This window comes from Acanthopagrus latus, chromosome 22 (assembly GCF_904848185.1).
Source record: "Acanthopagrus latus isolate v.2019 chromosome 22, fAcaLat1.1, whole genome shotgun sequence".
Taxonomy (NCBI): domain Eukaryota; kingdom Metazoa; phylum Chordata; class Actinopteri; order Spariformes; family Sparidae; genus Acanthopagrus; species Acanthopagrus latus.
In genome coordinates, this window is record NC_051060.1 from 24060863 (window position 1) to 24179922 (window position 119060).

At 42.8% G+C, this 119060-nt stretch overlaps 3 protein-coding genes across 10 annotated transcripts; 2 read left to right on the forward strand and 1 right to left on the reverse strand.

Annotated features, from left to right (window-relative positions):
• The first annotated feature begins 1717 nt into the window (after positions 1-1717).
• sf3b6 (splicing factor 3b, subunit 6) lies at positions 1718-4700 on the forward strand. The gene is made up of 4 exons (XM_037087537.1): positions 1718-1878; positions 2518-2636; positions 3751-3889; positions 4086-4700. Exons 1-4 carry the CDS (start codon positions 1849-1851, stop codon positions 4173-4175), a joined length of 378 nt encoding a protein of 125 aa, XP_036943432.1. The 5' UTR covers positions 1718-1848; the 3' UTR covers positions 4176-4700.
• A 1106-nt stretch (positions 4701-5806) lies between these two features.
• Positions 5807-41883, reverse strand: vsnl1a (visinin-like 1a). Of its 2 annotated transcripts, XM_037085665.1 has the most exons (5): positions 41747-41883; positions 41333-41404; positions 31538-31704; positions 9471-9686; positions 5807-8068 (listed from the first exon to the last, which is right to left on the reverse strand). In XM_037085665.1, the coding sequence occupies exons 3-5, from the start codon at positions 31697-31699 to the stop codon at positions 7871-7873; spliced, it is 576 nt and encodes a 191-aa protein (XP_036941560.1). In that variant the 5' UTR covers positions 31700-31704; positions 41333-41404; positions 41747-41883; the 3' UTR covers positions 5807-7870. The 2 variants fall into 2 exon arrangements, with proteins under 2 accessions (XP_036941560.1, XP_036941559.1); XM_037085664.1 differs by lacking the exon at positions 41747-41883 and having other exon boundaries at positions 41333-41568.
• On the forward strand, positions 41610-85456 carry LOC119012136. 7 transcript variants are annotated; one of them, XR_005072375.1, is made up of 8 exons: positions 41610-41748; positions 43208-43257; positions 43558-46623; positions 47570-47719; positions 48176-48256; positions 48829-48966; positions 79484-79737; positions 85056-85456. XR_005072375.1 is itself a non-coding variant. In XM_037085648.1 (7 exons), the coding sequence occupies exons 3-6, from the start codon at positions 43578-43580 to the stop codon at positions 48945-48947; spliced, it is 3396 nt and encodes a 1131-aa protein (XP_036941543.1). In that variant the 5' UTR covers positions 41610-41748; positions 43208-43257; positions 43558-43577; the 3' UTR covers positions 48948-48966; positions 85056-85456. The 7 variants fall into 7 exon arrangements, 6 of the variants coding, with proteins under 6 accessions (XP_036941543.1, XP_036941548.1, XP_036941547.1 ...); XM_037085648.1 differs by lacking the exon at positions 79484-79737; XM_037085653.1 differs by lacking the exons at positions 79484-79737; positions 85056-85456 and adding an exon at positions 73295-74011.
• Positions 85457-119060: the final 33604 nt, after the last annotated feature.

A 119060-nucleotide genomic window follows, 5' to 3' on the forward strand; every position in this document is an offset into this window, starting at 1 on the left:
AAGCTACTATTCAGAATAATAACAGCACTGTGCAGGCAGTTCAATCACATGAATTCATTCCTTCATATTTATTTTCATTTATGAAGTAGGAGAATGTTGACAAAACTGACAAATGACTGCAATAACTTGCAATACCATGAGTTACACCTTCATCTGTTCAGTGTAACTAATGTCTTGTCTGTTAAATTGTTCAGGAAACATGTTGTGATTTAAAGAAACACTTTTTAAGGGGTGATGTGGAAAGTATTGCCTCAGGAGTTACTTCACAGGCACCTTCCTCTACAGGACGAAAGCAAAGGAAGCTGGTCACAGCATGTATAGATAAGTAAAGTCGAAACATCACAGGAAGTATGTTTAATCATCTGTTAAGTAAACAGAAGAGCAGTAGATCTTTTATTTATTTATTTTTTTGTCAGTCAAGTTTGATCACAGATTGATTCACACAACGAACCTTCTGTCTTGCACAACCGCTATACCATAAGAAGTAAAGCTAGGGTTTATCATTTGATCAAGCTGCAGACCTGCCCACACACTCTTCTGCAACCACAAGAATCAGCGAGCCTGCTTTCAGAAAGTCTTGTATTCATAACTCATGTTACCTAAACTGCAGTCTCCATAGATGTGGTTATTTATTTTGGTCATGTTTATTCTTACATGCGGTTGAAGTTATGAAAATTATATGCACATTATTATATGTGCATGTGTTATTGTACGCAAAAATGGAGGAAAAGTGATACTGTCATTGGTGCATCTCTGTGCCTGACATGGCTGAATCACACCAGAGGGGGGCGCTAAAGAGCCATAATGAATTAAGTACTGTTCATCCTGTGAGTCAGATTTCTAATAGTGTCAGACTGTAACATCAGGTGATCTTGTTCACTTGATGACTGTTCAGACAACCTGGCCACCTAAGTACGAAAAAATATAGTAAACAGACCATCTGATCATTGTATGGATGATGCAGTGAAGCCAGTGACACCTGACAGTTGTCCTACCAAACCACTGTGCAGTAATGTTTGTCAGCTTAATGTGGAGAAACCTACTTCTCACACCGGTGGCTGGATGTGGAATCAGCACTAAACATGTCCCACAAAATGCTGATTGTGCCACTTTTATGTTATCTTTTTTTGCCATGTTTTATCTCAAGTCATACGTAGAAACAGAATTGTGAAATGTAGCCAAGATTATGTACTGTAAAAATAACTACCTGAACACTTGTGAAAATTCAAACTACCCTGAGAAGTGATGGAGACTGGCGTTCAGAGGACGAGACCTCAAAGACAAAACTTACATCTTCTCTAAACTGAATTCACTGGCTCTCATCTTTAGTAACGCCATTTATTATTATCAATACATCATTATATACATTTTAAGCTACAGAGAACATTCAGCTATCAAAATGTTCTGATTTTTAGGGACATGGTGGTGTCTTTCTTCTCTATCTAGCATACTTTTGGAAATATTCAGCTTTTTCTGCAAATATTTTCCCATTCTTCTTTATGGGGATTAAAATAATAATAATAATTCCCCTACTACTTCAGCAAACGTTCAAGCTAGAGTATTAAGTTATAAGATATGTATTATAAAATATTAGTTTTACAATTAAAAACATAAAACACATGTCCTGCCCTGGGAACAGACTCTCCAGAGGCTCTTTATCAGAGGATCCGGGTGAGTGTTTCCCTCCGGAGCCGTAGAGGGCAGCACCGCACCGTAAAACGCTACAAACGGAAACCGGAAGTCTGTCACCTGATGACGATTGCAGCCATTTTGACTGGAGGAGTGAAGCTCTCTGGAACTGCGTGTTTGTTCTTCAGCGGTCATATTAACACTTAAAAGTTCGTCACCATGGCTATGCAAGCGGCGAAACGCGCTAATGTAAGTCCGAGCGGGTCGGCGGGAATATTCTGTGACGAATGTTACTGATACTAGTAGCTTGGTTAGGCTAGCAGCTCCGCGTCAGGCAGCGTTAGCATACAGCTAGTCGGTTAGCATGCTAACGTTTTGAAAACAATCACACGGCTGATGCCGAAACCTAGCGCAATTTTTCATATTGTTTAAAGAATGTAGCATTTCTACTAATTTAGATGACTTTCTTAGGATTTTATGTCGTCTGTACTTTTGTTTGATTAACACATCTGCTTACGTAAACACTGCTATATCGGTTAACATTCTGTTAGCTAAGTCGGTTATCGGTGATTCAACAGAGTAACATCACCTTACGTAGTCTAGAGGTGGTTTATATGGCCTCTGGTTCACTGTTGGCCAAGAATATAACTTCACTTATTGTCACTTCAAATATAAGTCAGTCAACTAGCAAAAGAAAATTGTAGCTGTTAGTATGAGGAAGGTTATCAGAAGCGTGTCTACATGAACTGTTAGCTGCAGCTGACTCGCCAATACTTATATATATGCTATACCTTGTGATATTGTTGCTTATTAAATGCTCAGCTGACATCCTCATTGACTTCACTGTGGTTTAGTCTAATACTTTGTTTTTCCTGCTGTGCTCTGCAGATCCGATTACCTCCAGAGGTGAACAGGATCCTGTATGTCAGGAATCTTCCTTACAAGATCACTGCCGAGGAAATGTATGACATCTTTGGGAAATATGGCCCAATACGGCAAATCAGAACGTGAGTATTCATACACAGCCGGAGGGTTTTCAGTTGTCACATGGGTTTCAAAATAAATACTTGGTTTGATCATTTTCATTATTGATATTTGGCAATGACACAGACATATGTGCACATCTGTAGACACATCTGTAGGGTGTTAAAGTATTAGAAGTTGATAAATCAATTTAGTGAAAATGAAGGCCCTTAAAAATTGTAACTGCATTTTTCATGTTATCAAATTTTATAGTTTGTTTTCAATATGTATATTCATCCAAGTAGATGAAGTTTGCTTGAATTTAATCATTGCGTGAGTTGTTAGCAGACATTTCCCGTCTTAACTTCTCAGATTGTTGAATCTAAATAGATATCTCAGGTTTTAGAGGGAAAGCTCTGAAATATTCAGCAATAAAGCCAACATTAGACTGAAGTTCAGGAAAAATAATTAAAAAGTTGTGTAAAAGGACTCTGGATTTTGTTGCCAGTTGTTAAAAAAACGACTGATGTGAGCCTTGTAATTCAAATAAAGTCATTATTTTGTGTTATTTCATTTAAAATTCAAGTTACTTTATAATTTATTTTGTGTTCATTCAACTCCAAATGAAGCTGACTCTGATTTTACATCAACCACAGATCATGTCAGTGGTTAAAACAGGTTGCTAAAGGAAGATTGCCCAAGATATTTCATATATTATTAATGATGAATTGATTGATAGCCCGACTATCGCTTAAAGAATTTGCTTACAATTTGTATCCCTACTTGAGTCCCCTATTAACTGATCTACTCTGGTTGGTGAGTCAGGTAGGTTCACCAACACTGAAACAGGTTTCCTTCTAAATGTTAGATAAATGGAAATCACACTTTTAGTAAGATAGCAGAAAAACATTTCCTGAAAGAAGATGGTTGGAATATTTAAGAGCATCTGCTACTATTTATCCAGCTCAGCAAGAGCAGTAGTGTCCATGTATACATTTAACTGACATGTTCTGTCAACATAAAAAATGGTCTCTAAACTGCTTCAGTGATATTCAGATGTCCTTTTAGGTTAAATTTACACTGAAGCTCCATGTTGGACTCTGCAGGTGTGGGTCTTGTAGTCACTTCCTGTGTGTTTCTCTCTTCCTTGCCTCTCAGGGGAAACACACCTGAAACAAGAGGAACAGCCTACGTGGTTTATGAAGACATCTTTGATGCCAAGAATGCCTGTGACCATCTGTCAGGCTTCAACGTCTGCAACCGTTACCTGGTGGTCCTCTACTACAACGCAAACAGAGTACGTATGAGTGTCGCAGCGTCTGTAGGCGCCGTGCGGTCAAAGGGCCGTCATGGAATATGCTTCAGTAGATGTCAAAACAAAAACACGGGTTTCAGAATAAAGGCTTTGAATCTTTAGGAAATGTAAATGTATCCCTTGACACAGTGATTCCAGACGTAATTTAGTTTTCTGTGTTTTCTCGACTCGTCTGCAGGCTTTCCAGAAGATGGATACAAAGAAGAAGGAGGAACAGTTGAAGCTTCTAAAAGAGAAATATGGCATCAACACAGACCCTCCAAAGTAACAATCTGGAAACATCATCCACCACGTCACCCCTTACACCACCACGTCTACAGTCTTTCCTTCTCTGTCTGTACAAAAACCACGTCTACTCTGGTATTTTCTTACTGATAACGATGGTGAAAATGTTTTTTTTTTAAATGATTTTGTGAAATGCGTTTGAAATATTTTGTGTTATTTCCATCAAATGAGTTATAACATCAGGGCCGGGAGCTGTTGTGTGCCATTCATATTAAATATTGTTTCTCAAAATTCACCTTTCAGTTAGATTTTCAGAAAAGAACCTGGGTTTGTGTTTCTGTTGAGACGATCGACAGGCAAGACGGAGAAACAATATTTACCCTGCAAAAGATGTTAAAATCTAGAAGGGCAGGTTGTTTTTCAGGCTTTTTGTTTTAAGTTTGTTTCATCCACCTTTTTAATTTAAAGCCAACCTTGGTTGAACAGTGTGTGATTCCACATTGAGTTGATCGGCGCTGACCATAAATGTAAATGGTTTCTGTAAAATAAATGTTCCTTTTCTAAAAGCTCCTGTCTCCTCCCCTCTCCGTACATACATGTAACGTAGCAGAAGTGCTGTCCTCTGTGTGAACCCTGATAGATCAATAAGATTTGCATGTGATGATGCAGTTTGATGTAAATGTGTGAGGACACGAGCCTCCAAATGAACCCGCTGTAATCGGTATCAATGGACTACAGAGTTCATAGCAAACATAGGTGCTGTGTCTCAGTTCAGGTCTGCATCCCTCAGAGGAGCATTTGAAGGTTGATTATGTCAGCGCTGCATGAAGTCTGTCCCAGTCTGAAGGCTCCTCCAGATGCTCCTTCTTCTCCCTGTTTTTGGAGGATGCACCACTACGATCCTTCGTGGCCTCACATATCCCGAGATTCTTTGTGCGCCCGAAAAAGGAGAAAAAAAGAGAGAAAATGACAACATCGCGTGACGTAGATCGTCACTCTTGCGGCCTGGGCAGCAAAAATCGTGACGTAAGAGTAAAACATCTGGTGACGCAACCAGGAAATGCTCCAAAGGCTAGACTCGCATTTAAGGGCTGACGAGGTTAACAAGGTCTCTGAAGGACTCGCCTTCAAAGACCACAAAGGCCGGGTCCTTCAGAGGAGGCAGACCCTGAACTGAGACTCAGCATCAGTAATGGTTTCCTCTGTAATGATGTTTGTCTCAAAAGTGACATCTAGTGGTTGCACAGGGACATTATAGCATCATGTCTTCAGGAACTGGATGGTATCTCTGAATAGGTAGAATATATTACTAGATAAGCAGTTTAAATAGTTAGCTTTCAGTTAAATTAGCTTTAAGTTAAATTAATGTAGCAAATTCAAATATCTAGAATTGTATTTGTATGTAAATTAGCTTAAAGAAGTGGATAAAATATCTTAACAGGTATTTTAAATTACTGGCTGGACAGAGAAACAGCTGACAATAGGTTAATGCAGAAACACTTCATGACAGATAAACAGTTAAATTACGTAAATGAACTGGATGAAATCTTTAAAGGGTAGCTGGAATTAGCTTTTACTTGATGAGCAGTGACGATAGAGCAGTAGCTGGTCGAGGTGAACGTCTACTGGATATTGTGCAGGAGGCGGTTTGTTCAGTCAGCAGACGAGACGAGAGCCCATAGAGTTCCTTTTATTAGATTAAATCACAACACAGGGAGTAGTGCAGCCATGTCGTCAGGGACACAATACATGCTACAAAAGAATCCTTGTACACGTTTGCCTTTGCTTACATTTGGTATCTTGATAGCAATTAACAGAGTTGGAGTTAGAAACATTGTCTGGCCCAAAGATGTTCATGTAAAGAAGTTCAGATTAGAAACTGATGGGTGGGGGTGGGGTTGGCAAGCCACACTGCGGCGAGATGACGATGGACTAACAATGCTAGATCTTTATTGCAGTGCTGTACGTTGTGACACATCACCTGTCTCCTCTGACCTCCTCCAGCTCTTACAAAGCACTGGTGCTATCGGTGCTCTCAGACGGGGGGCCAGGTAACCTTACTGAAGAAGAAGAAGGTACAAGGTGGTTTACAGGTTATTTCCAAATTGTTTTCTTTCTTTTTTTTTTTTTTTTGCTTTTCAGGAGGTAACCACGCTGAACTTCTCTACATTTACTATGCATCAGCACGTGTACAATGTGTGAGAGAGGGGAGTAAAAAAGTACAAAAAGATTGACTGGATCGGTAAGAGAGAAATACTTCGAGGGTCAGGGAGGGCGAATAGTCCAACCTGCGAAAAAACATGGCTTCACAGTACGGGCCGTCCTCTACTAGTTACAGTGTATGATGAGACGCCATTCACTTGCTCCTCTCACTAACTAGCATTCATTTACTTCCACTGAAAAAACACAAACAAGAGAGTTAAAATGCTGCGCGGGGCCTAACAGTATTGTCTTCTCCTCAGCAAATCTCCTCTGAATTTATCGTGGTTGATATGCAACCTGCAGGCTAAACGTAGTGAAACAGAGGATGTGATGGTGACACATAACTAACTGATGACAGTTTAGATGAATACTTCTTGAAATCCAGCTAAAGGAAGCGTCATTCATTCTCCAGAAAGGGGGGAGAGGGGGGGGATCCTAATCTTAAAATGCTTAATCTCACACGTCCATTTGCTTCAATAATGCATCAATTTATCTCCGCGTCCAAAACGATGGATTCCTCCACATTCGACATCTACTCAGTTGTAACGAGATAAGTGTGTTTGAGATGCACGAGGGAGGGGGGGAACATACACTACGGTTAATCTACGAAGGAAACATGCTCCCACAGTTAAAGCAGTCAAAAGAAAACGTCTCGACAGATCACAAAAAATTACATCCCATACGACGATACTTGTAGAAGGACCTACTGCAAGATGATTATTTCTTTTCTTCTCCCTATTCAGTAAAAATCTTTTCTCATGGCTTCTCCCGAGTGTCACTTGATAAGGCTTTCTGTCTGCAATTACAGGATGCAAAATGAGGAGATTTTTAAGGCAGAACCTAAAGGCATGCAAATTAACTACGTTTACATTTCTCTTTACTGACAGTACAAGCATGTTTCAGAAGGAAAAAAGTTGGACAAACGCTGATCCATCTCTTCTAGAGCTAATGTTTTTTCGAGACGATGGATAAGAGTGTCTTACTGGAGGCAGATACATCATCATCATAGGAATTTGGTTCGGTCGACATTACTCGGTATTATGAAACACATACAGCTAGCGTCAGTAAACTCGGTAACGATAAATAGAGTAGCGGCAAATTCAACGTAGCACATCACTGATGCGCAAGCTCCAGTAGAATGAAACTTTATGGAAAATACTTTGCACACTTCACATTTTGGCAGTTGATCTTGGAATAATTTAAATATATATTCATATTTATAGATTTATATATATATATATTATTTGTGCGTGGTGTTCTTATGTAGTGAGGTGTGTGTGTGTGTGTGTGTGTATTGTGAGTGTGCACCTGCACTCTTGAACCCGCACACTGTTTGTATGTTGTGTGTAGATCTTTTTATAGCAAATAACATTCTCATGCACACGAGTGTTTCAAACACAAGAAGCAGATCCATTGAAAGGTAGTCCAAGCATATAATTTTTTTTTCAGTGGAAATAGCTGCAAACTGAATGGAACATGAAATTTCTTTCTGTGCAGTCCGTGGCGGCTGGTGGAGGGCTGCGCTCGCCCTCCGGCCTATTTCTGGAGGTCACACTGCAGCAGTAATACGATGGACGGGTCGCTCTTGGCCGCCTCTTTGAACTCCTCCAGCGAGATCTGGTCGTCGTTGTTCTTATCCATCTTGGAGAAGATCTTGTCCACCCTCTGCTCGGGCGTCAGGCCGTCCTCGTTCATTTTCATCATGATCACAGTGCCCACCATCTTGTAGATCGCCTGCAGGGGGAGAAAGAGAGGAGCAGAGCTTCATCTCAAGCCTCTTGATGCACCCATGTTTCCTTCGTTTGTGTCTTTTCTTGAGTGATGCAAGGAAAAGACGTGTGAGGAGAGGAAGCAAGGCACCGAGGAAACATGTTGGTGTGTTTAGGTGACCAGCATCTGACAGCAGCACAGATGGAGCCCAGCTGGCAGGATACAATTTTGGCAGCTAACCACAGATACACTCACATTTGTCACAGGCTGCGTACCGTATTGACATTTCTGCAAAATGTGTCACATCAAGCAAGTCCACATTACATCAGAGGTGGATGTGGTCACAGGTCACCAAGATGGCGTTTTTCTAAACATTTGTTAAGCTTGACGTCACTGGAATTTTCCAAAGAAACCTCGGGAAAATGTTCCAGCTGTGTTCGTGGCGACAAAAGCAGGTAGTTTACGCCGACACGTGATCTTCTCTGGACCCTAAACAAGCGTTTCTTTGTAATCGGAGCATGAACAAAGCGTTGCAACAAGATGAAATTGAAAAGTGTTGCAACATAAAGAGATGTAAAGTTGTTAACGTGCAGAAACCTACGCTGCCAACAGTTATTCTGGCTCACCTGTCAGTCAGCGCTGAGTTTGTGTTCGCACAGATAACACGATGTTCAGAAATGACAGCCTGTGCTATTAGTTTTGGTTTTTTTTACTGACGTCCTCCCACATGAGAGAACAGAATGTGAAAGATTACATCCACACATGCATGAATAAATTTATTCTATATTTGTACTATGTACAGATCAGAACCACAGTTTGTTGGTGGACTTCACAGCTCAGATCAGACGGTTCAGCTGATAACCTGTTTTTATTTCAATCTAAATATTAAAGAGAAATAGATATCCCCCTATGTAATGTATCTCACATACAGATAGAATTATTGAGGTGTAGTGAGAGGAAATCACACTGATAATGTTTTTTACTGCAGAACACCAGGAGTTCTCCCCTCTGAGTATTATATCATCCACCAGACAAAGTGCCCCAAATTCTACATGACTCGACTCTAAAAATGCGCTTTTAGTTCTGGTTGCTTGTTTTATGTTATTTGTGTTTATGAATAATTCATGTCTTGTCAGACCCTGCAGGCTCAGCCCTCTGCTGCATAACCTTTAACCAGATATTTAAAAAAACAAAAGCGCTGCATCCCTGTGAGTCAGCAGGTTAAAAAACATAGAGGCCATGAAGCAAAGCAGGAGAACGTTTAAGACATAGTTAGACAGTCTGTAAGTAAATAAATAAGCTTTTTTCCTTTCTTGTTAAGAGTTAGAGGGGAAGCCTGACACCACTCCTGTCTGTACCGAAACGAGAGCGCTATAAATGTTCCAATCTAAATCTGAATAAGAACTAGTCGAGCAAAGTGCGATACCTCGATGATCTCCAGCATCTCCACCCGTGTGATCTTGCCGTCTCCGTCCAGGTCGTACATGTTGAAGGCCCAGTTGAGTTTCTGCTCGAAGCTGCCTCGTGATGTGATGGACAGGGCGCAGATGAACTCTCTGAAGTCGATGGTGCCGTCGCCGTTCTTGTCGAAGGTCCTGAAGGCGTGCTGGGCGAACTTGGACGCGTCTCCGTACGGGAAGAACTGGAATGGAAAAACAGGAAACGGAGGATGACGGTCAAGATTGGATGAAAGAAAAAAATCACAATCCAGTGCTACAAGGTGGAGTCTCACATATATGCCGTGTAGTTTGTAGCCCGTCTTTTCAAACCATCTACAACCTGAGACACGTCCTACTTCTCAAGTAAGTGATAACACTGAAGTTTGTATTGATTCCTGGGGGATGTTGTCTTTTCTCCTTCAGGCTTGAGGGACCAGGAGCCGGTGGATACAATCGTTCGTTCACCCACTTGAAACCTTCACACACCAGTTGAAACATTAACCTTGAATGTAAGTCCACCAGTTCAAGGACCTCCTGCCTCACAACTTCACTCTGTGGGTTTTAGCAGCCCATAATATTCTCATTGCAACTCATCAAACTAAATTTTGACTGTAATCACTTTGGTGAAACCTCTACCTTCATGTAACACCATCATCAGGACAAAATGTACATTATTTCAAGATGTGTGCTGATTATTTTTGAGCAAATAGGCAAACCAACACTTCAACTGTGCTTTGTGTGTGTGTGTGTGTGTGTGTGTGTGTGTGTGTGTGTGTGTGTGTGTGTGTTAATGCTAGCATGCTAAACCAGGATGGTGAGCATTTCAAACATCATAACCTGCTATAAATCTTAGTCCTGTCACATTTTGAGCATGTTAGCATGCTAACTTTAGCTTTGAGCTAACAGCAGCACAACAGACTCTTAATCTTGTATATCATTATGATGTGATAGTACAGGGTTCAATAGGACAAGAGCACTGGATCGCACAGTGACAGTGAAATAGATAAAACAATTACATTTTATGTCCTTTGCACAACAGACAAATTGATTTTAATCGACCGTAATCTATTTCTGTGTGATGACGCCACAGTCGTCTGTCCTGTAGCTCAGACATAGATTACAAATACGAGGGATCAGCTCTGTTCTCGGTGTTAGTTCAAACTTAAAGCCCCTCTCCAAGTCGACGGTCGGAGCCATCCATGTCATCACTGCAGAACTGCAGCACTCGTACACAAGGTCAGAGGTTAATGCAGAAACTCTGTCGATGACCGCTGAGCACACTGCTCTGCTCCTCATCTCCTGTACACCACGAACCCCCGTGGACAGCCGGGAGAAGCTGAGCAATTCACTAGATACAACCGACCACTTGACCTCTCTGGTAAACACTCTGAGAGCCGACGGGTGATCTAAGCTAAGCGTGGATCCTCTGTGAAGACTTGTAACAGCCGTCATCACTGAAATGCATCAAACCGGAAGTGAAACAGCATTGTGTTTTATTAGTAGAGAGAAAATCTTGTAGTTTATTTTCTATGTACATAAACTATAAATAACAGAGTTAAACAAAGGAACAGCTGAAGATAAAAATGACTTCTGTTTGATGTTACAAGTGATGAGACAGCTGATGTGAACCGACACATCGTGCACACAAAACCTGCTGTTTAGTGCAGGACAGGAAACAGTTACAGTGAGTTTTTACAGGTAGAATTGACGAGAACATCAACTCAATGAGAGTCAGGTAATTAATTATACAACAGTTATGATGATAGCAGGTTTTTTAAAATGATTCACTGGTATTTGGTAGTGTAGGTGAAAAGTAGGGGTGTAAATTGCAGGTTTCGTCACGATACGATACGATATCTGCTGATATCACAAAGTCTGCCACGATCTGATCTCGATTGGATTCGATACAGGAGCCTGAGATCAATATGAGATGATGTCATGTGTCCATTTAACACAATCATTTTTATCAGCTCACAAAAAGCAACTAAAATACGATTTGACAGTTGGAAATATTAGTGGCTCCAGATTTAAATGTTAAAACAATCTGCTGTTTTTAATAAAAACAAAGCTTTGTTAGAAAGGAGCTGAGCGCAGACTGAAACGTGACACAGATGTTTCATGGGAATTTCAAAATAAAGGCATATCTTTAGTTTTCATTTTACATCGATACTATTAGATCATGGAATCGGTCTATTGATCTGGATCGACGTATCCTTACACCCCCTGGTGGAGAGTAACAGGAAACAGGGCGAGAGAGAGAGAAGGGGTGTGAAATGCAGCGAAGCTCCACAGGTTGTAATTTAAATCCTTGACACAGCCTCACTGCACTCTCTACCAGCTGAGCTACTTGGTCAGCCTAATTATTGCAGCTTTAAAGTCCCAAACAAGAAGCCAAAGCATCGAAAGCAGTTGGGGGAAAAAAAAATCTGTAGTGATTTCACGCAGCAAGCGGATCCGAGGCACATGGACTTTTGTTTCAGGCGGTGAGAGACTGTTCTACATTGTGTCCTTGCCCGTGTGCAAAGCAGACTGTCCTGTCATACAGGAGCGAATTAAAAAAAAAAAAGGCGAGGACGCTGCCTTATCCGCTCCGAAGAGTAACCGCCCCAGCACGAACAAACTGTCTGCAGTCACAACGGGGGGGAAGTTGAGGCCATGAATCCTAATGGGAGTGCAGGAGATGGGAGATAGGAGGAGAGAGGAGGGAGAGAGGAAGAGGAACAGATGAGGAGGTGGATAAATAAGACGAGGTGAGACAGTGAGAGTCAGTTCGGGTTGCAATGCTGCCCATCTGCAATGAGGTCCCACCCATGTAAATTGTGCTGCAGCAGCAGAACCGATGAGACTGCAGTGAGAAGTTAACAGACAGAGGAGAGGGAGAGGGGGGCAGAGAAAAGATGAAGGAGGAGGCTACAATGGGTGTGACAGAGATCCAGGTCTCTATCTGCTCTCCTGCTCAGGAGAAGCTAAACTCATTTAAAAGGAGCAAGTCTCCGGGGGACGGCTGCTGCCAGGAGGAAACAGGACGCCGCCTGACACTTTCTGCACGAATGCGACGTGGTTTTTTCCTCCCACGAGCGCTGCCTCCTGCCCCCGTATGGCCTCACCTCGGCTCATCTGTCCGAGCCTTGGAGGAGGAGGAGGAGGAGGAGGAGGAGGAGGAGGAGGAGGAGGAGGAGGAGGAGGAGGAGGAGGAGACACGTGGATGGACGGGACAATGTAGGAGTTTTTGAGTGGGAGGGAGGGAGAGGGGAAAAACTGAGAGGGAGGAAGAAAAGGTGTCAGGGAAGTGATGCGGGAGGGAGGAGGGGGGGGAGAAAAGCCACTGCGGCTCCTCGACAATCTGGCAAGTTATGAAACACTTTGTTATGTAAAAACAGAGAGAGGAACGACAGAAAGTGGGGCAGACTGTGAGATTTCTCCATCCGAGTGTCTCTGGTTGGTCTTTTCTGTCTTTGTCACATGGAGAAGTCTTGTCAGACGGCAGCTGTCGAGGATCAAAAACAAAATCTTATCATTGCTAGATGGCACACAATAAGCACGTAACAACAGAAGTGACACAGTCAGGACCCGACGCCACCGTCCTCTCGCCTCTACAGCTGCGGATGTTAGGCTGTTAACATTTCCATGAAGTCTTATTCTGCTCCTGATTTGGCTCCCGTTTGCTGTCATGGCTGTTTGATATGGCTGTTTGGAGTCGGCCATCAAAGGACAGGCTGAACGCCAGACGCTTCCGTCCACTCAGGGAAGAGCCAGGCGGACGGGCACAGCTGGCTTAATAAAGGCTAATGTCACCATGAATGTGTGTGTGTGTGTGTGTGTCAACAAGTGTGTGTGACGAGGCCTATTCTGTCAAACAACAATCCTACCCCAACACTCAACCTCTGCACACACACACACACACACACACACACAACCCCAAACATGCTGCTGTTAAATGGAACATTAAAGCCTTCGTAATCAGCCTGCAAGCTGGCGCTGGTGCTGATCCAAAAACCGAGAGAGGGAGAGCCAGAGAAGTGGGTAAAAATGATGCAGGACGGGGAAAAAAGAAGAGAGAATAGGTGGAAAAAGAGAGAGAGAGAGAGAGAGAGAGAGAGCAGCCATATTTACATGAGGGCTGTTTCACACTGACGGAACAGTGACAAGATCATATAACAGATGAATAATACAGATCGAAACACAGCGATTTGACAGCTAACCCTCAAACGACAGGCTCATCAGTAACAAATGACTGGTGTTTGGTTTTAAAATAACTTCAAGAGGTTAGGTAACAGCGGCGTTCGATCCAGAATTTGTGTTCAGGCGGCCCGACTGCGCTGCCAGCTCTTCAGATAACAGCTAAGCCAGACAGACATCTTGTAGCTTAAAAGCTCTGCAATGATGAGCTCGCGAGGGTCAGGATTTAAACGAGATGAAAGATTTATTTACTATATGTACATTCTGTCGAGGTTTGGGGAAGCTTGCAGATTGCATGTAACTGGATTATTGTTATCTGAGTACTCACAAAATAGTAAGATAAATAAAGATTTAACAGTATATTGGTCACTGATCTGAGGCAGACTGCAGGGAGAAGTTAGGATCTTTCTGACTCTGCAGAATCATGATTAGTAGTATGAATGAATGAATCTGTCGTTTGAGCTGCTGCTTGTTTGTCTGTGAGGTGTCCTGACGGCATTTTTAAGGTTTAAACCAGCTCTTCTCTTTCTGGTAACGTTAGTTACTCCATGCTAACTGAGCAAACTGTCCACTGAGGAGGATCACAAGACACAGTTGAAAGCTCTAGAAAAAAACTAGAAATGGACCTTTAGTTTTTTTGTTCTAGGTCTAAGAGAATCTTTTTATGAGACGGAGGAGAGGAAGCTACTATTTGGTAGCTTAGCTTAACTTTCATTTATATTGTCGGCAGCTTATCGTTTCTCTTTTATGTTCAAAACGGCCATACATAACTTTTCATGTGAATGTTGTTTGTTCTGCGTCATTACATCCAATTTTTTTCCAATGGACATGGATTTTCTAGTTGGTGTGTACTAAGTTAAATAAAACGATGGCATTTACAAAAATAAACACTGGACGTGAATCCCTTGTTATTACCACACGGGAAAGGCGGACTCCGCCAGCAGCAATAAAAACTGCTTTCAAGAGAGGAATTGAAAGGTACTGTAAATGTAAATATTTGTGTCATATGTATATATTTCTACATTTCTTTCAGCATAATTAATATCAAATATAGTATCTGAGATCATTAAATACTGTAATATCACTTAAGTTTTGATCCATTGATTCTTTCTTGATTAAATAATAATCAAATTAAGACTCAGTACCGTCTCCGCCTGCTGTAATGAGGCCAACAGACAGGAAATCTGTCACCAGCCAAAACAGATCCCTCCCTGTCCACCTTATCTCCCAGAAGACGACCCGGTGGGTGATCATTCACGCACTCACTGTCCCTTGATGCATGCTTTGGACCGGCGCCATGGCGATACCACGCTTTGTAGCACGAACCTCTATTTTCCACTGATAAGTGACCGATTCCAAATCCGTCCCTCTGTATATCTTTCAGATCTCCTTGCTGCTTCCATAGACTGGAAACACACACACACACACACACACACACACACACACACACACACACACACACACACACACACACACACACACACTATTGGGAGCCTCAGAGCTCATTTATGCAATATGGATGGTTCAGTGTGGTTTCTCCCTGTGGATAAATGTTATCATTACCTGCAGGACTGCTGCCAAATGAAAAATGAATCCTCACCGTACATGTTGCTGCTCAGTGACCACCAGAACGAGACCCATCAGAGAATAAAATAGAATACAATAGATCAGAAAGCCTGGTAATACTTCCAGTCAGCTTTCATGAAGCCCACAAGGTCATCTCTCCCCGCGTGAGGGTCCTTACAGGCACTGCCTCTAATGTTATGAACAATATGTAGCACGTCTGCCATTGGCTGTTCGTCTCCCCAGCGTACAGAATCTGGTTTTAGAGGTCAGACTGAGGCAGTAATTTGCCCTTCAAAGCTTTGGAGGTCTGTATTCTCCCGTTAGCAACATGTTTAAAAATGGGGCTTTAGTTTTGACTTGTTTCCTACGGTTCCTGTCATTCCACTGCAGCACCAGAGGGCTGTGTAAATAATGCCTTATGTTTCATGCATCCCTTTTGCTAACATTGTCAGAAGCAGTCAAACCCGTTTGGAGGAACACACGAGCAGGACCTTGACTTGACAGCACTAGCTGTCGCTGCATATGGCCGTGTGCATCGCTTCTCAAAGAGCCGCTTAGCTGCCTCTTCACAGAGCAGAAGGAAGAGCGAGCGGGAATACATGCATAATCCATTGCCTGGGTATTTACAGAGTGTGTGTGTCTGCGTGAGAGAGATGGAGCCCGCGTGTGCTCTTACATAAACCCTCAGTGACGTGCCAGGCAGCAACAGAAACTTAGCCATGCTACCGCTTCCAAGTCTCCAGGGTCTGCACAGATAGAAAACACACACATGCAATCCCCTCCGCTCCGTAAAATGCATTTCCAATCATCCTCCTGTTAGTCTCAGACGGGTGTCTGCTGTGATATCAGCGTCACTGGGTGTAAACAAGTGAGCAGTAATTTACCCCTGAGAATAATTTCAACACTAACCGCTAAAACAAGCGCACTACATTGTTTCGGAAGTCCGATTCCAGTTGCTCATGACGTGTTGGAAAAAAAAGACGGATGAGTGACTTTCTTTAAACAACGTGAATATGTCTGGCTGCGCTGTGAACGGATACGCAGTCGCTCTTCTGTTGTGTTTCTGACGATGCAGCTGATGAGTTTTTTTTTTTGCCTGTTGGATTAAAACTGCACTCGCCGTTACCGTGGTAACCGCGGGTGTTGCCAAATTAACCAGGACTAAAAAGATCATCTTAACACTAAATCCACTCTCTTGGGTTGGTAACTTCCACGTGGAGTCATGGTTTTGTCCTCTTTCAGAGAAAGTCTAGTAATTCTGTCTGAGCCTGTGTGTGTGTGTGTGTGTGTGTGTGTGTGTGTACAAATGTTTTCTTTAATTTGTGAAATCTGCATGTTCAAGCTGGAATGAGGTGTTTAGTTGCAGTTTAAATTTTCTCAGCGAGACTGTCGAGATCAGCTCAAGTATGCAAAGTCAGCACAACGGGAAAAACAGAGGAAACACTCCCCCTGCTCCTGACTGAAGGTGCTGCTGACTTCATGCTGTGTTACCTGTTTGTAGCAGCTGGAGTGAAAGTGAAACCAGATAGATTTATTGTCAAATTACCACCACTGTTAATTAAAATCTGGCTGTGTGACCCAGGTAGACATGTTCATGGACTAGGTAATGTACTTTAGTTTTATTCATGTCATGTTTTGTCACGTATGTAGACTTCATCCTCACTCAGCACGCTAACCAGCTAGTTGATCGAGCGTTACCCTCTGGTCCCTTTCATCATTATTCCATTGCCGTTGTTGCCATCATGCCGACAGTTTGTTGGCACGTCAGTGGTTGTTTTAACCAAATGGAAGAAATCATCAGTGTCAGTCCTCTTACCCCAAAAACAGATTGTGTATATATATTTATATTGTATAGTTATATTTTCTACTTTTTAAAATAGTTTATGTTGTTCATTTGTTATATTTTCTATTCTTTAAATAGTTTATATTGTTAATTTGTTATATTTTCACTTAATAGTTATTTGATGCATGCACCAATATCACCACAACAAATTCCTCGTATGTGTAACATCGTACTTGGCAATAAAGCTTTTTCTGATTCTGATTCTTCTGATTCAGTCTGACATCAGTTTTCTTTTTCAGCCACTAATAATCTGAAAAATAAGACCTGAAGCATCAAAAAAAAAACCTTCAACAATCAAAGGTGCTACAATGAGCCGGCAGGCATCAATCTCTGCCGCCGCTCGAGCCAGACTGCATTAACGCACATGTGACCTTTGTTTATGGTCAAGGTCTGTAAGATTGCTTTGGTACTGAGGGATGAGCCTTTCAGTCAGCGAGACAACAGGCTTCCAATAAGAGGGGCCACTTGATTAAAACATAAACCACGAAATGATAAGTGAAACCACGGCTGGTTATGTGGAGGGAGCAGATACTGAAGGTCGGCGGTTCTCTCGTCTGACATTACACGCACGCCCTACCCTACAACAGATTGACTGAAAGGATATTTAGCCCACTTTAAACGGCTGACTAGATCCATTATGGTGTCCATTATGACTGATTGTGTGCATTCCAGGAATGAGCCTGATTCCTGGACTGCACACAATAATTCAGCTTGTGATTTAAGAGGAATTTGGAGCAGACCTGTCTCCGACCCTGGTTTATCTGTGGTTACAAAACACCCATCTGGCAGCACTAACTCTGCACTTCCTGCGTAGATGACAGCAGATGGCACTATTGAGTGTGAAGCATATTTCATGCCTCTGGGGACGGCGAGGGGAACGTGTATTGGCACTAAGGAAGAGAAAGGCTGCAGCAAGAGGCAAATACATCAGAATACATACAAAGCATTAATCCACATCAGTAACTTTCCATTCTAGTGCTGAAAAAAAAAAGATATTTATCAGCAGTACATAAAAATGTTGTCTGCATTCCACCGGTGCCTTTCTGATACCGACTCAAGCAGCCAAGCCAGGCAGGAAGCAGAGTGTGACTCACTGCCAGGTAGACCTGGAGGGCTACCCTCTGCTCCTTGTGACGCAATTCAAAGCGAGGCAGAGTATCAGAGGGAAAAAAAAGGGGGGGAGGACTTGCTTGCTTTATCTTCACTCGCCAGTGGTGTTTCCAGACTGGCTAGTCTCTAAAGTGCCTGGCATGATAAATTCACAGCAGCTTGTGCGGTTTGAAGCCACCTTTAAAAAAGCTCATAATCGGCCTGTGAGCTTCTCCAGCTCAGCAGGGCCAAGAGACGGCACCGGGAGGAGAAGAAGAAGAAGAAGAAGAAGAAGAAGAAAGAGGCAAGGGAAGAAAGAGAAGAGCGAGATGAAGCGAGAGAGAGAATACCACCCAGCAAAACACATCACACAACCTCTTTCCCATTTCCTCTCGGAGTCTACAGTACGATTCATTATTTATATATCGTGCCTCCGTTATACGACATGACTCATCAAACCTCGTTGGATACTCCTCCTCAAGCATGAATTCATCATTCATGACTCCTCAATCAGGACTGAGTCTGTGCGTTTGTGCAGAAGCACCTCAGGATTCTGAATCTGCATGCAAACATTTATGTGTTTGTGCTCTCTGCTGCCTCAACATTATTTCCAATTGACTTAGAGAGAGCTGAAACACCCACAACATGTCTTCAGGGTTTATATCACCTGCTTCATATTTGAGTCCATTTATCAGTCAAGTCAAAGATCTGAATTTAATGTGCTCTTATTTAAGGGCGCATGCAGATATAGATCGAGTTCTATTCTCACGGTGCAGGTAACTGGCTCACCTGTGAACACCTGCGTTATAGACACTTTGTAGTTTTCTGTGTTGTAGTGCAACCCCTCGCTTTCCCTTTCTCTGCATCTGCATTTCCCTACTCTCTGGTGTCTGGGTGAGTTTACCTGAGGGGTAACTGGGTCAGTCTGGTACAAAACGCTCACCTCATTCCTTTTTTATCAACACCTCACTTCAGATTTATTGTCTTATTGGTGCTTGAAGTGCAGTTAAACTATTTCTCTCCTGCACTAAATCATTTATACATTCACTGTCTGAATAGTGACGGTTTATATATTTTGAGGCATGCTGGCTGTGTGGCACTAGAGATGGTAACGTCGGCCGGTCAATCAATGAATCACTTTGGTCTGATCTTAAAATTTTGTACAGACGTTCATCGTCCACGGAGGATGAACCCTCATAACGACGGTGATCTCCTGACTTTTCCTTTAGTACCACAAGCAGGTAACATTTCAGCCCTGTCACTGTAAACGTGTTAGCATGCTGATGTTAGCTTGAAGCTAAAGTACAGAGTCACAGAACTACAATGACTCACAGTCATATTATCTAACATCCCACTAACCAGTCCAAGATTACTAAAACATTAGAGACGGTACAAAATTTATAAACCATAATTTTCTCAAACCAAACTGTTCCTAACCCAGTAGATGATTACTTACTTTCTCTGCCTACACAAAGCAAGTGCAGTTCATCTCCAAGATATTGGCAGTAAAAGAAAGACGTTTGACAATTCAGAATATAAATCGTCGTGTTTGTCGTTTCACACAGTGCGCGTCTGATTGGCAGAATAACAACTGCTCCGTTTGTGCATTAACAAGGAATTTACAACATGGGAAAACTTGTCCCATCCATCTCTTCTTCCATCTTAAATGTTCAGTTAATTATCAGGTCAACAGAGAGAAACTGAAAAATCTTTTGTCTTTTCCTCATTTCATCCCAAACAAAGTAAAAACAAATGCAGGACATAAAATGTAACCACTGTTTCCATGTGGTCAGATTTATATCTGCAGTTAAACCCTGTTGATCAGCTGTATTCAGGGAAACAAGCTCTATAAACTATAAAACTTAATTTGGTCATAAGCAGTGAAACTCAGATGCTGCTGATCAGAAGTCCACAGAACCATGAATGGATTTATCACAAATTTACTGATGTGTTTATCAAACTCTTTCAACCATGTAGATGCAATTTCAAATACCATCTGAACTATTACAAGTGTCTCTCATTGGGAAAAAAATCATCTCTGGACTTTATTAGCGATACTTAGAGAAGTGGTTGATTAGTGTGACAGCAAACAAGAGTGGACCGAATGTTGAACCCTGAGGAACACCTACATACAAGAGTTAACGCAGTACAAATACAAATAACACTTATTTATTCATTTTCCTTTCCTGTACCTGAACACAAATATCTGAAATTTATCCTCCTCACATTTTCAAAACAGACTTGTTGCTTTAGTTTTAATGCATTCAAGGAGAAATATGAACAATTCTTATTTGGCCTCATCGCACACCGCCTTCCCAACATCACAAGACTGACCTATCAGAGCACATCACGCCTGGCAGACGTAGCGAGAAACAAAGACGTAAGAAGCCGTAAACAGACAGAGAGGGAGGCTGGAATGTGCAGAAAAGGCGTGTTAGTGTCTCGTATCTGCAGAGAGTTTCTGATTTTCTCTCTTTGTTGCTGCTCGGGACGCTTTACCAACCCAACAACTGTCTTTGTGGCACGTTCAGGAACAGCTGGGACAAATCCTACTGATTCTACCTTTAAGTTTAATAGTCTTTGAATTCTATTAATATGACGTGAGCTTCAGTTAGCTTTGAGCACAAATGTCCTTCAGAGGGAGACTTTTTACTCTGATACTTTGGGGCTGACGCCACAGTTAAAGTATTACTCTAAATTAATTCTTGCTGAGAGGTAAATGAAAAGATGGACACCCCTCTTGTCAGTGTGCTGAACATGAAATGAGTTTTACTAATTTATCAGTCACTTGTTCAAACTTAATTACAGTTCAACATCCTCATTTTGTGTATATATTATATCATCATTAAGCTAACTTCCTGAACATTTTGCTGTTAACAATCCACTCCTTCCTTTCTATATGCCATAGCAGGAGGATCCTGCTCTCTGCACATTCAGGAGCACACAGGACAGCCTCTATACGATTTTATTTATTCATTTTATTTTTATATAGCCAGACAAACTGTTTTCCTCTGTCAACCATCTCCTTGGTGGCTTCTTGATTCATATCATCGTCATAAATACACGAGATTGGTATTGACATTCTCTCAGTCTTGGCAAGATGGTGAAAGAAGTGAATTCCCTAAAATGTCAACCTACTACTTTAACTGTCATTGTGTTGGGCTATTGATCAGTAACAGGAAGACTAAACAGACTGAACGAAACTATAAAAAAGAATTATTACATACTGCAGGACAGCCAGAGAAACCAAGAGAGTGAAAATCTGAAACAAGATAAGCAGAGCAGGAAAGAAAGAAGGGCCAGGATACTAACCTAATAATGTCCTACTCTAAAGCACTACAAGCTAGGAAGAGGAGGGCTACTCCACTGATTAGCAAGACCCATTTTATTTACAGAGTACTTTGACAAGTGCAAGATGACCTGACTTGACCTTGAGGGCATATTTAATCCATGCCATTGTCTTGGCAGATTTTCTTTATGTACCATTTGATGTCATTGCAGTGTTTTCTAACACGATTAAGACAAGAATGTAATACGTTTTTGTCATAATCTTTCTTTTCATGCACTATAGAAATGGAAAATTATGTATGAGCAGTAATCAGATTACTGCACGGTCTATTCTCTCCCTCCACTCGGAGGTCAGAGGTCGGCCTGTGGGGTTCCAGCGTCGTTTCTCAAGGGTGGATATTTGCTGACTCAGTGGCTTGAACACTCGTTAACCAGCTGAAGGTAATTTTCCACGACCACCCCACTGCACCGCAGGATTTAAACCTGAGGCTAATAGCTCCGTGGCCTGTCGTCTTCTCAGATCGACCACAATAAATGGGTTGTTCTTACGGAGGGTGTGCTAATGGTTATACACAGGTCAATCTGAAATGATTCCCCCACCCAGAAAAGGCCCCATTATCTTATTCTAAGCATCTAAAGGCGCTCACTATCTTCCATTTTCTGCTTCTCACACTGCAGCAGCAGAAGCAGTGACACAGGCCGAAGCTCGCTGGATAATTCAGTTACAACTTCAAGGTTCAAAGTGAGACACAACAGCTAGGCCAGAGAGCAGCTGATAGGTTCAAAAGCAATTCATCACCAGATATCTGCCCATCTGTCCATTTTCTTCCCTCTCTGTCTCTACCTGTCCATCATCCTGTCGTCCTTTTTCTGCCTCTGAGTGTATTTATGAGTTGTTTGTCTCCGTTTCAGCTAATTTTGGACACCAATAATCAAATTAATGTTCTGAAAGACCGCACAAAATTCACGGTTGGAAAATAAAAACACTGTTTGTCTTCATGAAAATTACGGTCTGCTAATTTTCAGTGTCAGATTCTCCTCCCTCCGTGCTTTCTAAACATTGTAAACGACTGACTGTCATAATGAGTGAGTCATTTAGTCCAGAGTTTATCATTACCGTTTGTGTGACTCAAATTTTCTGAGCTCTAAACAAAGACTATTTCTATATTCCAGCACAGTGAGTCGTGCAAAATGAGGTCTTCTCAAGTGAGCACACATTGTTTCATACTGCTGAACAGAATTTCCCTGAGTTTGTGTGTGTGCGCCTGTGTTGTGACAGCGATGGAGACGGGCATGAGAGCTTCTGAGATGACAAAAGCTATTTTTAGTGTATGGCAGCCACAAGCCCACTCGGACAGAGAGGAAGGGAGGTGAGAGGGGAGGTGGGTAAAGACAGAGACGGAGGGAAAAAAAAAAAACCCCACCGAGGGATGAGAGAGAAGGTTGGAAAGAGCGCTGTGTAGTGAAACGGAGGAGATGGAGAGGAATAATTCATGTTATGCAATGTTATGAAAAGCTACATAAATACACCCACAACACCAGCTGCACTGTATTCATGCAAGAGGGGACACCCCATTATTTTTTTGGCAACATTTTTTGGCTTAAGCTTTTAATCACGTCAGTATTAAAGAAGAACACATACAGTCGTCCTCAAAATTATTCATACCCTTGCTGATTCTTGTGATTTTTTCATTTAGTGATGAAATAAATGCTTGTTTTCAAATTTGTGTTTTAGCTTCATGTGACCAACAATTGAAAGAATGACAACAATATAAAATAATTTTAAAAAATCATTTCTGGGGTATTTTATTAACGGAGTCCAAAAAAAATGCCATGTTCAAAATTATTCATACCCTAGTCCATCGTCTTTATTTAATAGTCAATGGCATAGCCTTTATTCTTTATGACTGCTTCCAGACGATTCTTGTACGTGTCCACAAGCTTCTTGCACGTCTCCTGTGGGATGTTGGCCCACTCTTCCTTGGCGAATGCCTCAAGCTGGGTCAGGTTGGTTGGTTTCCTCGCCATCACTCTGGTCTTCAAGTGATGCCACAAATTCTCAATTGGATTGAGGTCAGGACTTTGACTTGGCCATTCCAGGACACTGATGTCATTGTCCTTGAACCATTTCTTGACTACCTTGGCGGTGTGTTTAGGATCATTGTCTTGCTGGTACATCCAGTTTTTGCCAAGCTTGAGTTTTTCAGCAGATTCCTTGACATTTTCATCAAGTATCCTGATATAATCCTCCTTTTTCATGATACCTTGGACCTTGACGAGATTGCCTGTGCCACTGGAAGAGAAACATCCCCACAGCATTATGCTTCCACCACCATACTTGACAGTGGGCACAGTGTTCTTTGGTCTATAGGCTTCTCCTTTCTTCCTCCAGACATACTGGGTATCCATATGGCCAAATAACTCCAGTTTTGTCTCATCAGACCACAGGATGGTTGACCAAAAGCTGGGATCTTGCTTCAGATGACCTCTACAAAAGGCCAGGCGAGCTACCAGATGTTTTTTCCTGAGCAGCGGCATCTTCCAAGGTTTACGTCCATGGAGACCTCCTCTGTGCAAAACTCGCTCAATGGTGGACCGTGACACCTTTGTCCCTGTCTGCTCAAGGGTTTGAATTAGGGCCTTGGTTGTGGTCCGTGGGTTGGTGTTGACCTCTCGGCAGATTCTCCTGGCAAGTTTGGGGGACACCTTACACTTTTGGCCATGCCCACTGAGGTTTTTGACAGTGTTGAACCTCTTGTGCTTGTTGATGATGCTCTGGATGGTTGAGACAGGGACACCATACTGCTTGGAAATGGCCTTGTAACCCTTTCCTTCACTGTGGGCCTGCACAAGATGCTGACGCAGGTCCTCACTGAGCTCCTTCTTCTTTACCATGATGACCAGAGATTAACAATGACCTGAACACTTTCCCACTATTTATACTCTTCTGGAAAGATGCTATTTTTTTAACCTTGTTTAACATTTGGTCAACAAAAAAGGTATTCATTCCAATGAGACATCATGAAATAACTTTGGGACAAAGATGAACACATTTGGGACATTTTTGTTGAGATATTGCCAGGGGTATGAATAATTTTGAACATGGCATTTTTTGGTAATCCGACAATAAAATACCCATGAATTTAAGAGTTTCTTGAATTGTGTATTGTTGTCGTTCTTTCACTTGTTGGTCACATATAATTCATAAACAAACGTGACAAAAATGCATTAGTTTCATCGCAAAAATAAAAAAATCACAAAATTAACAAGGGTATGAATAATTTTGAGGACGACTGTATATAATCGGTGTCCAAACTGACTTAAAAAGATGTTTTTTTTACATCCTTTAGAAAGCCAAAATCATCACTATAGTTGCAAAGCTAAAAGCATTAGTGTGCATAACCGTCTGCAGTGGATACAGGAGATACTATACCAAACATCAAGGTTATAAATAATGTATTCTTAAATCAATCTGGGATCTCTGGGGTTCCGAAGACCTGAATTATGCTGGACGGGCTGTATGGATCCATTTTATGTTTGTTTCCTCGGCTGTTTTTCTGCATTTTAAATCAAGTCTCCAGCTCCTTCAGTTGTTTAGCAGAATGCTGCAACACTGTTTTGCTGTGAGGCTCCAGAAATGTTTTGTGGACCACGAAACTTCATGTGACTTTCCATCAGCATGAGGGTGATTAGATAAAGACTGAATTCCTATTTTTGGGTGAAATTATCCTTTCAGTAAAAATCTCATCATGATTGTTAGTTGAGCACATTTTTGTATTTAGTTCAGATGTTGTAAACGTTAATATAATAGTTGTATATTTATTTCAAAGAGGAAATCATAGTTTTGTTTATTAGTCTTTCTTAAATTGCACCAATACTTCTTATGATACGATGTCGGAAAGTTAAGGAACAACGTGTTGATTGAGGGATGAACAGGCCTGCAGATGTCCTGCTCACTGTGACCACAGCTTTATGCAATTAAGGTTGTTTTTCTATTCAAGAAGGAAAACTACTATTATCATTATTATTATTATCATTATTAGAAATCAGTATCAGCCTCAAAACTCACACACGGGCTTAGCAGTAACATTGAGAGGTCTGTCTGACGTGATGAATAAAACACAGAGCACAGCTGTTTTGTTTTACATATATCATGTCGTCGCCGCTGCAGAGACCTAACCCCAATGTGTGTGTCATATATCCAAATTATTCCAAAAGGATTTTCCAGGTAACACTTCCCGGTGGGCTTTTACAGCTGATTTCCCACGTTGATCCACAGCTGCACCTCCATCTTTTCTATCTGTCGTTTGTCTTCTGTGATCAGGTGACATATGTTCCCTCACAGAAAGCAGGCTGTCGGCCAGATGATGTCATTGTCCGTCTGTCGCTCCATTTACTCGCTGTGTGTCTGTGTGTCTGTCTGGGGAGGCGATAAACACTATCACAGTGTTGCTGAACGGTCAGTGGTGCACACACACACACACACACACACACACACACACACACACACACACACACACACACACAAAAAAAACCCCACACACAGCGCACACCCGTCAGCAGCAGAAGCCTTGAGGCTATGCAAGCGAGACGCAACAGAGCGGAATCCATCCATACAGTGCATCTATATTCAGGTCAGCATGCATCTGTGTGTGTGTGTGTGTGTGTGTGTGTGTGTGTGTGTGTGTGTGTGTCTGAGTCTGGGCCAGTATTACAACAATGCTTCCAATCTACATCAGGGCCCTCTCTCCCCTTCACATCGCTTCTCATGTGAAGCACCATAGCAGGAGTTCACTGTTGACATTCTTCATTTCAAAACGTTTCAAGACTTTTTGACGCTAAACCACGACAACTGAATCTTTTTTCCCCGGGCTTTCCGGACCCACGCAGAAACCCTGAAAAGCTGAAAATGCAAAAGTTGAACTATCAAACTCTGTGTGTTTGTGTTTTCCTGTACTTGGGTGCGTGTTCTCTCCATAGAAACAATCACAGAGTAATATGAGCGGCAGAGACAGAGATAGAGAGTTGCTGTGTGTAGCAGAAACCATAATGAAGTCCATTATGCTGACATCCATCTCATCACAATAACATCAACAGAACACCGACTGGCAGGCGACCAACAATACTAACGCTCATTTCATGTTAGTGTCGACCAACACGCTAAAATGCTAAATAGACGGATAAAACAACAACAGGGCGACAATAGTTTACTCTTTTAAACGAAAGACTGATGTGGACGTGTATGGATCTGTTAAATGGATGTGTGTGGCTGCCGTTTCCGCACGCATCAATCGCGGGAAGGAAAAAATTCGAGTGACAAAATCTATCACCTTAACATCTCAGTGAGTGTCGTTATCTTGTTACGAATGGCTCCCGCGGCGGCTGGCGTGTCAGAGATGAGAAATTTCACACACCGTGGCATACAAGCACTTGAGTGTGAATTGTCGCAGAGGCCTCACTTCCATTTTTATGTCGCTGTCTGGCATTGGCGATGCCACTAAAAGTGAAAATCCACTGGGAAACAAAAACATGCGGGAGGGTCAATTGATGATCCGGCGCAGTTGACCAGGATTTATGAACAGCGACGCTGTGCTGAGAAAGTGAAAAAACGAGATTGACAACGCGTGGATACTGGGAGTGTTGATTGAACATCTTGTTATAACCTTGTCCTTTAATTAAATTACACCTGACAGACAAAGTGAGACTAAAACCTGAGCTACCGGTTCATTTCTCAGAGGCATTCTCTATATTACACTGGGGCCCAGACACACAAATAGCAATGACGGAAGAAAAAGATGTGGATGAAAGAAGAAAAGCTGACTGTACTTCAACCCACCACGAAGACTTCAGCCAATGTACGTTCCATCATAAACGAACCCGAAGACTCAAGACTGCAAATACACAAACTGCTGTTATAATAAAGTGAGTGTTTCCATTATATCATCTCTAATCGACAGTTGTTAAGTAGTACTAGAGAAAGTGTGGAGGCAAAATAATAAGGAAGTGGAATACAGATATACAGGTGTGGAATATCGAGGTAGCAAAGGAGACGTGCACGATATTTGGGAGGTTACTACAGACTAGAGCTTCAACATACGAACACAGAGGACTTAGTTTCTAAGCGCAGCAGCTTGCCAATTTGGGAATATTCGGATTTTAAAGTGGGACAAATGATTTTCACAACTGATCGATTATCAATTTAGAAAAATAAAAAAATCACAAATTCCAAGAGCACGAGGTACCTTCCTCAGTTTTTTATTTTGTCCAACCACCAGTCCAAATCTTCACAGACTCATTTACTATCACAAATAAAGAAAACAGAAAATCTATTTTCAGAAAAGAAACCATTCATCAAATACCAAAACAGTTTTCTTTTTCTTCTAATTTTCTTTTCATCAACTCATCAGTGCCAAGCTCTTTGATGCTTTGCTAGATTTTTTTATTATTCACAGGACTGAAATCCATCTCTTCAGCCTCATCCCCACAGTGAGAGATAACTGATATTTCAAATGCTAAATATGAATTTCAATAACTTGTTTCATTTGAAGTGACATTACCGATGGACATTTAAATTACGTTATTATCTCCTGCAAAACCGCTTCATCTACTTCTAATTTCACAATCCAAATTTCTACATCCATTCAGCCGGACCTTTGAATACAGCAATTGATAAAGATGAATTCTTAAACTTTATAGAAAATATCCGACTGAAAGAAACTGACATTCATTACTTTTAATGAGTTCTTTTTTGATGAGTTATTCATGAGCTCTCATCCTGATCAAATGAAACCATCCAGAGCGATAACACTGGTTCTGGTGTTCAGAGAAATACGTGCTGTCGACTGAATGTTACACCGCGGCGTCAACTCTGAATATCACGGACTGCCCTGCGATACACAAACCTCTTATTTCCAGCCGACATGCTACACCTGCTTTCTCTCTTGCTGTCCTTTCATGGCTCTACTTCTCAACTCTCCCTCTATATCACTTCCTCTTCCTCACTCCTCCTTTTCACAGCCTAAACGATGATCACCACCACAAAGGTGCCAGGAATGAAATGGCATAGAGACAGAACAAAGAAAGAAAGAAACACATACATACACAAAAGGAGAAGCAAGAGAACAGCGTTTTTGACTTCCAACCATAACAGTACATTGAGTCCGGGCAGGCAGCCGAGTGGAGGTAACACTGCAGTTAGCACCCTGGCGGGGGGGAGCTGCTGGACGACTGTCACAGGTGCAGATCTGTGCAAATGTGGGGGGGGATCTGAACAGTGTGGGAGTGCAGAGATATAAAGATCTCGGTGCACAGGTGTAAGTCGAACCCTGCCAATCTCACGCATGCATGCACAGGAAGGACTCACACACACACACACACACACACACACACACACACACACACAGACAGACACACATATTCCTGTACATTCCTGACTCTAATTAGCTAATAACTAATAAATAACGAACACACACTGTCTTTCCCCTCCCTTCTTTTGTTATCTTCTCGCTTTCAACCGACGCAAAGAACACACTTTTCTTTCTCCCCCTTCCTCCTACTAAACATATGACCTCCACCTCTTATCACACACACACACACACACACACACACGCATGCAGAGTCACTCTTCACAGGAACAATTTGTCCCGTTAATGTGAGGTCGCAGCAGAACGTTTTTCCACTTATCAGCCCTCTGGATTTAAATACAGCGCTATCACTGATACACTGTTGCCTAGAAACACAATAGGATGCATCAATAACAGGATTTACCCAGAAGCCTACAAGACCCCTCTGCCTGTGAGCAACGCTGCCACCCTTTGAGCCATCGTATTGTGCTGTGAAGGGATTTTAAGGGATATTCCATCTGATTTCTCTTGTGTCTGTATCCGTCTATCAGAGCTGCCAAACTTTCTATTATTTCCCGGGGGTCCGGGTTATTTTTTACAGTTCAATTCTAAAAGGATTGCGATGCTTTTTAGTAGGTTTTAACGGGACAAATTGGTCCAAATGGACAAAAAAAAAAAAATGTCACTCCAGACAGTGACAGATGTGCTTTGTTCTGATCACGGCAGCCGTGGCTTCGCTCACATCTGATGTTTTTCACCATTTTTTTCCTTCAGGTCTCAGCTGATGCATGAGCTCCGATGGCATTTAGAGGAAGTGCACCCGTGACCCCGGTGTCCAGGCATGTCTTATATAATGGCAGCCCCCCCCCTCTGGTTATGAGGCATTTCCTGGCACCATTGATAAAAGGCCTATTCTTACACTGCGCTTCTTTAAAGAACTCTGAGGACATTAAAGGAATAAAGGACAAGAGGACACGAGATGCTGCGATAAGCCTGACGTAACAGCTAAAACAGGGACTGAGATTATTTTGAATAAACTAAAGAGGAGTAGGACAAGAATACATTTTCAGACGAGTTTGGGTTTGATATTTATTCAATAACGTAACAGCTTCAGATTTTCAAAGCCAGTGCTTCCTCGAGGTGCGGAGGATCTTTGGCTGGGCCATGTGGGCTTCAAACATTATCTCAATACATTTGGAATTATATCGCAATACACGATCTGTTCAGAAAATGACATCACTTTACTGTAACACAGACTTTAAAACCAGGAAAAGACAAAACTTATGCCAAATTATGATATAATGATCCAGGATCTAAGATGATATATCGTTTGATTTTATTAATAAAAGATAAAAAACTAAATAAATAAGTACTGATATATTGCCCATTTCTAGTACATTTATCTTTCTGTAAAAGGATCGGTAGGTCGCAGCTCACATTAGTCTCATTTTGAGCAAGGAAATAACCCATTACCTCCACTTTTTTATAGAAGCAGCAGATAATAGTATAGTAGACACTCCTAGAAGTACTGAGTCTACATTTATAGCCACTTATTGTGCTATTTAACCGTAAATTCTCTTCCATTATGAGATCACTGTTTCTATGAATGTGTTACCGCCGGATTTTATACGACTAAATGAATAAATCACAGAATGAGTTCACACTCTTCTGTCTGAGGTAATGAGATACGGTAGGGCTACATATTAGCATGAGAAGATAATCATCGGATCCTGCCTCTCTGTTGGTTTTCTGCCCAGATACAAGAGTGGCCAATGGGAACATGGCAGGATGCCTGCTAAAATCTTGCAGGGTTTATACTGGGAGTCCCTCAGTGGTTTTTGGTGGTGACTCAGAATATATTCATGTGACCTCAAACAACACTGTTAAAATCAATTGTGGGAGAAGCCACTGAGAATGCACTTAGACTGGATGCTACTGTTTAATCTTCAGCAAATACTTCTACAAATGGTACGACTACCATTGTATTAATTACCCTGGTAACAGATTCGATCTGGCAAGTTTCAGCGACACTATCACCGATATCCTGCCGTAAACATTACAAACTACACACTCACGTGGATTTAAAGCTACACAGATCAATGTTTTTTATATTAACAAAGACTGATATGACATGTTGCTTCAGTCTTATCCATTTTGCTCATCAACATTGTTTTGTTTTGAGAGTGAAAAAGGTGCGACGCACTAACTGTGTACTACCTGCCCAGCACCAGACAGAGGGTGGATGCAGCTAGCACGTAGCTAGTGAACATAGCTTAGCGACTAGTCACAATAGAGTGAACGTATCACTGAAGGTTTCTGCTGGATGTGTTTACTAACACGCTAACCAAAATAAGTAGCACTAAAATATAACTAACGCAGCTTCAAACACATTTACTGTCATGATATCAGATTTTGACAGCAGAATTATCGTGACCAAAAGAATTTCGGGAGTATGATATTGACTCACGTTAATGATTTACAGGTGTAATTTGTAGAATAGGGCCTGAATTCAAAGGTAGCTCCAAAAACATCAACAACCAACAGCTACTGTATTCTAGTCGTACTGTACTACTTTCTTCTGCTGCCACATATCCAGTGCTATTTTTAGCTGCTAAACATCTACTGCTTTATAGAACTGTGGTCAGAGTTGAGTTTGTTTGTGTGGCGTGCATATATATAAATGAGTGTTGAAACATACACCACATGTACGATCCGATCGACGGAAAGTGAGTCAGTGGAGTCTCACCTTGACATAGAGCTGCTGGAACTCGTCCAGGTTGAGCCGGCCGGTGGGACAGTCCTTCAGGAAACCCTTGTACCACTGCTTCAGCTCGTGTTCGTTAAACTCTGTGTTCTTCACCAGGTCCTCCATCACTTCAGGGGTCAGCTTGCTGTTCTGTTTCCCCATTTTGCCTGCGAAAAGCAGCGCACACAATATACAGACACACACGTATAGTAAATTAATGATCTTAAGCATTTCTCATTTAATGACAGAACACAAAGAAATGCTTCTTTATGATGTCGATGTGATGAACCTCAAAGTCTGGAGGCTGTTTGGGAGAAAAACAGAGATTTCTGACAAAGTGCAAACCACAGATTCATCTAAAAATAATCTTTAAAAACAAATGGAGTGTAAAATAAACTGGAACAGTGTCACATGTTGGGAAATAAGTCTGTTATTTCATATTGTATAATAGGGTCAATTTGTAAAACATGCAGCTTTTATGTTCTGTCTTCCTTTGAGCAGCCGCTTGTCCTAGTTTTGTTTGTTTGTTGTTTGAGTTCTGAACCCTTAAAATCCTTCCAGAGGATTTGCTTTATGATAAACTGTATTATATAAAAATATACACTGAGGGAACCACTCTAGTTTTGTTTCACCCTGTTAAAGCTGAAAAAAACATATGAATTAATGTTTAAGTCCTGTTCAACATTTAAAAATCATCACAAAGTGTGAAGAAATCACAGGGTTTAAGCTATTTACTTTGAATATCTCAGTTTGGATTGAAACCCCGTGGATTTTTTGAAAAGGGTAATTATGAAATCTTAAAAGTTGTTGGTCCGCTGTGACTTTTAAGAGGAATTCAAGTGTGTTTTTGGTATTTAATGTCCTTTCATTTCCCCACTGGAGCTGTTAGCACCCAGCTGCCTCTGTGGGTAATCACTTTATAGCCTTGATTAGTTCATTAACCAACCTGTAATTATTATAATTTGCAAAAAAGATGGTAAGAGTTTTGGAACACTCCGTCTCATACTCCGCTGACATGTTTTATTAGACCTCTTTACCTTCAAAAGACCGATGGAGACACGAAGCAGCACCAGTGTGTGTGGTGCCAATCTGTCTCTGCGTGCCCAAGGGTGTGAACAGGAGACTCAGGCAAGCATCCAAGAAGTGCTGCTGCAGTCATATATATATATATATATATATATATATATATATATATATATATATATATATATATATATATATATATATATATATATGACCATTTTTCAAAAGCATGCCAAAAGTTTGGAGATTGATCTTGCATGTCTCAGGTACAAATCAACGATGCAGTGATCTGAAGCTCAGTTAGGACAGATCACCATAATGTCGATAATGAAGCTGGCTGCCAAACAGCAAACGTTTTACTGCAGAAAATGATTAAATCTTTCAAAGCATTCACATTAGCTGATTGTCCACACTCAGGACTTGATTATGTCACAACACAGCTCGGTACCATATTTCAGCAGCCAACTGTCATACGTAATGCTAGATTGTGTTGAACACACAGCCAAGGCAAGTTTCCAAATGGTTCCTGCTCACGAGTACATTACCACAGCTCAATAACGTAGCTACACCATGACAATGAAGTAGAAAGATCATCTATGACAGCTGGATTATGTTAACAGAGTCGCTGCAAGTTCATGGACAGCAGTGAGATAAATAAAGGTTGAAATTAAATATAACGAAATTAAGTAAAATTGAAACAGAAACCACTGGTGCCAAGGACAGAAGAAATGTATCATTTCAAAATCAAATTAATAAGAAAATACATAGTACTCTTCGTACATTGTTAGTTGAAGTAGAGAGGATCTCTCATTTGTTACAATATTAACTAAAACTAATAAAGGAATATTAACAATACGTTACTGTAATAATTCGGTTTGGGGAAATACCATTAGTTAGTCGGCCACAGTAGTCTAGCTCTGCGTAAAAGTAAAAACTGAAGAGCAAAAACCACAACTGGCAGCTTTACAGGAGGCTAAGCTAACTAGCTGGCTGCAATAGCTTGATAGGTGTCCAGACATGAAGGTGCCATCAATCTTATTTATTTCCTAAGATGCACAACAATTTCTCCCAGCCTTTATAAAACTGGAATTAAACTGGGAATATGTTTTACTCCTTTCCATTACATCGAGAGATGTGTGTTGTCTTCTTTCATACAGGCACTGATATACACAGGGGTCGAATTATTTCAAGAAGTTGCGAAATGAAGGACTGACAAACGTCTGGTGTGTCTGTGTGTATCTGTGTGTGTGTGCGCTGACAGTTGGTTGATCTATTTTGGTCGTCTACGTTGTTGATGAAGAGGGAGAAAAGGTGAAGGGACAGACACATCTATCAAAAAAGTTATTCTCAAAGTTTAATAAACAATTCCTCATCTCTTCGAACCTCCCAATGTTCCTGCACCTCAATTTGGAAACTATTAGTCTCAGGAAGATAGATATGCTTTGCCCTGAAATCCAATTTTGAAGAATGCTTTCAGCCGGGCTCAGCATGAACCTGCGCTCAGTGAGGAGCTTGGGATTCATGATGTGCAACTCTTAAAATTAAGTTGTGACTAATCATGCTTCCACGCTGCCTGTAAACCAAATGAACAATGCAACAAATACATTAATTCATTACTAATGAAATCACTGCAGGTATCACAAAGGCTAAGCTGTCCCCACGGTGACGGAACATGGTTAATTGGATAATAACAATAATAATAAAAATAAACAGAAAATGCTATTTAGTCAGTGACACAATGAAATTATTTCATATAGAAAGAACAAACAATATGTAAAAAAAAAACTTTTGGGAGGTTCACATGAGCTGTGAAATTCTGATGAATTATTTTCACAATTTTTCAACATCTTATGGGCTAAACAAACGAATAATCCTGAAAATAATGAAAATAATCTACAGTTTGACAGCGAGACGGGACAAGAGATGGACGACTTCTCTATCAGCTGAGCTCAACGAAGCACCTCGACTTGGCTGAATCTCTCCGACACGTGTGGGATAAGCATCATTTCGGAGTTCGATAACGGCTGAGTATCATCTCAGCTACTCATCACCAGTTTTCTAAAGGCTACCGGATGGCTTCTATTTGAGAAAATCAAGGCTGTCTTCGTTTGGAGATATTTTTATTCATTTGAAAACAGGAAGAAAAAATACTACCATTTAGGAAGCCTTGATCAAAAAGGGAAGCATAAGTCAAATACTGTGGATATCATGGGTATCAGGTAAGAGTCATGGGTCATTTATTAAGGTGAGACAAAGCAACATAACATCCCATTCAGCCAGACTCTTCCCTTACATTTATACTCCTGGACTAGTAATGACATCCAATACCTGTGGGTGAGGAGGTCGTACTTCTGCGGGTTGACACAGATTATGCAATACGTGTAAAAATCTTTCATCTTTTAAATAATATTGTATTAAAGTGTCCTGTTGGACATTGTAAAGTGCATTCAGGTGTTTTAGAACTGGATAGAAGCTGGTTAATGGAGGCTCGACAATTTTCTGATTCACAACTGACCCTGTGGTTTTTCAACTGCAGCTTCACTGGGAACATTTTACTAAATTGGTGTTCTGAGATTTTCAAAAGCAACTATTTAGCAGGCCAACAGCAAAACTGCCAAGAAGACTAAATGTGCAATAAAGTCTCCTTGTTAAACAACTGATTTTGTTCTCTATAATAAAAGCGTGCAGCTGTCTCACTCATCTGGCATTCAGATTGTCTCTCTACTATGTTAAACTAACCATGCGACATTCACTGAAGGGATATTAATACGTCCAAACACAGACTTTTCTTGATTCTTACGATAGGTGATAAATACACAATTTCAGTTTTTCAGAGAGGTTACATTTTGGATTTGGTGGTAAAAGACCTGCTAAAAAAGTGCTCATCAGCTGAAGTGGTGATTCAGTGATTTAACTGTGCATGTCAAAAAGAAGGGGAGTATTGGACACTGCTTTTTTGCATCATCAAATAAAATAAAGAAAAGGCATCTTTGGGGAAGTATCAGAGGGAAATGCCCCTTTTTTTTATCTCAGCTGTCTGGAGGGGCGTGTCCCCGTCTGTGTTTGATTGACAGCATCTGACAGGCTGCCAGAGAGCTGGTGATACATGAGAGGGAACGAGAGACGGAGCAGTTGTAGGCAGACAGCGTGTTGTTGGAGGTATTTAGGAGTGAAGTGCTACACGAGTATCTATAATGTGCTGCTGCTCAGTGTTCATTTGGTGCAGGGTTGGACTGCTGGACAAAGCCAACGCTGATGGCTGACAGTCATCATCTACAGAGTCCTGTATCGTTGTAACATTGTGATTTAGAAAACACAAAAAAACTAGTGTGCCTCCTCAGAGTGGCCATAAGGGAATGGTTACTGGTGTTTTTTACATGTGGAGGGAAAATGGAGTTAAGTTTGTTGTTGTTTAATGTGCTAACGTTGCGTCTTTGTGCCTCATTTATCATTTGTGAACTCAAGATGCTCAGTTACACTGGTGGCATCAGTGTTTCTTGTGGTCGCTGTTACCTACGCTGTTATTCCACCAGATACGTGTCCGTTGCGTTATTCCAGGTCCGGTGCGCTGAGTATCTGCTCCGTCCCAGCTCCGGCAGTCCGAAGCCCTCCGGGACAAATAAGCTTGACTTCTATTTCTGGCGGATGCCGGAGCACGACGCAGCAATTAAGCTGAATTTAGCTCAGAGCAGACAGGAAGTCACGCCCCGAGACAACAACATGACATCCGGTTCCTTTTTCAAATTACAACACTCCGTGTTGACGCCAGCACACAAATCTCAAAAAAGAGACAAACACAAGCTCTTCTACTAATCCTTCGGTCGTGAACACTTCACGTTGTTGTGTTTATAACACAGACCTATAACTGCGGTCATGAGCGATTATGTGATTATTGTGGGAATTCCTCTGTCTCGCATATCAGTTATCGACCGTACTGTGCCGTGGCGACTCACAATACAACCGGTGGAGGTTGCCAGATGGCAGAGCAAAACCAGATCGGAGCCGTAACGCAGCGGACACATATCTGTTGGAACCTCGGGGTTAGTGTGTTTCTCTCAATCGTGCCATTTGCGTTTTCCTCAGTATAGCTCTGAGGCTGCACACACCTAAGTTATGGACATGAGGTGGAATTGATGACTCTATAAGCCGGTATCCATGAATGTACGCTGGACACTCACTAGGCAGAGATGCGAGAGGTGATGCAACTTCCTTCACTGCTGACGGGAGACAGTTTCTCATGTGTATAAACATGTGGTGACAGGTTAAACAACATCGTCTAAAGGCAACTACAGACCAGCCCGGTCTTCTGTGTCGAACGATCAGAAACATCCCCGGGAACGAGCCAAAAGTCTGTCAGTACTGTGGTGAGACTGAGGAGGCAGTGCACTCCAACAGCAGGCTGCAAAACACTTTCCTGTTACAATATGAGCTGTCAGACAAGATGGGCTGGGCCTGAAGACGGCAGCTGCAGCGGGAGACAGATGTGTCCCGGGAGAGATGTGAGCACAAGACACATGACAGCCTCGGCATTATGGGACTGTGTGTGTGTGTCTGTGTGTGTGTGTGTTTGAGTGTGTGTGTGCAGGCAGTGTGTGTTTGTGTGGGCACTTGTATAATAGAAAGGAAATGCATTTATATCGACACAGCATGTATGCACAGTGTGTGAATGAGTACATGTGTTCATGCTTACAGTATAAATAGTATATCTTCCACCAGTCACACATGCTAATGTCTGCACCATGTATCTAAGACTCCACGTCTGTCACATTTGCTTATAGAAAATGAATCTCCAAGCACTTTGCATGTTAGACCTACAGAAGTCATTAAAAATTACGCTTAAGTTCTGCACTTCAAGACATCACGAGCACGCTGTCTACATATATGATGCTGCAACACACGACAGAGAACATCTCAGCGGGATTAGTAGGTTTATGATGTGGTGCTTTCTGTTGATTAAGTTCTAACATGTTCAAAAGGTGGTAGCATAGCTCTGTATCATAATGTTACTCATGATTCCTTAATCATGCGACAAGCAGCAGAGCTGAATCTGCATCTGTATCGTGTCAGTGTGTCGCTGCCGGCACACCTTTATGTTGTAATATCATCCATAGCATCCAGTAATATACCTGGGCCTAATTAATTAGTGTTTAAAAATAGTTTATGTTATAAGATGTAATAACATTTAGTCCTTGAGAAAGAATTCATCTTGAGGGTTTAATTCACGGTGTACAAAAAGGCAACACTTAAATAAATCACACATCCCCCGCAGCTCACTTTATGTAAAACCTGCAAATGCACAACCTTTAAAGTGACGCAAGTGGCAACATGGTGTGTTAAGAGCGTTTTCAAAACATCGTAGTCCTTTTAAAGATCTTCATCTGCTGCCTGTTTTATGTGTTTGAGCTTTTTGATGGTCAGATTGGCCCCAAGAAAACACACATTTAATTTAATTGGGAGAATTTTACAGAAGACAAAAATGCTTCATTTTCTGCACCATTTTACAAACATGGCATGAAGAGAAAGTAATACTTTTAAAAACCATCCCTCACAGCGTCAGCTAGTAGTGTTTTCTACAGGTTTGTGTGTGTCATCACGGCAGATTGTGTTCCTGGTGACAACTTTTCTCGCAGGGGAACTAAGACAGAAGCAATTTGAGTATTTTGCCAGGTGTTGAAAGATCGCCTGACTGCAAAATACAGTCGTGAAACTTTACAGGTGGGTAGTTGAGCACAAAATGAGCTCTGAATTTGAAAATGTGCTGAATCTGAGCAAGGAGGCCAGAATAGGGAGGTAGGAAGTAGGTAGGTAGGTAGGGAGGTATGAAGTAGGAAAGAGGGCCACTGGCTTAACACTTTACATCTCTGTCCTGCGCTCATTTGAAGTAATCGATCACTGTATCTATCAATTCTACATACAGGTCACTGTTTTCTCCTTGTCTTTCTGTCAGCCATCTTTTTTCCCAAAGTTCAAGTAAGACGCTACTGTTGCACAGATTCTTCCAAATTATCTAGACATAGTTATCAAAAGTTAAATGACATAAAACATTTCTGTTACATCCCCGGTTTCACGTACATTCTGTTTTTTTTTCTACACCGTTGCCCAGAGACCAACGTTAACGGTGTGATCAGCAGTAATAAATGAGACCCGGCTGACCGACACACGCTGTAGCAAACAACTGAAGAAGACAACTCGGTGCTGAGTCTGTTTCTGAGCCTGTTCAGTGTCGGACGGTGATGTCGGCGCAGCAGAGACGCTGCAGCTCTCCGCCGCTAAAAGACACGACGTTAATCACAACAGAGCAGCTCCACCTCCCCCTCATTTTGTTTTTCTCAGCACAGGAGATTGTAAAATGCTTTCAAATTAATTAAAGTCATTAATTAATTCAGTTTTTTTTAATGAAAAGGCCGAAAAACCATTTATCTTAATTGCCAGTTGTGTTTCATGTTGTATTTGAGTGGAATAAGGACACTGATGAATGGTTTTGGCACACAGTGTACTGGAGCAGACTGAACCTTCGGTTTCTGATCAGGTGAGAATAGATTCACAACTGAATCAGACATCAAGGAATCAGAGTTGAATCGAATCATGAGGCTCTGTGCACGATGTAATGCTTAATTTAAGGTCGGTGTAGATTGTGAGAACACCGTTGTGTGTGTGATGTAATTTTTGGCGTTCGAAGACCAAATCAAATGCCTGGTGTGTCTCGGGTTTCTTCTTCTTGTCTTAGAAGAAAAATCCCTTTGAGTAACGACTTCTGCCTGGATGAGCCGCCTCTGCAGTCCTTGGTATGATACACTTCTATCCATTGCAACTTTGCGATGTAATTTCTTCCAGGACATGGCGGTTGTGTAGCTGCAAGATCAGATGTGATGCTGGGACGTTGCTCTGTCGATCACTGGCTTCTCGTTGTCTTTGAGCAGTTTTGCTATCAAATCCTGCACATGGGCTTTGCGTTCTGCTCCGGCTATCCTCAAATGTTGATGCTTTGGATGCTAAGGCAGCCTGAATGGTTTCCAGCATTCAGCTGATTTCAGTTTTTTGTCCCGCTCCTGCATGGCCTCTCTCTCCGTCTCTTTTAAATTTTTGTGAAGGTGGAATTATGGATGATTTTGTCCATTCGTGCTGTCAATCTTTCCACACATGAAGACACTGTGACTTTGTGTGTTTTTCCCATGGCACCTCAGGAGGTCCAGAAAGAAACATCCGTCTTCCATATCTTTGATTCTTCTCGTCTTACATCTCAGCTGTCATTTTTTTAGAATGACGTAAGAGCCTTTCCATCCTCTCTGCCCGCTTTATGTCTAGCCTCAGCCTTGTGCTGCATGGATTGAATAATGGAATAAAAACTATCTTTAAATGTTCAATAACTGAACAAAAATCTCTCAGCCTTCGCTCGACAGTCATCAGCCTACAAATGTGACAATGATGAAATTCCTTCCACGTTCTGCAGCTCACTCTTACATCTTCACCGTCTCTCACAGAAAAGTGCACCAGCAGTAAAAAAAGCTGAACAAAGACATACATGCAAATGAAAGTTATGTGCGCGTAACAAGGGGTGTGATCCCAGACAGATGCGGTGGCATGACACTCTCGTTAGCACGAGCACTGAACACGCACCCTCCCCTCCCTGTTAGCTCTTATGCATGGTAATGCTTCTTCACCAGCTTCTCACATCTACATGAGGAACAAAACAGACAGCATGCTGCATAATCAGCAGATGTCAGCGCCGGAGAAACGATTTGCGGGGCTGGGAGACCGGGTCTGGGACAAGACACTCTGGGTCAGTTTGCAAGTGCGTTGCAGAGCAAACCTGAGTCATACCCCTTTGTCTTTAGTCCACCGGGGCCTCATCAGAGCCAGGGATAATCTAAAGACAAGTTGTGGTCTGACACAAAGATATATTGTCAGATGAGTACATTTTACAGTCCTGTAGCGACCAGCAGACCTGCCCCTCAGCCGGGCAGCGAGCTATTACGTAACACTCTCCCTTTACCATCATTTGCCAACAGGGGGGATGACCTTGAGAGCCTGGCAGGGACCCACAGCCAAGAGAGGCAACGCCAGAAATATAGATTCAGGGGAAATATGTAGATTCTGCTGCCTTCATTGTGTAGATGTATGTGTGTGTGTGTGTGTGTGTGTGTGTGTGTGTGTGTGTGTGTGTGTGTGCAGGAGATACAGGCGCAGTTGGATGAGATGTGTTTTCATGCCTGCGTTGATTTGCAAAAGTAAGCCTCATGGGGAGTGTGCAGCATGTTGTGGGTTAAGAACACACACCCACCTTCCTCCTGCACACACACACACACACACACACTAACAACATCGGCACCAGTGCCAAACTAACACCGGGATACATCACACACACACAAATCGTGCCATGTCGTGCCAAAAGCTAAAAAGACATCTCCCACGCAAACTTGAAAAACACACACACAGTCTGCCTCTCTGATGAGGATAAATCAGCTGTGACCGAGGCTGATGTGTCTTTTATTTTATTACACTTTTGTTGTTGTTGGAACAAAAATCCCCGGTGTGTAAAAACCCATGCATGACCCAAACATGTTGGTTTGCTTCCCAAAAAAAAAACAAAAAAACGTGCATTTGGAGCAGGAGTTGATTAAAACACAGCTGATATGTGTGTTTATTCCGTCATTAACATGGACGCAGACACGTTTAGAATTATATCTCGTTAAAAGCACAATTTAAAAAGGACACATCATGCAGGTTTATGTCTAATATACACATATATATGTATTATAACATCCAGCCTACCTTGCGAGAGTGCGGAGCCGACCAACGGGAGAGAAGTCCGGTCTGATGTCTGGAGCTGCGGGGGGAAAAAACCTGCGAGGACGGTGGAGGAAAAAAAGAGCTAATTCAAAAAGGTGTCGAGCCACTAGTAGTTAAAGATATCTGCCGGGAGTGTTGTTCTATTCTAGCGTTGTTTTTATTGTGTGTTTTATAAAAAGTCAGCCTCGAGCTGCGGGTCCGTAGGATGCTGCTGCTGAACGCACACTGACGCCGCTGCTGCCGTCCTGAGAGCCGGAGACAGACAGACGGGCAGGCGGGGAGAGAGAGAGAGAGGGAGCGGGAGCCTCGCTGCCTCTCTCCACCCCCGCTGTGTGGCCGACAGCAGGCTGAAGACACATAAAGACAACAAGAAAACACAATCTTTATCCGACCTACCGGTAAAAACGACGAGTATTTGTTTGAAGACAATAGGTAAATTCAGGAAAGGCCGTGTTAGCTAGCTGCAGCAACAGGATAGATAAAACACCTGCTTTGTTCAGCGGCGGCAGTTTCGCGCCACAAGTTACGTTCCATGCTAGCTAAGTTAGCTAGCTGAGTAAACTGGCTAGCTGAGTCATGCTATGCTTAGGTTTAACTAACTAACTTATGAGGTGAGTGACTTTTTGGAGTAACTAACGCTAGCTGGATATATAAGTACTACTCGTAAAATATGTGAGTAGCTTAAAATCTAAACTAATGTCCAGTAAGATTGTTAAGAACATTAGCTAATGGCTTTGGATATAAGTTAGTCAGATATGAGATAGCCAACTCACCAAGTCACCATAACTAAAAACTAATTTATGAGGTGAGTACTTTTAGAATAACTAATGCCAGCTGGATTTTAAAAAAGGAAAATACGTTAGTATCTTAATATAACGTTAAATTCAAAAGCAAAAAGTAACATGTTACATTAGCTAATAGCTATAAATAAAGTCAAATGTTAAGGCTTGTGTTAGTTAGGTTAGCTAGCCAACTAGCCAAGTAGTGCAGTTGGGTTAACGTAGAAACTAAATTATGAGGTGAGTAACTTTGGAATAACTAATGCCAGCTGGATAAATAAGTAAAATATATGAGTAGCTTGAAATGTCAACTAATGTCAAGTTAGATTGAACTTTAGCTAATAATAATAATAATGGCTATAAATAAAGTCAAATGTTGAGGTGTGTGTTGGTAACATTAACTAGCCAGCTATCCAAGTAATGCAGTTGGGTATGACATGCATCAGCTAATTTATGAGGTGAGTAACATTGGGATAATTAGTGCCAGCTGGATAAATAGGTAAAATATATGAGTAGCTGAAAATGTCAGCTAATGTGAAGTATCATTAGTTATTTGGTATAAATGAAGTCAAATATTAAGGTTTGTGTAGGTATCATAAGCTAGCCAACTCACCAAGAAATGCAGTAGGACTGCATTTTAGATATGTCATGTTGGTACAAGCACAAGGGTAAATTATAAAGTAAAAAATGACAGGAGTCAGTATAACCGCTTTTGTTTTAGGATTTGTGAATGCTGGCTCATTATGTCAAAGCTTACTGGGACATTTCAATAAAACAGAGCCATAGTTAATGTTGTTAGTAACACCTGTTTTTTCCCCTGCTATGACAAGGCAGTACGTCTGATGTGCAAAAGGCCTTTTGTATTCATTATAACAAAGCTCGCATTGACTGATGAAACTGATGCACAGCAGTTCCAGATTGGAGTGTTAGAATAGGGAGGCAACAGCACAACGACAGTGCTGTAGTGCCATCTCTGTATTCTGTGCAATGAATCAGCATCACGCTGTGTTACAATCTGTTCTGGTATAGGACATCCACTCGCTGAACGTCACGTTGTCTTTTATTTATTTCTTCATAGGTTTGGTGTGGGATTACCTCTATGTTATATGCCTGCAGGTTTGGTGTAAGGTGAGTTACCTTTTTACAACAGAGCACTAGACTCTTTTGAGAACAAAGACATATAGACTTTACTGCACGCTGAGGTTTACAAGACCATTTTTGACACACAAGACTCCCTAGTCTATTTGAGGGTCCAAAAAGTCTTTCTTTAATGTGAAAGAGCTTTTCTATAATCGTTATATACCAAAGTAAACTATGCATTAAAAGCATTCTGAATGTGATTGCATTCTTTTGATAGAGTAACAATTATTGATCCCAGCAGTGTGGCTTTCTGACGCAGCGTTCACACTCAAGCTGTTTCTATTTTAGGTTCAGTTGATAGGAGAAAAATGGATCGTATCACGCAGGAAGATATCAGGCCACAAACTGAGAGAGAGCTTACTTCACCACTCTCCCCCAAACGACCGAGGACAGATTCAGATTGTACACTGACTACTAACCACAGCGGTAAAAGCAGGTTGGACTTTCCAGAGCTTGTGAGATTTCGGAAACCCATCGGCTTCCCATCACTAACAAGCAATTTGAAGCACCTTGTGTGTGTAGCAGAATCTGGAGTTATCCAAGATGTGCAACATGACGCTAAATTAATTCTCAACCCTATTACGAAGTTGACTACTCCACACGGTGACGGTGCACACACAGGATCATCTAAAACCTGTTTTATCTCCGCTGAGAGACGCTTCCTACCTCTGGTTGAAGATGAGCAGCCCCCAGTCACTGAAAGTGACAAGCTGAGCTCAAACCCAGTAGATGATGCAGTAGACGATGATACTGAAACTTCAGAAGACACCAGCGCTGACCCGTCCAGTCATCCTGATTGCAAATGGCTCAGGGAATCACTTGAAGCCAACCCCCCTGGTGGTTGCAATTCTTCCATTGGAAATGGCGAAGACGAGAGACAAGAGCTAGATAGTGTCAGTCAAATCCAAGTATTCACACATAATTCAGGTGATGAGGAGGTCCGATGTCAGTCTGATTGCACTTGTGAAGGTACACTTCATGACACAGGTTTCTGTGATACATGGAGCCAATCTGGTGAAGTTGAAAAGAGTAATCAGATGGAGAACGGGCATGATTTTCGTGAGAACAGACCTTTCGGCAGAGAAAAGGAAGAGCGTGACAATCCCATGTCTTCCAGTGATTATGCAGACACGAAATCATTCTTCTCAAACCCTGAAGAGGATCCCACTGGGAACCTGGCAGAAGGTGTAAAAAATGAGGGGAAAATATTAGAATTGCAGATATGTGAAAATGAAAATGTTGCCTTCTGTGATGGGGAAACAAAGGGCCAAGTTAATGAGAACAGCCTCAGCAAAAACTCCATCCCTTCTGCTGCTGAATGTGCCGAGGGATCAGTTGTTTCATATGATGTGGTATTAGACAGAAATATTGCAACTGAGACTGTGAGTCTTGACGCTGATGACTTCTGTGGGGTAAAAGAAGATCATGCTGCTGGCAAGATGATAGCCACAGCTCAGAGTGAAACAGCTGATCACACAACAGAGACTCCAATGCCGGCAAGAATCAGTCAAGAGCCTGCTGAAGGAGATAATGATGTAGGGCCTTTCAGTGTAATTGACCCCACAATCTGGAGTGAAATTGACAGGGAGGCCGGAGAGAAACGCTGTAACTCAGAGAGCTCTGCAGGTGCAAAATTATCTCCATCAGTAAAAGTCTGTGAGATGGAAATCCCTCTTCCACTCTGTTCAGGCGTCGGGCCGTCACAGGAGGCTTCAGCTCCAGACCAGACCTGGCAGTTTAATCACCAAAACAGAACACAGCAGTGCACAGATGAAGAAGAGGACTATGCAGAACAACAGACTTGTGCCGTCACCACGAACGAAAAACACAACGAGACTGGTAATGAAGGCGGCTGTCTGTGGAAATCCAGCCCCAGCAGCAGTCCAGACCCTCCTCCTGCTGGGGATGGAAGACAAGAAAGTCACAATACTGTGGGACATCAGTTAAAGGAGCAGGATCAGTCTGGCTGTTTTCCTGTCAGTCTTGACACCCTGAAGACACAGGAGGTTGAATATGTAATGACTGAAATTTCTAGAATGGACGCTGCAACTGAGATTAAAGAGAGAGAAGAAATAAGAACTGATGAACACGGGAAGTCAGAAAACTTGGTGGACTTAGAGGAATCAGCTGATGTGTGCATGGACTGGACAGAGGGTGAAACAAGTGAATATGGTGACAAATCAGCACATGAGGAATTTGGAAGTAACCTTGAATGCTTGTCTGATCACGCATACAGTGCTCTGATTCAAACGATGGAAGGGACAAAAGGGAGAAAGGAAGGAAAAGAAGAGGCAAGTGTTGGAGAAAGAACTGATGGGCAATGTGGCTCTGAGATATCTGTGGTTTCAGACAACGGTCGTCAACAACGAGGTGAACAGAGAGGAGACATGACTGAGGCGTCACCTGATGACTGTGTCAGAGAATGGACAGAGGGCAACATGAGTAACTGTGGAAACAAATTAACCTCAGTTAGTCAACATGAACCAGCAGACAAGCTCAGTTGTTTCTCTGATCACCGACACAAAGCCGAGACATTCATGGTCGTCTCTTCCCCTGCAACTAGTGATGCAGTTGTGCCAGGTCCGCATGAATTAATCCCTTCGCAAAGCGCTGACAGCAGCCCCACAGCCCTAAATGGTCATGACAGATTTTCCTCAGTACCATCTGCCTTCACTTTCTGTGACCGTGTGCCAGAGGGGTTTGACACTTTCGAAAAGATCCAGCTCTCACTGGATGATGATGACGATGATGACGCTTACCCGAGTACCAGCCCTCTCATCAGCAGCCTGCCCAGGCAGCTGTTGAAATCACCCCAGCCACAACTTCAGCACTCCATGCCAGAGGCAGAGAGCAATGAGCACGAGGAGGCACCAGAAGAGGTGGGCGAGGGTGAGGAGGAAGTGGAAGGTTTCCAGTGTCACACTGAGAACATGGCAAATGGATTTTTAAGCAGTGATTACAGTTGCAATGAACTCCCAAACTTTATCTCAGCAGCAGATGTTACTGCTTTCGAATGGCCGGAGCAACAGCCCAACAGTGAATCAACCTGTAATTTCACTGAGTGCTTCCAGGATGAGTCAAAGCTGCACTCGATGTCCTCCACCATTTCCTCTGAGAGCGAAAGTCCAGCCTCGGATGTGAACCACCAAACTCGTTTTGAGATGAAAAAACATTTCGACATGGTCTTAAAAGAGCTGAACTTGTATTTTGATATCAGTATGAGTGATTTTGCGAGCGACAGTAAAGCGGCAGCACCTCAGCAGCGTAGTGATGTAACTGAATTCTCGGAGGACGACACTTCAAACTGCAAAGAACAGCTCAGCAGCCCAGGAGTGGGATGCCACATATCATCAGGTAACAAGTGACACACAACAAACAACAGACTGCAGTTTTACTGTACAGCACACAATAAATACACTTAGTCTGTAATTTAAGGGTTGTACTGATCAGCCCTGGTAGATTATCTGGCCAATATTCAACCTTTTTTTTTTTTTCGAATTATCAGCATCTTTTAATTTGCAGATAAATTAAACAAATTTAGAATGTGGTACTTTGGCTCGGAGACAGCATCCTCTCACTCCCGCCCACAACAATATCTGATTGGTCGCACATCACTATTAATAGCCTATAATAATGATAATCTCAATAGCAATCAGATAGGAAAGTGTTATTGATCTTCTCACCTAACTCTGAGGTGGATAATAAGGTGTAAGGTTAATTTCCCCATATTGCAAACGGTTCTATACACCAGTGTTTTTCAGCCATCTTCCTTTGCTTGTTTTAGATGTTTTTCTGCTCCAACACACCCTGATTCAAATGATCAACTCGTCATCACACTCTGCTGAAGCCTGATAATGACCCATCCATTTGAATCAGGTCTGTTGGAGCAGGGAAGCATCTACGACATGGAGGGCAGAGGGTTGAAAAACACTGTACAACTCAGTCTGAGTTATGTAAACTACTGCATCTTTTCAACATGTTTCTGAGAAAAGAAATGCACTTCAAGTTCAGTATGTAGGATTTTTTCTTCATTTTCTTCAGCTCTCATGTTCAGATTGAATATACAACCCTGTGTCAATGATTTAGAGAGTAGTAAGGACAAACACTCAAGTCAGCCTTGTATAATATTTAATATCTCACATTCAAAATTACCATGAAGAGCAGGCTTTCGGTTATTTAATCATCTTTATTGACACCGTAATCATGTTCAAACTGATTCCAGAAAAACTCATCAGACCAAGCGTTGCTACGTGTCCTAATATATTCTGCCTGTGCTGTGTGTTGCATGTCGATTGTTAAGATGATGCTGATGAAGAAAGCTGCCTGGACATGTGCGGAGGTGGTCCAGTGGTTTCTTGCACCGCTGACTGCCGTGATGGCGAGCAGGAGGTGCCGGTTGGCAGCCATCTGTACCAGGAAGCATCCATGTATACTGCAGAGAAACACAAAGGTTTGTAGTTTCAGTTAAATAAGTAAAAGACAACAACAAAAAAGGGTTTTATATCTTCAGCTGCAAAAGAGCCAAAGTACATTGCAACAATTAAAATGTCTGACAAGTCTAAAAACATTATTATGGAAATAGTTTAATTAGTGCCAGCTGTTCTTCTGTTCATTAACCATGCGTGGTTACAATGTTTTTCCAGAGTGTTGGGTGATAGACTTTCAGCAGGTCAGCTGGGTTAATTCAGCGAGGAAACACAATTACTTCTATTGATTCACCTTTTCAAATTGACAGAGCTTCCTCTCATGAATTTTGAAAAAAATATATTAATTTCTCTTCTCTAATAAGCTGCAGTGAAATGATAACACCTCCATAAATGCAAAGAAACACAGTTTAAGGGTAAGCAGTACAGCAAATAGGACAGAATTAGCCTGCCTGTACTGACTGACGATATGTTTCTTTCAGAGCTCCAGGAGACGGAGCAGAAAAGGAAAATGTGGTCTCCGTCCTTCATATGTCGACCATCCTTGGAACAACTGAGCCACAGTGAGTTTCATATTGTGACTGCAGTCAAAAGAAACACCCTTGACTTTTTATTGATTAAAAATGCCAGCGGTTCTTTTTGGATACAAGTCATGTTTGTTTGAGGATAAAAAAAAGTCCCATTGAAAAAGTTTTTAATGCCTGTTGCAAAGCAGTGTTGATCAGCCTTGTGATGTCATTTTTGCAGATTCGCACTGCATTAAGAACTCGAGCGTGTCTGCTGGGATTTAAGTGGGCTGGTCTCTGAATATTTAAGAGGAGAGTCAGTCTAACAGCCTGTCTACATAGAGATGCAATGTGTTCACCTTGTCAGTTTGATGAAAAAAAGATCAGTCTAACAACACGACTACTCTCCCTGCACATTGGGAATGACTGTGCAACTTGTCAGCTTTGGTAAATACTCTGAAAGCCGTATGTCCATTATTTGTAGTTTCACTGCGTCCATTAACAGAAAACGAACCTCAGATCTGTGAGCTTAAACACGTGCAGCTCATGCTCAGTGTAGAGTATGTTGACGAACAAGCAGCTGGACTGGAGCATTTTTGGTTGTAATACGTTTGTATTTCTGTGTACAGGGCCACCAGAGCTGCACAGGAGACTGGAGCCTCTGAGAACGTGCACACGGCCGATCCGGGTTGGGCTTTCAAAGAGAGCCAGGACCAAACAACTACACCATCCTCACCCCTACAAATGAACACCATAACCTCGGCCAGGTGATGTCCACAAGTCTTAAAGAAGCTCTTAAAGAGGACATGAGTCGTGAAACTTGATCGATTCGTTCATGTTCACTTTAAAAGCCGTCTTTGTTGCCATGTTATTCTCCGAGTTGCAGTTCATGATTGTTTTGTGCGTTCACTCGTTTGGTTTTTGTGAGCAGTTCCCGTCTCCCGTATATTTTAAATGTCTTTTACTCAGCGAAGGTTGAATCCACAAAATGTCTCATAAACACATCGACCTGCATCATCTCATGGGAGGTTTCCATATGATCACAGTAGATGAAAGTGCCTTGCCCACGGACACCCTGACAGTAATTGCTGATAAAAGAAAACTTACTTCCTGTCCACATTTGATCTGAAAGATATATAACCCTATATTTGTTTATTTATTTATGTATTTGCTTGTTTGCTTCCCTGATTGTGGTTTAGAAAATGGTCTTATTTATATACTCAGAAGTTTATAGTAATATATTAATATAACTACACAGTAATACAACTATATTATTGTTTTGTTTTAAATACATTGATGTTTTATTGAGCGTTGTTCCATATTTGGCCCTGGTGTGTTTCACTGTAGGTGTATTGATGCATGCTTAGTGTTCCTGTTCTGTGTGGGTGTTTTTTCAGTAAATGAGTATCTTCACTTACTGTTGTGTTCACATGTGCAGTATGCAACATATCCTTGAGCAGTTCTGTGGGAGGTTAGCTGGAGTTGAATTATAAAACAGCCACTGATTTAATCTAATAAATGCATATCAAATGTGTTTTTCATGTATGTACGTCTACATGACGGAACCTTTAGGCAAAACATAGTTCAGTGCCTGTTATTTTGACAAACAAGAACATTTTCGTACTTTCTGTTCCATCACTTAGGAAACCCTGTGATACTTCTGTATTCTGTGTGTGTGTGTGTGTGACTGGTTTTTATGTGAACTGTGGGCCGTCTTCCCCAGTACAACTTGAATATTAAAGACATGGTTTATAACTCACGATCACATTCGCTATTTAACTCCTGGAGCACAACACAACAATAAATATTAATGAGCTGATCATAAATTCATTCCTCCATGTCTTTAAACTCTGATAAGACTATTGGGATGAATTAAAGTGGTTGCTGAAAAGCTGCAAATGTCATAGAAATGCAGTTTACCTCATTTAATGCTCAGTGCTTCAAGATACAACTGGCAGAGCGATGCTGAATTGATTTAAACACAGACTCAGCACTTGCTCTAGTGGCTGTAGGCTGTGGAAGCGACACCTCAGCTCAAGTTATAACGATGGTATCAGGAGGGCTGTTTGGGTTTGTTTACTTGGCAGCCGCAGCTCCTGAAATGTGAAATGAAAAGGTCTGTTTTTATTCTTTAGTCAGGCTGTGTTTTTAGGACACAGGTGGTGCCTGTTGGAGACATATGGAGAGAGGTCCAGAGATCAGAGGCGAGGAAACAATGATAACTTGACTATTTATAATGAATACAGTTGCCATTTTGCAATTGCGTATTTTTCTTCATTGCACACTATTTAATGTGACATATTCCAAAATGTTAAAACCTCCCTAATTAACTTGCACTCTTAACTAATTGGTGATCTGAAACTCACTTTTGCCACTTACTGTAATGGAGCGGAATGAAAAAGTAGAATGATTTGACACACTTTGTTTTGAAAAGAGTGATTAGGATATTTTTTTCTCTTGAATGTAGCTCCAATCGTTCCTTTCTGTGTCAGCAGGACTCCCCCCAGTGTATTTTATCAAAGCAATTTGACCAGTGTTGTATCTACTGATGTTTTTCAGTACTCAGGAATAACATTGTTTTCATGTCCTGATCACATCTCTGCATCAAATGTTTTTTTTTCTTCAGTAAATATAATAAGAGTTTTTTTTTGGGGGGGAGAGCATTTTGTGTCAGTGAGCGAGGTGTCTCAGCTGGCAGACAGGCAAGTGCAAATCAAAAGGGAACAACGCCACGGTATGGCTTTCCAAAAAATAATTGGATTCAGACGCTACACATTCAATCTGCCTTTTTAATCAGGCACAGTCAGCGAAGGCTGGTGAATTAGATTTTTTTATTTTTTTATTTTCAATTGATAAAAACTTTGTCAGTGCTCGTTTGTGTTCGAGCTGTATTTGTTTGTGTGCTGTTTGTTGCAGGGCTTGTGTGTGTATAATTGTATTCAGTTGTTCATATTGACAGTGTGTCATACATACATATTTCATAAATTATTAATATATCAATTTCTATTATTCAAACAACTTAATGCTCCATTCACACTCGTTAATGAGATCAAAATTTTCATCTGCAGTCGCTGGAATGGTATTTCATCTCTCACTGTTTCTTATTGATGACACACGGGCCGGTAATCCTCTGGTTTTAGTTACACTTCACTTGAAGTGCAGTGGAGTGTGTTACCAATGCACTATTCTTACATAATTGTCATTTCCAAATAAAGCACGATGAGGCATTACCGCATGTATTGTAATGAAGGTGCCGAATTAATTCCAGACAGTTTTACAGTTAATGAACCAGACTATTATTATTATTGTTAGTAAGTCTGTTGTGTTCTAAAAATGTGTGTGGCCTACATACTGTAGGCACATTTGAAAGTAGAATAATTTTTAAACACACCTGCTGCAGCTCGTGGATTAAAAGTTTGTCTTTTATAGATTTTAAAAGAGACTGGATAGAGGACGCGTCCCTTTCTTCAGCACTGCATTTTTCAATGTTACTTTTTCTCAGGAAATTACACATGTATCTTGATGAAAAAAATCAGGCGTATGAATGTGGCTGGCATCTGTGAGTGGGTGCAGAAGTGGACGGCGTTGCTTTGTGTTTTATAGTATATTACTACCAGTTGTTATCATGTGTCCTTACTACGTGTGTTGCATGTGAACATGCTCACAATGGAAGTGCTGATATGATGATGTTTAGTAGGTGTAATGTTTATCATCTTCACAACTTAATGTACAATTTCAGTATGCTAAATTTAGCTAATTAAAGTGGTGGACTTTCACGAAGCCATCCATTTTTTTTCCAGTTGTTGCATTGCACAGTTGGCTGTCTTGTTGGGATAATACTGGGCTCAATAATGAAGATGTATTATGATGTAAAGTGATGACCCTGGTCCATGTTGCAGCTATCTTACTAGAAATCATGTAAACAGATGTTATTGTCTAAATGGGGAAAAAACTCAACAAATCCCCCCCAAACATAGTTCATGCAACAGTAGATTCCCTTTTAATGTGAGATGTGATATTAGGTTTCCTTAAACTTGCATCTGCTGCCTGTCTGTGTAACATGAAAGCGACATTAGAGCTTTAGAAACAGGCTCAAGGGGCTTCAAAGGCTCCAGTCAAGCCCAGAGTTATCTCTTTTTTAAACTCTTTAGCGCTTACAAAATCACTCCTCCCCTTCCAACAAAAGCTTCCCTTCTTAATGAACCTGCCGCACATTATGATCTCCCAGCATAACCCGGGGATCCAACACGCACAACAATACTAGAAATTAAACCTGGCATGGATTTGCATTCCTGTGTTTTTCATTTCCTCCCCACCACCAAAATGAAAGGGATTAGGCATGCATAGATTTGTTTATTTTCATTAGGCAGAACAGAGGACAGACATTATCCCAGTGTGAGAGTCCAAGTAATGACATTATGCTCGTGTAGAGACCTTGAAGACGCAGAAAACACACACATTCTTCTCCCTTTATGCCCCTCGAATCATTTACATTGTTCCTCCATGTGGGAAGAACCACCGAGGTCTATACTTAGAAAGCTTATTACTGGAAAGCTAGAGGATAATAATTGGGCATCAGCCGATATGCCTTCAATATTTAAACGGCTAGCAGGAGCGGTTGTTATATGGCTTTGAATTGCTACTTCTACTTTGGCCCAGGCTTCCTGCAGGTTGAGATTAAAGAGCAACTGTGAGCGAAGCAACGATTAACAAGCAAGAAATGGCTATCAAATATGAAAATAATGGCTTGTTTCTCCTGTGCAGAGAAAACACAAACGCTTTATCTCTTTATTTCAGCTGTTGTATCGAATACACACTGGAGACTAAAGGTATCTGTCTGCATCAGAAGGTTGTTCCAGCACAGTAGCAGATGCATCTTTGCATTATTATCAAAGCAGTGGCGTCAAACTGTCTGCAACAGACTGCAGCAACTTTCCAAAGCAAACAAGCAGGGCTTTAGCTAAGAGTTTGCATTTCACACACATTACAGCACTGGATGTATACTCACTCACAGACACGCTCACTCACATAATCTAAGCCTAAACGTATTTGCTGCCTTTTTCAGATCAATAGCAATCACCGTGCCACAGCAGCAGAATCAGATGATCGACTCGAGACTAAAAATACACTGGAATATCTATCGGCTCTCTACACTGCTGAGCTCACAGTAGTGGACTGTAATCCTGTGACAGTGACCAGAACTAAGCACTTTTGAATCTACAAACATCATTTCATGGATTCTTTTATCATGATGCACTTCATTTTTAATCACGCTGGGATCGCATTGAAAAGCATCTCTGATAGAGAGCCTGTTGTGGGCCGGGACAAAAATAGTGTTCATTGGAGCTTTCATCAATTTAAAGTTGTTGAATCACACTTGATTTATCGCATGCATCATAGTCTCAAAAGTGGACAATTTGTGAACACTCGAAAAATATCCCACTGCTGTTTCGCTCAGGTCAGCCTGCGCAGTAATCTCTGCTTTGGTACAGGACAGAATGAAGGGGAGCGTAGAAAGGACAGTAAGAGGATTTCACAGTCGAGTGTTATGACACAATTTTGCATTATTATTTTTGCCTGCTTCTGAAAAGCTCTAATTAAATTGGCATTGATGAGACAGAAGACCTCTCTGAGGGCAGCAAACGGCTTCATTGTTTGAAGAAACAGGATCCTCGCTGCCTTGTGGCAGAGCCGAGAACCACAGGGTGGTCGGAGGTCAGGCGGTCGACGAAGGCCTTCGATAACGTAAAACATCAAACAGATTTGTTTGTTTACACTTCACACAATATGGTGGCTCAAGACTTAAGATTAAAGAGATTTCTGTAAGTCTTCGGCCTTGTCCACATGTACCTCGGCATCATTTCATTTCAAGAATATTTGCGTCCAAACGGATCTACTGAAAATGACTCAACACGCTGTCGTTCATATTCCAGGCGCTTGAAATTCACCAAAAACGGGGAAGAAGAGGCGGAGCATGCGCATTAAGCTTGCGCGCTGTATACAAACAGACAGTAGACGGAGAAACCAAACACAACAAGAAGAAGATGAAAATGCTAGAGCAAGGAAACCAGAATCATTTGTGTGGACTCACACTCAACTACAAGTCGAGAAAGCTGCAGGAAACACGAACCCAAGTAGTAGTCTGCCAGTGTTGTTGCTGTTGTTGTTATGAGACATGGAGGGATTCAGAGGTCCATATAGGTCGAGGGGTGGGGCGTTGGTGTCATCGTCATCATTTCTAAAAAGTACGCTTTCAGGCACTATGTTTACAGGATCCGTGTGGATGATTGGCCAAAACGATGCAAAACATGTGCGTTTCCACTAAAGTGTTATTGTATGGACAGGGCCTTAGTTGAGTCTGGCAGATCAGTACTCTGTAGAAAAGACTCACTCTTTAGTAATGTGGGCGGATGTTAAGACACACGACAGAAATGTGACTCACTGCATTGTGAGACTGTAGTAGTGTACATACAAACAATCACAAACAAAACGTTTTCATTACATTTAGATTTTTGATAGTGGATACATTTAACACATTGTTCATCATCAAAAGAAAATTGGGCACAGAAAAGCCATTCCAAAAGATTCCTATCAGGAAAACCTCTTTAACTGTGTACTGTCTCACACTGTATCTATACGCATTAAATTGGGTTGATAATTTGCTTTAGGTAGAAACTGGAAATGATGATCCAGATATAAGGAGAATACCTTATATTCCACCATGTGTAATTCTCTCCTGTTTTGTCATGAAGTCTACCCAGTTGTTGTTTTCTTCTACTTCATTTAGTTCATCTAAATGTTTAAATGTCTAAATATTGAAATTTAAATATCTGCATTTCACTTGTGCAAAATAGAAGCGTATAATTTCATTTCTTTGGTGAGAAGGTTTCCAATCATTCCGACAGTTGCAGATGATTACACACACACACACAAATAATTAACCTAGTTATATCAAAAGGCTGCAGCTTCATCATCATCAATCATCTATTAGAATAGTGCTTCTAATGGCAGCTTACCGCTTGAGTGGTTTAAATGTTAAAGGTCATGACTGGGTTAAGATTCTCTTTTGTACTTGTTCTATTAAGTCTTGGATGGATGGATGGATGGATGGATGGATGGATGGATGGATGGATGGATGGATGGATGGAAATCATGACTTATTTCTCTCAGATAGCTGTTTTGGATTTGTAGGTTAGAACAAGACAGCTCCCACCATACAATAAATCATCATTAGGTCCTCAACATCAAATGTTGTTGTGGGCATCAGTGAAATCTGCTGCTGAGCGATGAGGCGGATGGTTATTTTAGGGAGGCGAAGTCCAGATGAGTGTGTGGAGCCTGAAACAGGGCCAGGGCCTATCAGCTAAAAGAACGTAGGTGGGGCCATTTAGTAATGGCCTGAATTAACAAGTGCCAAAATCTCTCATAATTCCATTATGGTACTTCATTACGTACATGCTGCAGTACCATTTTAATCCACCCACACTCTGAACACTGGCCTTTTGTATCCCAGCTGTCTCCAGAGTTCAGGCTTGAAGCTAAATACTGTACATTGTTGTGCAGATATGCAAAATGTAAAAATAGTCATGCTGGTATACATTTGAACTTGTAAGGTTTGAAAGGGAATTTGACTGGCGCACAAGGGTCAGCAAGTTCAACACAGATTGTATGACATGTTCACACTGGGCCGATTAAACAAGAAGATATTCAAAGTGTGCGTTAGTGCTAAAGCACAGCCACTGAGCTGACGTGAAAATGAGGAGCTGTCATGAATTCACCGCACCCGGTGACTAATCGCTGTCTGCCTCTCAGCTAACCCCACGAGCATGATGGGAGAGGGCATTAATCTGCAGAGGCTGGGGAATTTGTTCCCTCGCTGATGGCTGCACTTTGTGCTGTTAACCTGTTTCTAAAACAGCAACTGCTTTAATGAGCCGCTCATATTAAATGATATTAAAAAGGAAGTCACCCTCGAGTAAATAAAACAGAGAAGGCTGCAGCAGCTCCGTTGTGTAAGACTTGCAATCTTTTTTTGGTTTTGGGCAGAATTTCAAAATCCCTCTGAGCTGATTGCAGTGGATTCAGATCACCTGTGTGCAGGTTGTGGCGACTCGCTCCTGATTAATGAGTGGAAGCAGCTTGATGTTGGACTCACTCTCATTCTGAATCTGTCCCTGACTCACTGCAGACCTCATGCTGAGATCTTACCAGCCAGAAACTCTGGTCTGTTTAGACCCCCATTAAGATTTCTTTGTTAACACATTTCATGATAGTTTATTGGAAATTGTGTTTGTTCTTCATCTCAGTTGAGTGACCACAAAAGTCACCTGTCAGTGAGGCTACCTGCATCAGATGTTGCGTGTTTCCTTAAAAATACCTGGACGCCAGCAGGCTTTCTTTTGATTATCTTTAGTTTATCTTAACTGAACCCCTTGAAACCAAAGCGTCTGTACACCTTCAAGTTTTTTTATTTATTTCTTTGGGGGACTTGAGAGTTTGTAAAAGCACATTTCCATTTCATGATCCCAGAAGAGACATTTCTTTATTGTCCAGGTAGTTAATATTTGGCCTTTCCTGTAGATACACATATTGTGTTTATATTTTTATGACGGTTGGGGCTGGTTTGTAAGTATTTTACTGCCAGTGCCGTCCTGCAGTCTGTTAAGAACCGCTCCTGTGGACTGACTGCCATAGAAATGTGTTCATGTTTTAAATGGGATGAGCTTTCTGTAGAATTGCTTGGTAAAGCTGGAATGTTCAGTACAACTGTGACTGAATTGAACAGAACATTTTTTTTCTTTTTCTAAGAAGATATGCCAGCTTTCTGATCGTCGTGCGCCGTAGCAATAAACATTTCCAACACAGTATTATCGAAATATCCCATGGCTGCCATTTCGCTGTACCAGTCAAATGGCTATTAATCTGTTTTTTGTAGTTCTGAGACTCAGTTCACCAGTGAGAAAAGGCTGGAGAGCAGAAGCTTTGCATCGCAAGCAAAGACCAAAGACGTGTTATTTTCTTTCAGCAGTTAATCAGATTTTTTCTTCTCCTCAGACACTGAAGCATTATTTTTTCCATGTGGATAATCTTTGAAATGGCTTGGCACTCTCCTCATAAATATGTCAGGCACGCTCCTCATTTCTGGTGAATGATGTTCAAGCTTTTTGTTTGAGACCCCGACAGCACTCTGAGGCCGTACACAGCTCTGTGCTGTAAGCTCTTTGGTGGAGGAAATTATAGTATTTGGTCTGGTATTACGGCAACAAATGGTAATATTCAGCAAGAAACACATAAAAGAACTCGTAGATTTAAAAATAAATGCACAGCATTTTTAGCCAAGTGAGGGAATGGGTGGGTAGCTGGTCCAAGAGGTAAATATCTTGACAGTTTTTGGATTTTCTTTTTGTCCAAATATTCATGATTTCTTACCAATGAATTGTTATGATTGTTGTGAACTCTGGACTTCTTCTAGCATGAAAATATGGTTGACATTTTTGGTGTTGTTCCCTTCTGGATAGATTGTAATAACATTTGTTTATTTTATTTCCTCTGGTGAGACCGTCAATCATTTTGTTTTGCGACCAGAATACTTTCCCAATGATGACATTCCCTCCAGCCTTTGTTTATTGCCTATTAGCATTTGTTAGCGAGCTATTGCTCTCAACTTCAGATGGTAAACTTGAAACTCCATGATGACAAATGTCAGTTTAAACATACAGTTTTTTATTAAAAGTTAAATATATGAGGCTGGTGAGTGGATTGAACGGTAGATTAAATATCTTGATCAAAGGTTTGTTTTGGTGGGTTAGTACAAAGCTGCACACAGCAGGAAAAGCACAGGTGTGAACAATACAGTTAATGATGGCTGAATTCCCGTTAGTTGCTTCAGTTTCAGGGTCCTGGTATTGTTAAAGATCATTCGCGCTGTCATGTCACTTGAATACAAAGGAGACATTTTCAGTGTAACTAGCAGCACCTGGGCTTTTCCTCTGTAGACAAAAAGGCCACACAAGTAGAAAAATGACCTCTCATCTTAAAACCCAGAGGGAAAGACATTTAACAGGTATTCGAGGGGTGATTGACTGTCGAAGTGTTTCACAATGTGTCTAGATGAGGCCTCTGCTGGTCGGCTGACAGGACATGCTGCTCATGTTCAACAGTAGAGAAACTAAATGGATTAACTTGGTGCCATTAGTGTCCCGGCATGAATCACATTGGCGAAAAGTTGCCTTCTCTAATTGTTTCTTACATCAGTGCTGAGGTGGCACAAGTGAGAATCATGCACAAAGCAGTATTGATCATGATCAGTGATGTTTGATTTGTTCAGCGCTCCACTGTATCTGTTGCTCTGTTTGTGTCTGGTTGGGGATCCTGGAGTCAGCATTCGCTCGGGTGCCTAATTAGGTGTATTTATTTCAGCGGTGGGAGAGAGAGGGGGCGAGGAGAGTTGTCAGTGAAATTGTTTATAGTGCATTGATCCTCCAGACTAATTCTCATTCCACACGGGCCCCCCTGATTCCACCATTGATCCCCTGGGTGCTGTTCCACAACAGTCATGACGAAACAGCTCTGGACGCTGCTGCAGTTGTTTCTGCTGCGCTAACTGATTTTTCTTTTATACATGTGCTACCAAACAGAAATGATAGATTGAAGCGCTTCCAATAAGCTGTCTGGTGATTGGTAGTAGCAGGCGGAGACAGAGGAGAAAGAACGGAGGGGTGGAAATGACTGATGGCATGCAGGAATAGGAACATTGTTGCTGTGTTATTGCATCAGTCATGGAAAACTATAGCAGCTTCTTTTTTGTGGCACACCAGGAATAAATCTTTGCACTAAGTGGACAATTTAACATTTGCACTTCAGAATTTATAACTGAAGTGTCACCTCTGGCTGCTGCAGACACTGATGTGGTCACCCCTGCTGGGAAACAATTTTCTGCAACATAATCCAGTAATTTTCAGTGAAATCCCAAAGGTCTGTTAAATGCAACGAAGGGTCTGACCCAGTCTGTCTCTTGATTAATGATTAGCCACTGCACAGCACAGTGACAGCCCAGAATCAACATCAAGACATCTGACAGTTATCTGCACAGTTGCATCAAATTAATAATTTTTCTTTTATGTATTTTGAACTATTTACAGTATTAAATGGTACAAATTAATGATCATACTCAAGGGTTCAGCAGGGGTAACGATAAATCAGTCCGCATCAATTTAGTGATTCAATTATCAACCATCCTGAGAACATTAATTCATATTCATAAGATACACCTTTATTTTTAAATCTAAATGTCTGGAACTGTTGTAAAATAAAGTTTTCACTGAATAGTTCACTAAAAATTTTAGTTGCTTTTTGTAACTCATCTAAATCGTATTCTGGCAGACTTTGTGATATCTGCAAATATCGCATTGTTGTCCATAGAATCATTATGATATGAAAACGTCTTGAAACTTTGCTTTTAACAGTAGTAGAGTTAACAGTAGTCATAATTTTTGGACTATATTTTTGAAACTACCCTCAGGTAACTATTAGCTAAACTATTAGCTTACATTAGCACAATTACTGAGGGAATGAGAAAATAATTAACCGATTTCTGCCCAAAGTACAAAAAAAATGCACCAACCATTATCTCTAAATCTCACTAATTAACAATTTCATTACAACAAATCAACCACAGAAGCCACAATTAGGTGTAAGCTAAATGTGAAGCTGTTGTTTAGCCAGGAGACAATTTAGTCAGACTCAGAAGTGATGCTGAGGTGAATGTTAGCTAGCATGCTACTGTTGACGCGATAAAACCAACAGTAAAAATCTCAGCTTTTTTCTTATTGAGGAATGGCCCAACTTAGCATCATAAAATATCTGGGTTTGTTGCCACAAACATGGATGGAATTTTTTGAGGTCTCTTCTCACCTACACATACCAAAATCTGGACCCAAACTTTTGATTTTGTCGCCTGTAACTCCACCACTGTCCCCTCCACTTCCCATTGTGAAGTCAAGAAATAAACATGTAACGTGAACGTGACCAGTTGTGTAGAAATATCTATATAGTACAAATTGGTATAGGAAGAGTAAACTATAGTCTCCTCTGTTATGACCTGGCTCAGGAGGTTATAACAAATTGGGAACTCATGTGGAAACAAGTTGGCTGTTTTGGTAAGATGGAGTCTGGTTTTTGTGGTAATTTGGGCTGGTTTCCTTTGTGTTTTGTATTGTCACCATGGTTCCCTGCAGGTTTTCCCGTCATAATGACTGTACAAGTGTGAAAATCTTTGACCTCTGCAGGAGGTTTTGTCGATACTCTGACCCAGGATCACACCTCCTCAATCAGCCGTCTCACACATCCCCAAAGGGATTAGCTCATTTGCCACAGAAAAAAATAGCGGACTATTTGTCTAAATCATGAAGGAGCAGGCAACACCTTCCACAGAATAATATTGATTCTGGAATTGATGTCTGTGTTGGCACAGAGGCTAATAAATTGCATTGATCCGGTCAGAGAAATGAAACTCCAGTGAAGACGAGGGTTTTAATGCTGCTGATGAAATAATGTGAATTAGGGGAATATATAAGTGAAAGTGTTATGGATTAGAAGTAAGGAAGATTTAAAAAATGACAGAGAGCAAGAAACAGGAGAAAAACAAAATCTCCGCCATCATCTCCACACGTGTGTTTCTTCAGAAACAGATCAATCCGGCTTCGAGAGCGATGTGTTGGAGTGGTGTGTTTTTAATGCGAGGAGTTGAACTGAGGTTTCGACTGCCATGTTTTCCTTTCTTTTCTCTCTTTTTTTTTTCTTTTACCCTCCCTCCTTTCCAGAGAGATGGCCATGAGGGAACCACTACTGCAATGCAGCAAAACAAATCATGAGAATCTATTAAGTGTTTGTGATTGTGAGCCTCTCCCTTGTTTCTCATTTTCACTTTATCTCTCTGGTTGGCTGTCTCTGTGGTCAGACCCTAAAGTAAACGAACACTCATGCTGAATAACAAGACTGGAGGGAAACAATATATAACCATATATTTTGAGAACCTGTAAATTGTGATTTATTTAGAAAACACTAAGAAAATCAGCTTTTTTGCAATCACTTATCTTTATATGTTGTTTTTTCTTTTATATAAGTGACTGATTAGAGAAACACACAATGACTAAAACATGTGATTCATTCAAAAGACAGTTGTTGTCATATAGACCTGACCTGGACGCCCTTTGAAATCACGTAAAGTACAGCCTAAGCTGCATCAAGGTTGTCTTTTATTCCCCTTCAAGGATCAAGCTTTACATCTCCCACCTACAGTGTTCACTGTCAGAGGTATTGTACAGCCACAATCCTCTAAAGACTTCCAGTACATCAGAAAACTAGAAGCTAGAAGCTAAAGAACATATACAGTGAACACCATAGTTTCCTTTATCTGCAGGCCAACATAAAAAGCTTGTGACATACATCACCCCCTCAGTCATTTAACCATAAGAAGCATTAACCAGGTTCAAATACTTCAATGATGTACTTTAAATCATTTTTCTGAATAAACACCAGACCTTTACTTGCAGAACTTTCCTCCCTCACTTATGTATTTACCACCTTAGAAATTCTACTTGAGCCGATGTCGTTTTTTAAATCAAAAAACAGAATTATAATCTGCAATGAGGTCCTCTCCTCATACCTCATTTCGTCCACATTTTTGCTTCCTACAGTGACAGTTCCAAACAACGTCGTCTTCCCAAGCTAGGTTGAAATTTACATCGGTGAGGAGGGCAGGAGCGTGAGGCTTCGTGCAAAAATCAGTTGCTCTTTCCTCCCCCAGTCAGTTCTGCCATTCAGACATTGGACATTTAATATTTCCCTCTTGTCTTCTCTCTGATCAATGTTCGACGTGGCAGCAATCCACACAGTGATGGAAAGCGGAAATGAGAAACACCCAGAGGTGCAGTGGTGCAAATACACAGGTATACAGAGTGAACACATCTCTGGCCAGTGGGATTTACTGTATACTTACTGAAAAACAGCAATAATGTACCTTTATGTGTCAGTGTCCACCTTCCAGAGCCAGGTGAAAGTGGTGAGACCAGCAGGTCAGGGTCATAACTACAGGCGACCACTTTCACATCGTCACATTATTTCCATATTATTTGAGGCAGTGTTAGGATAAACATATAAACTCGGGGAACACACAAGTTGACCCTAAATGACCCTACGACTAACATAATGAGTTTGTTGTCTCGATCATTTGTTTCAAGTCTTCTTCAATGAAGCAAGATCATTTTATAAATTATGGTCCTATTTTTAGAGTAAAATAAGACGTTATGCAAACTTTGTTTCCCTTCATGTCAAGTTGCCTGATGTTCTTTGTGGTTTGTCTGATGGTTCGTCAGTCAGATGCAGTCAGCATCGTCCCTGCAACCATATCATCATATGGCGAAAGGCTGTAGTGCAAACATGGGTCCAGGTAAAGTCACTGTGAGTTAATGCTTTGATAGAAAGCAATAATAGATGAGATTATTGTTCTTTTGATTGAACAACAAAGTGACTGGATCTGACAAGACTGTAGGCAGAGGAACTTTGTGTTGATGATTCTGCCTCTCTGTCCCTCTGTCTCCCTCTCCTCTGTTCCTCGCCACCTGCGGGGATCTTTCATATCCTAAACATCGCCATCAATTAAAACATTTCCACCGCCATAAATCACAGCCACTGACCTGTCAGACACATCAGGGCGCATTAAGCAATGGAAACCACGTCAGCACGTTTTTAACAGTGCTGAAAGCCAGTTTCATTCGACCGCACAGAGGATGCCAGTGTGTGTGTGTGTGTGTGTCTGTGTGTGTGTGTGTGTGAGCACAGGCTCCAGCAGTGTGAATATAAATGAGCACATACAGTAAACCTCAGATCTCAAAGCGTTGCGTTTCTTTTTTTTTTTGGCTACACAACGTCCAGGGTGACAAAGTTGGGCAACCGAGGCGAGCTGCAGAGAGCGACGGAGAGAGGACTTTTCATGTCAAACTGTACAAAAAAACTGGAATTAATTTATGTTCTGCAGGTCGACATGGGACTCATCGCCATGGTAACAGGCCATGTGCCACACCACCTTCCATCTCCACCTCCCGCTGTCCCCTCCTCTCCCACAGCCATCACTCGTTTCAGGGAGATGACACTGATTTCTTCTCTCTGTCACCGCTGCTGTCTGTGAATTAGCCCCCACTGGATGTTGAATATTCACCAGACATCCAGGGGAGACGTGACACCCTCTAATTAACAGTCCCTCTGTCTCTCTGTTAGTCTCACTTTCTACCCATCTCTCACTTGTTATCCATCACGGTATCTCCCTCTTTCTCACCATCACCCAGCAAAAAAAAAAAACAAACAAACTACGTGTTGACACAGGGAGGAAACAGGGCCGAGCTGAAGTGCAGCCCAGCGCCGGATGCTTATTTCCCCGCTGAGTACCTGAATGATCACAGTGTGGTCTGCTGATTATTTGGCCTGTTTATCTCTTATAAAACCTTCAGCGGGGAGAAACTCTAATTTCAACACGATGGATTTAATGGGATGCAATTTACTGACCATCTCATGTGGGTTCAGAGTAATCACCAGTCATAACATTAATGATTTTCATATTGTGTCTCGGGTGACCGGTGTTAACTAGACATGACATGCAACAACCTTGAAGCGATCAAACTCTCGGACATGTGGACGGTGTTTCAACAGAGCTGTGAGACGTTTGAAGGCACTGACACTTTGATCTGCCTCCCATGGCTCCTGTAAGCAACCCAGTTTCAATGCTGATATTGATGTTTTATTCAAATAGAGAACAGATGATGAAAAATTCCATCAACGTATGTACTGCGTTCATTTATACAGAGGCAAATTCCTGCAAGGTGGTTACACAGTCGGTAACACAGGCATACCTGATGTGGTTTAAGACATTTGAAAGCCTGTATGAATGTTGACAGCAGTAGAATGTGTATGTTCATATTTCAAGGCTAGTGACGTTGGAATCTGTCAGGCTTGGGTATAAAGTCTTTGTGGATGTAGACAAATATGTACTGTACGCTGAGAAAGAGCTGGTTTGAATGTGAATTAATCGGAAAAACTTAAAGGGACATTCCAGCAATTTGTACCCCTTTAACACTGGACAAAAACACACTCACACCAGCCAACTTCTGGCTTTTGTCTTTAATTTAAATGTGTTTAATTGGCATTCACTCCCAGCTCAAATGATTCTGCAGTAGTCGCAGGTGTTTCATGGGCTCCAGCTCTGATTAGCTGTGATGAAAACACAACAACCGGGCGAACACGCTAATTTTCTCCCCTTTAAGGGCTTGTTGCTGTAACGTGTGTGAAATTAAAGAAGCTGGCTGTCTGATTTTTCTATCCGTCTCTGTTTAAGCAGCGTCTCACATTGTTCAGCTGGTGCCAACTTTGAAAGAGAGACTGAAGTGAAAGTTATTTAAAAAGTACCTGTTTGTTAGTGGCTTCAGTTTCACTTGAAGCTTTGTCAGCTGCCTGATCAGTACTGCACATGTGCATCTCTGAACAGAGACGGGAAAGAAACGAAGTGTCTCACTCCTAAATTGACGAATGAGGTGGATGATGTGCTGCTTTCTGTGGTTCACAGGACACACACGGAAAATGAAAACAGACAAGTAAACTCCTGACAGCTGGAAAGGAGTCTCTCTCCTGTTTTTAAAAAAAGCAGAGGCCATGAAATCCTGACTTCATCATCAGGTTTATTCAGAAATAATTACACAACTTGTGCTTCTGATGGCGTACAAACTGATCCTGATGTTTAAAATCAGTCAGGGCTCCTTTAAGGGAAAAGTTTGTGTTCTACTTTGAGGGGAAAGGAAGTTTTCCAACAGTCACAATTGTGTTTCAAAACCATTTCACTGTTATTACAGTTATTTCAGAAACACCATAAAATGATACTTGTGTCACATCACTTTCACAGCTCCGGTCACAGTGGGCTGTTGAGCAGAGACGTATGAATTTAATAGTTTCTTTACCATCTGCAGGGTTTCACTGTAATTTTCCCTGCAGGGCTGCAGTTGCCTGAGAGAAGCACAATTTCAGACACAAAAATGGCTAAATGTACACAAACATTACTGTAGTGGAATTTGCACCAAAGGTATTTATGTATAATTGGCCTGTAAAAAGAAAAAAATCGACCTAACAGTCCAATATATAATCAATTAAATACTTGACAGCACACAGAGAAATAATGACCCCACACTGAGCAGCGTGTGATCTATCAGCACTTAAAAATAGAGCTGCAAATATCTTGATCCTCGACTTATTGCAGTTTCAAAAGCTGAGCTACACTGAGCAAGTAAAACAATACCATTTTCAGCCGAGAGAAATATTGACACCTGCTTCAAAATGACTGCAAACAATAAACATGATCTCATTGAAATATTTGCTGAAATATGGATGAAGATATTGTCCTGCTCCATCGCCTGAAAATCTCCCCAGTAGCTGCTGTTGACTCAGTGAATACTCGGCAGCTGAAACAAAAACCCCATTCGCAGCGAATGCACACAGAGATCGAGCAGCTATATAAATCTCTTGCTTCAAATTCAGCCACAAGCAAGTCAAATTGATTCCAGATTGCATTTACCGAAGGATCCTTTCAAGTCCATGGACAGATTGGCTTGGTGCATACACACCCACTGCTGGGAAGCTGCAGAAGAAGCTGCAGTGGTGCTAATGTTGTGCTCACAGAGAGAGTCACACTCGATAAAAGCATCAGATGACTGGCTAAATCTAAAATGTGGCTCTTCCCTCGTACATTTTCTCAGCTGGAGTTCTCAAGGCAAATGCAGAAAGGTTTGCAGAATTGAGATAACTGCCTGCTTCCTGTGATCCATACATTTCTGTCCCGAGTCTTTAATGACAACTCAAATACCAGAAGAGAGAGTTATATACGAGTTAAGAGAGTCCTCCAGCCCATCTGCTCAACAGCAGGCCTATAGGCAGTTCTCAGGGGGCCTGACTGTTATTTAACAAGCGCTCGGCTTGACCAGAGGAGTACATGAAGAGAAATGGACTAAGAGAGAGTGAGGAAGAGAGGAGGAGGAGGAATGTTTGCACTTTGAGTCAGAGGTGGCATGCAGGGAGGCAGCTTAGAGCTCCAGTCAAGCTTGCTCCAAGACACAATGAAACTTTAATGAAGTTGTGCTGCTGCCGCATGGTAATGCAGAGTCTCTGGGGCCTCTGAGGTAGGGACTGGCTGCAGCAGGCCTGGAGGAGAGTGTTTCAACTGTCACTCAGCTAACGGAGAGAAACAGTAGAGACGTGAGCCCAGGTCAAGCCGTGTAAAGGTTTTGCCTTCAGCGGCACGTTAAGTCCAAGTTTGGACTGATGTTTTGTTTCCGGGTCGAGCCATAGATGAAGAAAGGTGTCGTGTCATGATTTGTCCCCGTTCTGATTTAAGTGATGAGCTTGTCAGTTGATTGTTAAATAATTTAGCGAGGGAGGAGAGAGGACGGGCAGTGCACTGTTAACCTCTGTCCTCTGCAGAGCTCCTGGAGCTTTGAGCCAACAGAGCGAGAGACAGAAGCAATGCAAGAGAACGTAATGAGATGGGTAAAGATATATACAGTTAAATTTAGTCTGTCCAAGAGGGGAAATGCTGTTCAGCAGACGGCTTTCATGAGAAAAGTCACGGATCACTGGTCAATTTTTCAAACAGTTGGAACAACATATGCTCAAGGTTTCCCTGGAAAGCAATCTCCTGCGTGAATCAGATTTGTTCGGCTCTGGTGCAAACGGATCTCTTCTCCAACCTTTGTATCTCTCCTCACTCTTTTGCAGAATCCCAATCAGACGTATAAACATTCTCAGCTCATCAAGAAAATATTAGGACCTTCAGAATTTGTACCCGGTGAGGTACAGTCGAGTACATCTGTTATCTGACTGTGTCAGACACGTTTAATTAACATTCCTACACACTGCGCAACTTCTCTAATCTTCAGGTTGCAGGTGCAGTTTTGTGAACTCTAATTAAACTCTTTCTACCTTCGCAGCCGAGGTAATTAGTGTTGTAGTAACTTTAACCTTTAGTTACTAATAACTGTTGAAAGGTACATGGTATATGATGTCATTGAACCCCATCCCGAAATTAAATTTTGACCCGGAGATGCATGCTGAATCCGAAATGGAGGAAACTATCACAGGGTTGAGCATGCTGAATAAAACGAGTCAACGTATTAAGTTGGTTTGACTCAGAGCTAAATGACAGTTTGCAAGCCAGCTAGCTATTGTGAGCAGTTTCTCAGTAGCCTCGCATACAGGTCTCCAAAATCACGTCCTTGTGAAGAGGACCCTCAGTAGTTTGCTATATAATTAGCAGTTTATTGATATTTCAGGCATGTGTCAGTCATCAGCATTTTGACTTTTTAGTCCTCCACATTATTGCTGTAATGAAATAAAGTCATTGAAGGATCCTGACCAAAGTATTGGACCAGTGCCTCAACCAGGTACACCTGGAAAGGTGTTGAGACTGATTGTAGTGTCTAAAGGTCTTTGTCAGCCCTTTTCTCCTCTCCATTACTTCCCCCCTTTGTACTCACCTTTCTTCCACTCTCTTAGCTCTGTCTTTTGTCTTTCTGTAGAGGTATTCTTGGCTTCTACTCAGAGGTCACCTCTTGATCTGTTTGTTAGGGTCGACTAACCATCGATCTGTCCCCCTCCTTCTCTCTCTGTCTTCCATCAATCCCTCCGGAGGCTGCAAAAGATTGTCAGTCAGCCCACAGCCAATCTCAAAGAAACACAATCACCTTGCATCTTGACGCTCTGATCTTTGGCCAGAAGAAGTCGGGGGGAAATGAGCTTTTTCACTTACTGGAGAGTCTTAGAGGTTCACTAGAGAAGGAACGAACTGGATGTTTACAGAAAGCAAACTGTCTTTTCTGTGTCTTTTGAATGTTTTATCCCAGAACATCCTGATTGACTCATCTGTCGATCGCATGAGTGATTATGAAGTCTGTGTGTGACTAGCTAAAAAAAAAAAAACCTCTGGAAATCAATCAGCATTTGACGTGACTTATTTCATGGCCAATTTGCTTGACTTGAATTTCTTTTTCAAGCAGAAGTTTCAAACGTATTTTACAACCCAGAGCCTGAAAACACAGAGCAACGCATACAATCACATTTACTTTATTCACTTCAACAGCACTCGAAAACAAGAATATAACATCAAAACACTCTGATGAAGCTCTGATTGGATGGTCAGGTTATAATGATGCACTGAGCATATTTTACAGCAGAGCTTGCCAAGCTGGAACCTCCAGATAATAGGCTTTTCTGCCGACCACAGTAGCTGCCATGAAAAGATTTAGAGCCACAGTTCGCAGGTTTACGCTCCCAGCTGCTGCGATCACTCTGTCATATTGTGCTTGGTTGACTTTAGGACGCTGAGATGGAAAAATTTAGTTTATTGAATTTTGAAGCCATAACAAGTGACAACAAACATGACAGAACAGTCCAAGACAGATGCAAGTATTGCATGTTTGAAGAAGGGAAAGGAAACTTTTTCATGTTACTTGCTAAGAGAAGATCGATACCACTCTCATGTCTGTGCATCAAGTACAGAGATCCTGGAGCAGCTTTGCTTTGCTTAAAGATCGGAAGCAGAGAGACGTTGCTTTGGATCTGTTCAAAGTTCACAAGTAATGCTGATTGATTACTTGGTTTACGTATCAAAGAAATTGTGGTTTTATGGACAGTTTGGATATAATGCTACTTGAGCGACATTTTTAACTTAAGCCTGCACATTACAGCTTTGGTATGGTGATAATAGTGAGAGTGAAAGTCGTCTGTGACAGATTTAGAGTGGTTTGTTTTGCAGCTGCATTCAGTTTAAGTCCATATTAATCCAGGGTCGAGAACAATGACATGCCCACAGCTGGATAGGGGTTTTTTTTTTTTGGTTTTTGGTTTTTTTTTTTAGCCTAATTACAGTGAATAGCAGGACGTCTGAGCCAAGATGAGTCAATCATACCCAAAAAACACAACAGCATTTTTAAAAAGTGGTGGTGCTGTTGCCATGGACTCCACCAGGCAAGCCATTCATCTTGGATGGCTGACAGTTGTTAGGGAGGCACAAACAGTTTGCACGGTGGCTGTATTTATGATCCATGTGTGCTATTTACAGGTTGTTATCACTGATTTTTTAAGGCCGTATACACCGAGGAGGGAGAGTGAAGATGGATGGGAGTCTTGGATTAAACTGAAGTCAGAGTAAACGGTAAACAGATATATGAATTTTCCATGTGGCCTTGAAACATTCTCGAGTTTGATTCATAGCACGTATTCACCGGTACGTACTGCCTCCAGGAAACAGACGTATTGCTTTAAGTGGGGAAAAAAAACAGCGCTAGTTCTCCTTTTACTCACTGTTTTTCACATGTGCTTCTCCACGCTGGTCAATTCAACTCCCTACTCTTCTTGCAGTCGTATATAGTGCTGATGATGTATAACATGCATCCTTTATTGTGTTCCTTGATCAGTTATTGGTTGACATGGGAACTAAAAGGAAGCCGGCAGCGCTTCAGTTTGCTTTGTGGTGCCTCCCGCGTCTCTCTGCCGTAACGTGGGCAGAAAGGAGTGCTGGCAGCTGGTGAGTAGTGTCACGGTACACCACCGAGTAAAACAAGGTTAAACACATATGAGCTTAATACTGCAGAGAGATAATCAATCGTTCTTTTCATGTAACTGTGCCTTTACTTGTGTTCTTGTCTCTGAAAAACGTGCAACACCAAATACTTAGAAACTTGAAATCACGCTCTGAATGATCCTGAACCTGAAGTGCCGTAACCTCAGATCTGACTCAGTCCTGTGGGTGTCAAAATGTTGTGCTTCGTACGCCCACCTTCCACCCTGACAACCTCCGTACGACCTCTGTGTGATCTAGGTGCTTAGGTGTGTGTTTAGGGACGACGACTATCACCGCTGCCTTGCTTCAGTTTAGTTTAGTGAAATCTTGCACACGTTGAACTACTCAAACCAGTAAAAGGAGGCTGTAGGTGTCAAGAAGCTGTCGACAACCCAACTGCTGGCTCTTGTGAACTGGCTTCTGCTGGAAGTCGAATATAATTACAGAGCAAATTTTAGATTTAGAATCACGACAGCCTGAGACCACCTGTGACTTTCTGATTTGAATATGACGCACGACGGTGAAACTGATGCATCTTATAGTTGAGAGATTCTTTCCAACATCACATTTAAAGCTTTGTTTTGTTGATGACGCACGTCGGACGATGTGGCTTTTTGCATTTTTCGTCTGTCACGTGTTTTTCCTGCATGCGTCAGTTTGATATTCCGATGACTCACCGTGAACTGGACAACACCTATGTAGGAGGAGAGAGGGAGTGATTTAGCCCTGTGTAAATAATGATGCTTCTTATCTCCAGGCATGTTTATTCTTTCTGAGCCATCTTTTCTCACCTAAAGGAACAACTGAAGCCATTTTCTAACGAGGTCTCTTTTCATACGTATAGAGATTGTCCTTGTCAGATGTGTGCTCACTTAATGGGAATACTCACTTTAGTTTCTCCTGACGAGGAGGATTAATGTTTACTGATGACTGTTTTTTGCATCAATATAAGTACTACATGTATTTGGACGTATCCGCAATTTCAACGAAAGAGTGGAAATCGATATACAAGCAAGCCGATGAGAGTGCAGCATGTTCTCAACACACCCACTTGCTCGCTGTGAATTCTCTTCACAGTGTCCTGATTTACTCTGTCAGGGGCTGAACTGGACATCACACAGAGTTTATACCAGGCAGCTGGCTGGTTAATGTCTGGTTCAACTGATTCTGGCAATTGTTTTCCTACATAAAGCTCCCCGAGGCAAAGTCCAGAGAAGTTAAGTAGCGATGCGTATGTGATTAAGAGCGAGACAACACAATCAACTGCTACACCTCCTGCCATAGATCGTGTCAGCCAAACTGGACGAGGGGTGAGTTTATGACCCAAGTGCAGGAGTTTATGTATCTTGCACAGGAAAATGGAGCGTGAGATGGATTGGTGGCTTGTTGTGGCGTCAGCAGTAATGACCTGATCTGAGCTGGAAGCATTTGATTTACCAGTCGAGATGGCTTCTAACCTGCAGCTACGGTCGTGAGCTTTGGCTGCAGAGTTTCCCTCGTGTAGTGACTGGGCTCAGCCTGAGGGAGAGGGTGAGGACCTCGGGCATTCGGGTGGAGCTCAGGGTAAAGACGCTGCCCCTTTACGTCAAAAGGAGGCAGCTGGGGCACCACATCTGGACGTTTTCCAGGCATGACTAACCCGAAGGAGACCCAGAGACGCACCAAGATCTCGCTGGAGTTCTCATCTGGCCTGGGAACGCCTCGGGGTGAAGTTTGGAGACTAGATTCAGGCATTATCTTTTTTCTTCACAGTAATACAGACAATATTTCCTGGTTTGTAAGTAAGTGAGGACCTGAACCGTTAGAAGACAAGAAACAAGATCAGCGTCTGGCAAATCTGCCTCATAACCACGGAGATACTGTCTCCGACTGGAACCATTTCTTTGGCCAGGGACACGACGTCACTGTCCCACCAATGTTTGCCAGGCAAAGTTGCAGTAAACTGGAATTTTCTTTTAGCTTTTTGATTTGTTTACAATATGAGACGAACATGCCTCCCAGTCAGATTTCCAGAGACGCTGTGCCTCGTTGTTTTGGGAAGCGTGCCGTAATTTAATAAGCCCGTATAAGCTTTGCAGTGTTCAGTGAAGCAAACCACATTTGAGTGCCCTGAAAGACAGAGACAAATAAGAAAAGCAGCTCCTTCAAAGTGTATTTCCAGTGAATAACCGCACACAAACGCACATTTGTGCATTGAGAAATGCTCACACAGAGTTCCTATGCAGCATAGATGTACAGACTTCGTTGCAGAGACAGGATGGCCCCAAAGCACATTATGAGTCAGCCGGCATTCACACTGCCAGTGAAGATTTATGACAGCCAAGTGGGCAAACTTCTTCTCTTGCCTTCTGTTTTCCTCTCAAAGCATAAAATCCCTCTGGTAGTTGCTCACAGCTTTTGGCAGCAGGTGAATTTGCCCTGACCAGCGTTTCATCAGATTGTGCAGTGAATCGGTGGCTGCTCTTGTTGGTGGTAGTCTGCTAGCCTAAGCTTAGCATCTTACCTGAGTTATAGCCTCACATTAAATATCAATAAAAAGAAAGAAGGAATTTAACTGGATACAAACACGCTTCTGCAATTTTCTACTCAGGCAGTATCGCTATGACATGGTTGATCAAGACTTTCACATTACCAGAGGTACGGTGAGCAATCTAGATCTGATGTGTGTTTCTGGGAATATCATTAATCTGGATAAAAAAGTGAGCAGAGATTAGATACAGACATGATCCCATGTTACTCATGTAAATGAAGGCAGGACCATCTCCTGGGACCACTAAATTAAAAGTGCACTAATGCTAATCAATAGTATGGGAGGGATTTGTGTGAAGAATCGATTAGTCATTCAGGCCCGCCAAAAAGGCCCCAAGTGCCATTTCCATCGATGGCTAATGCCTGCATACTTTACGACAAACTTCATTAGGAACGAGCTCATCTGTCGCGCTCATACATTTCCTTTTAGTTACAAGCTCACATCCTCGCCTGATGAGCTTTTAATGATCAGTAATGATGTTGTTGGAAATACTGGCTATGCTTGCGGATGTCAAATGTACAAACACGACATGTTGGCTGCTGATAACTAAAGCTCACATGAATGTTTTGATCTGCACTGCGATCAGCTCCAGCAAAAGAGTAAAAACTGGATGAATGTCAAAGAGAGATGCTGAGAAATCTTTAGCTGGAGCTGCCTAATGTTCATCACAATCACTATGATATATTAAACATAATTGGTTGGGCTGATGAGATCCCTTAATTGCACAAATTAGTGTGCTGATTAGCAAATATTTCTATGTCAGTCTCCTGGTTACTCTGGATGATCCATAAACGTCACTGTGATCAATCTTTATCGGGTCTACTATGCTGTGCAAATCCATTGTGTGAGACCCTGAAGGTCCTTTCCTCTATTTTATTTATTTATTTGGGCCTTGTCATGGTTTTATTGACAGGACAGCTTGAGAGAGATGACAGGAGATGGGATGGAGGGCCATGACATGCAACAAAGGGCCGCAGGTGGGACTCAAGCTGCTGCAGTACATGGGTCGCACGCTCTACCAAATGAGCTGCAGGTCCTTTTATTTACTGTAAATAATCAATATTCTTTGTATTAACAACTGAGAAAATAAGCACCTGTAGCCTGGAAGGAGTAGCTCACAGTGGCAAACACATAAAGATGGTGCTTCTTCAGTCTCACAGCTGTAATCAGCCTCATTTCCAGCAGCATCAGGCAGCTGCTATCACTGAAAAACAAACCTAACAACCTCCTGTACACGACCTGCTCAGCCCCAAACAGCAGACAGGCAAAGGAGGAAAATAGCTTGTGTGCAAAGTTGAGTATTTACCAACTAAAGAAGCTGAAATTAATGGAACTTCACCTCCATGGCCGAGTCCAGGTATAATCATAACGTCCTTGAGGGCAGATGATTAAAAAAAAAAATCCTGCTGTTTTGTAACGTGAAAGCGATGGAAGCGGTTGAATGTCGTCAGTAGGTCGACGCAGTCTTTGTACCTTTTGAATGAACAGATTCTAGTGATTCAGTACACGGAAATTAACTGTTTAACCCATCGCTACTGTGCATTCCTATAAATAAAGATACATGACGTGTACATAAATCATTTGTGAACAGCGACATCGCCACAGATTCTTACAAACACGACATCAGTGGTCATGGCGTGGTGCGGAAAGCAGGAATTGATTTTTCTGGAATAAAACAAGTTGTGAGCACGACAAACAAAGTTTATCTTTCTTCCACATTGTATTCAGGCACAGCTTGATATCACTGAAAGTCTATGTGAAAATAAGTTTGTTGTGTGGTGAACAATCGTGAATAGAAAGTTTGAAAACATTGATACCTTCCCCGCCTCAGCGTTCCTGCTGTCTGGTTGGCACCAGAGCTTCGTTCTTGTCTTTGCCATAGCTGCAACACTACACCGGGAAACAGACTTGACTTCACTATCAGCCTGCTCTCATGTCGTCTTCTCGAGGGGTATTGAACAGGCTTAGGATAATACCTTGACACGGATTCACCAGTCATTTACATTCAGAGCCGCTTCGCTGAATATTGCAGCATAAAAGTCAGCCGGGGCCTTTTTTCTTCTTAAGGAAAATCACGTTAGAGTCCAATAACAATTCAGCATGAAAAAAGATTTGCAGCCCATTTTCTCAATAAAAGCAGACATTTTATATTTGGCCCCATGACAGCGAACACAAAGCAGAGGGAGGAAACATAAAAAGCGTTTAACGGATGATGGATGAAAACAATGCAGCTAAATTAAGTCGCATTTTCTGGAATAAAGACGGGAGGCTTAGTGCCAAGTACAGTCATAATTGCAATAACAAAAATGGGGTTTAGAAGGATTCCAGTGCTTCCAGCTCATCACATCTAGTGCAATTAAAGCACGAACACGAGACGGCAACACAGAATGGAATGGAACCGCCTGCTTTTGCATCATCAGTATCAGTGTATGTGCTGTAGAGCAGAGCTGCTGTGTGACTGCGGTGAATCGAGCGCTCCTCAGAACTCTGCAGAGACGATCCCAGCTGTGGTTTGGATATTTTATCAGACCGCAGACACACAAGTATGCACACACAGTGGAGAAAGTGTCTCCTCTCTGATACGGCAGCAGCAGCGCTCTGCTGTGCACCAGGTGCTGGAGTGCTGAGCTAAGCGGACGAGACTTTGAAGTGAAGAATCTCTCCGGCTACACGGTGCAGCCGCTCCCTGCTCGGTTAAGCTGAGTTATTGCAGTTTGAGCAGAAGGGCGTCGAGAAGCCGAGCTGATACTCTGCAGTGAGGGAATAACAACAAATATTGTGTTGCACGCTCAACATCCCAGTATGTATGTTAAGATTGCATGATTATTGAGGGAGATATTGATACTGTTGTTGCAGCTGTGAACAGAAAGATCTGTGAAAAGCAACCTTTATTCTGTGAATTACAAATCTTCATTACCTATAATTTTCACGTTACGTTTCTGATTGTATCAAGAAGGAGAAGAAGAAACATTTAACTACTGAATCTAAATCCTTATAAATCTGCTGGATTGAAGTTAAGACTCGTGATGACAGCTAACGATTGCAGATGGTGTAGTAACACAACATGCTGGTGTTCCAGATGAATAGCAGTCAGATGCTGCAATGATGCCAAATAAGTTGAAGAGACATCTGGAGAGAAAAAGTTTTCTTTGGCTGGCAAAACTGTTGAATGTTTCAGGGAGAGGCAAATACAAACAATGTCACAAATATATCATTTAAAAGTGATATTTGGACATTTAGAAATGTGGTTCTATGAGGTTCTGATTCAAAGTGAGTGTAGACGGTCGATGGTTGGTCAGCACAGCCCCCGCTTGGAGAAGCAGACAGAAGTACAGCTTAACTTACATTTCTGTTCCTTTCCCGACCAGAAGCCGTCATGTTGTTGTCACTAACTCTCTGTCAGATGGAGACAGCATCACCAAATCTGAATACGTCAATCAACGACGGGGATTTATTGATTGTATTTTGACGGGCAGACTAGACGCACAACTGTGAAAATGAATCAGTGAAAAACAAAGCATACATTTCTTCCTAGCTTTTATCGTCAAAGATCTGTTTTTAGCTCATCATCGCCTCGTCTTTGTCGTGGAAATAAGTTGTTTTGGTTAATAAAATCGACTCCTCTCTCCACGGAGAACATAATTGCGAAGAATACTTCAAAAAAGCTGAAATATCCCTTTAATTATGCAGCGGTTTAAAACAGTTTGTGAACTACAGCAGTAGGTTTCCTGTATTTCTGCTGTAATGCTGTGAGGAAGCACTTTTCAGCCAGTGAGAAGATAATTAAAGAGTTCTCAACTTCTTGATGTAAACGGCTGAGTCGGATCAAATTTTTTGAAGGTTATCACTCGTCAGTGAAATTACAGCATTAATGTCTAAAAAAGCCTTTTATATCATCACCCAGCAGTGAATCTGTATCTTTCTTTACTACGGCCAAAACGCTGCCGTGGCTGAGGAGCCTTGCTGGGCTACGTAAGTGGTGTAATGAAAGTGAAGTACCAGCAATCACATCCGCATCTGAAATGACTCCGGAGACGAGTGAAGCGAAGGAGCAGGACCGTGAACTGACACTCGCTTGATTCGCCGGCACAATGGGACATCATTCGTCATTAGAGGTTGTAATCGCTTCAGTTGGTGGAGTTGTGGGTTCAGACACACCGGGTGTGGACTTACAGTGGAAATGCTGACGTGAATCAGAGCTGCAGGATAATGTTGAACAACAAAATAAAAAAAACTTTAGGTAAAGCAAAACGTGCACATTTTCATTTTCTGATGATTTGTTATTTATTGTATTGTTTTTGGTCAGTTGTGTTTTAAATTTACACGTTCACAAACAAAAACCACTTTGGAGCCGTCTTACTGTTTTGACTGACTCCACTTGTGATCAGGACCACATTGCTCTTGGTAACATCGACAGCTCAGAACGGGTCCGGTGATTGGATGTGTGCTGCACTTCCTGGTATCAGAACCATACTTTACTTCTGATTGGGACCGTATCTGATCTGTGCCTTCAGATGTTTCACACGTCCACAAGGTTGAGAAAAAGAGGAATTTTGTTCAATATGATATCAAGGCCATGAGGTGTTTTTGTAATATACGGTCTCATTGAATTCCCCGGCCTGCCTTCCTTGTACTGGAATCACAATTCGAGCCCTCCTGCTGGATTCAGTCACATAAATCTGAGCGTTAAAGAGTAAAATGTCGTCTGTTGTCCTGTCTCGCTCCTGGGCACCGTTGTAGCCTCTCAGAATAAAAACACCACTTCCTTTAGCTCCACCACCTGTGTGCATGTAAATGAACTCTTCTGGTTTTTTTCTCCCAACTGCACTCAGTGTTGTGTTTTGTATGTGATGTGTTCAATGAATATTAATGATCTCCTGGAGATCTCGTAGCGATCGCCGCTGTTAGGCGAGGTAATTTCCATCCCCTCGCTGACATCAGCAGCCCTCTCGGGCACCTCTCCGCCGCCGCTGCCCACCCACAAACCCCCATTACAGCCTTACAAGTAATAAAAATCAGAGCGCCCTGCCAATTACATACAAGGGCATCATCGTGGTGAAAACAGAGAGGTGATGCACAAACAAACAATGTTTTGTAGAGAGGATGCACCTCTTCAAACAAGCCCGGTGCAGACGTGACATAAAAAACGCAGGAAGTGCTGCATTTGGTTTTATTTCAGTGTGTGAATAAGCCCCTGGATTTAAAGTTTTGATCCCGGAAAAGATTGTTCTTTTTCGTCTGTATCGTGCCTTGACTAAAAAAGTCTATTAGAAGGTGCTGCAGGGGAGAATTTCTTTGGCTTTCAGTAATGTGTAAATGGACAGAGTCTATGCCTTTGACAGAAGTAATGAATCACATTAATGTGAAAAGAAAATAGGACCACACAGCCTGCTGCGGTGCAGCCGGGTCCCTCGGCAGATCTTTAAGTTTTTACTCAAACTGTGATGTCAGCCGAACTTCAGGGATATTGATTAAGTCACATTTGTACGTCCATCTCTATCACATGAGATATGTGCGTTGAGAAGGTTATTAGTCACTGTCTTTCGATAAGATAAGAGGAAAACTGAGTATTCTGTCTGATAACGACATTATCCTGACAGGTGAAGCATCTGAAACAGAATGAAGCTCACCTGCAACAACTACTGGAACGAGTTGAGCCAGGCACGCAGATGTGATGGAAATACGGCATAAATCAGCTTCTTCTAAAGTTAGACCACTTCAGGTGCACTTGGATGCTGACAGTATATGTATGTATATGTATATATATATATCTTTGCAATTTGCAAAAGGAAACATCGATGTAAGCAACAACAGTCACATCACTGCTCGTACTGTGGAGGATCATGAAGCTTCGTGCCTGGAATATCAAATGTTCGAGCTTTAATGAACTCAGGATACAGTGGGATGAATCATGATTGTGTAACTTCAATCATCCACCAACCAGAAGTATGAAACCTGACATTTAGTTTTGAAGATGTGTTTTGGTATTTCTGGACGGTGAGAGCTAAAAAAACTCCGCTGACACCTGGCAGTAGCATGTGACTTGGATGCAGATAACCACAGAGATTTCACACCTATTATTATTATTCAGCCGTCCTAAAGATTGATTTGCTTCGGCATTTGGACTCGAGTGGTGATGTGGGCTGAATGAGTGGTGATGGCAGTATTCTAAAAATACATCTGAGATATGATGATGGTTGTGATAAGATTCCTTCATGATTAAAAGTGAATAGCTCTGACTGTTGGTCGAACGCTGGTCACAAACCAACCTCAAGCTCACTTCCGGCGGAAACTTTATGTTTATTGTGGTTCAAATTTCAGTTTCATCTTGTGAAAACGATGCGGTTATGTTCTGGTTTGATTTAGGCACAAAAAACACTTGGTTAGCATTCAAAAAAGATCCTGTTTTGGCTTAAAACTCCTGATTTGGTATGTTTTCTACATCTTTTCCCTCGTTTAAGCCTCTGAGAGGACGGAGAGCAGTTTGACGGCAGGAAAAGCAGTACAGTACTTGCATGTGAGGGCTGAGTCAGCAAATAGGAGCGCTTACCAAGTTTACAGCAGCTAACTACATTTAGCAGCAGTGTAGCACTTACTTTAAAACTACCGGTCTGTCTAACGGGAAACTCCATACATCACCTCGGTACTGTGAGGCCACATGCAGACCCGGTCCAGAGCTGCGACCCAGTTTCACCCAAATCAGAGCATAAAGTCACGTGGTTGTGTTATGAAGTTTCAGGACTGTACAGTAATCTGCTCTGGTGGAGTTCCTCTGTTTATACATCCGTCGCAGCATCATAAAATAAAGAAAGTCTTTATCTGATAAATAATTAATGTACGCCCACAAGTGCAGGATGAGTCATCAACATTTTAAATGATTTTCCAGGAAGTTACAAGCTGAAAAATGGAGCAAGACGTATGTGATAAAGATTTACTAACAACCAGGCTGACCCAGTGTGCTGCAGTTACACTGTTGTTTAATACACATTTGTTTATGTGTTTATATGTTTTGGATTATTACCTCAAATGATGAAAGAGTGAAGCACTTTGTAATGTAGGAGGAAAAACAAAGGACAATAATGGCCTTTTGTTTTTTTTCCAGCATCCTCCATCATAACGAGCTGTGCGCTGTCTTTTCTTGCGTCATTGGACACTCTGGAAATGAGACAGTGACATTTTGAAAAAGTACTCGAGGCAAAATGAAGCGATGAAGACGCACGCAGAGGGAGACATGCAGGAGAAGTTGGGGGTGGGAGGATGCACAGCTGCTCCCGCCGGTTCCCACGTGGTTTACGAAGTATAGCTGAAATGAACGAGGACGCAGGGAGACGCAGCGAGCTGCTGACGGCCTCACAGGTGTGCCTGTAATCACAACACACAAACACCGTCGCAGGTGTTTTTGTTGTATTAACTCTTGTTCTTACTGCAACTCAAATAATGGCTTTGTAGTGTGCTTTCAATAAATTATGAGCAAAATGAAAGGAAGACTGATCATAAGGGAGATTAGAGGGAAAACTAAATAAATTAGCTTTATCCACACAACAGCAGCTGCTGTGAATGAGTAAAATACTGCCTATGTAGTAGCAAGCCCTGTCGCACTTACAGCACAGAGGCATATTTATCTTTAACTTGTCAAAAAATGACAGTTATATGGTGTAAAAACTAATTTAACATCTCTAATATCAGCAGGCGAATGTTCACATCACGCACACAAACTGCCTCTCCTCCCCAGCAGCATTGAGTCATCACTGTATAGATTTTTCTGTTAAATGTCACTTCCAGTATTTCTCCTCTGGTGCTGCAGCTACGGCTCTGAAAAAAACAACAAAAAAACAACAAAAAAAAATAAAACCCAAACCGCCAGAAACAGCGTCTTCACCAGTGACTCATCTGTGTAAGTAACTTAAATCAACTATAAAAGTGCCTCCCGCTGCTGAGCTCTTTCATCAGCGGTTCCAGCTTCACGGGTGTCTGCGACTGTTGGCCCAGAATGAAGTGTGCATCATTAAGGGGGTCAAATCAATAAGAGCTATTTTTTGAATACGTCTTGTTTGGAAGACAACCCAACAGTGCGGCCTTCAGGTGAAGGTTAGATATTATTATTCTTTGTTTTTGACGCTTGTGACTCACCGTCTTGTGTTTAAGGATGGTCGACAGAGACGTTTGCAGAAAAGAGCAGAAGCAACGTTATGTGACTGTTTTGCCTTCAGAGTCACTTTGATGATATATCGACTTGCTATATGATGAATGATGTTTCTGTGACCTCGGTGAAGGAGACATGGAGGAGGATAACAGTGCGTAACGCTTTACGTCAGTACGTCACACACAGCATCAGTGATTAGTGATTCTGGTAAAACTGGATCAAATGTTTTTCCCTCTGATGTCGTCCGGCTGCTCTGCCTAAACTCTCTGACTCAGGTAAATGTAGCTATGAATTAGCTCGGCTAGCTGACTCTGCTCAGAGCACCAACAGGGAGTCCTGCAACTTACACGTCTGTCTGTGACTTTAACTTTAGACGACGTTGTTATGACGCGTCGTGTTGTGTTGCAGTGAGTACGTCCTTACAGAGACCTGGGGTTTGTGTTGTTGTGTTCCGCTCAAAAAACGGTCCGTGTGCAAATCTCGAGGATGATTTAAGGGTTGTGTAATCGCTTTAAAGACGCAATGTTACAGAACGTACAGAAGGCAGCCTGTGACTTCTGACTCAGGACGCAGATCTCAGAGAAGATAGTTTAATCTAGAATAAGTTTGGTACACGGTAAGAAATTAGAGAGTAAACTTAGAGTCGACAGCTGCACTTGCAGTTGTTTGCAGCCATATTTTCAGTAGGTACAGCCGCGCTTTTAGTGCCAAAGTCTCAAACGCTACATGACAACTAACTACATAATTTTTCCATTAAATTACTGGCTGGTTCCTGGTTTCACAGGTTTTAAATTGGGCTGGATGATCCTTTATAACGTTAATGTAATCAACTTGGTATTTGACTTGATTTGTCGGCTTTGGAAATCAGAATCAGAATCAGAATCGCTTTTATTGCCAAGTAAGTGTTCGCATACGAGGGATCGCTGTGATCTGTAGGTAAATAGAGATTTTAAAAAAAACAGATGATAACACCCAAACGGACAAGAATATAAACATTAAAAAAATCTCTATCTCAGTCAAAAAGAAGAGCGGTTCTTCTGAACTTGGCGATCAACTAATCCGTCCTCAGTTCTCAGAGTGCACCAGTCATCCATGCTGCTGACCCTCGCTCGTTTTAATATGGCAACTCATCAGGAACAAAGACAGACCTCCCGTTAGAGAGACTTCACGCTGCGTTAACATCATCACGCTCCAGCACGTCAGATCAGTTTTCATTAGTGGAGTTTGTGTGAAAAGTTTGGCTTGAATTTCTTTTCCCGGATCAAAGAGATACTTTGGTTGATTCGCTGAATTGATCCTTTTTCGTGTAATTCGTTTGAACGCCTTTTTGCAGCCGGAGCTATTTTCTCAAGCTCAAACACGAAACATGAGTCCTGTATTGATTACCTCTTTGACTTGTCCTTGGCTGTATGATAAGAAGTTCCCAGCCTGGTGCATAATTAACATGCTGTAAACTTGAGTTTTAACTTAACTTGCAGACATTTCTACATATTTCATAAATCAGTAAAACACTTCTTGAAGAGTTACATAACAGCACAAGGAGCTCGTTATGTGAGCATTGAAATAACTTCTACTGCATTCATTTTGGACTTTCTGCAAAGTTATATGTAGAATTTTAAAATACAGAGTTCCTGATTTTCCGTAACAGATTGGGAAATCATGCATAAAGGTAGTTCGGCTTGCTGGCACAGAATAAACGCAATATGGTCAGAACAGATTTGGAAACGCAGAGTTACTCTCATGCTCAGGAACAAAAGCAGGACAGGAAAGTTGCAGTTCTTCAGTTGACGATTCTGGCAAGAAACTGCAACGAGCTAATTAAAGTCATTCAGCAGGGAACTCTCCACCCTCATTGTCTCGCGGAGCCCAGACGCCTTTAACAAGAGATCTGGACGATTCACAACACAAATACTTTCTCCCTATCTTTATCTCTCTGTGTGTCAAACGCTCGCCACACAAACTGCTAAACACACACACACACACACTCTCTGTTAGGAAAACACCGCCGTGCATGTTGAGAAGGCCAGACGTCACTCTGATCGATCCTGACAGCTAATGCGCCCGGCACCACGCCACCGCGTTGCCAGATCTAATCACACACAAGTCTAATTTGACGAGGAAATGTGAATGAGAGCTCTCAGGAGAGTCGATGCACCGGGGGAACAGCTGCTGTGATTATAGCTGGACGCTGAGAAACAAGAGCGAGAGAAAGAAGCGGCTGGTGAATTGTTGACTTCATGATGGGCAGGACACAGGTTGGCTCTTTATCCAGTGGAACAATTTACCCATCATTCAGTTTGCTGATAGCACTTCCTGTTCGTTCAGCGCAGAATGAAGCCTGTTTTTATCACCTCTGTTGCTGAAAGTTTCACAGCCACCCAAAACATTATTAGGATGTTGTATTGGAAAGTTAGCTGCGTGTAGAGGCGAAGGATTCACAGGACCTTAGAAAAATATAGATGGTCGTAAACGGTGAGAGACAAATAATGTTTTGGCACCTTTTTGAATTGTGCTGTGAATTACACAGATATTTATTTACCCAACAGTCTCATTTTACAATCAGTAAAACCTCTTTAACACTTTATCTCTTCTGAGGTGACCGACATGTTGGTGTGGGTGATGTATATTAAGCCAGACGATGAAGTTCACCAAGTTTTACACAAAACTAAATGATAATTTCACATCTTTAGGCCAAGAAAGTTTATTTGTTCAGCGCAGTTCAGACACAAGGCAGCTCAAAGTGATTTAGAGGGGCGGAAAAATTATATTTAAAGACATCAAAATACATTCAAAAACAAGTAGGAAGACATCAGGTAGCAGGAAAATAAGCTGAAAAAGAAGAGGTTTAAAACAGTCAAGACCAAAGAATAAATTAAAATGTCTTCAATTAAAGACTGTGGTAAACAAAAGGTATTCAGCAATAATGAAAAAGAGGAGCGAGTTTGAGTGAACCTGCAGTTTTCTGAGAGTTTGTTCCAGATATGTGGTGCTGAAGAACCGAACGCTGCTTCTTCATGCTCAGTTTTGACTCCAGGGACTGAAAGCAGACCTGAACCTGAAGACCTCAGAGGTCTGGATCGCTGTATTTTTAAACCACTCAGTGCTTTACAAAGTCAGTGTCGTGATCCAGTTTGCCGTTTGACCGAATCAGCTAAAAAACCTCCAACAATGCCGACCGACACGCTGTCATGTGAACATTCAGCGGCGTCTCATCTCGTCACTTTGATGTGAATTGGTTGTGACCTTCATGTCATAAATCTCTGATTTACAGTCGTTCTAATTTCTCTCGTGCCCCGGGACTCTGCACATGAGTCATGAGCCAATACTCATTTCAGAGATGTCACTCCCGGTCAGACTGCAGTGTGAGAGACGGGGCGAGATACTCTTACTGGGAGGAAATGATGTCGTTTGAGGCAAATTACATGACGGCGTTCAATTTGTACACTTACATCGACTTTACTTGAGTCTCTCAGTTAAGACACAACAAAAGTGAGGGATCATGGGAGTTTTTGTCTTCGTCGTTAAACAACCACCGCTGCTGATGAAATGTGACTCAGGCAGAAGTTGTTTTTTTTTACGTTCGCCAACACAATCACCAGATTAAACGTCAGCCGAGTAAGTTTCTGCATTAAACCTTAATGTTTCGTTATGTTGCAGCTTTTTTAAACATTTGTTTAGGTTCAGTTTTCTGTTTCTCTCTTGTCACAACGATGTGCTGGAGGTTGAACTGAGTCCTCCTCAAAAATATCCACCAGTGTCACACTTACAAAGGCTGAAACGCAGAAAAGGAGCTGCAGTCGTCTGTTTTGCAGCCTCCATTCATAGCCTGACGTGTGTGTGTGTCTGTGGTTTGCAGAAACATGAACTGTTAGCATTATATTCTGGCGTCTGGGCTGCGTTCAACAACATCCCTCCTCACAGTCTTCAGGCGACACCATTTACTACCTTAAATAAAAATATGATTTCTCTGGGTTTGAACATCGTTGGAAACATTTAGGATAATGTAAGCACACAGCAAAACATATCACAAAGGTCTTGTTGTTTTTATATATTTTAATGTAAAAATTATACGTATTTGATGTATTAGCTGACATAAATATAGTTTCTGGGAAGCAGCTGAACAGTCAATCCTCCCTCGTAGACGTTTGCTTTTTAACTTCTGCAGCATTTTGCACCTTTGAGAAGGAAGTTGTTATTGAGATAGAGTCATAATTGATCATCTGGTCTAATTGGGCTGCCACAAGCCGTATGAATATCAGTCTGCATGCACTGACGAAATAAATGATATCCCCCTTTCAGTCTTCCTTGAGGCCGGCATTAGAAACTGCTGAGAGGAAGCCGAACGCTGCGCTGTGCTCTTTAATGGATCTAATAGATCAACATTATAATGCAAGAACGCAGCCTATCAACCCTCGCCTGCCTTTCTATTCCGTCTCTCCAATAACAATTCAGCCCCTCAGGCTTCAGACCAGTGTGCCATTTGTTCTCATTGCGTGTGTGTGTGTGTGTGTGTGCATCTATTACCCAACAGATGTGTGTATGCAGTAACTGAAGAAGGTCCCAAGTGACCACGGCTCAGAACGGCGGAGTGTTCTGCCACCAGCGTCGCAGTTTGATCGCCCGACGTCCATCGCTTCAGCTGTGCTCCTGTCCATGACCTCCCTCCCTCCGTTACATCAGGCAACACACACAGTGCAAGTACACACACACACACACACACACACACACACACACACACACACACACACACACACTCCCTCGCCACACACAAGGAATATTTCTCCCTTTTGTTTACCGAGGAGTGTGACGATAACAAAGAAATCGAATCCTGCATAATAGAAATATATCCCACAGCAGAGCGAGGGTTGCATCTTTTCCGTTCTCTCCCTCTTTTGTCCTTCTTTGCTGCTCATATTAAAATCATGAGCGAGCCTCGTTGCCGATGGTTTATTTTCAGCACAGGAGCAGAAGGGCACACACACACACACACACACACACACACACACACACACACACACACACACACACACACTCACTCAATGAAAGAGAGACAAAAAAACAAAGACCCAGCATGTTCCTCCACACAGCGGCTTGTTTGGTTGCTTTACGTCAAAGCGAAATGCCAGAAAGAAAATCTTTGTCACTCTAGTCTCGGCAAAGTGGAGAGACGTGACGGCTGCCTTCACAGAAATTCGATGGATAAAATGTGTTTCTGTGGGAGAAACTTCGACAGGCGTGTTCCTGCTAATGAAACAACTCGCCTTGATGACGCATTTCTACGTACATGTGCCTCTGTACCGTTACAGCGATGTATTTAATGGAATTTATCACCTTTTAAACGCTCCTAACTGCTGTGTTTCATCGGTCTGTGATGCTCAATTAATTTCAGGACTTGCTTTGCATTTCAGCTGCTGGCTGTGAGTGTAGGTGGAGGGAGAACTGGCGGTGGCATAGTAACAAACATTACTTTCGATTTTCTTGTTGGGAAAACAAGTCATGCCCTTTGCTGAAGAGTGCAACAAACGCTGGCTGCAGTGCATTTATATCTATTTCAACCTCTGTCAGTGAGGAAACCGGCGTCTCTGACTCTTCTGCTCTCATCATCGTGCTCGGAGAAAGTAGACAGAAGTCCTTCTGCTTGGATTCTGATGGCCGGCGGTGTTGTGATCGCTGGTTTGATGCTGAACAGATATCTTCATGTCTGACAGAACTGACCGCACGTGTCCGTCTGGCAGGTCAGCCACCAGAGGAGAAAGAAAAATAAAGTAAAAAGAAAATCTTCATTATAAAAACAGTAAGATGGAGTAAGATGAGGATGAATTGCAGTGTCACAACAATGCACGCACAGTTCAGGGAAACACTCGAGCAGGATGCAATCAGCCTAGTTTAGCATGAAGACAGGAAGCAGGATAAGCTCACTGATTAACTCCTATTTCTTTATGTAAACCAAACACAAGTAAGAGTGACAGTGTGCAGTTTGAGTTATATAGTGTAACTGTTTCCAGACATGTGACTCAAGATGGTCTCAAGAAAGCCCCAAGTCATTTTTCCTCACACCGGGATCAGACTGCATGATATTCATGTGGTTCACAGATTAAGTGATCACAGTGACACAAATTCTGTGTCTTGGTCGAGAGACTGGCAGCATCAGAGTATGACTCCGACCAATCACCATTCACGACCCTCTGTGAGTTCACAGGTCATCAGGAAGACGGGAAATGATTTTTTTTTAGCTAACAAAGTGAGTTACTCAGCCGGCTGCTGATGTGCTGCTGCCATTTCTCTCCAACAATTTTCTTTTTTCCACTGTGTCACGGTCGTCACTCAAGGAAACATCAAAAAAAAAATGTAGGCAGGCAGGAGTTTCTTAATAAAAGCAGGGTTGGTGCAGTGCAGGAGGGAGCCTGGTGACGGGTTACAGCGTGGTGAAGGTTATGAACAGGCTGAAGTGTAACTACAGTGAGTGTGTGTTGGGCTGTAAGTGCTGCTAAAACGCGGACGATCGACACAGATATTGAGCACTGAAGCTGCTAACTTCCTCTCGCTACACAACACTTACGGACACAATGTTTGTGCTAAACCTCACGATGGTGCAGATACACTTTCTAGCTGCACTCAGCAACACCTCACACCGGCTTCACACAATGTCTTTAACATACTACACACCTCAACACAAACTGTTCTTTCTTCTCTGCGCGAATGGAATTGGAAATGTTTCATATCTGTTGTGCAGCTTCTATATGTCGGTCGTTTGGGTTTTTTTCCTTTATGCTAATGTTGTAGCGTTTATGTGTGTATTGTGTGTGTGTATTGTGTGTGTATTGTGTGTGTGTGTGTGTGTGTGTGTGTGTGTGTGGGAGGCCCAGCAGCACAACAGCCCTCCTGTGCTCTGGCGCTGCAGCTCCACAGAGTGTGTTGGTGCAGGCAGGTACTGTTGCTCATTTACAAGTCAGTCGAATTCCCCTGGTGTCTTCTGGGAGGAAGCAGGAGTGAATATGCAGAGTGTGTCACTCCTTTTTGGGTGCCGTTACTGGCAGTGCACAGATGCTTTCTGAAACTACTGCAGGAGGCAGAAAGCAAAAATAAACACAAGTCAGAACTGCATTATTTTAAATACGGTTGAATTTAACAATTAAGGCAAATTAACAGCTGCAGTAACAACAACATCAGGCTCCTAGAGGCTTGAGTTGATGGAAACAAAAAAATAGAGTTAAAAGTTTATTTAATTGTTGTTGAACAGATTTCTACAGAACCTGGACAGAGCATTCAGGATCCCAGGATCCAGATGAAGAGACTAATCCTGGAATCGTCTCTTACTTTTTAATGAATATTGCAGGATTTCACTAACCTCTCGGTGAGTAATGAACTGATACGGCTGCTGCTATCTACGAGTGAGCACTAAAGGAGACTGTCGAATGCAGCTCTAATCTAAATGAGACTACCAAGAAACAAATCAACTCTGGTAAAAACAAGAAACAAACTAGAACGGCACTCAGTCTTTGCCAAGACTCACTCACACGCTGCTGAATTTCACATCCGGATCTCGGCTTCATCAGTTGGTTTATAGTCGCGGCGTTACAGATTTATTTCTTTACCTCCGGATGACTCGTGTGACACCACAGCTGTGCAGCGGAACATTTTTTTAAATGATTTAATAGCATTTTTTCAGTGAGTGGCAGCATCTCTCTGTTCAATGACAGCAGAAATATGAATGTGCTTTTCCCGAGGCTTTGGCCTGAATGGAGGAGTAGTGACGGAGTCTTACGTAACTCGGTTCTGATGCTGCAGCTACTTTAGTGCCGTGTTATTATTCTCCGCTGTGCAGTCGACTGGAGCCGCTTCTGCTCTCCGGCTCCAAAACATCAAAAGTAGCCGAGTGCTCTTATTTTTTATTGAACTTTTTCTCGTTCTCTCTGTCTCGCTTTCTCCATCCTGTCTGTCATTCTTTCCTGGTTGTCAATGATAATGCCTCTGTGTGTTGGTCTCATCTCATCCTTAATTTTGATATTTATTGGTTTCATTTCAACATGAAGCTGGAGGAGCCGTGTGGCAGCTGGATGTTCCTGCTGCGACCTCAGCAGGCGGTGACCTGCAGCGGGGTGATGCTCTTCGGGTCGACGGTGGAGTTAAATTTCCACGGCTTGTTGGTCGTCTGTGATTCACTCCTGCTTCGCTCGCTGGTTCTTACCACAGTTTGCTCTCTCACCCACTCGCTCGTTCACCCACTCGCTTCCTCTGCTATTCTTCCTGTTGCCTCTCTGACTCACTCTCTTAATTGTTCGGTCACTTGTCATTCACTCGGCACAACTCATTCACCGACTCTCTCGCTCGCTGACGACACAAGAGACAAGGCTTTTTGTTTGTTTCCTCGTTTTAAAATCCAGATCGAATGAAAAATGCTTTGTGAAATCTTGAAGGTCAATTATTTTTATTTTTGTATTATTCATGATTGTGATCACATCCCCGTCAGATTTGTGCACATATTTAAAGAGGCAATCTCGAAGATTTCTGGAAGCGGTGATTGCAGGCATGTTTTTGGACCTCGCTGCTTCTCAGAGATCCAGTGTCGCCTCTCTGACGTCAGCTGGCAGCTTTGCCTCGTTAACATTTCATTCCTCTGTTTCATCGTCAGCTGTTATCTGTCTTTTCTTTGTTTGTTCAGCCGTTCACCGTTTGATCCCACCGCCAGCAGAGACCAGGACGAACTGTCATGTCCCGTGTGAACCACCGTCTCTCTCTGGCCGACCACTGCTGGGTGATCGTATCGCTAACTGTGCCGCTTGTGATATTTTCTGGGAACGTTGCCACCGACACACAGTGTACATCTTTGGTATTACAGCAAAATGCAGGCGGCTTTCATCACCACATTCACCGACAAATCAGGTAAATCAGAGTGAAGACAAACTGTACAAGTAGAACAGGTAATTACAGCGTAAACTTGATGCAGAATAACAAAGTTTGATGGGGAATTGTTTGAGAATGAAGCTAACAGAGTACTTTGGTTACGTGTGCAGTGTTTCACATCCTTTCCACTGGGGACCCACTTTTCTAAAATGATAAACAAATTCAGAATGAGCTTTATAATCTCCAGAAGAACGACTCGGTCATATCTTAACGCTCCTGAGCATTTTTAGAGAGCGTGCGTAAAGTCACATCCTTTGGACTGTCAAGACAAATCTAAAAAATCTGTGTCTTTCTCAAATAAATCCACAGTCCAGCAGCATTAAACAAATTAAACTAATTACCCACAGGCTCGTTTAGGCAGCAGAGAGAGTAAATTGCTACAGATTGTTACACAGAGCTACTTTAACACCGGCCTCAGTTTTAATTAGCTGTTGCTGCTCTGTGCTGACATTTCTGTATTTAACAGACGTCCTCCATGTTTCCCTGTTGTCTGAATAAATTCAGGTTAAAATATATTTTCACAGCAACAATCCGTCAGCACAACTAATCACTCACTCTCGCTGCTTTTTTCCTCTTTTCCATCGCACTCGATCCATAATCACCGATGTTGCTGTGCACAGAGTTCTACTTCAAGGCTCCCTCGGCTCTAACAAGTCGAGATGAAAGCATTTCCGTGTTGTTATTGATTTGCGCTATTACAGTATAAAGTTTTCCCACACTCAGTATTAACTTATGAAATGTTTTTCTTCACCAAAACCTTTAAAAGGAGCCAATTAAGGAGTGAAGTTGAAAGTTTGGATTAAGTCAGAAACGCCGTTATCTGTTTTTCTGAAAAGTTAAAAGCTTCTCGTGAATCAAGAAATCTCTCGCAGACACATCGAGAGACTTTGTTCAGGTTCCTTGTCTCTCATTTACATTTTGGCCTTTTCTTGGCTTTATTGACAAGACAGCGTCAGAACCTCACCGGGTCGCACGCTCCGCCACCTGAGCTACCGGGCCGCCCACATGTGATACTTGTTTACTCGGGCGGCTGTAGTACGACTACAACACTGCAACACAAGCAAACAAACATGTAAGCAGGGATAAACCGGACATGTGTAATAAGATCTAACAGAGGAATCAATACCGTCCCTCTCTTTGTTCTGACACAAGTCTGTAGTCGACCTGCTGTCTGTCAGCAGCTGAACAGCTGGGACGCAGTTTAAAAACAGTCTGTTGTGCTGCTGCCTCGATGTGAGTTTGATCTGAATTCAACAGGAAAAAAAAAATCGATATGTGGCAAAAGAAAGATCTCTCACAGGTCAAGTGAATTTTTTGCTGCTTTACGCTCGAGGAAATAAACAACATTTATCTGGACGAAGAAAAATTTCCATTTTTGGGTCCGTTCACATCTCACTGCTGGTGATTTCTGCAGCGTCGAGTGTCTGCAGGTGAATTTGAATTTGTAGGCGTGCACGTCTCTGCCTGTTGTTTGATCTGAGTCGGGAGCTGGCGCGGACATCTCGTCTCTTTCTGTGGCCCAGCCAGCGCCTCCCCGTCCCTGGGGTTCGCGTGGCCGCGTGCAGGCCCTGGTGGCCCTGGAAGCCGGGCCCTCGGCCAGCTGCACTGAAATAAATAGAGCTGCAAATTCACCAGAACAGGTTGTCCTGGAAGATTAAGCTGTGTGTGTTCAGCGTGTGATTATATAAATGGAGGATGCTGTATGTACTTGCTGCTATAGGCTCGGGTTTCCCTGCATGTTGGCCAGTTTCCCTCTCACATATGTTTTCCATGACAACACTGTTCACTGTATACACTCCTAAACATCCGTCACATGAGTTACCGACAGTGATTGTCAGTCATGTTAAGTTCAGGTTAAGTTATCGCTCCGGACAATCGAAACCGACTGTCGCAAAAAGAAAAAAAAAACGACCGGTGATGTTTGAAGCCTTTTTCCTGTGTCAGCAAATTAACTTAAGAGGTTTTGATCAATCAGAGAGGAAAAATATATCACTCAGTGTGTCAAAGCCACACGTGCACAGTCGTGTAATTAAATGGTCGGTTTCTTAACAGCTGGACTGTGCACAGAGAGACAGATTGTCCACCACACTTTGTAGAAACGTTTTTTCAGAAAGTCAGCGTTTAAAGTCAGAGCCTCGTTCACACTGCGGTCTCCCTCCTGTGAAAGATGAGGACAATAACACACGGCTCTTAATTTCATTTGCATAATGATTTTCTGATTTATCGGTTATGGGAGTTTGAAACGAAAGAGATGATTGTAGATTATCCTCACATGGTCTCCCGTGGTTGTCCAAAAGGAAGAGAAGGAGAAGAAGAAGAAGAAGAAGAAGAAGAAGAAGAAGAATGTCTCCTACATGTGAAGTCCCAGAGCAGGCAATTAGCTTTGCAGTAAGAAAAATCTTTTATACAAGGATATAAGATCTTTTTACCAAACATCACATGTGATTAATGGATGTGTATGAAGCAGCGAATGGGAGAAGATACAAAAGCTTCTGCTGTGTTGAGAATAAAGGGAACGCTTTATCGAAGAGAGAGTGATGGAAAGTCATGAAAAAGCAAAAGAAGATAGAAAAAGAAAAATGATGGGATGAAAAGCAGGCGACCTGCCTTTTACTAATCAGCGGGTTATTGGGACTTTCTGCACTAAAGCTGCCAAATCAAACACAAAGCGGTCGTTTGTGTGTTCTCATATAGATACTGTTAAAAATGTCTGATCGTATTTTTAATGAGCTGCTCCCTTTTGGGAAGCGCTGGAACTTAATGGTACTTATCGCTCCTATTCATTACTTAATTACTGCTCCCAGTTTATCATCACAACCGGAGTCATTCGATCTGCAAAAATGTTCTTCGGTGCTGACGAAGCTGATGGAAATACAAAGTGACAACAAGCCACAACTACAAAATAAAACAGGAAATGACAAACCGTGACAAAAACCACAAACATCAACCTCGTAGTGATGCTACATGAAGATCTGACAGTTCCTTCTCGAGGAACCTTAAACGTCTGTGTCGTCCGAGACTTTCAGGATATTTCAGCAGTGTTGTGTTCAGCCTCGGTGATATCGACATATTATTATCTCTGCTCTTACTGCATTGGTCCACGAGAAGATGTGGATATACGGCGCTTTTCAAAATGTACAGAAATAAAACATCATCTTATCGTCGGGTCGTGTAGGCAAAAATATTCATCTCTTGCTGATGCCAATATTTCACTTTAAACCCCTTTTTATCAGCTGTTTTGATAACGTGCCGATATTATCACGTAAAAAAATAATCATTCGCTCATTCTTGCCGGTGCTCCTGCAGAACCGAGCTCCATTTCATGTCGATAGCTCCGAGCCGCTGTATAGAGTCTCAGCTCAGTGAGCCACAAGATTTAAAACCGTCACAGACAGAGAGAAAGAGATAAAACCAAAGAGTGCCAGTCACCCAGTTAGCTTCTCTCTTTTGATTCAGTCGAGAAAAACGCCTTTATGTGCCTCAAACTGCTGCGTCACTAAACCGTCCAGGCTTCTGGTTCTGGTTCTGTGACCAGTTATTCTGTAAGTGCTTATATGCAGAAGTTCAGACGCTCGGAGAACTTGCAAGTTTGACCCGATGATGAAAATGCGACACTGCAGTCTTTATTTCCACCAACATAAATCCTCCCTCCTGTCTCTGAAACTAACTCCATTAATTCCGAGTGAGCGGTGTTGCCATTTGAAGTCCTCTCACAGCAGAGGCCATAATGTAGATCCACTTCACTCCATTTGGCTTTTAGTGTTAGTGTGTCTTACATAAATGCAGCTTTTGCAAAGGGGGAGGGATGAAAGGAGTGATGAATGGATGGGTAGATGGATGGAGGATGGAGACGGAGGACGGATCGCTCGGTGAACCGTTAACATCCTCGTCCATCCTCAACCAGCGAGAGGAATTCATGTGTGCTCGTTGCTCACACATGTAAATACAGACACAAATGATATCTGTCTGTTCTGGTGTGTCATTAAGACAGACAGATAAATGTGGGAGGTGTGTGTGTGTGTGTGTGTGTGTGTGCGGTTGTAAATCATTTTACAGTCAGTCAAGTCTTCCATATGCTGTAATCTAACTCCCTCCATCTTCTCAGCCTCCTCCTGCATTAGCATTTAGATTCATATGTTTATTTAAGCGTGTTCCTCTCGTTGCATGTTCAGGTATATTTACATGTTGTGTTTGTCGGGCTGTACCGGAGGGTTTCCATCAGCTCAGAGACGGTCAGTGTCCGGTTTGTGCAGATTTGTCACGCAGCATTAAACCATCAGGATAATACGGACGTATGAACTGACCACGCTGCAGGTAATAAGTGACTGAAACAATGTGTGAAAGTCTGAATACACAAATGGGTGTAAACTGTAAAATACGAGGTGATGTTCAAACCTGCACATCCGTCGTTTTAATGCTTCGGCCTTGAGTTTGACATTGTTGCTGTCGCCATCTTGGTTTTTTGGAGCCAGAAGTGACCATATTTGGACGATAGGGTGGAGCTTAGGTGGACATCCTGATCCTTTATTTAACGTCTCAATCACAAGGTAGCCATGTCCTAAGACAAACCCTGTGTTTGTTTCTGTTTTGTTTTTTTAAAAGAACACCTGACACTAGTGATTGGGACCATTAACCAATCAGGAAACTGTTTACTGAGCTAATAAAGCAGGTGAGAAGATGGGTTATTTTTTCATAAGCTTACATGTAATTGGTTTCCTTGTTGAAACCAATTATTTAATTTATTATTATTATTTCCTTTTCCATTGTTGTACAGTATTAACAACTACGCTTTGTTCATGTAAGGTGTAATAATAAGCAGCTAGCTGCTAACTGCATCTGTCATTTTGTGCCGGGCTGGCAGTTGCCTGCTGAAGTGGCAAGCCAATAAATGAACACATGCTAACAGGAAACCCCCGTGTGGATGCTCTGTGGGTGTGTTTTGGGCTTTAAATGCTGAAGATGACCTTGTTGTGAAGCCTCACCTGTGTGAGCCTGACAGAGAGGTGAGAAAACACGAGTAAACTCCGCTCAGCACTCGTCAGTGAGCCGTTGTCTCCGATCTTAAACATTTCGCTGTCATCCCCCATTAATAAGATGCTCCATCTGCTTTGCTCTGCCAACCTCCGTCTGCTGTTATGTAACAGTGCAGTGTGTGTGTGTGTGTGTGTGTGTGTGTGTGTGTGTGTGTGTGTGTGTGTGTGTGTGTGTGTGCTCCAACCTAAACAGAAGCTGTCCTGCAAAAATGAGGTAATTATTTAAGCAGGAGTTTCCATAAAACTGGAGACACGTTATCTTTGTCACTCTCTCTGTTAACCAACTCGTTCTTCAGACAACAGACACTTTTCACAGCACAGGTGAGACGGATGTTATCGATGGTTTTCCTTCATCATCCCGACAGAGCAAGAGAGAGTCCAGAAATGTAAACTAAAGGACGATATAAGTGAGTGTAAGTGGAGCATTAAATGCACAAAAGGTTGATTATTAAATGACCGTGTGCATCTTTAGCTTCTCCTCCAGAAATGATCACAATTGCACCATATGATTGATTATAAGTGAGTGTAGTTTTACACCCACAGAATGTAATAAAGCACCTTCGGGAAGACTAAGTTGTCTTTGATTAGGCAGTAAAAGCAGCAGTGAGTCAGCCTGTGAATCACTTTCAGCTCAGCTGTAACCTTGGATTTAAAAAAAACAAAACCCACCATAAAATCTCAAAGTGCCTCGTCTTTCGCCTTGTGTGCTCGTCTGGTTCCCACGTGAGCCTCCGAGCTCTCCGTCTGCTGCTTCTGTCTCTCTGAAGCCATCAGGGGCCGCAGCACCGACTCCCGGTCGCCGCGGAGAGAAAACACGCTGCCACGGCACACACACGCAGGGAGGAAACACACCCGCGAACAGAACACACACGCAGGGCGAGCGACGCACACCGCCGGCATGAGCGCCGCTCGAACATGGGCGTGGAGGGCGCCCGGGCCATCTGTCGCACACAGACACACACATGCATCAAATAGATACACTCCTGTCTGCACACATATACAGTCTAACGCAAAAACAGGAAGCAAACACATGAAACAATTCAATATAAAGGAGACACACACACATCAAGACGTGGTAAATGTTGCAGACAAGCGAAGGTGTTTATTTCGAACTCGCTCTTCTCCGTCCAATAAATGAGTTAAATCAACGACACCCAGAATCAGAGGAGGAGGTCGGGTGGTGGTGGACGGAGCTGCTGCAGCAAACTGTGTTGGCACGAGTGCATTAGAGGGATAAAGGTAAAAAAAAAAAAGAGGAAAAGGAGAGGATCAGGTCATATTGGCCTGTTTGAAGATGATTGGATGTTACTAGTCAGCTGAGTTATGAATGAGCCAGTGAGTGTTGGGCAGGAATTAAAACAGCCAATCAGTGAACGGATGCGACTGCATGTGCTGCATTTATGGAAAAGACAACAAGAATCTATTATAAAAAAACACAGATGAGCTGCTGGATGACACGTTCATGATGACCAACACACTTCATCAACACACCTTCAGTTGTGTTGAGTAATAGTTGCTTATAAAACTTTTGTGAATTATACAATATTTAATAAAGATGACTCGTTTGCAAACAAATCAGTTTGAAGGAACGACTCTTTAACGCGAACGAACTGACCTGATTCCACAGTTCTCTTCTCTCTTGTTCGTTCTGTTGTTCTCACAGACGAGTCGCTGTGTTGTTCACTTTTTAGTGATCAGACTGGTGACGAGGAAAGAGAACCAGCCAATCGTATGCTGAGTTTAGGACACTGTCGTCGAATATTAGCCAATGAGAAACAGGAAAGCATAGCAACCGTTTCCATGAGAAACACATTTCATTTCATTCGTAGCTCACCCTTGTCTTACCGTCAGTACATGTCAATTTAATGTCAAGGTGAATATAAACATTATCCACTGTTGTGTTGTCTGAAAGTACACAATCATGAAGCTGCGACAGTGTTTTGTTGACCGTTAACATGATTGTTTGAAACCAGGAGCTGAGAACTGTTCATCACATGATTCACCGCTAAACCACGTTGTACCGGAAACACGACTGCACGAACAAACAAACGAACGATACGAACGATTCTTCCTGCTGAACTGACCGACGGGAACTGAATCTCGATATCCAACAATGAAATCCACCTCTGATATCTAATAAATCCTGTCTGCTACAGATAACATCAACACGTCCTCGTGCCAGATTGGTTTCACATTGTTTTTCCTTCATGAGTCATTTCCAGAAGACATTTGTTACGTATTTATTAACCCAATGTTGGTTTTGGTCGTCTCATTGAATTTGATGAGAACTTGAAATGCTGCAGTTTTATATTCATGTTCTGGACCGACGCTGACATTAACAACCAGACGAGCAGGAGAAGCAGGTTTACTTCAGATCTTTACTAACTGAAGTTATAACTCTGCCAAACGACCGAGCCCACAGGCCTCGTTATCACGTCTCGCGTGCTCGCGTCATTTCTCCTCACCGGACTCGGGGCGATCATAAATGCAGCTAATTAAATCAATCTAAATTTGCTCTGTGGCAACATTGTGAGGAAGGCGTTGTTAGATTTGGCTCCTGATCCAAACCTGCCGTTCATCCTGATTGGGGGGAGAAAAAAAAAGGGAGCATGGACTTTGATTGCTCGACTGGTTTGTTTGATTGTAGGTCAAGTACTGGGCGTCTGTCCGTGTCTGAGCTTGATTAGCGTTTCATTATTCGAAAACAGACTGAAGACTCGAGGAGGAGATGACATCATTTGCAGTCGGGAGTCGGAGGAGCTTGTGGTAAAACTTGGCAGTTTATAATTTCCCTCTCGTCTCAGCGGCGAATATTACAGATCCCGAAGAACACAACCAGTTTTTCCCCCCCTGCAGTGTTTGACGGGACGACAGGCTGGTCGGGACCAAGTGGAAGACCTGAACTTGTTTCCTCGGCTAGACGTCTTTGAAAGCTCAGTGTGGCGCTCGAACGCATCAGCCAGCAACTGACACAGACCGAACCAAGACTTTTACTTCCAGCTGGAAGCTTCTGTCTCTATCTGCACACAACAAGACAGACATACATGTACTGTGCAATCACACACACACACACACACACACACTGCAGATGAGAACAGAAGAAGTGCGCTTTGAATTATTGAGCCAAGCTGATAAAAATAGGCATTGAAAAGAATCCTCATTAAATATTCAGAGGTCTATCTTAAGCAATCCATGGCTGATAGTGGAGAGCAGCTCCTGTGCATCAGTCTGATTACAGAGACCTCCCACACCCACTTTTTACATTAAAGATATGTTTCGTAATGTTTTTTTTGCCCGAAATGAGAAGCTGTGGCACCGCGGACCCAAAGAAACAAACATTTAAGGTTGTTTGAGCGTCTGCAGAATAAATAAAGGGAGCTGGTGGGTTTTGATTGTGTGTTTCGCTCGCTGATTACAGCAAACACGCCGTTCATCTACATAAATATCAGTTCAAGTATAGTACAGTTCAGCGTATTGTTTCCAGACAAACACAGAATTTCTTTAAAACTTTGTATTCGTCCAAAACATTAAAAAGAAAAGCTGGATTTACCTTAAAGTAAACTAAAGCAAACTTGTGGTGGAAAGTACAGTTAGATTACTGCGATATTACTGAATCACAAGTAAAACTGCTGGAATTAGAATAATAGTGAAGTATTTAAAGTTGATTAACACAGTACAAGTACCTTCTTACTATCATATTATGTTCTTCTCAGTGCACAGTTTTATAAAGCAGAACTACGTGGTTCTGTTTCCAGCCAGAACCCACGAGAAAAGCCCAGGCAGAACAAAGAGACAGAAACATCTCATTCTGTATCTTTATTTATACCTTTTCTTGGACAAAAACACGTTGTATTCATTCATTTATTGCTCTTTGAGGAAGTTTATGGAAAAAATATCTTTTCAGGGCCTTAAAAATAAATTCTCTGATCAGATTTAAATTCAAGGTCGTGATGGTGCAGCAGGTTCCCTCCATTCAGACGGAAACTTGTGCTTTGTTTCGCTCTGTAAAGGTCCATTCAGTCACTACTTGTACACAGCTGCAGTTGATCGCAGTAAACTAAATACAGGAACACGTCACACATCAGCCTGAACGATGGTGTTCTGCACGATATGTGTTCAGGGTCAATACATGACACATCGTCTAACAGGAGCAGAAGTCGGGGTTGTTGCCGCTGCTGGAGGGCTGATGTTGTGACCTGATTATGCAGCTCAGACTACTTACAGTAAAACTGTAACGTAGCCTCGATCCACGACTCACTCCCACCACACGAGAGGATTGTGTAGAAATCATTTCACACACACAAACTAATCAGACATATTGACAATCAGCCAACACACTCAGATTTGTAATGACTTCGCCTCCTTTGCGGGACATTAGTGTGAACAAAAAATGAGTAATCTTTGGAAATGTCAGATCAATTATATCAGCGTCCCCTTCCTCACACTGCGGGATCTGACCCACAGCTGACAGCTCTGACCCTGAAGACAATGTGGGGGAAAAGAGCAAACGGAGGGAATCAGTCTCATCAGCACACACATCTGCTGGCTGTAGCCCGTTCACTGACGCAAACTTCAGATCTAAGACTCATCGTCCACTGACACCAAGTATGTAAGATGCATTAACGTTCATCAAGACTTTTACACTTCGATGACTGTAAAGCGACTTCGCTCTTAGTGCCAATAAGCTAGTTTCAAACTCATGATGCATTAAATTAGGTTGCATCATTAACATGTGAGAGATGTATTAGCCAGCAGAGATCGTCGTCTGTAAATCAGTTGTAAGAAAACATCTGTTGCTCTGGAATCAGCTGTTTAAACAGGAAGCCACCTGCGTCACATGCTGAAGCGTAACTTTGCCAAAAAACCTTGTTAACCTGGTCAGCTGTTGGTAAATGTGACAGTCGAGCCTTTGGAGCATTTCCTGGTTGCGTCACCAGATGTTTTACTCTTACGTCACGATTTCCGCCGCCCGGGCCCGCGGAAGTGACGATCTACACCACGCGACGTCACCATTTTCTGTCTTTCTTTCTTCTTTTTCGGGTGCGTAGAGAATCTTGGGATATGTGAGGCCATGAAGGATCGTAGCAGTGCGTCCTCCAGAAACAGGGAGAAGACGGAGCCTCTGGAGGAGCCTTCAGACTGGGACAGACTTCACGCGGTGTTGTGACATAATTGGCCTTCAAACGCTCCTCTGAAGGATGCAGACCTGAACTGAGACACAGCAACATTTAAGGTAGGAAGACGGCCACTGGATTGAATGTAGTCAGCAGAGAAAACTGTCACCAGTGAAGAAGTCAGATCAACTCTCGCCTCCCTGCTTGATGAGCGTCTGACGTTTCTCCCGGTTCGGGGGTCTTCATCTCGTCTCCACCACGTGTCCGTGACTTGGCTGCGTGCAGCCTCAGAGGCTTGTAACAAAGTAAACCAGCTGTCTAAAGTGAAGAAGCGAGGACACGATGGAGAGAGACACACTAACAGCAGCCTGCAGAACATAAACTTCACTGTCAGGCGTCTGTGGGTTTGCCTCACTGGGCAGGTTTAATAAGGATATAATAAATGGGACGCTGGATGCATTAGTGCACCGAGCAGCAACAAACTCCTTTTCATTTCCCCTTCAACATGTCACAAACACCAACAGCTCCTGCCTTACGGCAACTCTGAGGGGACGCTCGCCTTTTTGTCCTTTTCAAACCACAGATCCAACAGTCAAACTGGATACCTGGATAAAGTGGCCCTCGGTCATCGATACGAAAGCTGCTCAGAGGCGCATGAAGCCAAAAACAGCTCAACCACCTGAGTATAAAACCACCAGGATGTTTTTGAACGAACCAGAGACCTCCGCTGACCAACCGGCTAACTTGAATGGGAATAAAATGATTGAATCGTGCGGCTCGTCTAGACAAACACATCCCTGATCAGGTGTGTCAGGTATGTTTACATGAGCCTACAGGTTAAAAACATACTGTAAATGAACATAAGGGGATAAGATGCTGGTTGGGAAATGATTAATGCAGAGAACCAACAGAAATGTGGGCTTTTCATTGCTCAAGCATTAACTTTTGATTTCACCTTGATGGCCGCTGTGGAGGGTCTTTCTCTCTCACTGCTGTTGCTCATTCTGCCGCAGGATTCAGAAAAACAAACCCAGGTCTCTGTTTGCATTTGAAGAGAATAATCAGTGAGATAAAACAAAGCTCTCGCCTCGGGGCGCGAAGCAGCCGCAGCGAGAAGAAAGCTACTGTACTTTCTTTGAACTAACAACACCCACAGCTTCACTGACATGTCACATAGGCCCAGTAACAGCAGAGCTAACGCTGTGAGGCAGAATCACGCCGCCGGATACAAACAAACTCTGCACTTTAGCCGTGTGCGTATGTGCAAGTTGCCTCAAGACCACCGGGGTGTTTCTCAAAATGCCTCTGTATAATCTTTCAATTCTGTCTCTTATCACACAGATGGAGTCGCTGCTGAACTGCTGCAGAGTTTCTGCTTCAACTCAGCGAGATTTTATCATTTCATATTTTAGTCAAGAGAAGGTGCAGTGCAGCATGCTAAAAAAAAAGATCCACCGCTTCAGAGGATGTTTGCTCATGGGACGATGTAGTTACGCAGTTTGGCAACACGCTTTGGCGTTCCTCCTGGCGACCGTGTTAACAGCGAAGGCTGCTTCTCTGCGCCTGACGGGGGAATTTGGTACAATAACCCAACATTAGCTTTTTACTCCTGTCACTTGTATTTGTGTAAACTGATACTGAACAAAACATGTAAGTGTCCTAAACATGTGTTGCATTTTCTGCAATAATCAGAAAAAAATCTGCTTTTTATCAACTTCTGGTTTATAGCCCACTGATATCCGTCGTCCCTGCAGCAGAAGCAACTTTAACTCATCATTTTTTCATGTTTTCTCAAGTTCTGGTTTAACATTTTGACATTACCTACATCTCCTACTTATTAGTTGACAAGTGTCATGAATTCAAAAGACAATCTACATCGTTTGTCTTCATCACTTTCATTTGTTTGTGGTGCAAATGACAAAAAATCTACTTACTCTGCTGCTGAAACGCCTCAGTTGTGTTCAGTGGATGGACGCATTCATGATACTGATGATGCTACTTAACCTCACATGGTGCACATACGTACGGTTCATTCTGCATCTGCAGCGTGTGCAGTGACGCACTGGTTAGTCCCTCATACATGTACGCTTCTGTGGCTGATAGAATTAGGTTAATTCATGCTAATGCCTCTCTTGTTGCTTCCCCTAAAACTCCTACTGCCTCCCACTATTTCTTATAGTAGTATAATTCCTAGTGCAACAAGCAAAACAGAAGAAAATCCCATAAAACATACAACATCAGGTCAGTAGTATTAGCTAAATATAGCTGGAAACATTCAGTTAGTTCATTAGCGACTGTCCTTGTAGCGACTACATGAACCTGACATGCCCTTCACATGTGATGGACTCTGCAGGGCTCGCACTTCATCATCACAGCAGGTTAAAAAGCGCCGCACATGTTCTCTGTAATAATCTGAGCAAGCGGGAAAACACCAGCCTGCAGAGGACGGAGGGAGGGAGGGCGCACGAAGAGAGATGTGTGCAGGAAAGCCATCGAGACAAAGACGAATGATGGGCGGCGAATCTGAGGAAGACGGAGCGCGATGAGGAAAAACAAGAGGGGCTATGATGAGACGACGGCGGCAGAAAGGTGGCATGGCGAACGGGAGGAAAAGTGGGTAAGACGTGCAGGCGGGAGGGATGAAGGTCACGGGGAGAGTGGTGTAATAAGAGAGAGAGAGGATGGATAAAGAGCGAGAGGAATTGGAGAAGAAGGAGTAGGAGACAGGAGGAGCGACATATATATAAACTGAGAGACGAGGAAGACAAAGAGGGGGATAAAGGGTGAGCGAGGGGAGAGACAGACAGGGAGAGAGACTATGAGTGTGTGTGGCAGAGGGAGGAGAGAGAGAGCGAGGGGGGAAGCCCGGCAGATCTTGTCTGGAGGGGAAATTGCATTGCTAAGGATTTATTGCTTCAAGTGTAATTGGGTTCAACCAGCGCCAGGAGAGAAAATCCATTGAAGTCTCCTCTCCTGTGCAGCGGAGAGCAGAGCCGGGCAGCACCGCACAGCTGCAGCAGCCCAATCATCTGCCCCGAAATGAACACACCTAAACAGCATAATAGCAGGAGGGGCGCTAATAAAGAAGCCCCATAATTTCAGATACTTAGCAGCTCGGCTCGCTATCTATCCTGCTCGATCGACTCCCAGCTGCTTTGTCTCCGGTGCGTTCTGGTGTTACAGGGCTGTAATATGATCCATTGTTGAAGCACATTGTTTCTGAAGTCTTATTCAGTTTGCCTGCTGCAGGCGAATATCCAGCTTGGAGGTGGAAGCAGATATGCAGCAATTACCGCGCTGGCGCCTCGTCCGTTAAAGGATGAGTTCAGCCGAGGTGCGGGAAGTTTCGTAGTCTACAAAACATTTCTGGAGCTTCACAGTGAAGCGCTGCAGCAGACGGGGACGGTGTAGTCCAAGTCTCCAGAAGACAACAGATCCCACACTGATGTGAAAAGATTTTATTTCCATCCTTTATAAGCTGAAATCTTCACAGTAGCAGTCTGAGTTAAGTGTTAGCACGGCTCCCGTCTGCACGGGCTGGACCGCACGCTTAGGGAGTAAATAATGCATTTTGAAATCAATTTCTGATCTCGGGGCCTCCAAAGACTTCACCAGCTGTAGGAACATTATTCTCCATGTTTCCACTCGACTTCAGTTGTTTAGGGCGAACGCTGCGACGCTGTTCTGCTGTGACGCTCCAGAAATGTTTTGTGGACTACGACACTTCACCTGAATTCAACATGAACTTATCCTTTAACCTGCATGTAACACTGTAGTGAAGTTAAAAAGTGATTTTGCAGAGAGTTTTTGTGCAGCAGACCCTGTAGTTTGCTAAATGTTTAAAATACATTAATCAAAGGCCATAAAATAAAGTTTAAATTTACAAAACCTAAATGTTTCGACAACATTTGAGTCCAGGCTGCAGTTGGTGTTTGTTCTGTGTCGTGACCTTTGACACTAAACTGAGACTTTTGGGAAAATAAGTACGAGAAACAAAGAAAAGGATTCGAGTGAACAAATTCATATTCATTTCTCTTTTATCTCATCAGAATCAAACTAGACAAAAACATCAAGTAATTGATTTATAGTCAATCAGAACAGAACAGAACTGAAGTTATAAAGACAGAAGCTAAGAAAATACAAGTACTGTATCCATCACATGTAGTAAATTAGAGGAAAGTTGTATAAGTCAACAGGTTTCACGCTCTTAATTCAGTGGAGGTGTTCAGACTGTGAACCCAGTGGCCCTTCCTGCAGAGCGGTGACTTGATGAAGTGTGAGAGCGGCTGCAGATCAATCATCGCGCTTCACTCCCTTTCTTTCCCCCCTTCTTTGATAATGTGCCGTCCAAGAACGGAGAAGCTCCTGATTCAGCTGCACGCTGCATCTTTCCCTCCTCGAGGTGTGGTCGCAGAGAGAGAGAGGAGCAACAGGAGCTTCATTCACATCGACCCGTCATGTGCCGCAAACAGAAACCGTTTGACTCTGTGGGAGTTTGTCTCTCGTACTTTTATGAAGTCACATCGTAAAAAACCACAGTAGGTGCAAGTTTCTCTCTTGGAGTTGACACATTTTTAAACATGCAGAGATGAATTTTGACCGTCTTCTGTTCAGTTCAACTTATAAATCAGGTGCCAAATTCATCTATAGTCTTAATCTAAAATAATCTTTCTCCTGATCTTTATGCTAATATATATATTGTATAGCCTGAACACTGCAGAAGAACATTTACTGTAAAATATAGTCGTCAATATATAAGAGAAGCGACACTGTCAATCCAAAAAGGATGTCCTGGTGCAGCACAGGAGGGGTTTAGTGTGTGTGTGTGTGTGTGTGTGTGTGTGTGTGTGTGTGTGTGTGTGTGTGTGTGTGTGTGTGTGTGTGTGTGTGTGTCTGTGTGTGCGCTCACCCCACCCGCCACTGCAGTGCGATTCCCTCTCTGACATGCAGCAGCGTTCACAAACCCACACTGCAGAACAGAGCAGGCCTGGCTCTGCATACTGATGAGACGAGGACAGAGACAGACAGCTGGAGAGCGAGAGAGCAAGACAGAGAGTGAGAGAGAGAGAGAGAGAGGAGATGCAAAGAGCCAGAGATGAAAGACGAGAAGCCCCTCTCCCCCTGTCTCTCCTCCTGTCTCTCCTCCCGTCTCTCCTCCCGTCTCTCCCCCAGTCTCTCCTCCCTGTCTCTCCCCCCGTCTCTCCCCCAGTCTCTCCTCCCGTCTCTCCTCCCGTCTCTCCTCCCGTCTCTCCTCCTGTCTCTCCTCCTGTCTCTCCTCCCGTCTCTCCTCCCGTCTCTCCCCCTGTCTCTCCTCCTGTCTCTCCTCCCTGTCTCTCCCCCCGTCTCTCCCCCAGTCTCTCCTCCCGTCTCTCCTCCCGTCTCTCCTCCCGTCTCTCCCCCTGTCTCTCCTCCCGTCTCTCCCCCCGTCTCTCCTCCTGTCTCTCCTCCCGTCTCTCCCCCTGTCTCTCCTCCTGTCTCTCCTCCCGTCTCTCCCCCTGTCTCTCCCCCCGTCTCTCCCCCTGTCTCTCCTCCTGTCTCTCCCCCAGTCTCTCCTCCCGTCTCTCCTCCCGTCTCTCCTCCCGTCTCTCCTCCCGTCTCTCCTCCCCGTCTCTCCTCCTGTCTCTCCTCCCGTCTCTCCTCCTGTCTCTCCTCCCGTCTCTCCTCCCGTCTCTCCTCCCGTCTCTCCTCCTGTCTCTCCCCCCGTCTCTCCTCCTGTCTCTCCTCCCGTCTCTCCTCCTGTCTCTCCTCCCGTCTCTCCTCCTGTCTCTCCTCCTGTCTCTCCTCCCGTCTCTCCTCCTGTCTCTCCTCCTGTCTCTCCTCCTGTCTCTCCCCCTGTCTCTCCTCCCGTCTCTCCTCCCGTCTCTCCTCCTGTCTCTCCTCCTGTCTCTCCTCCCGTCTCTCCCCCCGTCTCTCCTCTCGTCTCTCCTCTCTCACCTCTGCAGTCAGCTCGTCACGCCGCCTGGCCGAGTGCGTTACGGCTCTGCAGTTCATACAAAGGGATTCTCCTTCCTAGGCTTTCCCTGCTGAAGGGAGGGAGGAGGGAGGAGGCAGGTAGCTACAGACGCCTGGCTGGCAGTCAGGTGGTGCAGCGGAGGCTTTTTCCACTTCGTCTTGATAACCGTATCGGCTGCTTCTAAAAATGGAAGACGCATCGATTGAGGCTCGGGGGAGCGCGTCTCCTGTGGAGGCCTCGGGGACGCGAAGCTGGAACAATAATTGGCTTAATTCACTTTATTTGACTGGAAGAGAACAAACACGCGGCCGGCACCAAACACCTGAGAAATGCAGTCTTTAAGGAGAGTTAGGAAGTGAACTTGTAAACTCGAAGCGACTCCAGGTTTCCCGAGCATGAAGGAGATGGATGTTGACATTTGATAGCCAGCAGTTATTCACGCTCGGAAAGCCTCGAACAATAATCAGTCAAGGGTAAACTGCAGTCTGGACTGCAGCAGATATTTCTTCATCTGTAGTTGGTATGAAAACACATACAGTGGAAGCCCGTCCATCACGCTTAGCTGAGGTTCTGTTTGGACCGCAGCTGTCAGGTTGGATGACGGGTGACCGGAATCGTTTCCGATGAATATGTAACACACAAAAATGTTTCCCTCCTCTTCTTTGTCCAGTATTTTCTCACACTGGCAGGTACGAGTGCGTTATTGCATTCATACAACCCATCCTGGGTGTTCGGACTCCTTTAAACGGGCCCCAGATCAGAATCTAATGGGCTGCAAGGAAAGATTAAATAAACATAATTCCGTTTATTCTATTTTACAGCCTTTCCCTTTAATTCCTGCTCTTGTTCTTGCAGGTATCTGGCTAATTATAGCTCTAAAAATGATTTAAATAAACCATATTTTTTACTGGGCACAGACGTCTCTTTGTTTCGGGGATCACAAGCCAACAATTTTAGGAACTACTGCCCATATTGTTAACTTTCATAACTCGATAATGATTCACACGGAGCAAACCAGCCACTGACCAACTGTCAGCAGCATCAGTTTCATCGACAACAACATTACTAAATGTGTAGTCACTTTCTTGACATCTCCAGTTGGCAGGACCGCACAACAAATGTCACTGTCAACAGAATCTCAGTCTGGTACCAGATGACAGCGTGTCGATGACGGTGTTCCCCCAAACCAAATGGTGTTTCCCAGACCGGACCAGCGCCGTGCAAACAGCTGAACCGGACTCTTAACAAACATCAGTCGGTTAACAGAGAACGTTTAAAGTTGTCATCTCGAGCGTCGTTCTCTTTGGAGACGCCGATGGCGATAAGCGACAGTCGCAGGTGTATTTCTGACAGCTCGCTAACAGAAAATATCAGTGGAGGTAACAAAGTCAAACTGTGTGCTGACTGACGTTATTATAAACTTTAGTGGTGCCTGCAAGTCCAAAAGAATCATCTTCATCTCCACCTTGGTGACGCAACGCCGATACAAACTCTGGCTCTCTGTTTTGTTCTTCTGAGTTACACCTTTTATTCACATGGAAATCTTCAAGATTATTTAAATCAAACCTGTGATTTTGAGTCTTCCTGCAATAAACTGCTTTTATGTTCCAGTTAGATCCAGATTCCCTCCTCAGACTCATCACTATTCGCTGCCCTGCCCAGCAGTCTTTTAGATTTAACCTTGAGAGCAAACACACAGTGATTTCCATGTGGAGACATTTCCCAGTGAAGAGGAGCTGAAGCGTCTGATGGAAGCAGAGTGCTGCACGCCGTGTCCTCGCGCTCCGACACGGTTTTAAAGAAGCGAGGGACGTGATGTCGAGGTGCTCTGTCGATTCTGTTAATGAAATAAAGAACATTTCTGCTTGATGGAATTTTAAGATTAGAAAAATGAACAAAACAACTCCCAATTCAACCGTTCATAAAGCACGTTCAGATGTAACACACGGCACAACTCAAAATAAAATCTGCATCAGGCACATATGAAAGATTCGTCGTCGACTGTTGAACCAGCCTGCAGAGAAACACAAGCGTTTGCCTTTTCTAAGATGGCTGAATTGGGCGATCACACTTTGTCCAGTCAGTAATAATAAAAGTGAAGTTCAGCGGTAGAACGACCTGCGACGACGAGTGTTTGGTGCCAGTTGAACAGTTCACAGCACGACACAGGTAAAGTGAGGGAGGGAAACAAAGATGGAAACGTTTGTTCTCCAGACGTAGAATCTGCAGAATAACTGGCAGCTGTATGTAAGAATTTAGATTATCTTAGACGCCAGAATTGAATGTTGGCATGGTACATTTCTACTAACCACAGATACATTGAATTTGTACATTTGATAAGAAAAAAAAACAACCTCAGAATCATTTCTACAGTATGAATCACTTTCAGATTTTTAGTTTTCAGTTTTAGGTGTTTTGTGGCGACAGAGCTGAATAAACTAAAGCGTCTCTCTATTGTGCCTGAACACAACGAGACAACGAGATGGAAGATGGAAATCCTCACGTAAAAAAAACACAAAGTTTCAACAAGTCCCAGCATTTATTCAGTCATGATGACACCATTGCACCAAATTTCCTGGCAAATAGCGAAGAAGTTGAGGAGAAAGTCTCATGGTGAAATATTTGGACTAAACGTCACAGCAGTCAATCAGATAGTTGTGAGGAAATCTTCATCTGTGGTGGATGAACTAATGCACCGACCTCGGCGATGTTTCAGTACACCTAAAGATGCCGAAGTAATGAAGTATGAACCGTATATTTTCTCCTGCTGCAGCATCAAAACGAGCCCCGCTTCCAGAGCACGTGACGATGTAAATACTGTAACTCCAACATGTGAGGAGGATGTTTTCCTCTCAGGTTGTGGTCCGTGCTCAGGGACGACCACTCTGAACACACGGCTGACACCGACAGGCGTGTTTCTGCAGTGCGGCTGCAGTCTCTCTCCTCTCTGCCTGTAAAATACTGGACCACTGACGTCGCCTGCATGCAGAGTGGAAACACATCTGCTGTGTTTTCCATTGTAAGTGCTGCAAATGGAAAAAAAAGGGGGGTGTAACTAAAGCATTATCTCCTGCCTGTCACCCTTCCCTTGGAGATGGAAACTGGGCGTGGCGCAGCACAAAGCAACCACGCGTGCTGTGTTCACCCTCTGCCAATCATGCGTCTGCCCTTGGAATAAGGCAATAAATCAGCGGGGGGGGGAGATCCTCTCTGATAGTAGATAACACTGTCATGTTAGACAGCGAAGGAGAAAATGAGGTGAGATAAAAAAAAATAAAAATGTGGCGTTCCAATTCATTTGCCCCGTCACCCTCGGATAATTCAACGACTGCAGCGGGGAGGTGGTGCGTGATTTAAGCTGCTTCGCCACTGAGATCATTCTGTGAAAACGGTCATCCTCACTCGGCATCGGGAGGGTGAATCATTGTTACGGAGAGGATTGTGGGAAACCACCGTCTGAGGAGATGAAATGTGTTGGTGGTGCTATTAAAGTGAGTCACTCAGGAGAAAAAAAGGTTAATTTGTCTTATTGATTGACTCGCTGAGAACAGTAACTCAAATCATTACTTCAGGCTTTGTGAGCTCCGTCTTGAGTTATTCTCTGCAATCCAGTGCATGAGGGGAATTTTTATGTTTTACTATATATATATTTTTAAATCAGGCCTCGAAAGGCAAAACAGAAACACCTTTGGAAGTAGAGAAGCCAAGCCCGGATGATCCGTGTGCTCAGGATGCTGCTCGACGTTGGAAGCGAAATGAATCGAAAAACAGTTAAAAATCAAAAACACGCTCTTAATTGTGTGTTTGTCTTTATGCGAGCAAAAAAAAGGAATCCGAGGCTTCAGAGCCGCTGATTGCACGTCCGTCCCTGTCAGGCAAAAAGAAACTCACGGCAATCAGCGTCGTCTGTCTCATTTTGCTAAGCAGTCTGTGTGCGTGAGTGCATGTGGGGGCGAGCAGGAAGAGAAAAGAACAACCGAGAGAACAGAGACAGGGAATTGCAATTATCTGCTTTTTTTTAATATAATACAGTAACAGCTGCCATTGTTGAGAGCAGAGGAAAGCCGTTTGTTTGAAGAAGAAGAAGAAGAAGAAGTAAGGATGACGCCCCGAGCTGTTTGACTTCCTCGGTGTTATGCAACATCCAAACCCCTGACTGGGATCAGGATACGTTTGATTCGCGGATTACATAATTCAAGTGCAGAATCGAGGCTTTCATGTATATTTTGGAGATTATCCATTGTTTACAAAAGGAAGTTTCTCTCTTTCTCTTCTCTTCCCCCTAATGAGGAGAACATCTTCTCCAGTGGAATTTCCCCGTGGCATCACAGGAATGACGCTCTGAGAGCGTTGCAGCGACGTGAAGACGCGTAACAGCTGTTGTCAGAGCCGCTGTCAGGAGATCAGAGCTCCCTCGTCTGCAAACAGCTAATCAGCAGTGCAAACACGCTCTGATGAAGACGAAGAACAACACAACATGGTGAGGTCACTGCTACAAAGCAGCAGCATCCGCACACGCCCACAAGAGAAATCCATTTTTTACTGCTTCTCTCTTTTGTGTCACGCTTGAGTTCTAACACACTGAGGGAGCGGTCCGGCTCCCGAGGGGCCGACAACCGCTGAATTAAATTCAGAGCCATGAAAGAGTGACAGGGACAAGAGATCCAAAAAAAAAAAAAAAGATGCCTGTGAGGTGAAGTAGTTCACCACTTACTGAGCTGAAGTCGGAGATCACAGCGAGGGGAAAGCATCTGTAAAAAAAAAACAAGCTGGCACTTCACGCTGTGTGTTAATGTAAAACTCCAAGAAATATGTTCCAGGATGCAAATAACTTGTTTATGTCTTCCTTTAAAATGCAAATGTGAGCGAGCAGTAAGATTCAGAGACGCACACCTACCCACCACAGAGGAAGAATTCAAAGTGAGGCGAGACTAGAAACACAGTAAGCAGCTCAGGGAAGCTCAACCTGATCTGCTCTCCATCACCTGCTCCAGAGTGAAGCTGAGCTGCATCCACCCTGCCTCCCAACAGGCACCCACCCTTCTGCCAGCCTGTAACTCCTTCACAATAAAAGCACCCCTGTTATTTAGTCACTTAAAAGCTTTTATCATGAAGCAGCATCACAGGAAACGTTGTGTTTTCAGCAGCAGTAACTAAACTCGACTCCTGAAACAGCTGAAAGTGAACAGATGATTTTAGAAACCTCGTTCTGTGAGGAAACACGAGTACAGAATTGATTTTAGGGGCAGACGGGTGCTCGTCACAGGTCGGGTCACAGTTGTGAGTCGGTTTGACTCAACGTCTCCGTCTGCTAATTAAATGCTACAGTGTGAAAACCAGTCAGAGATGTAATAACATAAAGTTTGTTAACGTTTGCTAACGTTAGCTAACATTAGGTACCGGTCACCCTGAACGTACTGAGCTGATTTTTTGTTTTCATCTGTCAGAAGAAGACTTTGGTCTCAGTTTCACTCTGAAGCAGCATGAATAGTGAATTTAAACCCAACAGGTGAGCAGCAACACGTCTGAGCTGGTTTCACATAATGTTACTGCTGAAGCCGATGATGTCGATGTTGACTTTGTGCTGATTCGTTCTCTAATGTCTTTTCTTAATTTGCTAAATGTGAGTGTGTGGTTAATTGGCTGCTTGAAGAGGAGTTGATGTCTCGCGGCTTCTCTTCCTTCACACATGGTGAAGCTGCCGTCAGCCTCTCCTCTCTCTCCATCTCCATCTGCCTCCATATTTAAGTTTTCTGACTTCCTTCACCTCATCGCTTCTTGTCTTCCTCTGTCTGTCTCATCTGTCATTCTCTTCACCCCCCCTCTATACTTTCAAAGTATACATCTATATATAGATTCTCAGCATCATTACCGGCAGCAGCAGCAGCCAGTAAACGGAGCAGCGACACCGCTGAGATGATAAAAAAGGAGACAGTGGCGCTGGCTGTGATGGATGGCTTCAAGACGACTGCTGTTAGCCTCTTATAGATGATCAGAGTTAGCCGTGCTAGTTCAGGGCTGCAGCCAAACTGAAGGCAGGTCTCACTTTGAAACACGTTGCCCAGAAGTGCTTCCACTGAATCAGCTGTTACGGTTATATTCAAGAGGGCCTTTTAGAATTACCACCACCAGATGTTGGTAACGAGTCATCGCTTCACACGGTGGGATTTAACTCGATCGAAGCCGAGGTGATAAAAACCAGCGTCCACTGCAGAGTCGACTGACCGAGTTTACACATTCCCACTCAACTAAACAACTGAGTTGCATTATGGGAAACGTATTATCCAGTTTTTATCGAGCTTTACTGCAGACAAACAACAGATAGTCAGGATGTCTTCGCTCTGCTTAGTCAATTCTTTTTTCAGTCGGTCTGTTGTGAGCGTCTCTTTAAACACGAAGGTTTCTCCTTCTTCAGAATAAATGCACGTTTTGGACCGACTGAAGGTGTTTGAATGACTCTGAACACGAACGCTGAGCTCCTCCTCATCTCTCTTTTGGATCATAAACACTATGCAGACGGTTTTGTTCCCGTTTGTAACCGCAGAACATCTAATAGTGCTAATATGCAGAACCGCTTCACTCAGGGGACGCGTGATATCAGCGGCCGGGCATTTTTCTGCGTTCTGCAAAACGTGCAGAAAGTGAGAATATAGTGAAATTCTATAGTGTATTCTTCTGTCCATTAGTATGCCTGAAATGTCTTCCTGCCCTCACGACTTGTGGGGTCAGGCTGCGTTAGAGACTCTGTCGTTATCTGTCACCCTGTTTGCAGTTCATCAGTATTCTCTTCTGTTACATCCATCGTGTGCGGCGAGCAGATAAATTCCCTGTTCAGATAAAGTTTTTAGCATCATTATAGGCTTCTAATTAGGGGATAAATCAAAAGGCGCTGTGTTGTCGGCCTGGACGGAGCGAGAGTGATGCAGTGTGTGAGTCTGGAGTCCGAACAGACTGCAGCATCCCTCACACACTCCGTCTTTCTCTTTCCTCCCAAGTGTCTGTTTTTATTTGATTATTAGGTGTTACGTTCCTTCTCACTCTCTCTGCCTTCCTGTGTGTCGTCTCTACCTCCTCCATAATCTCGATCCCTTCTATTCTCCTCATCAAAGCTTCGTTCATCCATCCATGTCGTCCTCTCACCTGGTTCTGACAGGAGTCTCTCTGATATCTGCTGACCGCTCCCTCACTATCTGTTCGTCCCTCTCCGGCACCTCCTAACATACATGAGCAGCACTCAGTCGCTCTCGGTTGGCACGCTGTCGTCCCTCGCGCCTCCTCGATAGTCACGCTCCGATGCCTCGGCTGATTGCATAAGAACATGGTGTCAAACGGCCGCCCAGTCACCGGCAGCGGAGAGGGGAGGAGAAACACCAACACCGCTGCCCACAGCGAAACAGCATGTTTGCATCACTGTGACTTCAGATGCAGGTCCTGAAATGGTTTGCATCAGTTTACCTGAGCAAATAAAGGACATTTCATTATTCAGAGCAGAAGATTGTGTGTGATATGCTGTTTCTCCATCACAGCTGGTCTACGTGCTTGAGGACGAGTCTTAAACCGATGACGGAGTTGTCTCGATCCTCGCAGTACTATCGAAGAATCACCGCTAACAAAGCAGCTCTCTTCAGGTAGAAGATACAAAAGTACTGAGAGCTGAACGCACTGACTTTTAATCCCTCTTTCTCTCAGGTTTCCTGCATGAGGAGTTATTCATGAACTGATAACGACGACATGATCTGTCTGTACTGATACGTCTCATGTCTCAAGAATACGTCTAAAAATTCTGTCTTGAGTTTTCTCCACAATAACCTCTTCTGTATTAAATGTCTTTGTCTTTTTTTGTGTGATGATATATTTTATTATTTCATCTGTGTTCGCTGACGCTGACTCGATGTGCTCGGTCTGAAATGAGAAATGTGAAGTTCTCCTCCTGCTAGAAACTGAAGTTCAGACCCAAATCCTCACGGGATCCAGCTGAGCCCGGAGGATTCTTGCACATCCAATCCACATTTCTCATGTATTTTTTTGTAGCATAAGAATTTCTTTTTTTTTCTCTTCAAGCCAGAATGATAGTCGGGCTTCACTGCAGGTACGACTCAGACGAGGTTCAGAGTCGAGCTCCGGGGGGGAAACACAGACTCTTTTTCAATTTCAGAACGAGCAACAAATGCTTGTCTACACCGCCTGAGTCCACACCACCCCCGTTAATGTCTGACACTAATCTGGTGACAAAGCCTGTGACGTAGGTGCTATGCTCTTATTAATGATTTCTATAATTCTTTTGGTCCAACAAAATGCACACACACACACACACACACACACATTAATCAGTCAGTACGCCCATGGCTGCTGCTGCCACTGCTGCTATTATTTCTTCTTACTCCGTCTATACGCCAATAATTCCACTGAGGACCTCCAGCCATTGATTGTGACACAAAAGGAGACGTCGCCTCCATCAATAACTCTGGAATCCTTTGCAGAGTGCAGCCCAGTGCTCACTGAGATGCAGTTTTCCTCGGCTGAAGCAAAGGGGAGAAAACAGAAAAGAGAGAAAGAAGCACATACACGACTCACCGCAAAGGGCTATCAGTGCAGCCGAGGTCTGGAGGCAGCAGCTTTGATACTGATTCAGTGAGCTGCAAAGAAACTGCCAGAAAGAAAAGAGACGGAGACAAGGGGACGGAGGTTACGACCAAGTAAATTAGATCAAAATGCTCAGAAAGATCCAACAAGAGCTCCGAAGTCTGGAGAGCCTGGCAGATCTGAGAAAGGCTGTTTACTGTTTGCTGTCAGGGTGTGTGTGTGTGTGTGTGTGTGTGTGTGTGTGTGTGTGTGTGTGTGTGTGGCTGCATGGCTCACAGAACATAGGCCAATTAGCATGACAACAACTGCTTTCAGGGCAGGTGGAATCAAAACAGCATTTTTACCTCGAGGCATGTTGACACGTTGCATCTCTGCAATCCAAAACATTCAAATTTCTTCGTGTCATGTACTTATTACAAGCTTGTGTTGACACAACAGCTGGGCGTGATGGCTGGCAAGCCAGAGACCACTGTTCAAGACTGGATTTTAACATTTGAAAGCCTGAAAACCACTGGATATCATTTAACAACATGTTGGGTGATTTTCAATGTATGTCACTGGCAATAAAACTGGACCATCATTATTTTCTGAGCCTAAACTTAACCAGACCATAAAGCACAGCGCTGACAGAACATAACATTTAAACTTTAGACTTAAAGTGGACAACAATTCAACCAGAACAGCGTTAACAACATGGCTACCACAAGCAGCCTGACTACTGTCCGAAGACGATTGTAGGAATCCCAATTCCACCAGCCTACAGCCATCACGCTGCGCAATCAGTATCTACTTCAGAATGATACGTTACAATTAAAAAAAGTTATCTATTGCCAGTTAAAGAAACCTAAAGTTTGCAACATGAAGAATTGCAGAGTTTCAGCATATGCATGGCTTGCAGAAATGTACGCTGCCAACATTTATTGGGGCGGTCAGGTTGCTGCAGACAGGGTGGTTTCAAAATCAGCAAACAAGCAGCTCGGTGCAGACCGGACCGGTCCTGCAGAGCCAGCAGCCTCCCCTGAGTGGAGGTACGGTGAGCTGCACTACACAATTCTGTGGTGGTTTTACTCAAAATTGACAATCAGGAGGAGCAGTTCAGTCGACTGTCACCAGGCCAGAGAAAAATGGAAGAACAAAAGGAGGTTGAATGAATACCTTTTGTGTTTTCCTGTCACCTTTCCGTTTCACATTTGGATGCTCTGCAGCGCGGGGAGGTTGTGAGGAAGTGCAGTGGTCCACTGGGTGACAGAAAGCCTTGTCATCAAACAGCAGTGGTGACATTTCCAGTCCGTGCATACTCACATCTGCTCTGGCAGCATTCAGATTCTGACCCACAAAATGGAAATGTTGACATATCATTTCCCCGCCTGTGTTTCAAACCGGTGGGTCTAAAAGGTTCAGAAGGTTCATATATCACATGTGGTTCCCTGTGTGCTTTTTATATGTGTATTGTTGAGCAGTCGGGGTAATGATGCCCCCTGTGCACGGCTGTAAGTATGAACGCTGGGAGATGAAAGAGAGCAGAGTGTTGTGTACTGGCCAGCAGCAGCAGCAGGCGGAGAGGAGAGCGCTAACAGCATTTGTTGTTGGATTTGTTTCCACCTCCAGGGCATGAATGTTAATATCAGTGTACATATTATTTTAACACTCTCAGTGTGCATCTGAAGTCCCCTCTCGGTAGCGACAGCCAGTTGCCTTATGTCACCATATTAGGCTCATTTTCAGTCCCTGTCCTGGGAGTAGATTAGTGCAGACAAACAACAAGGTTCGGCCGTCCTTGCTCTGGGCCTCTGCTGGGACCTTTTTGGCTCCCTAACTGGTTGTGCATGTTGTTTATATGAGGGGTGGATTCACTGTGTTTTTTTGCATCATCCAACAGCTAATAAGCTACAGCGCAAAGCACGTGTAGTCTTAATAACACAGTAGCTGACTGCTGGTAACCTCCACCCACAGGTGCAGCATGAAGTACAATACACAGTTTGTATGGATGAGAGGGAGCTTTAAGTGAAGCAGCTCAGAACATGCACAAACTGTGGATTGATTAGCTGTTAGCTGCATAATCCACTGAAGCAAAGATGATGTACATTATATTAAATTCACTCGCCGCCTGTGCAGATTGAACTGGAGCGAGCTGAGGCTGCAGGGTGCAGAGCTGCTGCCACCCAGAGGACGATGAGAGCACCGTGTTGGCTCAGCAGTGATTCTCAGGACTGTCATCTCCTCCCAAGTGATCACTGTGACACATGAACAGTTAACCTTAACCTGACTTCTTTGTTTGAAATCAGGTTTTAAATAGGCTCCTTTTTACAGACCACTGCAGCATTTAAAGGAACTCACTCTCACCTTCGTGCTGGCGGAGAGTCGGGGGGAAGTTTTGAAGTCAAAAGAACATTTCTGGAGCTTTCACCTCAAACAGCGTTGCAGCATGCTCCTAAACTGCTGAGGAAGATGGGGATTTGTTTTAAAACAGAAAAAAAAACCATGGAGAATAACGTTCTCACAGCTTGTCTAGCAAAAAGATTTAAGTCTTTGGATGCCCCGAGATCAGAAATGGATTTTCAAAATGCATTATTTACACCCTCAATGTGCGGTCCAGCTGATGCAGACGGGAGGCGCCCTAACAAAGCAGCTACTGTGAAGATTTCAGCTTAAAAAGGATGTAAATAAAATCTTTTCAAATCAGTTTGGGATCTGTTCACTTCTGGAGACTTGGATTACACTCACCCCATCTGCTTCATGAGGGTTGCCTGCAGAAACGCAACAGGCCAACATGTTCTCTCTTTTTTATCTTGAAAGAATTGAGCAGAACTTTAAGTACGATGAGGAGATTTGATCTTGTACTTGGCTCAGGAGGTAGAGCGGGTCATCCAGTCATCAGAACTTCACTGGTTCGATTTCCTGGCTGAAGAAGAAACTGTACCCACGATTGATCTTGTGAGCAGGTGTTGAAAAGCACTGTGAGTGATCAGCAGACTGGAAAAGCGATGTAGAGAGTCAGTTTGCCCACTTTAGAGGGAACTTAATAAATCTGAGCTTGGCAGATCTGGTGCAGGAGTGAATTCCAGTCTGTAATGATCTTGTGATCTGTTTGCAGCAGTACAAACATTTACCACCAGGTGTCGCTTTCGGACAGCTTTACACATGCGATACTATCTGTTTGGACCTACTGTGTGACAAACTAATACTTCCCAGAGGAATAGTTCAGGCAGATCAGTGGTCAGATCCTTCAGCACAGACTTTCCAAAGCAACAACAGCATAATTAACAGTCACAGATAAACAGCTTCAGTAAAGTACATGCATTTAGGATTCTTTTTCCACCAGTTATCTGACCTTGCTGGAGAGACTGGATAGTGAAAATGTTTGCTTCATCAAAGAAGTTTATTTCATTCAGCTTTTTTAATCACTGTATTTAAGTAAAGTATGTATTTTCTGTGGTTGTGGTTCCTTCGTTGAGAATGTCAGTAGTGATCCATGCTCAGTGTCACTGAACAATCCCGGCACCAGAAATGTGTTAAAGTTGCACAACTCACATGACACAGCAGTGTCACATCAGTGGATACGTTAACATGTAGTGCAGGAGCTGTACAGAGCAATAAACACACATGCTGAGTGTTTATTCGTGTGTGTGTGTGTGTGTGTGTGTGTGTGAAGTTGCAGCTAAGGAAACTTATCTCCATGACAACCAGCGGTTGTGGTGGTGGAGGACGTGGGCGTGTCCTGACCCCCCCTATCATCTAACCTAACTGGCCCTTATAGTCCTATGGAGGTGTGTTTACCCTGTACATACCTTCAACCACACTGCTGACAACAATGAGCACCAAGTCTTTCCCACACACACACTCACTCACACACACACACACACACACACACACACACACTCAGGGCTTCAGAGTGCGTCGTGGCAACCTGGTGTGGCAACACACACGCACACAGGAATAGCATCAGGGAGCTACATGTGGCCCTGCGCTGTTTTGACTGTAGGGCCTTGACATTTTTAAAGGCTCTGTGTGTGTTTCTGTTGCGTTGCGATGCGATGAAGCCCCTCAGGGACAAATATGCGAGTCCCTCGTTCTCCAGAGCCACTGATGTTCAAACATGCCTTTGACTTCCTCCATCAATCTTGGTGCCGGGCCATGGCCAGCCGTTACAAGCAGGAAGTTTACTATGATGTGAGTTCCAGTTCGGTTTACGAACCCCTGACCTGGTTCTGAATGTTATGAGGCCAAAGAGAAAAGCAGTTTTGTTTGGTTAACACAAACAGCTCAAGTGAACAGGTTATGATAAGCTCTGAAAGTTGTTAAAAGTAGTGAAAACTTATTTTTGGCTGCAACTAATGTCCTGTTGATGTCCTTGAATAACTGATTAAACATTTTCTCTCTAAAATACTGAAATATATATCTGATATAAATGAGATAATAAATGTAAAGTGTGTGGATCCAGGAGGACGACTGAGCATTACCAAGTGGTGCCCGAGCCACACAACCTCTTCTCCACTGTGGTGACCTGGGAGAGAACACACAAGATAATTAGCAGTAAAAAAGAAAATATCAGAATGAAATGAGTCATCATAGTAAAACAAAAATGGAGGAGAAATGTTCAGAGCAACTTTAGTGTACCTCAAGCCACATCAAAGGTACAATACTACTACTACTACTACTACTACTACTACTACTAATAATAATAATAATAGTAATAATAATAATGATAATAAACTTTATTGACATGGCACCTTTAAAACAGTGTTTACGAAGTACTTTGACAATCAAAGCAAATAGTTTAAGCTAAGTTTAAAACAGGAAGGCAGAATACAAATTGTAAAAATGCAAAAAAAATCAAAAAAGGAAGGTGAAGGTAAGAACTATAAACAAATAAGTCATCTTGGAGCATTAAAAGTATTAAAGGATGTAAAGAAGGATGACTTGACATAAAAACAAGTCTGTATTAATCA

What these genes read in the sequence shown, in the direction of transcription:
- vsnl1a (XM_037085665.1), bottom strand. Translation starts at nt 31,699, where the DNA reads ATGGGGAAACAGAACAGCAAGCTGACCCCTGAAGTGATGGAGGACCTG. An exon ending in TCCAGCAGCTCTATGTCAAG is followed by an intron (nt 9,687 to 31,537) that starts GTGAGACTCCAC and finishes TTTCCATTCCAG; the next exon opens with TTCTTCCCGTACGGAGACGC. An exon ending in AGATGCTGGAGATCATCGAG is followed by an intron (nt 8,069 to 9,470) that starts GTATCGCACTTT and finishes CTCCCCCTGCAG; the next exon opens with GCGATCTACAAGATGGTGGG.
- sf3b6 (XM_037087537.1), top strand. Translation starts at nt 1,849, where the DNA reads ATGGCTATGCAAGCGGCGAAACGCGCTAAT. An exon ending in AAGCGGCGAAACGCGCTAAT is followed by an intron (nt 1,879 to 2,517) that starts GTAAGTCCGAGC and finishes TGTGCTCTGCAG; the next exon opens with ATCCGATTACCTCCAGAGGT. An exon ending in TCTACTACAACGCAAACAGA is followed by an intron (nt 3,890 to 4,085) that starts GTACGTATGAGT and finishes ACTCGTCTGCAG; the next exon opens with GCTTTCCAGAAGATGGATAC.
- LOC119012136 (XM_037085648.1), top strand. Translation starts at nt 43,578, where the DNA reads ATGGATCGTATCACGCAGGAAGATATCAGGCCACAAACTGAGAGAGAG. An exon ending in GGGATGCCACATATCATCAG is followed by an intron (nt 46,624 to 47,569) that starts GTAACAAGTGAC and finishes TCGATTGTTAAG; the next exon opens with ATGATGCTGATGAAGAAAGC. An exon ending in TACTGCAGAGAAACACAAAG is followed by an intron (nt 47,720 to 48,175) that starts GTTTGTAGTTTC and finishes TGTTTCTTTCAG; the next exon opens with AGCTCCAGGAGACGGAGCAG.